This window comes from Nicotiana tomentosiformis, chromosome 6 (genome assembly GCF_000390325.3).
Source record: "Nicotiana tomentosiformis chromosome 6, ASM39032v3, whole genome shotgun sequence".
Taxonomy (NCBI): Eukaryota; Viridiplantae; Streptophyta; class Magnoliopsida; order Solanales; family Solanaceae; genus Nicotiana; species Nicotiana tomentosiformis.
Window position 1 is genome coordinate 113,709,910 of NC_090817.1, and position 144,179 is coordinate 113,854,088.

General features: G+C 40.1%; 1 protein-coding gene, 1 long non-coding RNA gene, 1 other non-coding gene and 1 pseudogene across 3 annotated transcripts in view; 1 reads left to right on the forward strand and 3 right to left on the reverse strand.

Moving 5' to 3' along the window:
* Positions 1-20, reverse strand: part of LOC117276895 (small nucleolar RNA R71) — a 107-nt gene extending 87 nt beyond the window's left edge. Inside the window, exon 1 of the small nucleolar RNA XR_004507161.1 lies at positions 1-20. This exon is cut by the window's left edge and continues 87 nt beyond it. This is a non-coding gene — a small nucleolar RNA (small nucleolar RNA R71).
* Positions 21-54,892: 54,872 nt separating this feature from the next.
* LOC138894606 (uncharacterized) lies at positions 54,893-55,657 on the reverse strand. The gene has a single exon (XM_070179315.1). The coding sequence runs from the start codon at positions 55,655-55,657 to the stop codon at positions 54,893-54,895; it is 765 nt and encodes a 254-aa protein (XP_070035416.1).
* Positions 55,658-68,927: 13,270 nt separating this feature from the next.
* Positions 68,928-71,352, reverse strand: LOC104099197 (cytochrome P450 CYP72A616-like; annotated as a pseudogene).
* A 6,099-nt stretch (positions 71,353-77,451) lies between these two features.
* On the forward strand, positions 77,452-79,742 carry LOC108945669 (uncharacterized). Its single transcript, XR_011408801.1, has 3 exons — positions 77,452-78,430; positions 78,499-79,183; positions 79,259-79,742. It is a non-coding gene; the product is annotated as an uncharacterized lncRNA (long non-coding RNA).
* Positions 79,743-144,179: the final 64,437 nt, after the last annotated feature.

Consider the following 144,179-nt stretch of genomic DNA (forward strand, 5'->3'; position numbering starts at 1 on the left):
AAGTGTCAACATAGTGGAATTGAACTCTGGATGCAACTCCAGAACTTTGGGATGGATTGACACCGGCCTCACATAGAACATTGAGCAATGCAGCTGGAGGCTCGTTAATGAAGAAGACTCCAAAAGAGATTGTTACAATTCTTAATGAGTTATCTGAAGATGCAAATCAGTGGCCCTCTGAGAGTGCTGAAAGAAGAAGATCAACTGGTGTTCACCAAGTTGATGCTAACACATCTGTGCAAGTACATCTTGATGCTATGAATAAAGAAATAAGGAAGATAACCTTGCCTACAATATAAAATGAGCATCATGCAGCATGTGATGTATGTGGAAGAGGACACCCTACTCAAGAGTGTCAAGCCGCAATTGAGGAAGTAAATGCTGTGGGAAATTACAACTTTAATGCAATGGGTTAGAGGCACCCCGATTTTTCATGGAGTTCTGTACTGCAAATGCATGGCAACAAAATAACTCTAGACCCTAGGGACAAGGAGCTCCAGCATACAAAAATCAACAGAGGCAGCTATTTAGCCTCAACAGCCCATTCAGCCTGGTCTAGAGGATCTAATGAAGGCCTTCATTATCAAGACAGATGAGAGGCTGGACGCCCATAGAGCAGCTATCAAAGAGTTGGGCACATCTTTTCGAAACCTGGAGAAACAAGTAGGATATATTGCAACAATATTATCTGAAAGGGCTCCAGTAACTCTCCCTGCTGACACTGAGAGAAATCCCAAAGTAACAGTAAATGTTGTAACTCTGAGAAGTGGGTAAGTGTTGAAAGATCCTACCCCGATCCAAAATGATGTGGTACTTGAAAAAGAAAGTGGGGAGCAGCTGAAAAGTGATGATGACAAGAAGAAGAAAGGCCCGATGGAAGCTGAGAAAAAGAAGAAGGAAGAAAAATCGAGAAGGGAAGAACCTGATCAAAGCAAGCATATGTCGGCTTTACCTTTCCCTCAAAAGCTATGTAGAGAAAAGATGGACAAGCAGTTTGAGAGATTTCTGGATATACTGAAACAAGTTCATGTAAACTTACCATTCACAAAAGTGCTCTCACAAATGCATTCTTAAGCTAAATTCTTGAAAGAGATCCTTACAAAGAAGAGGAAAGTGGAGGAGACCTCAGTGGTCAAGCTCACAGAGCATTGCAGCGCGATATTTCATAATAAACTCCCACAAAAGTGTGGAGATCCAAGGAGTTTTACTATACCTTGATATTTAGGAACTATCAATTTTGACAAATCTTTATATGATTCTGGTGCCTTAGTTAATTTAATGCCTCTATCTATTTACAGAAAACTGGAGAAGGAGATTGGAGAGATAAGGTCTGTACCAATATCTTTACAGCTGGCGGACCAAATGACTCTAATACCTGAGGGGATAGTGGAAGATGTGTTAGTTCAGGTGGATAAGTTCGTATTTCCTCTGGATTTTATAGTGTAGAAAATGGAGGAAAACAAAGAGATCCCCCTTATCCTAGGAAGACCATTCTTAGCAACGGGTAGAGCAATATTGGATATACACGAGAGAAAACCTATGCTTAGAGTGGGTGAGGAGATTGTGAATTTCAATATGGATGTAGAAAAGGGAGCACGGAAGGAATAACCAGCTGTGAGTATTGAGTGGAAAGTTAAGGGCTCAAAAGAGAAGGTTGCGGCGAGTGAGAAAGATAAATATGGGGTGTACCCCAAAAAGGTGAGATGAAGTTATCTGCATGGATGTGCACATTAGTTTGGGTACGAGGAATAGAACTCGACTTCGACTCAGACCCCTACTATATATTCAGGGAAGTTTCCTTTACCTTATGCTTTTTAATTGTGTGTCATGGGGACATGCCACAACTTAAAGTGTGGGGTGGGGATATTTGTATGTATGTATATTAGTTTTCTTTTTTGCTTAGTTGTCGTAGTTGTAGATAAATGGAGATAGAAAATTGAAAAAATCATAAAACATTTAAAAAATTTTATTTTTCCCGACGATGGATATCATCGATAGATTTCTTGAGGGATTAAAGTCGAAAGCAAAAAGATAAAAAGATTTTCTTTTGCTAGGTAGTGTAATAATTCCCCCTAGATTTTTCTTTGTGTCGCGGTTCTTTTCCAAGGGTTTTGGTTGAACCGAGTGTAGTTAGTTTCTATTTTTGTTAGGAGTGGAAAACCTTGTGCTATGGTTTGAATGGTAGGCAATACCTCTTGACTTTATTATACCTTGAGAATAGTGAGTGCTTTAGTTGTGACACTTAGGCTCAGTTTTTGAATCTTATATAAGTGCCCTAAATTATATGATCTTAACCTTGCTTAACTGCTTTGACTAGAGTGCCTTGATGAGTCCGATCCTGAGTGAGTTACGTGCCATGTGTGTGAGGTTTTGGGTATTCTGTGCATTGCAGTTGATGTCTAGAACTTGTCCCGTGTGTTTGCAAAGCGAAATAGTAGTTTTATTCAGTCTTGGAAGTGATATAGGCATTTCATTGTTGAGCCATATATATGTTTTACCCACCTAAATTTTATGTATCTTAGTTAACTCCTTTGAGCCTGTAATCCTGTTTCTTTGGCAACCACATTACAAGCCTTGCCCATTTGTTTGGATTGAACATCTATTTGGACCTTGTACCTCTCCTGAGCAGTTGAATTTGTTATGAACTTTATAAAAGTTAAAGTGTGGGGTGTTGGTTTGGATTTTGAGTGGAACTATTAAAATAGGAGAAAGGTGCATTGTTTTGAACACGTAAGAGCCACTTGAATTGAATAAGAAGAGAAAAAGAAAAATAATTGTATTGTTGTGAAAAATATTCCTTGATAGTGGTAACTCTTGATGTATTTATGCTTAAAGAAGTAGGGAGTTAATGTATATTAATGTGAAGGTGAAGTTATGGTTTGAGATAAGTGTGGGGTTTAGAACAATGAAATGTATGTATTAAAGTACTTAGGGAGGTGTAGTCACTCTTATATCTAAATGTATCCTACCCGTCCCGTAGCCTACATTACAACTAATTAAAGTCTAACTTGATCCTTGACTGAATGAGCTAAATTAGTAGAGTAGTACACTACGGGCAAGCCTATGGTACGTCTTTTGTGGCATATGAATGTTGTTTCTGAGAGTGAGTGACTTCTTTCTATCTTGAGTTCCTGATTATTCTTAAATTTTATTGTATGTGGAACTACTCTCTATTGTTGTGAGAGGGCAGTTGATTCACGAAGGAAAGGTAATGTCATTGGCCTCTATGTTAGAGTAAGTGAGCGAGTTGTGAAAATTGCATGGTGCTTTTGAGTCAAATCTTGAGGCGAGGATGTTACATTAGAGTGCTTAATCTGTTTTAATTATTCTTGGTGTGATGAGTTAGGAGAGTTGTTTAAAAAGGTCGTGTCTATATGAAGTGTAGTTTGATTGCTCGAGGACGAGCAACGGTTTAAGTGTGGGGTGTTGATGGTAGGCTATAATCTTGTGTTTTAGTCACTTATTGCAGTCTAATTCACTGCACCTTACTTGTGTTGAGCTTTAATTGGTAGTATTTTGAAATTATTGTGTATTTTGTGCCTTGTAGTAATGATTCCAAGTTATGTAGATGTTGTGGAACTGAATCAAATAATTGGAGCTTTGAAGTCTGAGTAAAAGCCCAAGAGATTAAGTCGGGATCATGTTCGGGGGTCGAGGATCACTTTTGGACGTCAAAAATCAAGGAAGAAGTAACACTATGAGGAAATGCACTAATGCGACGCACCATGCATAGCACTGTGTGACACATCTGTGCAAATGTGCGTCAGAAATTTGAGAAGTTCAGAGACGTGTAATTTTTGGGTCCGACAGAATAATACACTAAAGCTAGGCATAGTGCGTGGCATCAGTATAAAATTCTGTCAGACAAGCTAAGTATAGAGAGTTTACAACCGAGAAAATTGCACTAATGCTACGCACCCTGCGTAGCATAGTGCGACGCATGAAAAGTAATAAGTTTGAAAGTTTCCCACTTCGGCTAGGAAATGGTGATTTCGTTTGGGCCCGACCTTACTTGGTATAAATACATGAAAAATGTTATTTTACATACTTTTAACCTAAGGAAGCTAATGGGGAGTTGGAAGAACACAAGCACAGCAGTGAGGAAGTTTCGGCAGAGAAGAAGCTAATGGTACAGATGAAGCTTCATGTATATGTGATGTTTAATTTTCAATATATTTTAATTAAGTTTCTATTTTTTTTTTCAACTGTCATGTACGTTTGGTGTTTGGTTTTCAAATATCTATTTTTTCCTTTTTTAATCCCACGGCTTATGTTTGTTTTCCTCGACTTTGTGTCAGAATCGTCGAAGGTACCTAAGAGAGGATCAAGGAACAAGAGATTTTGGTTCTTGCACAAGAAATGAGGATGCAACTCAATATAATATCCTACGGTAGTTAACACAGTACAGTTGGAAAGTTATATATGCTAAAACAACCGTTGGAAATTGATGATTATTTTCATAAGAAAATTGAAAGGAAAAAAAAAAGGCAATGGCTAACAGAGGAAGATAAAAATCTGAAAGTGCTTTTAATTCTAATATTCAGGGAAGAAGGGAAGTGTTGATTCTTAAAAAGCTTCGTGTTTTGATCTCATTTTTCCATAATATTTTGTCTTTAGAGGGCAAGAGAGTAGAGTTCACTTTTGGGATTTTTTTTTCATTGGAGAATAACATTATAATATATATATTTATATATTCTCTTCTTTTTTTTCTTTCTGTGGTTCCATAATTCCTGGATATAATATATATTTTTCTATACTTTAATTATATTTGTGATGAATTTCTCCATGATTATGGAGTAGTTTCGTTTAGGGTTTGATGGATTTGGTGTATTTATGATTGTTTGTGGATTATAACTCTAGTTTTATATATTGAATCATTTTTGGATGATTTAATTGTTGCATCTATATTCACCCGTTCATGTAATCGAGAGAGGCATAACTTGTGATATCTTTGCATTAGATTGTTGGTTGAGTTCATTAATACTTCTTTATAATCGGAAGAGGCTAGTTGAATCATTTATTAAACCTAGTTAGGAGGATAATCGAGAGAGGTTCTCCTAAAGACCAATCCACTACGCATTCTTGCATAGCTTCACATGCTTAAATTGGTTCATCTTGTGAGGTTTAGACTTGATCGAGAGAGGAGTTTTTGCTGAACGTTTGAACTAATAATTGAGTGAATTCGAGAGACTCACTTGAACGTTAGAAGTGAATTATCTAGAGTTAGATCCCGAACAATTATCATGCACCTATCCTATCAAACCCTATCTTTTCCTATTGATAACCTTCTTTGCTTATTCCTTATTTCGGTCGTCATTAGTCAATAGTTTTAGATTCTTAATTAATTTTAGCTAAACATCTTATAAATCTCAACTGTTGATCATCTTGGATAGCAACCAAGCTAGAAACTACGAGAATAATGTTTAAATCCAACCTCTGTGGATATGATATTATACTATACTATATTTGATTAGCTAGCAGAATTAAAGCGTATTTTGCGCTCGTCACACACAACTGCAATTAAACAGATAACTCAACAACAAAGAACGACTAATGTGGATCCCAATAGTACCAGCATATAGCCTAAACATGATATTTAGCATGAATTACAGCTCAAGTACTCTAACACATAGAGTACATAAATAATATTCACATAAAATAGCTACACAGTTCCAGGGAATTGACTAAATCACAATTTCTACGGTGCATGCCCACACGCCCGTCACCTAGCATGCGCGTCACCTCAACATCAATCACATAGCACTTAATTCGGGGTTTCCTACCCTCAGAAGCAAGTTTAGAAGTGTTATTTACCTCAAACTGTGCAAAACTCTACTCCAACAAGCCCTTACCTCGCGAGACGGCCTCCGAATGCCTCGAAGCTAGCCACAATCAGTACGATACAATCAACATGAGCTAAAGGAATTAATTCTATAAGAAAATACTAAGTTCTTAATCAAAAGTCAAAAAGTCAACTCAAAAGTCGGCCCCGGACCCACGTTTCGGAATCCAATAAAAGTCACAAAATCCGAAATCCCATTCAACCACGAGTCCAACTATACCAAATTACCAAAATCCAAGACCAAATCGTTACTCAAATCCCCAAATTAAACTCTCCAAATCCCTAGCCTCAACCCCCAACATTACACCCAAAAAACATACAAACTAGGTGAGAAATTCAATGGAAAAACATAATTATTGAATAAAAATAACCACAAGTATCTTACCTCAAGAATCCCTTCGAAATCCCTCTCAAATATTGCCTAACCCGAGCTTGAAATGTCCAAAAATGATTAAAATCACGAAATCCTTTGGATTTAAATACTGCCTAGAGATCCCGCTTCTGCGGTCCAAAAATCTGCTTCTGCAGTACCGCTTTAGCGGTCAATAATCCACATCTGCAGAGGTCACTTAAGGGCCGACCAACTGCTTCTGCGGTCCTAAATCCATCTCCTACGGATGCACATCAGCGCAAGTCCATCCGTTTCTGCGGACCAACGACTCCAAGCCCTCTCTGCTTCTGCGACCAGCCTCTGCATCTGCAAGATTGCAGGTGCGGAATTTTCCCTCGCACCTGCGCAAACCCTCACTTCTCCCAGAACCACATCTATGACCCTAAGGCCTCTTCTACAGCTCTGCACCTGCGGTCATTCCCTCGCAGGTGCGGTCGCACCAGACCAGAACACACCAGCCTTCAAAAACATCCCCTAAATCCAATACGATTTCGAGCCGAATCACTCCCGAGGCCCCCGGGACCTCAACCAAACATACCAACAAGTTCTAAAAGACAATGCAAACTTAGTCGAGCCTTCAATTCACATAATACAATATCAAAAATACGAATCTCACCCCAATTCAAGCCTAACAAAAATTAAGGAATTCCAACTTCTACAATCGATGTCGAAACCTATCAAATTAAGTCCGATTGACCTCAAATTTTGCACACAAGTCACACATTATACCATGGACCTACTCCAACTCCCGGAATATCAATTCCAGCCCGGTAACTATAAAGTCCACTCTCGGTCAAACTTCTCAATTTCCATATTCGCCGTTTCAAGCGTAATTCAATTACGGACCTCCAAATCATTATCCGGACACGATCCTAAGTCTAAAATCACCCAACAGAGCTAACATAACCATCAAAACTCCAATTCAGAGCCATTGACATACAAGTCAATATTCGGTCAACCTTTTCAACTTAAGCTTCTAATGTTGAGACTAAGAGCCTGTTTGGCTTAGCTGATTTAGAGTAGCTGATAAGCATTATGTGCTGAAAAGCACTTTTAAGTGCTGAAGCTGATTTAAAAAATAAGCGGTTACGTGTTTGGATAAAAGTGCTGAAATTAATAATAAGTAGCTGAAACTGTTTGATTAAAAAGTGTCGATAAGCTCTTTTTATGTTAAAATAACTTAAATGACCTTATAACAATTTACACTACTAAAAACGTTATTTTCTTCAAAATTTTAGATTCTACATAGATTCTACCTATTTATCATGTTATTTTAATTATAAAAATGATTAGATAATATCTTTTTTATAAATATAATTTATGTTATGATAAGTATACAATCATAAATTAGAAGGGGTGGAGTATAAATTAATAAAAGTTAAGAAGAAAACCTTAAATAATGCACACAGTGTTTGTAGAGAAGAAACAAGCACTTAATATATATTGTTTGTAATAAATAATATTAAAACATTCAACTATCATAAATATCTTTAGCAATCAGATCACGAATTTCCATTCAAATATTATTATCTCCTTGATTTTCTTCATTTTCTTCACTTGCAACGTTGACTCTTGTGGATCTTCCAACATCAGGATCAACACGTGGCACATATGTCTCATTCTCAGCTTCTTGAAATGCATTGTTCACCTTATATTTCTTTCTAATGTAATTATGAATCGCCATTGTAGCCAATACGATATGTCTTTGAGTGTCAATATGATAAAAAGACATATCTCGCAAAATAGACCACCTTGCTTTCCATACCCCAAATGTTCGCTCTACAATGTTTCTTCAAGAAGAATGCAAATAATTGAACATTTATTTCTGTCCATTTGGTGCTCACAATTGTCGTGTCGCACCTCAACGACATTCTGCAAGGTGGTATCTCACATTATCCCCTTTATATAGAGCCATATATCCCTTTATGTCTGAATATCTTGCATCAACAAGATAATATTTGTCCCCAGATGGATATGAAAAATTCAATTCGGATCTACGGAGTGCCTCACCAAATATATGATTATTATGAGCTGCTCCTTCCCACCCAGCCTATGCAAATGTAAAACACATATTAAAGTCGACAACAGCAAGAATATTTTGAGTAGGATAACCTTTACGCCCAATATATGGTATCTCTTGACCCTGAGACAATCTTGCTTTCACATGTGTATCATCAAGTGCTCCAATATAATTCTAAATGTATATACATGCATAAACTAAATATAAGTTTACACTAGATAATATTTTGAGTTAAAATGTAAAAATATAATAATGTCACTTGAAAAAAGGGAGATATCGTTGATTACATGGCTTATGATCTCCTGCACCATCATTATAACTTGGATGTGGTTGAATTATGTCTCTTACAAGCTTACCAATGGCCTTTAGAATACTATGAAAATGCCTATGAATTGTTTATCCTGAATGTTAAAAAATCTCTTGTACCAATCGATTTTCGGCACCATGTGCACAAATCATCAAGAACATCCCTAACTCCTCATAGACAGACATCCTACGCGTGGGTTTAAGACCATATTTATCAGTTGGATCTTTGCTTAAATCAAGAAACACTGACTTCCTCAATCTAAAATTTTTATAACACCGAGTCTCATTTCCATGTAATATCTCTTGGATAAGTATATTTTGAGTGCGTTTAGATGTACGACATAGTTCCTTGAAAATGTATTTCTCATAATATATCAATATACTCTTACATGTTATTCGACATAGTGTCATCCGTTCCTTATTTTCTTGAGTTTCCTCTTCTTCATTTTCGTCATTTAACAAGTCATTGTTCCAGCATTCCATTAAACTTAAATGAAACAGACATACAAACTGTTACGAATTAAAAATGACAAATGCTAACTTCAAAGTTGATAGTATAGTCATCTATTAAAATAAAAAACGTAATGTCTAAACAAAAAATGATTAAACCACCATTATGTCTAAACAAGAAATAAAATATTAAAAAAATATAACCTTCTGCACATACTTTAAAGGGCAAGTTAAAATGTCTATTGCTAATGTAATATGGGTAAGGCATCATCAATAACTTCTCAGATTGGATTAGATGGATTATTCGGCACGAAGGATCGTCGGTGATTGTACTCCAACCAAGATTTCCTAGCTTCATTAGTAGACAACCTCAAAAATGCATGTCGCATCTCTTTCTGTGTCAACAAGTTCACAATACAATTAAAAATATCACCCTCTCCAAGAATACCAGGAATATTTTCTAAAATGTCCATGCACTTCTCAATGGTGGGCTCTGAAAATTTAGATGTGCTATTATTTGATATGAACTCAATTAGGGAGTGTATCTCCTCTTTTAGCGATAATGAATTATTTTTTGTCTTGCGCTTTTTTACTTGACTACTACTGCCACTGCCATCTATTGACTTTCTCTTTCTAAGCGATGGCTCAGGAAACGCAATTGAATTCATATTATGCAAGTCATGACTTTGATCACTTCTTTCATCATTCCATTGTTCTATGTCATTATCATAAACATCATTTGTTCCATCATCATCTTGATCTAACCCAACTTCTGACTCTTGTTCTTGATTTGCTGCACGTGCTCTCTCTTTGGTGGCAATCATATCAGTAAATAAAGCATCGTAACGAAACCATATCAGCGAAAGGTCTTTGTTCCTAAATTTTTTATATTTAGAATTCTCCTGTAAAAAATTTTTTAAAATTACTAAGCAAACAAATGAGACTAACAATTAATAGAGTTATGAAATAATTATAGAAAAGGGCAAGCAATGTACCTTTATTTTTTGCTCCCACCAATCATCATCTGCAATAATTATTTTTCTTGTGGGATCCCATCCTAAACCTGTCTCACATCTTATCAACCGCTTAAAAAGATTCCACTCTGCTTTCATCTGATCCCAATGATTTTTCATTTATTTTCTAGATATTCTAGTCCCGTCTTCTTATTGAACTTATTCAACATATTCTTCCATCCATCTTTAGACAAGTAAGTGTTTGTCCTATTTCCTTTTCTAACTTCTTGCTCACACAATTCAAAGAATTTAATATGTGCATATTCGTCCCACTTAGCATTATGTCGTTCTCCCATAATTGAATGTTAACAATCTGAAGAGATTATAAGATTTGGCTATAAACGTACACATATAATAATATTTATGCACAACTCAAAATAAACAAAGTTTAAAAGAACGCCTTCTTATTTTTGTATGTCACGTAATTTTGAAGTAGAAATAATATTCAATATTATAATGAGACCAACTTTTTTAAACTTGTAGTGACTAACAAAATAAGAGAAAGCATGTTTTGTTATATTTGAGCTTCAGAGGGTTGTAGCTTCCAATAAATTTATATTCCTACTCGGCTCCTTCTTTCTCCTCATGAGTTGTGACCGTGAATAGATTTCACAAACAAGAAATTTTATGTACAACTAGGTATCTTTCGTATTACATCCAAAATGTGTTTGCTGGTCTTCATCAATGCATGAAGGAGGGGATACGTGTTGCCTACCTCCTTATAACATTAATCAGAATATACTCAACTATAAACAAGAAGTCATGAGAAAAACAAATATACAAGACAAGAAAACCCGTGAGTAAAAGCGAAAGGCTGGCATGTTCTGTACCGTCACTTTGATTACATGCAGAAAAACACTGCCCGAGAAACATAAATTTGACAAACAACAAATACTTAGTAAAGTTTAAAATAGATAGGATAAAAGGTACCAAAGTAGCTTATGAATTGGACCCCAAAACCAAAAAACTGGATTCATTCAGCTTTAAATTCTTTTCATCTTAGTCACATCTTGTCTTGATAGAAGCACGCAGGAGGATTTTTACATCTGTTTAGGTTTTATGAAGAACTGAGATAAAGTAAAACTATACGAAGAGTTTTGTTTTTAAAAAGAAATATTTTAGGGATAGAATAGTAAATATTTTGGTCAAACCTAAAGTGCTTATAAGCTGAAATTTGATAAGTTGGGAGAGCCCAACTTATGTCTTTTGGCTTATTTTTGGCTTATAAGCACTTAACTTCTGGAGCATAGAAACATGGAACACTGGATACACACTCGATAGACTAGGCGGCAAGGCAAGCTTGTATGGCTATGTCAGACAACTTTGAAGTAGCTGTTTGTATCCAGTTGTCGAGACTCGCCAATGTCTAGGAGACTGGTGCTAATGCTGATGGTCTAAAAGATGAAGGTGGTGGCATGTCAACTGTCTCGATAGAAGGACCGACTGCTGTAGAAGGCATATGAGCTGTAGAAGGCTCATCATTTGACTCTGTAACACCACCAATGGCTCATTAGACTGACCAACGGTGGTAGTTGCCTTACCCTTGAACTCTGGGTTTTTCGGACCTTGCAAGGAGTACAATGAGAAGGGCTTCTTGACCTGCATTTTTGTATCAAAACTCCTCAGCTCCACCTTTGCATCTGTGAAATATTCTGTGAGCGGGTTGGGATTTGGGTAGGAGCTTTCACCTTTTTAGACAACCACTGACTTGTTGGCTGACATGATGGCACCCATATTGATTGGGTACCCGGCCACAATAGATGCCACCAAAACTGCTCGGGGGATTGGAAGATTGTTCTCATTTCGGCTTGGGTAAATACGGCTGCACACAAATATTTGCCACCCTTTTGCTTCAAAATTGAGGTTGTCCCGTGCAATAGGAACCCCTACTGTGATCCACGGTGGTGGTGGTCCAGGAGTAGCCAAAATCTCTGCTAACCAAGGGCGAGCTGCATCACCCATAGCAAGTTTCTCCAAGTACTGGATTGCCTCTACCTCCTCGAATCCCAGGTAAGTGTTCAGAGTGCTTGGGTCGAATTTGACTTTCAAATTTCTTAGTTCGGTCACTTTGGTACCCTTCTTGATATGTTCCACATTGGCATAAAACTCCCGTACCAAGTGCTCTTTGGCATCCATAACACTCTGGGTGAACCACATCCACCCCTTGCGCTCCCTGAACTACTTAAGGACATTTGGATTGTATTTATCCAAATCCTTCACCAAGAATTATCGCTCAAGTGTGAGCGATATCTGGGGCCACCACTCTTTAAACTTTGTGAAGGCAGTCAAACTCACGAACCTATCTACCCATACTTCCTTCTTCTTTGACCTCTCTAGGCCGCCCACTCTATTGGTACCTCCCTACCATCATCAGGAATATCATCATCATCAACTGCAACTGGTGCAGAGGGAGTGTATGTAGAGGAGGGCTCTGAACCCTAGATACCGGCATCGGAACCCTCAGAAGAACTTGCTATGGTACAGGATTCGTTGGGTAGTTGGTATCTCCTAGTGAATTGTGGTGGTTGGGACTGGGCCTCAGGTTGTACCTCCACTAAGTGACCCTCGGAGGCATCCCCAGACAGGACATACGAGCTTGAATCTGAGGGCTCTGTGGCCCTACCTCTCCCAGTGGTTGGCCTTTTTGCTATTGCTTTTGATTGCACTCCTATAGGGTGAGTGGCCTTTCCTTGGCCTCGGGAGGGTTCACCCCTCCATTTAGATGTATCACCTCTGCCTCGTGATCGAACCATTGTCTGCAATACGAAGCACATAAGTCAGTTAAAGTCCAGAAGCATGTTAAAAATTGCAGGAAATCAGTGTACAAAAGAGATAGTGAGGACCGCACAATATTGAGTGCGGCCGCAGACTGCCTTGTGCAGACCACACAATTTCAAGGTGCGGTCACACGTGCTGAAGTGCGGACCGCATAATTTTTAGTGCGGCCGCACAAAACCAGGTTCAGATTACTAGTTCTCTGAAGTTCCAAATTGCGGTTGCACACATTTTTCCGCGGACCGCACAATTATTCTGCGGACCGCACAATTTTAAGTGCGGTCTGCACTTTTCATGTATCACATTTTTCCCTAACTCAAGATCTGTGGACCACATAATTTTGTGTGCGGCTGCACAATTCAAAAATAAATCTGCACTGACTTAGGTTTTGCAATTTTTGCACAATTTAGACATGGTATTTGCAAATTAAACATGATGAATAATCTACTGAGTCCCCAATGAGCACACATGAAATTACCCACACAATTTCAAGCACACATGAAGAACATTTGACATTTTAGGCCTAAAAATAACTATACTAATTAAGAACAAAAAGTAAAAAAATTGAAAAATCTAAACATGAATTGAACATACTAGTGATGAAGGATGCATGTAAGAATCTACACTGCTGAAATGAATATGGAGTGTGAGGTACTTTATGTGCACTATGGTTGCTTAGGTCTCAAAAGTTCAGAGTGTGTAAAGTTGTGAATAGTGCAATGTGGTCCTATTTATAGGTTGACCAAAGTCGGTCAAAATTGAAGTGGAGTGTGGCCGTACAATTTTGAGTGTCGTCCGCACTCTTTACCTCAACCTTGTTAAAATTTTGTGGTCCGCACAAAAGTGAGTGCGGCCGCAGAAATTTGTGCGGTTCGCACAATTTTGTGTGCAGTCTCGGAATGGCCTTTTCTCTGCAATTCAAAATTTTAGAGAGTTGGATTTTTGAGTCTCCAGTTGTGCGACCACAGATTCTTCTCTGCTGTGGCATACAAAATTGTGCGTTCTGCACAATAAATGTACGAGCCGTATTTGTTCAACACTTGGCCAAATTTTCAAACATAGTACCTGCAATGCATACTCATTCCTGCAATTCACTTCAAAACCAGTTATCTCAATACAAAACCTATCTAAAAAAGAAGTAAATAAAAAATGAAATGAAACATGGATTGCCTCCCAAGAAGCGCCCGATTTAGCGCCACGGCACGATGCAGATTACCATCAATCACTTGAAATGAATTAATACCACAACCTGGCCATCATCAAATTTTCCAAGATAATGCTTTACCCGGTAACCATTAACTCTAAATACTTCATCATTTTTGTTCTTCAAGTCTAATGCACCAAAGGGTGTCACATTCACGACCTCAAACAGACCACCCCACTTAGACTTCAACATTCCCGGGAACATTCGTAATCGAGAATTGAACAATAACACAAGATAACCTTCTTTGAACTCCTTGTTCTGGATGTACTTGTCATGGAGGTACTTCATCTTGTCCTTATATAAGAACGAACTTGTATAAGCATGGTACCAGAATTCATCAAGCTCATTCAATTGTGCCACCCTTAAGTTGGCGGAGACATCTCATTCAAGATTAAGCTTCTTCAATGCCCACATAGCCTTGTGCTCAAGTTCCACCAGAAGGTGACAAGCTTTCCCGAACACTAACCGGTATGGAGACATACCAATCGGTGTTTTGTAAGTTGTCCTATAAGCCCAAATAGTATCATCAAGTTTCTTTGACCAATCCGTCCAGTTGGTATTCATTGTCTTTGACAAAATACTCTTGATCTCCCAGTTGGAGACTTCCACTTGCCCGTTTGCTTAAGGATGATAGTGGGTCAAGACTTTGTGAGTAATACTATACTTGGTGAGTAAGGTATCAAAAGCTTTGTTGCAAAAGTGCGATCCCCCATCACTAATAACGGCCCTTGGAGTACCGAATCTTGTGAATATATTCTTTTTCAAAAATGCCACCTCACTTCAAGCTTCATTGTTGGGTAAAGCCACGACTTCAACCCACTTTGACACATAATCCATATCTACCAAAATGTAAGTGTTCCCACAAGAGCTCACGGATGGACCCATGAAATCAATGCCCCACTAATGAAAAATGTCAATCTCCAAGATGGTGGTGAGGGGCATCTCATTTTTCTTAGAAATCCCACCGGCCCTTTGACATTCATCACAATGCTTGACGAGATCGCTAGCGTCCTTGTAAAGAGTAGGCCAATAGAATCCATAACTCAACACTTTTGTTGCTGTTATAGCTCTACCATAGTGACTACCATATGATGAAGAGTGGCAAGCCTCAAGAATTTTAACTTGTTCTTCCTCCGGTACACATCATCAAATCACACCATCGGTACAAATCCAAAAGAGATACGGCTCATCCCAATAATAGTCAAGGCAATCCCATTTGAGCTTCTTCCTTTGGTTTAAAGAGAACTCATTCGGTACAATACCACTCACAAAATAATTTGCTAAGTCGGCAAACCATGGCATCCCGGTCATTGAAATGGCAAGAAGTTGCTCGTCGGGGAAGGAATCATTTATCTCAAGGCCGGTATGTGGCCTCCCCTCCTCCTCCAAACGAGACAAGTGGTCTGCCACTTGGTTTTCACTACCCTTGCGGTCTTGAATCTCTAGATCAAACTCTTACAATAGAAGCACCCACCGCATTAACCTTACCTTTGAATCCTTTTTTCTTATTAAGTACCGAAGCGCCGCATGATCGGTGTGGACAATCACCTTTGTACCCATCAAGTACGGGCGAAACTTCTCCATAGCAAAGACAATAGCAAGTAGCTCTTTTTCGTTCACTGTGTAGTTGACTTGGGCACCATTCATGGTCTTTCTAGCATAGTAGACCGGATGGAAGATTTTATGGATACGTTTCCCCAAAACTGCTCCAACCGCCACATCACTTGCATCACACATGAGCTCGAAAGGCAAGCTTCAATCCGGTGCGGTGATAATAGAAGTAGTAGTCGATTTGAACTTGAGAAATTCGAAAGCCTTCATACAGTCCTCGTTGGAATGGAACTTGGCATCCTTCTCCAATAATTTACACAAAGGGTTCACCACTTTGGAAAAAATCCTTGATAAATTGACGATAGAACCCCTCAGGACCCAAAAAGATCCTCACTCCCTTCACGGATGTAGGGGGTGGGAGTTAAGAGATCACCTCTATTTTGGCCTTGTCGACCTTAATACCATGCATAGAAATTTTGTGGTCGAGGACAATGCATTCGTCGACCATGAAGTGACATTTCTCCCAATTCAAAACCAAGTTTGTCTCCTTACATCTTGTCAAGACCTTATCCAAGTTGTTCAAGCAATCATTAAAAGAATTTTCGACCACTGAAAATTCATCCATGAAGACCTCAAGAAAATCCTCCACCATGTCGGTGAAGATGGCCATCATACACCGTTGAAAAGTCACCGGAGCATTGCATAACCCAAATGGCATTCTCGAGAATGCGAAAGTACCATAGGGACAAGTGAAAATAGTCTTCTCTTGGTCCTCCGGAGAAATAAGAATTTGATTGTAGCCGGAATATCCATCAAGGAAACAATAGAAAGCTCGATCGGCCAACCTATCAAGCATTTGATCAAGAAATGAGAGTGGGAAATGATCTTTCTGAGTGACTTTGTTGATCTTCCGATAGTCAATACAAACTCTCCACCCGGTCACCGTTCTTGTGGGGATCAACTCATTCTTGTCATTTGTGACCACAGTCATGCCCCCTTTCTTTGGGATACATTGCACTGGAGAGGTCCACGAGCTATCATAAATAGGTAAACAACCCCAGCATCCAACCATTTTATGATCTCCTTCTTCACCACCTCTTGCATTGCTTCATTTAATCATCTTTGATGTTCAACGGAGGGTTTGGCATCCTCCTCCAAAATAATCTTGTGCATGCAAAAGGCATGGCTTATACCCTGAATGTCCGCCAATGTCCATCCTATAGCTTTCTTCCTCTTTTGTAGCCCCGCCAAAGTAGAGTCTACCTACACGTTAGTCAAACAAGAGGAAAGAATAATCGGTAAAGTAGAACATGGACCAAGGAATTCATACCTGAGATGTGGAGGCAATGGCTTTAACTCCAAAGTGGGAGGATCCTCGATTGAGGACTTTGTCAAAGGAGTCTTCCGGTTCTCAAGATCTAAAGACAATTTTCGAGGTTCATAAGTGTACGACCCCATTCCTTGCAACGCATTTACACATTCCACACAGCCCTCCTTCTCATCATCATCATGATTAAGCAATACATCCTGCAAAGTATCATCAACATTCATCATGGCACTAGCATCATTAACAATCACCTCGGTCACTAAGTCCACAAACGAATAAACTTCATTGTTATTCGGTTGCCTCATAGATTTGCATACATGGAAAACCACCTTTTCATCACCCACCCGGAAGGTGAGCTCACCGGCTTCCACATCAACAAGAGCCTTCCTCGTAGCAAGAAAAGGTCTACCCAAGATAATAGACACCTCATAGTCCACTTCGCAATCAAGAATCAGACAGTCTGCCGGGAGGATGAACTTATCAACACAAACCAACACATCATAAATAATACCCAATGGCCTCTTCATAGTATGATCTGCTATTTGTAACCTCATAGATATGGGTCTTGGTTGCCCAATTCCCAAATTTTTGAACACCGAGTAGGGCATCAAGTTGATACTCGCCTAGCTTTGTCAGAGTCGGCGCTCCCAATAGTGCAAGGGGTTGTGAAAGCGCCGTGATCTTCCAATTTAGGAGCCATTGAGTGCACAATAGCACTCACTTGATGTGTCATCTTGATAGTCTCACAATTCATTGATCTTTTCTTTGTCACCAAATCCTTCATGAACTTTGCATAGCTGGGAATTTGTTCCAATGCCTCAACTAATGGCAGATTAAAGGAGAAGCTCTTCATCATGTCAATAAACTTCTTGAATTGGTTCTCCCTATTTTTCTTGGTGGGCCTTTGAGGGTATGGAGGAGGAGGCCTTGGCATTGGTGTCTTGGCTTTGGAACTACCGGTTCCGGTATATCAATCACGTGTTCCCTAGACGGGTTCACTTATTCTTGGGTCTCCTCCACATTTTCATCAATATCAATTCTCACTTCTTCATTAGCTTGAACCACATTGCTTGGAATTTCATCTTCTTGAATCATTACATCATCATCCATAATTCTTCTTTGGTTTGAGGTTGTTGCCTCCTCACCTTTTCCACTCCTTGTGGTTACAGCCATGGCATGTCCCATGTTGTTTCCACCCTTCATGTTCACCACCGTGTCACTAAGTAGTGCCCCCTTAGGACGAGTATTTAAAGCTTGCGAGATTTGCCCTAATTGAACCTCCAAATTGCGGATTGAAGTGTTGTGAGAGGCTAGTTGAGCATCAGAGTCGGCATTTTTCTTCATCATTTATTTGAACATATTTTCACTCCGTCCCATCTCATTATTGGAAGAGCTAGAACCATGAGACGGATAAAGAGGAGAGTTGCTTGGTTGTTGATACATCGGGGGCCTTTGAAAGCCCGACCTTTGATTCCCTTGGTTATTGTTCCAACCCCCTTGGTTGTTGCCTCCCCAATATCCTTGATTGTTGCTAGCCCAATTGCCTTGGTTGCCTTGATTATTCCAATTGCTTTGATTATTGTTATTGTTCCAATTACCTTGATTGTTGTTACCACCACTCCAATTGCCTTGGTGGTTTTGATTGTTCCAATTTTCTTGATTTCCTTGAGATCGCCATTGTTGTTGATTCGGGCCTTGAGAGTTATTTCTTTGCCCTTGGTAGTTGTTCACATATTGCACTTCTTCCTCAGGCTCATTGTATGATTCGTCTTGGTCAAACCCACTATCATCTTGCACAAATTGTTCCACACGCTTTTGCACTTGTTGACCCTTTTGCCTTCGCTTGTTCACCATCATGTTGACACCTTCCATTGCATTTACTTGCTTAGGACCTTGAACTTGTTGAAGTTGAGCTTTGGCTAATTGATTCACTATTGTGGTCAACTCGGTAATTTCTTGCCCATGATCATGCAATTATTTATGTAGGTGAATCACATTTGGATCACCTTGAGGAAAATTAGCTCTACTTTGCCATGCCAATGAAGTATCTGCCATTTCATCTAAAATCTCACAAGCTTCAGCATATGGTGTTGTCATGAAATTCCCACCGGCAAGTTGGTTGACCACGCATTGATTGGTAGTATTGATCCCCCTGTAGAAGGTTTGTTGAATCATAGCCTCAGTCATGTCATTATTCGGGCACTCTTTCACCATAGTACGGTACCTCTCTCAAATCTCGCGCAAAGGCTCATTGGGTTCTTGCTTGAATGCTAGAATCTCGTCTCGAAGAGTAGCCATATGCCCGGGAGAAAAGAACTTGGCAATGAGTTTTTCTGCCAATTCATCCCATGTATGGATAGAATAGTTTGGTAATCTTTCTAACCAATCCAAGGCTTTACCCCCATAGAGAGAAGGGAAATAGCCTCAACCTTAGAGCATCCTTGGATACGTTGGTCTATTAACTCCCCCAACAAGTGTCCACAAACCCCTTCAAGTATTTGTATGCATTTTGACTCGGAGCCCCAGTGAAAATCCCCGTTGCTCTAGCAATGTGAGCATAACATTGCTGATTTGGAAGTTGCCCGCCCTAATGTGGGGCAGAACTATGGCACTTGCGTATCCTTCGTTTAACAACACCCGGTGTGGAGCCGCTCTTGGTGGAGGTGGGGGAGGGACGGGAATATTATCATGAGGCGGTCGGCCTCGCCTATTTTCTTGAGGTTCAAAAAGAACCTCCTCACTTTGGTCATCGTCCACTTCCTCCCCCAAAGGCAAGTTTCTGAGAGGATCATTGTTGAGAGCCATTTTTGTACCTACAATCGATTCACAAAAAGTTTAGTAACCGGAAGGAAAAGAAGACAAGTCACACATAAAACCAAATATATAGCTAAATCCGCTTTTAGCTCCCCAGCAACGATGCCAAAAATTGATGTCGCCCAAATTCACACCACTGATTGGGATTGTGAAGCGGTCGATGCAATTATAATTACCTAACTTTGAGTCGGGGTCGATTCTTCAGAGAGATTATATTGGATTAGGTATATACTTAGATTAGGTGTACGACGTGCCTAAAATGCACTTCCACATACTTGGTTGTTTCTTTCTACTTCTAAAATTTATGCTATTGTTTGTAAATGTAAAGTTATAGAACGATATTTTTGGTGTTGTTATTTTTCAGGTTTATAAAAGATCTAGGGCTGTGACTTCCACCTAGGTGGTTACCTATCAAGTTATGGGCTTTAGTGCATGTTTCATTGGTCGGGGTGCAATATAGCAATCAACACGTGATTACCCACTCGATACCTCTCGGTAGTTAGAGTGGTTTTGCCCAATTTGACTTTCTCAAGTCCAAATGGGTAATTCACAAAACCGTTGATATATGCTCAAGTTGGGTCTTACTATCTCTAGATTCAACCCTTTGATTGGGGCTATCAATTTCTTGAGTTCACCCCAATATTTTGTTAGCCAAGTTTTCCTAGACTTAGTCTCTCTTTCTCAAGTAGAGACTAAGTCAATTAGGCATGGATCAATGTTTGCAACCATTAATTCCTAAATTCAAGCAAGAACTAGGCTAAATATCATACACCCAACCTTAAACAAGCCCTAAATCAAACACCCATTAGGTACCCACACTAGGGTTGGATCACAACCCTAGCTAGAGATTTAGCTACTCATAGGCAAAAATGAAGAAACTAAGGAAGAAAAATAAGATCAAACTCATAATAGATGATAAAGGGATGAAAATTCAATGTTAAAATGATAAACTAATTCAAAGTTTCCCAAAGCATTAAAGGAAAAATAGCTATCTACTTTCTCAAGTTCAAACTTGACCTAAATTTGACAAAAAGAACTATTTAAACAAAACTGAAGTTATCAGACAAAATTGCCCCTGCGGAGGTTCTGCGGCCGCACAATTCTGGGTTGCAGCCACACGTCTTCAGATTCTGCGGACCGCACATTTCTGAGTGCTGAATTTGAGCTTGAAAGGAGGGACTTCTGCGGACCGTACATTTCTGAGTACAACCACACTCTTGAATTCTGCGGCCGCACAATAATAGTGCGGTCCGCACTTATTCATGGACTCATAACTCCATCTCTCTTCACCTTATCTTCTACGACCACACAATCATTGTGTGGTCCGTACTTTGCAAAGGAATTCTGTCAAATGTCCTTTATAGTCTGCAGTCGCACTCAATATTGTGCGGTCCACACTTTGATCTTTTTGCTTGGTTTTAGTCCTTGTCCAAAAATACTCCTTCTTGATTTGAATTTCATCGTTTTGGCTCTTTTTCCAATGCTCCTACAAGTAAGCATATTTTATCAGTTTTCGAGAATACCTTTAAGTATTTTGAGCTAAAACTAAAGTAAAAGAGTACAAATAAATAGTCAAAATCCCTACCTATCAAAGGCCTTGAATCACAATAGGCACAACTGGTGCCTGAGCTGGTTGTCACTCCCCGAACATGGGACTTGACGTAATACGGCACCCGGTGCCTGACTACATGCGATCGAGCGAACCAACTGCTGACTGAATCAATATGTAGTATGACAACATATTGAATGCGGAAGATAAGCTATCACATGCTGATATACTAAAATTCTGAATCATATAAATCAAAGTTCGAAAATACTAATACAATTCTGAAACATATTTGTAGCCAACATATCTTGACATGAAAAACCTGCGACTCTGTCTAACTGTTACTCTAGTCTATGAAGCCTCTAATGAAGTACTGAAAACACTGACTCTCTATAAATACTGGAAGATTGTAAAGTAATGGTAATGCCTCAAAAGAATTGGGGATCACCAAATAGCTGGTACGAGAATCCTAGTGATGTGAATCGTCAACCTGTAATTATTACCTGCATCGTGAGATGCAGGCCCCAGGTAAAAGGGACGTTAGTACATTTGAATTGCACTTGTATGTAAAGAAACTGAAGGAAAGAACTATAAAAGTTGGAACTGAAACTTAGTTGTTAATAGAGAACAAATAACTAACTGAAATGATAACTGCATTGATAACTGATAATTGATACTGAAATGATAATTAATAACTCATAACTGAATAAAGGAAGTAAGTATATGCATACTCCCTCTTCTGAATGATGAACAACATGTTTATCTGAATAAATACACTGCGGCCTCAGGCCCAAAATATATGTGCACAAACTCCGGCCTCGGGCCCAAGTATACGTATACATAACTGTAGCCTCAGCCCCAAAGATGTATAAAGCATTAACTGCGGCCTCAGGCCCAAAGATGCAAAAAGCATACACTGCGGCCCCAGGCCCAAACATGCACAAAGTATAAACTGCGGCCGTAGGCCCAACGATGCATAAAGCGTAAACTGTGGCCTCAGGCCCAAATATGCATAAAGCATAAACTGCGGCGTCGGGCCCAAATATAGGTGTTCAACATTCAAGGATTAAAAATCAAGAACTGAGAATCATACTGAAATACATGATACTGAAATATTGAACCATATTGAGTTACATGATACTTGAATACTGAATAGAGCTTGACTGAGACATGTATTCATGAACTGATTATGAAAACTGAAACTTTAACTATTTATGACATGTTGAGTAATCTAGACTAAGACTTATGGGCATCAAACACAAGTCTATATTGATTACGCACTAAGCTCACAACGTTCAGAATAAAAGTCATGAACAAGATATGAAGCTAGATAATAGAAGTTCTGTAACTATTCAAGGAGCTAGACTTAGCTATACTTCTGATGCAATTAGTAATGTTGTAAAAGAAACGTAGTGTAGGGAGAATCATTAACATTCTCAAACATAGAGAGTTAGCCTCACATACCTTAACTTCCTGCTCTTGAGTGTAATACAACATTCGCCAACCCGTCCAACTTTAATCTATATCATTATAAGTCAAAGGGATTCCATATTAGCAATAATACTCATGTTTTGGTCACATAAGCATTTTCTCAAACACTTGGTGGGCATAAAACTTCATATCCCTTATTAATGGTGTTTCTAAACCCAATATCCCACTCCCTTACTCCTAAAAAATTCTAAAATCTCAACTTGCCATAATACGATTTGTAATGCAGATAATTCTATCAAGTATAATAGCAACTAAGTAATGCACTTCTCCCATAATAAACCATTCCATAACTTTGGACATTCACAAAAATCTCAAACCTTAGAAAATAATTAACTTGAAAATCGTAGTTTGCTTTAGGCGCTGTTTTAATCAATTATCGTGATTATGTATACGTTTACGTGACATAATTACAATCCCAAAAATAAATCAAGGTATGCGTTCGCGCGACTTTGACAAAATAATCTTAATATTAATAAAGTGTAATTAACTGTGTACACATATGCGTGACATAATTTTAGCGCCCCAAATAAAATGGATTCACGCACACGTGATCCATTTCAAAGATAAATCCATAGCTCCATAATTAAAAGCGGATAGTTAAAACATGAAAATCCATTAAAACATAGTTTGTTCAAAGTTAATTCAAGCCAAATGTAGTCAATAAAGCGACTGTGCTAGAACCACATGACTCGGGGAATGCCTTACACCTTCTCCCCGATCAATAGAATTCCTTACCCGGACTTTATTTTTACATACCAATAATGATAGAGTCAAACCTTCTTTTGACTAGGGATTCAAATAAAAGGTGACTTGGAACACCGAAAAACTCAATTCCATGTGGCGACTCTGTAAATAAAATAATCCCTACTCAAGTTTGTCACTTTAATTGGAAAACTTTTTTAACCCACAACAATCCATAACACATATCTTTTAGGGGTAGAAAAGAGGTGTGACAGCTTTGGCGACTCCATTGGGGAATTCAAGAATTCGAGCTTGTACATTGACTTTATTTGGCTTTATTAATTTTTGGATATACTATGATTTATTTGAGCCTAATGTGCTACTTGTTTACTTTTTACCGCTTTGATATTGTTGAATTGTACATATAAATTATCTTCTCACGTACCCTCTCCGAGTCTTCTTGAAATTAAAATTGGGCATTTGTTTGACATAGCCCGATTTCTTTGAGATAGCCAAGGTGCTTGTCACCCGGTGAAGGATTTTAGTCACACATATTTTAAGCGGGGAGCACCATCAGCTAAGCCAGAAAGCAATGCTACTGGTACGCTGACCCTCCCCGACTCGAGTTGTCCGCCCGAGTAAGCCAGTCTATATACCTTCTCCACTAGGATTTAAACCAAAAAGAACAAACCTCATGCCAGATATCCCTAGTAGGCTCGCTTTATTTGCATCACGTACATTTGACTTAGCGAAATTCGGCACAGGGGCCGGGTCTGTATAAGACAGGTATCATCTTTGAGACCATCATGTTCACTTATGTGCTACTTGCTACATCATTTGGAAGGCTTGCTTGCATTGTTGACCGACTTTAGAAATTTAGTTGAGCAGAATTATTTAAAAAAAATTATTCTCCTAGTTTAGTACAAATAATATTTTTTTTTACTAAGATTTTATAGTAGTCTGGCGTGAAATGTAAAGATTAATTTTCATAAAAATCAAAAAAAAAAATAGTCGGTTTTGATCTAACTATGCGTGTCTGATTCTCGTCGGATGTGAGACACGTAGGCAAACCTTATCGGTTCCTACCCCAAATTTTAAAAAGCCAAAAATATTTTCCTTTATTTCCTTCTTGAGACGTCAAATCCAAAAATCGAAAAATATTTTCTTCCTTTTTCAAACGTCTTTATCCAAAAAACAATTTTTATAAAAATTTTAAAATTTAAAAAAAATAAAAATCCAAAAATATTTTCTTTCTTGTTTAGAAGTCTTTCTTTAGAAAATTTTGAATTAAACAAAAGAGAGAAAATTCAACATCCAAAATATTTTCCTTGTTAGGAGCTTTTTTGTTATGATTTTCAAAAAAAAAAAAGATTGATAAATAAATTAGAAAAAGAGTTAGCTTATTTACTTTATTTCGGGTATCCTTGAACTACGCAAGATTCGATTCATGTTCCCACATGATACGTAGGCAACCCTTATCAGGTTCGATCGAATAATTTTGAAGAAAAAAAAAGAAAAAAAAAAAGAGAAAAAGAAAAATAAATGAGAAGAAGAGTGTTCATTCTAACATGCTTGTTATTTTGGAATAAAAGCTAGTTAAAGGTGATCCGTTTATTGGTTTGCAGTGGTGAATCCCGAAAATAATCCAGGATCACTCTATCATCTTCTCAACCAAGGGAATAAGCATCGCTATTGTCGATTCGACTAATGTCACGAAAAGGCAAGTACACAGTTTGGTGGTGAAAAGAAGAGGCAAATATTGGTTGACTTTTACCAGGTTTGAGTAAGAGGACATGCTTTGTGTGAGACGATAGGTGATGATAGGGACATGAGAATTCTTCCAAGTCTTTTGGCAAATTGGTTTCTATGAAATTTCTCATGTCGCCAGTCCGGAAATCCGATAGCCAATATTGGGAAACGGTTTGATCAAAAAGTTAAAATTTGAATGTTGATTCCAAAACAATCTCATTGAATTCTGTAGTAATGTTGATGTACAAATACATAGCTAAAATGTCAAGCTTGGTAATTGGAAAGTCACTCCCCTCCTTGCCGGGAAATAGTCTTGGTAACTTATTTTGCCATAATTTCTATCATCTGGATTACTTCGAGGTTATGATCCATATGTTGTTTGTTTCTCCTGTCACCAAACAACTCTATCCTTTAATCAATAAAATGCAACTTTTCGTTTTGTGTCATTTTAATCCATTATGTTTAATTCTTCTTGCATATATAGTTCTTTTCACGCTAATTTCAGTGACATGACATGCATGCGGAGTTTTCGGCTATATTTTAGAAAGCCTGTCCAATCGTGAATTAAATCGAGGAAAAATACTTTGAAGATAAGGAAAAGGCTTAAACACTTTGATGATAAGCTTGTGTCAAGTTCACGAGGAGCCAAAATAGTTATATTCGTAGACGTTAAGATCTTTTCATCTCAATCTATCATGAAAATCCGGCTTAAGGATATTTTAATAGGTTGAAGTTTTGTGGACTAATTAATGAAAAAGGTTTTTAGCCACGACCTGCCATAATCTAATCATATCAGGGAAGATGACCCAAATCTCTAGAGAAGATGCATTCCAGAGACTTTTAAATGGATTAGTTGGTACAGAAGCGCATCATTTCACATAAAGACAAAGACCAAGAAAATGTGGCTCCAAATTGTCAAAGGTCATTTGTTGCAAACAAGATATTGACGATGGAGCTATACAACAGACAAAACCAAGAAGACAGTCATGTCCATCAATACCGAACCTGAGAAGAGATAGAATGTTTGGCATTCTTGAGGCTAGGAGGCTCTTTTTCTGCTACCCAAACACTTTATATCCTTCGTTACCCCTTTTTGAGCATGTTTTATTTTTCTTTGACCCCCCTCTTTTGGAATCAAGTATAGAGTAAAAAAAATTGAATATCCATGCCATAAGAAAAAAGGAGCTAGGACAATTTGGTTATATAAAAAAAAACAAAAGGAAAAAAGAAAAGAAAAATAAAAAGAAAAACAACAAAGAAATCTTTCGTGTTAGTTTGAACTACGTTTGACTTGATTCCTTTAGAGGATACGTAGGCAGCTCTACACTAGGGTTCAGTCCAACCAAATCAAAATTAAAAATTTCCCAGTATCTGAAACTGGGCCAGAAGTTTCTTTTATGTTTTTATGAAGAGTTGATTCCAAGAGTTGTAAGATACAACCCCCTCATCTTGAATCTATTTTGAGCCTTTATGCAACCATTTCTTTCTAACCCTATTCTAAAGCCTTCCAAATAAAGACCTTCTACTCAGTCTTTAAGAATGCCAAGCAAAGTACGCAATAAGCAACAGTTGTCACACGACATAGAACAATGTCAAGTTGCTCACACAAGAAAAAAAAGAAAAAAATAAATAAAATCAGAGTGTCTTACTAGTGAAAACCTTCATGGGCACTATAAGGCGATGGCGAGTAGAGATAAATAAATGAGAGAGGTCGGTCGGTAAAAACCTTTCGGGGCACTACCGGTCGAAGGTGAGTTATGATTTGATGCAAATAGTTGTCGCAAAGAGGCCAACTTCAAAGATGAAAGGGAACAATAAGAATAAAAGGCAGATTGGTTGGATAGATCTAGCCGCTCAGTCCAAAATGCATGTCATGATCATTTAAAGTTAGCTACCACATTCAAAAGACCCCTTTTTATTTTTCTTCTTTATTTCTCCCCTAAAGTGGCATTTTTAGTTAAATACTATTCCTTCTCACTTCTACATTGCGTCATTGTGTGCATTGGAATTATTCTTTCGAATCAGTCTTTATTAAAACAAACAAGAAATAATTTCAAAATCTGTTACCAGCTTTCTCACAATACAAAGCGAGTTTTATCCTAATACATCAAATAGGACATACCTAGGAAGCAACATGAACAATAAGTTATTGAAGTTAAAGAAGATCAAGGGTTCATGCATACGGAAGTTCCAAAGAGAAAAGTTTGATGGTCTATTTGTTTATAAGCCAACAAAGAAATGGCCACAAAATTGATTACTATTTTCCCCCAAAAGTGCAAAACAAAGGATGTGGGGCATACGCAGCATTGACAAAAGCATATGTCCATCTATGATCTCCTCCGATAAGCCGAAAAATATGTTTCAATAAAATCGAAAAGGTCGCTAAGCAAGATTTGCTTCATGGAAATATTGATAGCACTACGGATACAAACTAGTATTGGGTGCAAGACAACTAAGTTTGATTTTAAAGGAAAAATTGCTTTGCCTTGGGGATAAGGGTCAGCGGTACCATGAACATCCGGGTATGAAACCGTCAGTGGCAATGTTAGAAAACCAAGGTCACCAGAAAGTGATACAGAGTATCTGAGCACCTCGATACCGCACTGACATAATCAATTCTTCGACAACGAGTGGTCGTGAATTCAAACTACTTAGGGCATCGAGGCCACAAACCGACCACCACTTTGAAAACTCACAAATATTTCTTTGTTTGAAGCAGGAATAAAGCAGCGCATAATGGCAATTCTCAAAGGACGAACGTCACAAAAGGTAAGTTCCTCAATATCTCCATTTTCTTTTATTTTTAGCATGTGTCACTACTATTTATACCTCCCATTTTCGTAGCTTAACCCAGGTAGAACCTTGTCACCTAGGGGGATCCATCTCATAGTTTCGGGTAGAAGTAATCTTCGCTTAGGATATTTTACGTAGCTTAACCCAGGTAGAACCTTTTTGCCTAGGGGATCTAGCTCATAGTTCCGGATATAAGTACTCTTCGTTCAAGATGTTTTAGGTAGCTTAACCCAGGTAGAACCTTGTCGCCTAGGGGGATCCGTCTCATAGTTCCGGGTAGAAGTACTCTTCGCTTAGGTTATTTTTTCGTAGCTTAACCCAGGTAGAACCTTTTCGCCTAGGGGATACAACTCATATATCCGGGTAAAAGAACGATTCACTTAGGTTATTTTTTCGTAGCTTAACCCAGGTAGAACCTTTTCGCTTAGGGGGATACAACTTATATATTTAGGTAGAAGTACTCTTCGCTCAGGTTGTTTTACGTTGCATAACCTAGGTAGAACCTTTTTCGCCTAGGGTGATTCAGCTTATATATCCGGGTAGAAGTACTCTTCGCTCAGGTTGTTTTACATTGCAAACCTTTTTCGCCTTGGGGGATTCAGCTCATATTAGTAATTCTGGGTACCAATCCCTGGTTACATTTCTTTTGAGTAATACAGGGCGCCAACCCCTGGTTACATTCCTTTTCGGTAATATAGGGCACCAACCCCTAGTTATATTTTTTTCAGTAATACAGGGCGCCAACCTCTGGTTACCTTTCCTTTTCAGGAATACAGGGCGTCAACCCCATATTACATTTTCTTTTCAGTAATATAGGGTGTCAACCCCTGGTTATATTTCCTTTTTCAGTAATACAGGGTGTCAACCCCTGGTTACATTCATTTTCCGTAATACAGGGCGCCATCCCCTGGTTACATTTCTTTTCAGATAATACAGGGCGCCAACCCCTGGTTACATTTCTTTATCAGTAATATAGGGTTTCAATAATACAAGGCACCAACCCCTGGTTACATCCCTTTTCAGTAATACAGGGCGCCAACCCCTAGTTATATTTCTTTCTCCATAATACAGAGGTTCCAACCCTTGGTTATGTTTTCTTTTCAGTAATGCATGGCGCCAACCCCTGGTTACGTTTCCTTTTCAGTAATATTGGGCGCCAACCCCTGGTTACATTTCTTTTTTAGTAATACAGGGCGCCAACCCCTGGTTACATTTCCTTTTCAGTAATACAGGGCGCCAACCCCTCGTTACATTTCATTTTCAATAATACAAGGTGCCAACCCCTGGTTACATTTCATATTAGTAATATAGGGTACCAAACCCTGATTACATTCTTTTTTTGTAATACAGGGTACCAACCTCTGGTTACATTTCCTTACCAGTATCAGGGTACACCAATCCCTAGTTGTGTTTTTCGACAGGGTCACCACTCCCTAGTTGATTTGACCTTAAATGCAAGGTACACCACTCCCTAATTGATTTGACCTTAAATGCAGGGTACACCACTCCCAGATATCATTGTCAATATAGGGTATACCATTCTTTGGCCACATTTTCCCAACATAAGGTACACCAATCCTTAGTTGAGACATCTTTTTGACAACAAAGGAACATCATCAAAAAAAAAAAGATCATCATGACCTTTTCAGAGTACACCATTCCCGATCTTTTCTTGCTTTCAATAATGAAGTAGTATAGAGTTTTGTTACAAATAACTCATGAAATTTTTCTAGTGAAAATTGGGGAAGAAATATTTCGTTCATTTTTTTGTTTTGATGTCTGAGCAGGTTTTACCTCGAGGCACAAGGTTCAAGATGACCAAAAGAAGAATTCTCAATCTATAATAAATAAAAGAAAAGGAAAAGAAGTTAATCCAAATGCAGAAGCAGATGAAAGGATGTGGACTACTCAAGAGAGGACTGAAGTCACGAGCATTGCATTTTCCGTTTTGATCAGAAGAAGCCGTAGAAGAATGAACTAGCACCTGCAGCTAGCAAGCATCAAGGTTCAGATTAGAGTCAACGTAAAGAACCAGTCAAAACTCAAGATCAAGTTTTAGAAGACTTATAGATATGAATCTTGTATCTCATAGCTGATAGGCTTGTTTAGTTTCTTTTGATTTTGATGTAATAACAGGACTACAGACCGGACCCTCGATGGAACCTTACTTGACTCTTCAACTCAGCATTTCATCATTCCATTCTTCCTCCTTGAACTACACGCAACCTGATTTCCCTATAACCCGGGATATGTGGGCTGTCCAAAACTAGGACTCGGTTGCACCCGTTTCTTTTATTTATTTTTTCTTTTTTAATAATTTGGTAAAAGATTAGTCACATGGCTCAACTTATCTTTGCTTGAAAACTCTTCATGTTTCCAAGCAATGTTGTGAGCACTTAATTTTTGACCATGCGTGAATTTATTTTTCACTCACTAATACCTCATTTTTCACTTCCCCCCTCACACTCTCACTTTCCCCATGCACTTCCCTCACATAATCCCTCCAACACACATAGACACTTACAAAAAAGGAGTTTCATCTCCACCCCAAACACATACAACAAAAAGTCAAAAATGGGAGGAGGAAAGTCAAAAAGGGGAGGAGAAAAGAGGAGGACAACACGGGAAAATGAGAGTAAAAAGATGAAGAAAGAGAGAATAAAAAGAGTACTGCTGCTCATTAAAAAAGAAAGAAAGAAATAGCAACCCATTTTTTCTTCTTCTTAAAGCAATGAAAAAATGAGCCAAATTCCAGTAAACAAATCGCAGCAAAAGCAGACCAAAAACATAGCTGAAAACAACCGCAAATCAGCTATCGATAACCACTTCAAAACAGGCCCAAAACTCACCAAACTTGAGCCACTAAAAGCTCCCCAAGACATGCTGAAATCAGCCCTAAAAAACCACCAATTTCCAGCCCCAAAATGACGCCAAAAACAGACCCAAACATTGCACCAAAATACACCTGAAACCAAGCTCAAAAAGTAGCTTCATCTCCACCTCAATAAGCTCCAAAAAATGCTGCCTTCAAGTTTAGTGAGTTTTGGGCCCGAATAAGCTGAAAAACGACAGTGAAACAGCCCCCTCGAACCGGCAAAATCAGCCGCGAAACAGCTCCCTCAAGCTCGCAAAATCGATTATGAAAAGCCATAGTGTTTACCACACTTTAACCCCCAAAAAACAGCAGTATCAAAAGTGGAGTCTCAAGTCGCTGGTTCTAACTGTGGTCACCTGCAAAGGCTACAGTCAAGAGTCGTCCAGTTATTAAGCCCCTTGCAAATTCAACTCAGTCCATTTATACAAAAGGTCCCATTCTCGTCCCTTTCTCCCTTCTTTTCTTTACAAAGTTATCCTTTCTATTTGATGAGATTTTTAGTATTGTTGGTTGTATATTGATTAGTTTGATTCGCTGTTTGGATACTAATGTTATAGTAGGTTTTTAATTCTCTGTTGCAATGCTTCTTTAGATAGTAAGGTTTGGCGTTAGTTATTAGTTTTGAGCTTCTGAAAGATAGAAACAAACATGTTGGTCTTTATTTTATTTTTATTTTTTAAAATAAAAGGACTTTAGATTTTTTGAGAAGTTTATTCACTAGTAGGCCAATGTTTGATTTGGCAATTGAATAGTGGACTGTATAGGTGAATATGGTAAATAGACCCTCTGAAATTGAAAGATTAGGGTTTTTAAAGAAGTGGACCAAGTTGTTGGGGCTTTGAATTTAACGAATTGACTAACTTACCATTTGATCCATAACTGTTAATAACTACAAATGCCTTTTAGCTATTAATGATTTGTAATGTAGATAATTCTATCAAGTATGATAGCAACTAAGTAATGCACTTCTCCCACAATAAACCATTCCATAACTTTGGACATTCACAAAAATCTCAAACCTTATAAAATAATTAACATGAAAATCGTAATTTGCTTTAGGCGTTGTTTTAATCAATTATCGTGATTATGTATACGTTCACGTGACATAATTACAATCCTAAAAATAAATTAAGGTACGCGTTTGCACGACTTTGACAAAACAATCTTAATATTAATAAAGCGTGATTAACCGTGTACACATATGCGTGACATGATTTTAGCGCCTCAAATAAAATGGATTCACGCACACGTGATCCATTTCAAAGATAAATCCATAACTCCATAATTAAAAGCGGATAGGTAAAACATGAAAATCCATTAAAACACAGTTTGTTCAAAGTTAATTCGAGCCAAATGTAGTCAATAAAGTGACTGTGTTAGAACCATAGGATTCGGGGAATGCCTTACACCTTCTCCCCGGTCAATAAAATTTCTTACCCGGACTTTGTTTTTACAGACCAATAATAATAGAGTCAAACCTTCCTTTGACTAGGGATTCAAATAAAATGTGACTTGAACACCCAAAAAGTCAATTTCAAGTGGCGACTCTGTAAATAAAATAATGCCTACTCAAGTTTGTCACTTTAATTGGAAAAACTCTTTAACCCACAACAATCCATAGCACATATCTTTTGGTGGTAGAAAAGGGGTGTGACAGTAATAGCAATATTAATAAGCAAGAAATGAAATATTATTGAGCTTTAGAATAATATATAGCATAAGTTTGTCAGAAAATTTGTGTCCCTCTAATGGTTGTTGAACTCGCTATTTATAGTTGTACCTAGAGAACAATGTTCTAAGATCAAGCCCCTCTTAAATGATAATTATGGGGGCCATTGAAGAATGTGTAACGACAGACTATGAATATCATGTTCTCTATAACGAACTATGTATTTAATACTGCAGAATATTCTCCATAGAATGTGACCGGGTGACAGACATTTATTTGTATTTATGAACAATATTCTCTTTGGGGAAAATCGAGATTGCTGCCCCCGAACTTGATTTTCAACTGTTTCGCTTTTCATATGTCTACGGCTCCACGTGTTCGCTCTATTATATGAGTATTTAGTATGAACATATTTTATCCAAAATTTTATATTCAATTTTCTTCATTTTAGATCAGAATCAGATGATGGAGCTGAAAGCAAGTCTGCTAATCTGTCCCACTGGCCGGTCTAATCATAATGAGAGAAAATGTAGTACCAAGTGGTTCGCGCAATTGGAAAACTCTGCTGAGAGTGCTTTAGTTAAATATTTTCTCCTATTAATTAAGTGAGTATAATAATTAATCAATCTACGATCATGTTGTGACAGAAAAAAATAAGAATAACAGAATAAAAATTTCCCACAAATCCAGGCATTTGCTAACCTATTCTTACATAATGTCCTTCTCACATACCTTTTTTGGGCCACTAGCCAGCAAGAGATTATGCAATAGCTCTCGTAATTAATACTAATCAAAGTATTAACTATTTTAATAAACAGATTGATGGGATTAATAATGCATCAAGTGGAGTGAGCTCATCTAAATAATTTCTAATGGATCTAGGTTTTGTTTATTTGCTACCAGTATTAAAATATTATTCCTCCTTTTTTGCTGTTGAGCAACTAATTTAAGGCATTATTAGAAGAAAAAACTATTTAAAAAAGGAAGAGAATATGCTCCTGGAGAGGCACGTCTAAAGAAAGCGATTTATTGCAGTGGTAATATAAAGGAGAAGTCATGGGAGATGAGCTGCAATGACTATGATGGTGAGCCAACCATGAGCAGAGGCGGGCCTTATAGCATAAGTTCGGCAAAAAATTTATATATTTATATATATGTATTTAGAAAATAGTGATATTAATAGTAGACACCTTATACACCAAGCAGATTTTGGTTTAATGCAAAAAAAAAAAGTGCAATCGCGACCTTCATATCCCGGTCATGATTGTTAGTTGTAACCAACCTTTCTATGTTCAAACTTCTAACCATAGACAAGTTCACGAGGCACACACGACTCGGTACTCTTTGAAGAGCCCTTAATTTGCACACATTTGCCCTGTATCCCTCCTATAAGACATTCCAATTCTAATGATATAAACATATATTTTTAGGTAAGCATTCGGATCTATGATTTTAATCACTAGAGAGAGAGAGAGAGGGAGGTAACCCAGGGCCAACAATGACTTCACACCTCCTGTCTATACATGGCATCAGCTATTGTGTATCAGATACGTGAATTATGTGGGTGTACATATATATACATGTTTTGCTTATAAAAATCTCATAAATTATAACTACAATGTATTATAAGAGAAAAAAAATAGAGTAGTAGATACTAACTGCTAATTTGACCATAACATAGTGAGTATTTTAAATATGCATGTTAGTGGATAGATCCATACCAATGTACTCTTCATGAATCAGCTAAGGCAAGATGGTGAGGAGATTTATCAGATGGACTTGCCAGCCTATTAAGAAAATTGCTAGCTGTTCTCTGAAAATTTTGTGCTCTTTTATTCTTTTTTTCAATCTTCTTATTCATAAATTTTAATTTTTCCTCAACAGATGACCCCAAAAAAAAAAAAGAAATCTTGTCTTCTTATCATCATCAAATATCATCACCGTGCCTCCAGAGGCGGAGCTAAAATTTGAAATTTATGCGTTTAGTATTCTAATTCTTTTAAGTTACTGGATGCATAATTCAAAAAACTATTAAGACAATTATAAGGTTTGGACAAAAGCAATCAGTATTCAAAAGTCTAGCTCCTCCTTGCGTGTGGTCTTCTTACTAAAGAAATGTTTGGTTCCTCGCAAATTTTCTCAGTGATTTGGCAATAGTTTGTTGAGCTGGCCCGTTTATTTATTCATTTGACAGCCCAAGTATAGGCCCAACTTTATCTAAATTTAGTTTGATATCCTGATTTAGCCCATGGCCATTTCTACGAACTTTATAGATAGAGTATTATGTAGGTCAGTGAAGGGTCCTTTACTGGTGTTGAGTTGGTGTTGCAAGACCAAGAGGGATATTTGACTTAACTAATGAAAATGGAGGTGACAAAAATGGTTGAAAGAATAGTTTTAAAAAGGACTTGTTCTTTAATTATCTGTACTATAAGAAGTTGATAATGGAAAAGTATAAGATGCAACAAACGGAAAATTTACTTATAAATCCGGTAAGCATTTGTTATGAGATGATAATGTGACAGCACTACTGGAAAGGAAGCACACGTGGGAGTTGGTAGTTGTTTTCATTCTATTTTGTAAAACAACCAGGTAACAACTGTGTTAAGTTAAGTAGTTCGTTAGGTGTGTCTTAGAGTGTATTAGTTAGAGAAGAAATGTGATTAGGTGGTGATAACCTGATTGTATAAATACAGTGTGGAAGCAATAGAACAGCAAGCGGTTATCATTTCGCTCTTCACATATCTTTCTCTCCTCTTCTCACGGAATTTTCTCGAGCTTCAATGGCTGAATCCGTCTGACTTTTTTTCAAATTTTAACATGTTATCAGAGCAATAGATTCTGATTACACACTCGATTTTCGATTTAATTTTTCAAATTGCTATATGAAACTTCCACTTCTTCGAAGCTTGTCTGTTTGTAGCTATAGCGGCAGAAAAACTCACATACACACACTACTAAAAATCTGCTAAAAATTGACCAAACATTTCCGACCAACGTTGGTCGGTCAAAAAAAGCTACTAAAAACCGTCCAACTTGGACGAAAACTGGAAAAAAAAAATTACATTTTTTTAAAACTAAATACCGACCAACGTTGGTCAGTAAATTGGTCAACGAATTGACCCACCTGGTCAGACAAGAAAATTTTGGATTATCGACCAACGTTGGTCGGTAATCTGGACCCAATTTTTTAAATTTTAATAATTATTTTATTATTTAAAATGTTTTATAATATTTAAGAATTTATATTTAAAATTACCGACCAACGTTGGTCGATTAATGCAGAGGAAGCATTTACCGACCAACTTTGGTCGGTAATTGTTATTTTCTATAACCGACCAAAGCAGGGATAGTGAGGACATCATATGTGCATACCAAGGTTCAATTGGCAAATCTCTTAACCAAAGGCTTGGGACAAGTTCAACATGCTCGTCTTCTTAGCAAGATGGGATTTTTTACACCCTCCAGCTTGAGGGAAGTGTTATGAGATGATAATGTGATAGCACTACTGGAAAGGACGCACACGCGGGAGTTGATAGTTCGTTGTCATTCTATTTTGTATAACAGCCATATAACAACTGTGTTAAGTAGTTAGTTAGGTGTGTCTTAGCATGTATTAATTAGAGAAAAAATGTGATTAGGTGGTGATGAGTTGATTGTATAAATACAGTATGAAACCAATAGAATAGCAGACGATTATCATTTCCCTCTTCACATATCTTTCTGTACTCTTCACACAGAAGTTTCTCGAGCTTCAATGGTTGAATCCATCTGATTCTTCTTCATATTTTAGCAGCAATACTCCTTGTTTAAGGTGCCAACTGCTTTAATTTGTGATATAACTTCATATATGACCTTGGAATTTTCTATTTTTTCTGGTTCGCTAAACGCTACTAGTACTAAAACTCACGAGCTGACAATTTTGGATTAGATGATTTAGCATTTGTTCTATCGACGACATAATTTGCATCTCAAAAATAAGATACAAATTTTTTCTCTCGCAAAAATCGTATACTAGAAACGGGCAAATTGTTTTCCTACTAAGTTTGTTTCTTATGCAGTCTGTAGAAGCGTACTAAATAGCTAGCCTTTCGTCGGACCATCAAATTAGGTAACTCTTTACCCGTAAAATAATACAGTTAAATTTATACGTGATTTCTAGACAAGTGAACTAATTTGATCTTGAAATAATGCAATAATTGAAGAAATATATAATACTTAGCCTTTAAATGTAGATGAAACAGCAGAGATGACAGTTCCGAGAACAAAGTTTTCAAGCACAGCAATGATGAGATCATAGAGCAAGAAAATAAGGTTAGATTAGGCTTTGTCTAGAATACAGTATAAGTTTTGCCAGAAAATTCGTCCCCTTACAATGATAACTAAGCTCACCATTTATAACTATATCTAGGGAAGGAGGTCCTAAGATCGTGTCCTCCTTTAATGTCAATTATGAAGCTTATTGATTAAGAAGTAACGGTGAACATAAATGTCAAATTCTATGTAACAGACCGTCTCTCTTAATACTGCAGAATATTTCCTATTAAATGATACCGGGCGCAGAGCATTTAACTCACCTTTATGAACGTTGTCCTTTCCGGTGACAAGCGGAATGACTGCGTTCAATCTTCGGTCATCCCCGTCTTGGGTTCCACGTGTCCTCCCTTTAGATGACCACATGTCATATCATATTTCACTCTATACAGATAGCCCCCCTGCTTTCCGGTGACATAACTTTGTGCTACCGGTAAATTGGTAGAAACACCTTTTTGCTGGGAATTACTATCACTCCCTCTGAAGGTTCCTGAAAGTTGATTAGACGCACGTCTCTCCGTATTTAATGTCCCGAACACGTATCATTCTATGATTCAGCACAACTTTTGCTGATTATCGAGGTGATCATGGCCACGAATTTAGCCGCCAAAATTTTACTTATACACGACATTCTTTTCCTTTGCGTTTCATAATTTCTCGAGCTTATGATTTGCATCTTTGTTTTCCATCCTTTCTCTAATCTCTCTTCAAACACAAAACCTTTTCCTTCTTCTTTTTCAATGGCTTCTTCCTCCAAGCGTGCTGGTTCTTCAAAGAACAAGAACAAAGCCGAGGACTTTGCTCCTCCAACGGTGGATTCCATCATCCTAGGAAAACTCAGTACCACAAAGAACCTTGAAGAGAAATTCCCTACTGCTAACCCTCGTACATGGATTGTTAGTTGGTACCCTTCTTTCATTCGTCCTTCCAGTATTCCTACTATGAAGGAAGACTGCCGCTGCCATGAGTTGGATATCATTGCTCCTGATCTATCGGAGCGAGTGACCCTTCCCAAGGAAGGTTTTACATACTTTTACACGTATCCATTTAATTTGGGTGCGTTTTCTTTGAGTGGAGAGCTTAATTCCGTGATTGTGGAGTTTTGCCTTAACTACCAAGTGTGTTTGGCACGGGTAAGTCCTTCAGTATGGAGGACGGTCGCCTATCTTCGACGCTTGTGCCAGGAAACTGGAGAGGAGCTAACCTTAGCTCATATGATGAATCTCTATTCTCCCAAAATCTTCCGCGGGGGAATAATAAACCTCTGCAAGCATGGCTAACATGCTTTGCTGTCTAGCATGGATGATGACAACGACCGTGGGTGGATGGAACGGTTTGTTGCAGTCGGTACCAACGACATCATTCCGATAACAACTTCATCCTTTTCGGTCTCTTGGAATCGCACTCGTAAGCTCTTTATTTAGTATTCTTTTTACTAGATATTCTTTTACGGTCGTATCAATTCTTCACCCTTTGCATGTTTCAGCAACTTGTTAGATCCCGCCGGTGGTGGAAGGTTTGGACTGGTGGATTCAGAAGATCTTGGACATCACGACACCCAAAACTCATTTGTGGAAAGAAGTGGCCCTTAAATACGGGTGGAAGGCCAAAAATCATGGTAATTCTAGTTTACCTAGCTTCCATTTTTTTTGGTATATATAGAACTTGGTTGAATCCTTCTGATTTGTTCACGAAACTAGGTCTACCTGCGGGCTCTGTTGCTGTCCCCGAGGAGGACGTTTTGGCTGATCCTGCTGATACAACGAGGCTGCTTTAGGAAGCACTTACTCGAACCTGTATCTCCGAGCCTATTTCGGGCACAAATACCTCTTTACAGAGTCCCCGACCGGAGGATAAGCAGCCAAAGAGATAACGTTCCTCTATGGCCAGGGAGAAGAATAAGAGGGCAAAGACTGATGCCCCCGAGCCATCTCCGGTGGAGCTGATGACTGGTCCTCCTTCCGGGCCGTCATAGACACCGTGATGATTGATGACGATGAAGAAGCTAGTGATGAGGGAGATTTTCTACATAGAAGGCGTCGATTCTCGTTACCACAACAGGATGCTCGACCTGTTGAGATAGTTACACTAACTGAAGACAATGTCTCGGCACTTTGGGGAGAATTTGATTCGGTAGAAAATGCCAAGTCCCGTTTTCGGGCCCCAATTGTTGTAACCGGTGTTGCGGGGCTGAGTACCAGGTCCTTGCCTTCTTTGGTTGGAGAGCTTCCAATAGTCAGCACTGCATTTGATGCAGCTGTTTCTCACTCTTCATCTCCATCAGCTTCATCTCCACCTTCACCAAAACCAGAAACTGCTACATCACTTCCATCTCCATCCACTCTTCGACCAACAGTTGCTACATAACCTCCATCGGCCACATCTGACCATGAAGAAGGTGTTCCTCTTCCACAGTCCCTAGTTCATGGGATTTAAGGGCAAAATTATGTTGCCCCTTTTGAAGATCCACAAAGGAGGAGGAACATTATTCTTTCGGTCTCTACCGGATGCAACTTTCTATCCCGGCCAGTGGATCTTTCTAGTTATATGAAGCCTTTGGCTTCGGAAAAAGACTGGGAAAATATTCAGGAACTCTCGAGAGAGTACTTGTTGAACAATTTCATGCATAACGCCACAACGGTACGCATTTTCTTCCTTCATTACTTCCTTTACTTTTGTATGAATGAATTCTATGTTTTACTTCTTCTTGTTTTATAGTCCAACTTTCTTGCTTCTGAGGGCCTTCAAAGGTTGATTCGTGAGAAGGAAGAACTTACTTCTGAACGGAATCAGCTTTTGGTGGAATAAGAACAAACTGTTCTCTGCCTCTCGAAACTGGAAACCAAAACTACTGAGGTCATTGTTTTGGATGCTCGTTTACAGCAAAGCGAGCAAGAAGTGGTAACCCTTAGCCAAGAAATTGGTCTGTTGAGGGTTAGATTTGATGAAGCTAAGGCTAAATGGGCTAAAGTCCAGGACGTTGTTCTTGCTGCAACCGAGCGCGAGGCTGCTACTGCCGAAAAAGTGACTAACTTATAAGCATCCTTGAATTCCAAACTCGAAGAGCTTGCTGCTGCGGGGAAAAACACGCCCAGCTAGAAGAGAAGTACAAGAAAATTATTGAGCATAATAGGTTCTTTAGTTCAACTGTCCGCAACCTTGACGTCAGCCTGAAATCCGCTAGGTCTGCCCGGGAAAGCCTTTCTGTCGAGTTTATCCAACTCAAAGAAAAACTTAAGCGTCGAGAGGCTTCCCTCGTTGTTGAAAAATCTTATGCCTTGTACAACATGAGGAGAAAAATCTTGGAGGAGTCCAAAGCTGGTATCATTGACTTTGATGCAGAAATTGCTAAGGCCCGAGAGCTTCAGTTAGCTGCTAAAAATAGACTCCAAACCAGTCTGATGCTCCTGGTTCTTCCGGTTCTGGTTCAGAGTTTTCAAAAACTAAAGAGGGATCGGAAGGTGACGATGCTAAAGACCAAACTGGGGAAACTGTTGAGCCATCGGTAGACCCACCTACTTCTCCAGGAATGCAAACACTTCTCTTCCTCCTGGTTTCGGAGGCGTTGTAGTTTAGCTTTTCTTTTCTTTTTTCCATTTTGAAATTTTATCGTTTTGGCATGTTCTTGTAAATAAAGATATATTTTTGTTCAAGTATCGTTTGAGTCTTACTTTCATTTGAATATCCATGCAAGTCTTTAGTCTTTGCATTTGCTCAAGAGTTCAGTGCACGTTTTCCTGTTCGAGCTTTACTATGTGTAGACTTCAATGTGTTTTCCTCGAAGCATTTTGGTTCTGAGCATTATCCCTTTTACGTGAGGGTTTCTAAAAGTATTTGCGCAATTTTACTTTTTGCGTCCTTTTCATATGTGGCTTCGAGTGTATTTTTCCCCAAAGGCATTTTTTATTTCGGGCATAGATTATTCCGGAACCAACCCTTTAATGTGAGGGTTTTTCTAAGTATTTGCGCAAGTTTATTTTTTGTGTCCTTTTTAGATGTGGCTTCGGGTGTATTTTTCCCCGAAGGAATTTTTTATTCCGGGCATAGATTCTTCCGGAACCAACCCTTTAACGTGAGAGTTTTTATAAGAGAGGGCCCTCTTATGTTTACAGTGCTCTTGAAGAGGACGCCTCATGTTCATTACGGCACTAATATTTGAAGTACTTGTTTAACTTTAAATGACAAAGTTTATTCATCGTTCAGACAAGAAACAAAATAAAAACCAAAGGATTTCATTTTATTCCTTCTATTTTCAAAAAATACATAAGCATTTTCTATGCTGAAAAGAAATTGCCATTACTTGTGGCCTATCTTGTACAACTTGTTTCTACGGGACTGGCTGCGTAGTCCCCAGTCCCGATGATGCGTTAAGTTTCCAGATTTTCATTCCTCGGTTGACGTGACAGTCGTTGTTGTCGTATCCTCATATTATTCCCCCAATGTTCGAATACAAAGAGTGCGAATTGGAACACTGGAAGTCTTGTATCTTCGAAGATTCCACTAATGAATTTCTAGATAATCCTCAAATTGGTAGCACAACTTTACTTCCCCTCAGGAATTTATGCTATCGAGCAAAGGAATATCTAACAACCCTCTAGTAGTTTGTGCTCGTGAACGGTTGGGATTACCTTTGTTAGGTAGTAAACTTAACTTCCCAGTGGAAATTTGCTATCGAACCAAATATTATCTAACCGTCCCCGAGTGTAAGCTTGCTTGTTTGCCTTGCTATCAAAGGTCTTATTGTTGTTGTCTTTGTCGTATGCTCTCTATTGCTGCCTCATTAAAAACCTTGCCAGAAAAACTCAATTGGAACAAAAACTGGATGAAGGGAAAAAGAGTGCAACATATACTTTCCGCATGGATCATGTTCATCAACAATAATATCTTTTGAGGTGTGCCACGTTCCAGTTGATGGGAAACTTGTCACCATTCTGGTTCTCCAACTCGTATGATCCTTTCCCAGTGATAGCTGAAATCCGGTAGGGACCTTCTCACGTTGGACCTAGCTTCCCCGCGTTGAGCTCCCGGATATTTTAGGTTACTCTCCTCAGAACCAAGTCTCCTAGTTTGAAATAACGGAAGTTGGCTCTCGATTATAATATCGCTCCATTCTCTGCTTTTGAGCTACCATTCTTACATGTGTCAAGTCCCTACGTTCCACGAGCAATTCCAAGTTGATTAACATCGCTTTGTTATTCGATTCTTTATCTTCCCGAAAATATCTCAAAGTGGGTTCAGCTACTTCCACCGGGATTAGGGCTTCAGCGCCGTATACAAGGGAAAAGGATTCTCTCCTATACTCGATTAGGCCGTTGTTCGGTAGGCCCATAGAACTCCGGGCAATTCTTTGGGCCATTTGACTTTTGCTGCTTTCAAACTTTTCTTGAGATTTTGAATAACAACAACCCAGTAAAATGCCACTAATGGGGTCTGGGGAGGGTAGTGTGTACGCAGACCTTACCCCTACCCCGAAGGAGTAGAGAGGCTGTTTCCAAAAGACCCTCGGCAAAAAAAAAACAAGAAGACAAAAGGAGCAAAAAGGGAGATAATATTAGTATCACAACAACAATCATATGATAAATAAGAACACCATGAAATCCAGAAGAAAGATGCAAAGTAAAGGGAGATAATATTACTAAATATTAGTATCACCACAACAGTCATAAGAAAAATAGGAACATCATGAAATCTAGAAGAAAGATGTAAAGCAAAAGCGATAGCTAGGAAATAGGACCTGCACTGAAAAGCAAAATAGTAAGCCACAACATTCCCACTAGTTATCTTAGACAAAAACCCAATATGGCTAGTCCCACCATGTTAAGAAGTAAGGCACGACTCAACTACCTCCTAACCTACAACCCTAATTCTCGACCTCCACATCTTCCTATCAAGTGTCATGTCCTCAGAAATCTGGAGCCTCACCATATCCTGCCTGATCACCTCTCCCCAATACTTCTTAGGCCGCCCTCTACCTCTTTTCGTGCCCTCCGTAACCAGCTGCTCACACCTCCATACCGGAGCATCTGGGCTTCTCCTCTGAACATGTCCGAACCATCTAAGCATCGCTTCCCGCATCTTGTCATCAATGGGAGCCACATGCACCTTTTCCCGAATATCATCATTCCTAATCTTATCTATCTTAGTGTGACCACACATCCACCGCAACATCCTCATTTCTGCTTCTTTCATCTTCTGGATATGTGAGTTCTTAACGGGCTAACACTCAGCCCCATACATCATGGCCGGTCTAACCACTGCTTTATAAAACTTACCTTTGAGTATCAGTGGCACTCTCTTGTCACACAGGACTCCAGATGCTATCCTCCACTTCATCCATCCTACCCCAATACGGTGTGTGACATCCTCGTCGATCTCCCCTCCCCCTGGATAACCGAACCAAGGTACTTGAAGCTGCCTCTACTCGGGATGACCTGCGAATCAAGCCTCACATCCACGCCCACTTCCCCTGGCTCAGCGCTGAACTTACACTCCAGGTATTCCGTCTTCGTCCTGCTCAGCTTGAAACCCATAGACTCAAGAGCATGTCTCCAAACCTCCAGCCTCTCGCTAACACCGGCTCGTGACTCATCAATCAGAACTATGTCATCGGCGAATAGCATGCACCATGGCACATCCCCTTGAATATGGTGTGTTAACGCATCTATCACCAGGGCGAATAAGAACGGACTGAGCGCAGAACCTTGGTGTAAGCCCATTACAACAGGAAAATGCTCAGAGTCGCCTCTTACTGCCCTAACCCGAGTCTTAACCCCATTATACATGTCCTTAATTGCCATAATGTAGGGAACCGACACACCTTTTGCCTCCAGGCATCTCCAGAGAATTTCTCTAGGAACCTTGTCATACGCTTTCTCTAGGTCAATAAACACCATGTGCAGATCCTTCTTCCTCTCTCTGTATAGTTCCACCAACCTTCTAACAAGGTGTATAACTTCTGTAGTCGAACGACCTGGCATGAACCTGAACTGGTTATCGGATACAGACACTGTCATCCTCACCCTCGCTTCAACCACCCTCTCCCACACTTTCATCGTATGACTCAGTAATTTGATACCCCTATAATTGTTACAACTCTGGATATCACCTTTGTTCTTATACAATGGAACCACGGTACTCCACCTCTACTCATCCGGCATCCTTTTCCCCTTAAAAATAATATTAAACAACCTAGTCAACCACTCCAAACTTGCTCTCCCCACACACTTCCAAAATTCCACCGGAATCTCATCTGGCCCGGTTGCTCTACCCATACTCATCTTATGCATAGCTCTCACGACCTCCTCAACCTCGATACGCCTGCAGTACCTAAAGTCACGGTGACTCTCGAAATGCTCCAATTCGCCTAGCACAATATCCCGATCCCCTTCTTCATTCAGAAGTTTATGAAAGTAAATCTGCCATCTCCTCTTAATCTAGGCATCTTCCATCAATACTCTACCATATTCGTCCTTGATGCATCTCACTTGGTCCAAATCCGAGCCTTCCTCTCTTTAAACTTGGCCAGTCGGAATAACTTCTTCTCCCCACCTTTTCCCCCAATTCCTCGTACATACGACCATAAGCCGCAGTCTTAGCCTCTGTGACCGCCAGCTTAGCCTCCTTCCTAGCTGCCTTATACCTATCCATGCACACTCGCCTCTCCTCCTCACCTATGCTCCCCACTAACTTGAGGTTTTGAATAATCACTTTATTTGCTGACTCCGCTTGACCGTTTGCACTAGAATGATAAGGGGAAGATGTGATCCTCTTTATCTTCAAATCTTCGGGGAACTTTGTAACTTTTGCACCGATAAACCGTGGCACATTGTCACATGCTATTTCTTTTGGTATTATTAATGCCCAATTTTTTCAAATAGTATATATACTTTCAGATATCATTTTGCATCATTACTTAATTTAGAAGAGTTATCTAAATATTTTCTATAATATTCAAAATATTTAAAGCTTTAAAATTAATTTTCTTACATTTAAATTACTTGAATATGTATTAATTACCCCTTAAATTATTTTATGATGATTTAATCATCCAAATTCATTATTTATATCTACATATATTTTTTATAATATTTTCCTTCATTTCATATAATTATCTTTGCATTTTTTGAGTCATTTATATAATTTTGCAATAATAGCCTATATTCTATGCATAATTATATTTATTATACTATTCATGCTAAAATAGCATTTTTATAATGTTAAGTTATTAATTTCAATCATTTTATTGCACAAGTAATATTTCATTATCTGTTAATTATTTTTATAAATTATGTTTTTAAACAATTTTCGTGTATTTAATTATTAGCCAATATAGGGCTAATTGTCAGACCAAAAACCTTGGCCCAATACCTTTTAAGCCAACACCAGCAGCCCACTATCCTATACCCATCTCTTGACCCGCCCCACTTCCCTTTAATCATGGTCGTTGATCTCAGATGATCAACGACCCACAATAACCTTCCCCCTTTTCCTTATATCCCCTTAACCTAAACCGTAGGGACATTCCCACCTAAACAGCCGCCTTTGAAGCCTTTCCATCCCACTCGTCTCTGAGAAACCCCTAGCCACCATACCCTTAAATCCTCTCTGAATCTGGCCCCGATATGGAATCCTTTAGTGATTCTCTTGCCTTATTCTTCTACTACTCACGCGTTCATGGTGTTACTTGATATTTACCTAACTTTGGTAAACACTACCTGCAAGACGGGCCTGATTTGGCTATATTTTGGTAAATATTTAGCCGATGTTTCATCTATATATACTCTACAATTAACGATTCTCGCATTTCCGACCAGATTCATGGCCATTGGACTTAACTAGGGTTTGAAATTTCGATTTTCCCTTTACCGGTTCTATTACTGATTGCATGTGATATTCTTTCCTTATTTTGTGATTGTTTAATTATTTCTCATGTTTACTTGCTTGATTCTACCACTATATAACCCCTCCCCAATTTCCCCTTTAGGGAGACTTTATTCACCTTAAAAACTATCCCCTCACTCTCACTTATTCGATACTATCCTGAAATTGAGCTCTTGACCGGCTGAAAGTCAAGGCCACGGTATTCTGTTAACCTTCTTCTAGTGCAAGCACTGCTCGGGTCCGTTTCAAGGCTCTTGTGAACTCTGAAGCACTGAAGGTATGGGGGTTTTCATTACTCTCCTACAATTGCTGCTATTCTTGAGATTTTGAGTTTCCCATTCTTTATTCGTTTGTTTGCAAACTGGTAAGTGCTCAAGCTCCCTCAGTTATGTTTCCTCCCTACTTGTATTCATACTTTTGAATATCCCTGTTATGTGTGCTTTTAAAGCCAATATGATGCTATGCCAACTTTGTTTGATCTTCCTCTTGTAATTCTTCATTCGTATTCGAGTAAGTTAGTTTGATTAGAAAGTTATCTCGATTATGACACTTGTTTGAAGTTTTTATGTTAATAAATGCATGATGCCTCATATTGACTATTTAATAATGTCTCAATTTGAACGTTTACCTTGAAACTATAGGGGATTACTGTCTGCCCAGAATTTGTCTTAATTGGTTTCTGACTCATTTGTATAGGTTCTACTATTCTCCTTATTTAAATGAATCTTTGCTTTAATCAAACATATGACTTTAAGAATTTTAATGTGGTGTTTAGCAAACTCTGTGCTCTTTAGTATTGCCTAGGTTCCTAGTTGAATTCTTATACACATGATTTTTCTGTATTATGATTGGTCGACTGATTTAAGTTTTGAAATCTGTCTGCTCTGCTTGACCCTAAGTGGGCAATCTCTTCTACCATGATAACTTTGAACTTGGGAATCTCTGTGTTGTACCTAACACAATTAAGATTCTTATTAGCTGCTATAGATTATGCATGTCTACTTGCTTACTGTGTGTAATTGTCCTCCTCTGACTATGGCTCTATCAGACCTTCCTAACTTAGATTCATAGTCTTAAAATCCCTTTGGACTAATTCTGAACTAAGCTCTACCCTAGACTCACTCTGGACAGTTTAATATGTGCATCTTGTGTATGCTTACCTTGTTAACTTTAAGTGGTGAGTTTTGTCAACTCTCATGATGTTATGCCTATGTTTAGCATGTCCTCACCTACTTAATGATTTAACACGTGTTATTAGTTTGCCATGTCAAATTTACCATATTGAAATTGAATCTATTTCATGTTCCTTACTTAATTGTTACGACCCAAAATCCGACTAGTCGTGATTGCACCTAACCCAACCCGCTAGGTAAGCCAATTAACCACTAACCAATTCCAATAATAATTAATAAAGCAATTAAGTAAAGAAATATCTGAATCTAATACATTCCCCAAGAACTAGTAGTACAAATCATGAGTTTCAAAGAATAGAGTTTACAAAGCGAAAATGAAATAAATACATAGTCTATTTGAATAGTACATAAACAGAGTTTTACAGATCTAAAGCTACCACGAACAAGAGGCAGCTACAGCCGGGACGCATGTACATCTTCAATCCAACTCCCATCGAACACAGTAACATCAGCAGCCAAGATGTGCATGCAAGGTGCAAAAGTGTAGTATGAGTACAACCGACTCCATGTACTCAATAAGTAACAAACCTAACCTTAGGTTGAAAGTAGTGACGAGCTAACAGAAAGGTCGGGTCCCACACCAATATTCTCCAACAGTTCATAACAGCATAGTACAATAACAAAAGAAGAATCTCAGAAATAAAAGGCTCAGTTCATTCACAGTTCCAGAAAAATAGGCATTTTTTTTCAAGTATCTTAGTGAAAATCCAAATCTTTTACCGAAAAGCCAATATACGAGTAAGTTTGAAAACTGTGATTTTTCCCAAAACTCATTTCAACAAATAGTAAGATGTTTCATTTTTAGATAGCATGAGGAAGGTACTTCTCTATGTCTACATGTCAAAATACAGGTAAAATCATAAATGTCCCCAAAACTAGGTAGCAGAAGGAAATGCACCTCTATGCATGTATCTCAAGTACGCATGTCAAATGCAATGCATCTCGATGATGAGCTCATGTACTCACACTCTCAGAGTACTCAATCTCACTGTCTCGCATTCTCTCTCACTATGCTCAGCACACTCAAACACTCAGCGTTGTACCATACCCGCTGCGGCGTGCAATCCGATCCCTATTTATAGATGACTGCGCTCACTGGGGGTGTGCAGACTCTGGAAGGGCTCCTTTCAGTCCAAGCGCTATAATCCGCACGGACAACTCACGTGCCATAATATCAATATCTGAAATTGCACGGACAACTCACGTGTCACACGGATAACTCACGTGCTATAATATCAACATCTGGAATCGCACGGACAACTCACGTGCTATAATATCAACATCTGGAATTGCACGGACAACTCACGTGCTGCACGGACAACTCATGTGCTATAGTGACAATATCCTCACAAATAGGCCCCCAGCCTCACTCAGTCATTATTCTCTCCAGTCTCACTCACGGGCTCACAATGCCATGAAACCAGCCCGACAACAATGATATGATGTGTCGATAAATAACTGAAACTGAGATATGATATGAATTCATGAATATGACTGAGTATGAAATCAGTGAGATGATAGTAAGAAATGACCACTATAGGTCCAAACAATATCGGCAAAATTTCTAAACATAATATTTAGCATGATTGATAGCTTAACTACTTTATCACATTATGAAAACACGGATATCAATAAAGTAGGACCAATATATAGTGCCACGAAAATAGTAGAGTCCCAATTCACATGGTGCATGCCCACACGCCTGCCACCTAGCATGTATGTCACCTCAATACCAATCACATAACAAGTATTTTGTGGTTTCATACCCTCAACACTAAGATTAGAAGAGTTACTTACCTCGAACAAGCCAATTCCAATACCGAGCAAGCCAACCGATGCTCCAAAATGCCATCCCGTGCGTTTCGACCTCCGAATGGCTCAAAACCTAACCAAAAATAACTCAAATACATCAAACAATGCTAAAGGAACCAATCCCAATCGAAAAGATCAAATCTTGAATCAAAAGCCCAAAATCGGCTAAAAGCCCATCTCAGGCCCGCACCTCGGAACTTGACAAAATTTATAAAATCCAACAACTCATTCAATTACGAGTCCAACCATACTAGTTTCACTCAAATCCGACTCCAATTCGATGTTCAAAACTCGAAAATTCATATTATGAAACTTTAGGCCAAAACCTTCAATTTCCTCTTTAAAATTCATCAACCAAAAGCTAAAATCGAAGATAGATTCATGGAATATGACCAAAACCGAGTAGAGAACACTTACCCCAATTAAAATCTCTCCAAACATTGCATCAATCCGAGCTTGAAAATGTAAAAATAAAGCCAAAATCGCGAACCCTTGTATATAACATTCTGCCCAACACATCCGCATTTGCGGAAACTTCGTCGCACTTGTGATCACCGCTTTTGCGGAAACACCTCGCACCTGCGCTGCCCGACTTCCTCCCCTTTTCTGCTTCTGTGACTCCCTGTCTGCATCTGCGACATCGCATGTGCATAAATCCCATCGCACCTGCGACCTCTCCCGACACCCTCCAACTCCGCACCTGCGCTCAAGCTGTCGTACTTGCGGCATCGCATATGCGCCCAAATCTCCACTTCTGCGGTCTTCCTCACCCAGCACTATTCTCGCATTTGCGATGCCTTTTTCATTTCTGCAGCCATCGCACCTGCGCAAACCAATCGCAGGCGCGATCATACCAGAACCAGCAGCCTCCAGCTTTGCACATGAAGTGAAAATGATCTGAACCTCATCCAAAACTCATCCGGGCCCGCTCGGGACCCCGTCCGAATATACTAAAAAGTCCAATAACATAACACAGATCTACTCGAGGCCTCAAATCACGCATAACAACATCGAAATGATGAATCGCACCTCAAATCGAAATCTATGAACTTTGAAACTTCAACTTCCACAACAGAGGCCGAAACCTATCGAATTACGTATGATTGACCTCAAATTTTGTACACAAGTCACATTTCACATTACAGACCTATTCTAATTTCCAGAATCAGATTCCGACCCCGATATCAAAAAGTCCACTCCCGGTCAAACTTTCCAAAATTGCAACTTTCGCCATTTCAAGCCACATTCAACTACAGACCTCCGAATCACAATACGGACGTGCTCCTAAGTCTGAAATCACCCAACGGAGCTAATGGAACAATCAGAACTCCGTTCCAGGTTCAAATCAATTCTGAATAACCTGAAAACCAAAACCGACAATTTACATAAGTCATATTACATCATACGAAGCTACTCATACCCTCAAACAACCGAGTGAAGTGTAAATGCTCAAAATGACCGGTCCGGTCATTACATTAATCAAATATGTCACTCTTGCTTCTAAATGACCATGTGTTCATGATTTTTGCTAAATGTCACACAATCATGTCGCTATGAGGTGTTGCTTTAAAATTGTTTAGTTGATTTCCATGTGTGGTCCATTAATTTGTTTAGTATAGTGGCAATAATCTCATTATTAGGCTGGAAATGAGTCCATGGGCGGTTTTGGGTTATGCAAATAGATATATTCTCCTATTTTGGGAAGTGTTTGGATCTGGGCCTGCTAGTCGAGTAAAAGAAAGTCTGTTGAAGTCCCAGGTAGTGCTGGGTTAGCTCCTCTGATCTATTTATTGGGCCTGTAATCCTCTCGATTCTGTAATATTATGTCTGTTTCTTCTCTTGTCATTGAGAATGTAATAATTTGTAATAGTGAATAATTGGGAGATTAATGAAAAGGGGCTGAGGTATTCTAATATTTGCATGAAAGGGTAGAAAACATGCTTATAGGGTTTCTGTGTAATATTTGCTATTTCATTCAGCATGCCTTGTTTGTTATTCTGTTTGGTATGTTGCACACTAATAGAAATCATACCTATAGGAATCATGTTCACCTCACTTGTACATTGTTCAAACATGTTAGTCTAGGTATCTACCATACTCATTTCTATGTTACTACTGTATATTTAGGCAACATGCCTATAGGATATATATGCTTTTGTTAATCTAGATATCATGTCCATAGGACTTCAAATAATCAATTGGTCAATTGCTTCTACTACTTGTAGTATACTGCCCATCTAGATATCATGACTATAGGATTCTAATCTTTTAATCAATAATTTTCGTTGTGTTCATTACACTGCCCCGCCTAGATGACACGTCTATAGGTATAAAGTGTTATAAAATCAAGCCTAATTGTCAATTATTAGAAATCATGCCTATAGATGTTGTCGCACGCATAAGAACTGTTTAAGAGATCAACGTGTTAGTACTAGACTCTCACAGCTGTCTCACTGCCTAATTATGCAACTGTTAGAAACCATGCCTATAGGACATTAACGTCTGCCTAAGGTGCACTCTTATAAAATCAGCATTAGTAATCTGGTAACTCGTATCGCTTTATTTCCTCACCAACAATTAGAAATCATGCCTATAGGACTTGTGATATTTTAACCTGCCTATACGCTGCTTATATAATACTGGAATCCAGAATCATCTAGAAACCATGCCTTGGACTTTACATTTTGATTCTGAAATTATATATTTCCTGAACTGGCCCCGTACATTTGTTGCTTATGTGTGGAGGCTAACTTGGGCCTTTAATTGTCTTTACGTGAAGTTCGCCTAGTTTTATCATTTTGAGCAACCTAAGCTGAGTCTAGAACCGCCTAATAGTAGGTCCAAAGCCTCCTAGACCATAGGAATGGGAAGGGTAGTGCACGCATAAGGTACGATTTAGAATTGAATTAGAGCTCCCTTAAGTAACAAACTCAACATAGTAATTGGGTAGCAGGAGATGATAGTCTGTGCCTGCTGAATAATATGAGCAACCCCTACCTTAAGGGAGTTTCGAAATATTATTTATGTTGCACGGGGTGATCCTTTAGGCTAACAAACTTAGGAAAACCCTTTCTTTATGTACTTGTTTTTTACACTAAAGTCATTTAACATAGATCAATGTAGTTGTATCCTTGTAGTAATTAAGGTTTGTACTGATTCTCATGTGTTATAATAAGACTCTTCGACTTCTAAATTTCCCTTTATTTGTTTGATCGCCTAGCCTAATTACATAATCCACGTAGTTTAAAGTTCGGTCGGGACCCACAGTTGTGGACCTCGAAGAGTGCCTAACACCTTCTCTTCGAGGTAGTTTGAGCCCTGACCCGATCTTTGGTGGCATTGACTAGTCAAATAGAGTTATTCGCAAATAGGTGACCTAACGCATCATAAAATCGTTAGGTGGCGACTCTTCTCTTTTAATACCTCCTTTAAAAGAGTTGTCACATGTCAAAACCCGCTTTTGCGAGAAAACGAGGCATGATAATTATTTCGAATCGGCAAATTATATTTTTCCACAGGAAATCAAACACTTCCCATTCTCCAATCTTCTGATAAGGGCCTGCCTCCACCCATTTAGAAAAATAGTCAGTCAAAATTAAAAGAAACCTTACCTTTCCGGGAGATGGGAGTCGGTGGTAGTGGTCCAACGTTGTCCATCCCCCATTTCATGAACGGCCATGGGGACAGAACCGAATATAAGGGTTCTGCTAGTTGGTGTACTAGTGGTGCGTAATGTTGGCACTTATTACATTTTCGTACGAAGTCTTTGGCATCTTGTTTCATGCGAGGCCAGTAATATACTGCACATACCAACTTCAGCACCAAAGAATCTGTGCCCGGGTGATTTCCGCATATCCCTTCATGAACTTCTCTCATGACATAATTAGCTTCTGACGTTCCTAAGCATCGGGCCAGCAAGCCTTGGAAGGATTATCTATACAATTGGCCTCTCTTGAAGCTATAACGTGCAGTTCTGGCGCGTAACGCCCATGATGCTTTGGGGTCTTAGGGAAACTTCCTGTGCTCGAGATAGTTGATTATTTCATTTCTCCAGTCCCAAACCAGACTAGTCGAATTTACCTTATAAAAGCCATCTGTATCCAGGACTGAGCTCATCAGTTGTACTACCGTCCCGGATTCCGATTCTTTTATTTTCATCGATGATCCTAAGTTTGCTAATGCATCTGCTTCTGTGTTATCCTCCCTCAGGATGTGAGTAATTGACCACTCTCGGAATCATGCCAAAAAGAGTTTTGACCTTTACCACGTATTATTGCATACGTTCTTCTTTGGTATCAAAGATCCCGTAGGCCTAATTTACCACTAGTTGCGAGTCACATTTAACTTTGATAACCTCAGAATCAAGTCCCTGGGCCAATTTGAGACCTGTAATCAAAGCTTCATACTCTGCTTCATTATTAGTTAAAGGGATCATTCTGATAGCTTACCTTAGGGTTTCCTCCTAGGGTGTGATTAAGACTATTCCGAGTCTAAACCCTTTTTATGTTGGAAGCTCCATCCGTAAATAAGGGTCCAGACCCCCGATGTCGATTCCGACACCATTATTGCCTCCATAGTTGCTAGAGGCAGCAGTCCCGTACTGAAATTGGCCACGAAGTCAGCTAAGACTTGCGACTTAATTGCAGTCCTTGGTTTATATTCTATGCTGAACTCACTCATTTCGACGGCCAATTTGGCCAATCTGCTCGAGAGCTCGGGTTTATGGAGGATGTTCCGCAGAGGGAAAGTAGTCACCACAGCTATCAGGTGACATTGGAAGTAGGGCCTCAGCTTTCGAGCGGCGACTACGAGAGCTAAGGCCAGTTTTTCCAAATGTGGGTAGCGAGTTTATTCTCTCGTTAAAATTTTTCTGACGTAATAAATGAGAAATTGCGTACGTTCATCCTCCCGGACTAAAACTACACTTACCATACCACAACTTCTGAAGCTATGAGGTAAACTAATAATGTTTCACCTTCTTTTGGTTTTGAGAGCAATGGAAGGCTCGATAAGTACTTCTTCAGTTCCTTTAGAGCCTTCTGGCACTCCGGTATCCATTCAAATTTATTCTTCTTTTTGAGCAATGTGAAGAAACGATGACATTTTTTCGATGACCGGGAAATAAACCTGCTCAAAGCTGCTAAACTTCCTGTGAGCCTCTGGACTTATTTTACGTTCAACAATTGATTTGGGATATCCTCTATTGCCTTGATTTTATTAGGGTTTACCTCAATTCCCCTTTGTGAGACCAGAAATCCTAGAAACTTACCAGAACTAAGCCCGAGCGTGCACTTCTCGAGATTAAGTTTCATGTTATGCTCCCTCAGGATGTCGAATGTTTCTTGTAAATGCTTAAGATGATCACCTGCATTCAAAGACTTAACGAGCATATCGTCTATATAAACTTCTATAGTCTTTCCTATTTTCTTTCGAACATCTTATTTACGAGCCGTTGATAAGTGGCTTCGGTGTTTTTCAACCCGAAGGGCATTACATTATAAAATATGTATCAAAATTCGTGATAAATGAAGTTTTTTCCTAATCTTCAGGGTTCATCTTGATTTGGTTGTACCCCGAATAAGCATCGAGAAAATTCATTAACTCGTACCCGGTCGTGGCATCAATCATTTGATCGATATTTGGCAGTGGGAACGAGTCTTTCGGGCACGCCTTATTAAGGTCTTTATAGTCTACACGCATGCAAAATTTATTGTTCTTCTTAGGAACTACTACTACTACATTGGCTAGCCATTCCGGATATCTTACCTCCCGGACCAAACCAATTTTAAGCAAGCAGATTACCTTTTCTTTGACGAATTTATTTTCTGGTCTCGGCAATAGGGCGTTTCTTCTGCCTTACCGGAGGTACATAGGGATTCAAACTCAGCTTGTGCACGGCTATTTTCGTCGGGATACCTATCATATCCTTGTGCGACCATACAAAACAATCAGCATTAATTTTAAGGAATTTAATAAAACCAGACCTGAGCTTCGGATGCAGTCCTGTCCCCAGATGGAATTTTCTTTCTATGAATTCCTCGAACAATATAACTTGCTCCAGTTCCTCCGTCGTGGACTTCGTTGCGTTCGTCTCTTCTGGAATTTGGAAATATCTTGGCACTTGATATTGATCTGACGGCTCTGCCTCCAGGCTAACTCCTTCTATCTCGGGAATAGGTGCAGTTTCTTGTAATTGCTATGTCGTGCATTCCTTCCTTTTGCTACTGAAAACTGAGATTGCATTTATCTTCTTTGCTGCCGATTGATCACCTCTTATCTGCTTGATTCTTTCAGGCGTTGGAAACTTCAGCAATTGGTGATATGTTGAGGGTACAGCTTTCATCTCATAGAACCATGGCCTTCCCATGATGATGGTGTATCCCATGTCACCATCTACTACTTCGAAGAGAGTTGTTTTCATTACTCCTTCAGCGTTCGTGAGAAGCAAAATCTCTCCTCGAGTCTTCACGCTCACAAGGTTGAATCCGGCGAGGATCTTTGTTGTCGGAATAATGCTTCCGATGAGTTTAACTTGCTCCAATACTCTCCATTGTATGATATTAGCCAAACTTCCTGGATCCACTAGAACACGTTTAATCTTAAAATCTAACACATATAAAGAAATTACTAGCGCGTCATTGTGTGGTAACAACAATCCGTCTGCGTCCTCCTCCTTGAAAGCGATATCGTCTTTTCGGAATCTTTTACTATGAGTTATTGATACTTTCGTCTTCTTTTCTGCTGAAAAGGTGACCCCGTTAATCTCATTCCCCCCGAAGATCATATTGATCTTTTGGCGCGGGGGTTCTTCTCCTGCTTTCGAAGGTTCCACGTTGTCTCTGTCATTACCATAATTGTTCTTAGCTCGGTCACTCAAGAATTCTCGGAGGTGTCCATTCTTCAATAGTGTAGCCACTTCTTCCCGGAGGTTCCGGTAGTCCCCTATCCGGTGACCGTTCATCCTATGGTACTCGCACCATAAGTCGGGATTTCTCTGTCTAGAATCGGATCTCATAGGTCTCGGTAATCATGCATCTTTAATGTTTCTCATGGCGGACACCAACTCCACTATACTGACATTAAAGTTATATTCCGATAACTTGGGGTAAGAAAGATCCCGACACTCCGACGTCTCCTTATCCTGGAGTAATATATTATTTCGACCACGATCAGTCCCTCTGTCAACGATGAACTTGTTTTCTGCCTGGAAGTTTCTGCCACGGCCTTTGGTCCCCTTGTATGGCAAAAACTGGCCACTCGAAGTCCATTTGTCCGCATCATAGTCATCCTTTGATTTCTCTGCTCTTCTCCCGTCCTTTGGCCGATGATGTGGAACCGACATGGTCATCTTCGATCCTTATCTTTGACTCATGCCGGTTGTGGACATCTTCCCAAGTTGTTGCTTGGAACTTAAGCAAGCTCTCCTTCAACTTCTGGGAAGCGTCTGAGCTTCTTGGATTCAATCCTTTGATGAATGCTTCAGCTGCCCATTCATCCGGGACAGCCGGGAACAACATTCTCTCTTTCTGGAATCGGGTAACGAACTCTCGTATTAATTCGGATTCTCCCTGTACGATCCTAAATATGTCGGCCTACCGGGATTGTACTTTTCGATCACCGGCATGAGCCTTGATGAAAGAATCCGCGAGTATCTTAAAGGAATCTATAGAATGCTCGGGTAACAATGAATACCACATTAGGGCTCCCCTCATGAGAGTTTCTCCAAATTTCTTTAGCAACACAGATTCAATTTCGTGAGGAGCTAAATCATTTCCTTATACCGCCGTTGTGTAGGAGGTAATATGCTTCTGTGGGTCTGAAATTCCGTCATACTTCGGCACTTCAGGCATTTTGAACCACTTCAGAATTAGTTCTAGTGCCGTGCTCGGCTTGTACTACAATTGAGTATACTTCTTCGAGTCTGGGCCTTTCAATATTGGTGGCACGCCCGGAATTTGGTCCATGCGGGTGTTTACTTCCCTCAAAAATCGTAAAAGCTCATTTTGGAACGGGTCGTTCTCGTTGTTGAGACCGGATTTACTCCCCCCGGCCCCTGGGAGTATTGTTGTCGACTCTCTGCGTTGTTTGGTTTGCGGGAATACTGGGAGGAATTGGATCTCGTCTTTTTGCATTATTTGAAGCCCCCGATAGTGCCTGCTTCAGTTCTGTCATAATCTGATACTGCCACGTGAGATGGCCTAAAATGATTGCCTGTTGTTCTCGCATGACCCTCATCGCATCCACGACATGCTCCTCGTCAGCATCATCGGGAGTTGTCTCTCAAACCTGTCGAGGGTTCTTCCTGTCATGCACCGGGGTGATGTCATTTCCCTCATTGCGGGTGTCACTGATTGAATCCTCGAAATAAGGCTGATACCCTCGAATTTCAGGGTTGTGCATGTTGTTAACAGTGTTATCTGCCTTTTTTTAATGATCTTTTTCTAAGACAAAATAATCAAATCGCGTTAGTAAAAAGGGCAAGGATCAATTTAATTGCACGATTGTCTAGGCCCCACGGTGGGCGCCAAATGATTTACCTATAAAATGGTACAGTTGAATTTATACGTGGTTTCTATACAAGTGAGCTAATTTGATCCTGAAATAATGCAATAATTGAAGAAATGTATAATACTTAACCTTGAAATGTAGATGAAACAGCAGAGATGATAGTTCCGGGAACAAGGTTTCTGGGCACAGCAATGATGAGATCAAAGAGCAAGAAAATAAGGTTATATTAGGCATTGTATAGAATACAATATAGGTTTTGCCAGAAAATTCATCCCCTTACAATGATAACTGAGCTCACTATTTATAGTTATTTCTAGGGAATGAGGTCTTAGGATCATGTCCTCCTTTAATGTCAATTATAAGGGTCATTGATGAAGACGTAACGGTGAACATAAATGCTAAATTCTCTGTAACGGACCGTCGCTCTTAATGCTGCAGAATATTCCCTATTAAATGCTACGAGACTCAGAGCATTTAACACACCTTTATGAACGTTGTCCTTTCCGGTGACAAGCGGAATGGCTGCGTTCTGTCTTCGGTCATCCCCGTATTGAATTACACGTGTCTTCCCTTTAGACAACCATGTGTCATATCATATTTCACCCTATACAATAACATCCTCGTCTCTTATACCACGTTAACTACTAGTAGCAAAGTACATCTTAACCTTTATTTAAAAACTAGTACTAGTACGACTTACAAAGTTTTCCGCGTGAGACTTATTCGCATCATCAATGGGACTTATTCATTCAGGAATTGCGAGTTATAAATCGCAAGGTGATTGCGACTTATAAATAACATTAAGCGACATATAAATCGTGTTCAAAATCTGCGCCTTATAAATCGCATATATCAATTGCGACTTATGTATCGCATTCGACAATTGCGACTTATAAATCACATGAAACAATTACTGACTTATAATCGCATTCATAAATTGCGACGTATTAGCCGCATTCATAAATTCCGACTTATAAATCGTAGTTAGGACTTATAAATCTCATTCTGTGCTTATAAAACGCATTCGGATCAACATATAAATCCATTTGTTTTTCCCCTTCAAGCTTTGCTTTCAAAATCAAATACCTCCCCAAGCTTTTTCCTCCATTTATCTCTCAATTGAACATTTTAAATGTGTATTTTACGCTCTAAATTATAAACTTGTATCTTTTTACTTCTTTTAAATATTATGATACTTTCTCTTTTTCAATCTATATTATAATCTTACCTATAGACTAGACAAAATCTTATTTATGGTTTTTCAAAAAAGCTTTAAAGCATATATAATATTGGAATAATAAGAAAATTAATTAGAACATAGTTTGTTTGTATCATTAATTTTGATAATAACAATCAAACTCTAAAATTTATTTACATAATTGAGAATGAAAGAATTTTTTTGGATCGCTGGAAATTTAGATGTTATTAACCTGCGTAGTAAACTCTTTGGATCATGATCAATTTCCAGAAATAGTTGAATTTAACGCGGTGTACATATATTAAAAACGGGCAAGTTTTTTCCTACTAAGTTTATTCCTTATGCAGTCAGCCTTTCGTCAGACCATTAAATGATGTAACACCCTCGTCTCTTATATATACCAAGGCACTAGAAGATTTATGTTTACCCTTAAAAATTGATAACAATTAAATTTATATGAGATTTTAAAAATATGTGAATTAATTCAATACAAGTGATCAATAACGTTAAATAAATGAATTGAAGACGGAATAAATAACCAAACCAGTAGTGATGTTAGATCCGAGCTCGGGTCTGAGCTTAGTAACTGTTCTGCCCTCGATTCGAAGCCAAATACTTATAAAGAACTATGAGCAAAAATAAGAATAACTTTTAGAAGCAGAGAAAACAAGTGTATATTGTCTTGATATGCGTGTTTACAGTATGTATTAAATAATAAACTTTTTCTTTATATAGTAGGGGAATTTTACCCTAAATATAATTTTAAGAAAGGTAAAAATCTTCTTTTTCGTTAATCACTGATCCGCTGTCGATACAGGCCGAGATCCACGTCGTGATATACGGTTGGGCGCGGATATCACGGCCCTTTGTTAGTCGTGTACAACCGTTTGGTTATTCCTTACGAAGTCTTGGAGCCTGAACCGGATTCGGGGGACGTAGTCTCGATGGCCCCGGTGTAAGCGCTTCGTTTGGGCCTTAGTACGAGTGGTTCTAAGCTTTGATCCTATTTCATGTAGTTATGTCCTTGCTTAGTTTGCCCCCATCGAGAAATCGGGGTGCTCACTAGTCCTGGTTTTACCCGTATATAGATAGTCGAAATCGGGGTTTGCCGAAACGATAAGAAACGACAGATGTTCTCCGGTTCTTTCTTTTGTACGTTACAACCGAAACGACAAAGAAGTTAAAATATCCCATCAGTCATGTCGTTCTGACTTCGGACACCTGTCAACCATCGGTTGGTTGCCTCCGAATACGAAGCGTCGCGTACGTCCCCTATAAAAGCTTCCACCCTTTGTTCTTTTTCTACTTTCCGAACAAGCTTCCACCTTCGAATTTTCTAGCTATTATCAACTTCTTTCAAACCATCATACCTTCATCTTTGATCTTCAAATCTTCATAATTGTTCGTAAGTTCTTACCCAGATTTCCTTCAAATCTTCATACCCTATTGTTCAGCCTTCAAACTTGTTCTTCCAAACCTTCATACCTTTTCTTCAAATTTTCAAATTTTATCAGATAACAATGGCTAAAACTTCCAAATCAGTTCCTTAACAGACTGCTCTTCATCTTCCCACCCGTCCACGAATGCCAAGGTGGCTGCTTTCAAGGTAGCTATTCCCGAGGTGGCCGCTTTCGAGGTGTCTGTCTCCGAGACATCTCCCTCGAGGCTGCCGCTGAGCCTCCCCTGAAGTGCTTTGTACTCGGGGGTTGCTTAATCGCAAATGACTTCAAAGTCGAGAGGCCCTCATCCAAACAGGACAGGGGCGAAGGAGCATGTAGATATATATGTTCCATTACCAAATATGTCCTTCCCGTGGTCTGAGAGGACTGCAAATGGGAAGGCAAGGACGTAATAGTCCCCGGGCCCGAATATGATATTACTACCCACGTGGATGGATACCTAAGTGTTTACACTTACCCGTTAATACTGGGCCCGGTGGACCCGATGATTTTGGCCTTATGTAAGAGGTACGAAATGTGCCTCGGGAAAATCTACCCATCTCTTTGGAGGATCGTTATCATCCTCCGCTATTTCTCATAATTCGTATTTGTGGTTGTACAGTTGTGTCTCGGGTTCCAAATACGGTCCCCCTGCTCAAGGAGTAGATCAAAGGCATCTGCAACCACATGTCGTACTTCGAGCGCTCATGGCGCAATCTTTTGAAGGGCCGATTGGAGGCATGTTCTCATGGTAAGGTTCTCCTTCAAATAGCTATTACCGTGTTCTTAACTCACATCATACTAACCTTTCTTCTTTATTTTATATGTTTTCCTAAGACCACTGAGCTTAGGCATTTGGCAGGAGATGAGGATGTATCCTTGTCCGTTGATCCCTCCGTTACGGGACAACTCAGGGCTGCCATGGGGGAAACGAAGAGGAGGAAAAGAAAATCTCCGGGCTCCCCAGGTCCCGAGGTGACGCCAAAGAATAGGGTGTCTCATAATCCCAAGAAGAGTATCAGCTCCCAGGTGCCAGATTCCGACTTGCTTCTACGGCTCAGTGATGAGTCGGAAGAAGACGACATTCATGAGGCCGACCTCCCTCAGACTAGAGAGGCCGATATGGAGACGGGGGTGGGATCCCCTATATGCCAGCTCTGCTCTGAAGGAATTGCCCAGTGTAATAGACATTATGGAGACGCCCTCCTACACCGAGTCCATGCTTGAGGAGACCCAAGTAGGAAAAGAAAATTCCAGTGAAGGGGTTCATGGCACGGACGACCCCCTTCATTCTTTCTTCGATGGTGTGGACTCATCCACTTTGGAAGATTTTTCCGGGCTGGGTGAACTGGAAGTCCCGTAGAAGGATATATCTTCGAAAGCTGGCGGGCTGAGTTCGAGCCAAAAATTGATTAATCAGTTTCCCGCTCCGAGTGTGGACCCTGGTCGCAAGAGAGCGGTTACTTACAGTCCCAGAGGATTCCGGGGTTCTATATGCTCCCGTGGCTGTAGCCAGCTACCTCCGATGCCTGGTGACCGAGGAGGACCAGGCAAAAATGAACGAAGTGGACATGCCATGTCTTTTTAATGAGGTGCAGCAGGCGCTGAACCGGGTAAGGCATCATTACGTCTTCTTGTATTTTACTTAGGTTTTGATATTTCTCATGAATTTTGTTGTCTTACAGGCCTTGGTATTTCACCGCGAGATCTTCGTACGGTATCGTGTCGAGGTCAATCATCTCGAGCTCGAGCTCAAGGAGCAGGTTTGAAAGAAGGACATGTACAAGCTCCTCAGCGAGCAACAAGACAGGGCCGTCAAAAACCTTCAGGCCGAGCTGGATAGGGCTTAGAAGGAAGCTTCAACCGACCTGGTCGAAAAGGTAAAGGTCTTTGAAGTTAAAAACGAGGAACTAGTCATAGTGACTAACGAAAAAACCTCGCAGGTCCAACAGAAGATTGACAAGATCGACCAACTCCGAATTGAGATGAACGAGATCCAAGTCATGGCCGACGAGTGGAAGAGCAAAATGGACATGTTGGCTTTGGAGAAGTAAACTCTCCAGACAAATATGGCATCGGTAGAGGTTCAACTTCGGGTGACGAAGGAGAAAGCTCACAAACGGTCCCAGCTGAATGATGAGCTCCGAGCACAGCTGAGTTCGGTTGTCGCATAGCGGGACACCCTCGGTAGGGAGTACGAGGTAATGAAGTCCAAGTTGGAGACAACCTCTACCGATGCCGAGGAGATGGTGGCCCAATACAAGGCCGATTTTGAAAGGCTGAGCCCCGTTTGAAGACCAATGCCGAATATATAAGTTGACTGTCTCGAAGGGAGACCCTCGAAAAGATTGACGCCCGAAGCTTTGACCTGTCGGCTGAGATCGAGGAAGCAATAAAGCTAGAGGCCGAGGCGAAGAAACTTTCCGAGCCTGAAGGCATCGAAGGCTCCGAGGGTTCTGATGGGTCCGAAGGCTCTAACGGTTCTGGCGATGAGTCGGGCCCCAGTGACGATCAGGCATGAATGCCTTAGATTTTTTTATTTTAGTTATTATCTTGTATATGTTTTTTGTTTAATTTGAGGCTGTTTTTGTTGGGCCTTGGTCAATACATTTCGGAATATATAAAATTTCCCTTTCTGGCAATTTCGAGTCTCTACTATTTTAGCATCTTTTCATAATTTCTATTTTTGTAAATATTTCTAATGACTTAGAATAGAATCAAATATAGTAATAAGTTCATTTTTCGGAGGTCCGAACAGAGCCTGACTTAGATGCAACTTTATTTGCTCGAGGCTATGAAAACTCGGTGTGATCAGAAGTTTTTTCGAGATGCTTAATGATTTCAGACGATGCTTTTGCTGAGGGTAAATATTTCAGCAGGTTTTGAATTTTTATGAAGGCCTTATGTTCTGATTACAAACTTCGGACATCTCCGGGCTATTTTTTAGAGTGGTCGTAGCCTTATGTGTTTAGGCACTACCTAATAGGTTTTGTGCCTCCGGGATTTGATAGCCTGAGTTGCCCGAACTTTTTTCGGACGACAGTCCTCGAGTAGGGGTAGCCCTTGGGCTCGATAGTCCCTGAATAGGGGTAGCCCTTAGGCTATTAAGATCTATGTTTTAAGAATCAAGAATGCATAATAGCAAGGTGGAAACTTTATTTCATTTATATGTGCAAAGTACATGATCGAAAGTGTGTAAAATCTTGAATCACGACTAAGGTTGCCTATGTGGGCATGGTTTACTTGACCGTTTGTCCCTTACAATAAATCCTAACCACCAAGCCTAGGCTATTCAAGTACAAAGTTTCCTTCTTTCCTTACTAAGATCCTTAACCCGAGGGTGATGGCCCCCAGTATTCGAGGTTGATCTTGAGAGGGCTCGGATACTGTTGATGCGCCCATTGACTCTGATTTAATACCGGCCTTCAAATCTAAGTTAGCACGATTTACTATTGCCTCGTTAAAAACCTTGCCAATAAATTCATTTGGGACAAAATCGGTTCAAGGGAAAAAGAGTGAAACGCGTTCTTTCAGACCTAATAGTCACATTCTCCCTTGGTCGTTGCCTGCAAGTGTTAGTTCGATCCATAATATTATAAAAAAGTAAATGATATCGTACCTTAGAAGTAGTATCGCTTTAAGTGTGTCACGTTCCAGTTGTTTGGTAGTTGTGCACCATTTCCTGCTTCGTGTTTGTACGATCCTTTGCTGGTAATTCCGACGTCTCGATATGGTCCTTCCTAATTCGGTACCAACTTCCCCCCATTCGGGTTTCGGGTATGCAGTGTTACTTTTCTTAACACCAAGTCCCCGTTCTTGAAGTGTTGGAGGTTGGCTCTTCGGCAGCCAACCGGACTAGGGCGGCCACACGCCTCTCATCCAATAGTTTCAGGCTTGTGCTCATAGGCTCACCGTTTGATTCTTCGGTCGCATATCGGAACCTGAGGCTCGGTTCTCCCACTTCGACCGATATTAATGCTTTGACACCGTAGACCAATAAAAATAGGGGTGGCCTCAGTACTAGACTTCGAAGTTGTACGGTATGACCACAAGACTTTGGGCAGAATTTCCTTCCATTTCCCTTTGGCATCGGTCAACCTCTTTTTCAGGTTCTGGAGTATGATAGGGTGATAGGGTGTCGATAATATCTTTTTAATCTTGTGGTCTTCAAAAACTTTCTTACCTTGCTGCTGATGAATTGTTTCCCATTATCACACACGATCTCGGCTGGTATCCCGAACTGTCATATTATGTAGTCCCAAATAAAGTCAGTGATTTCTTTTTCCCGTACTTTCTCGAACGCTTGAGCTTCGACCCATTATCCCGAACGTTATTATCCCGAATGCTTGAGCCTTACCAGGTGTCCATGGCAGGGGACCGACGATGTCCATTCCCCATTTCATGAACGGCCATAGGGACAAGACCGAATGGAGTAGCTCTCTAGGTTGATGGATCATCGGTGCGTGTCTCTGACAACCATCGTATCTTCGTACAAAGTCCTTTGCATCTTTCTCCATGTCAATCCAATAATAACCGGCTCTGATTAATTTCCGAACCAAAGATTCCGTCCCCGAATGATTTCCACAAGTGCCTTCATGAACTTCTCTTAAGTCATATTCGGTATCTCCCGGTCCTAAGCATATGGCGAGCGGGCCATCGAACATTCTTCTGAATAGAGTCCCTTCAGACAGGCTAAACCTGGCCGCCTTCGTGCGCAGAGCTCTTGATTATTTAGGATCTAAGGACAACTTCCCGGTCTTCAAATAATCTATGTATTTGTTCTTCCAATCCCAAGTTAAACTTGTCGAGTTTACTTCAGCGTGGCCTTCTTCCACCACCGACTTCATGAGCTGTACGATTGTTCCTGAACTGAATTCGTCGTCGTCAATCGATGATCCCAAGTTAGCCGGGGCATCAGCCTCGCTATGGGGCATGTGTTGCAAGGTCCATTCCTTGAATTGATGCAGCATTACATGCAACTTGTCTAAGTACCTTCGCATCCGTTCATCTTTTAATTCGAACGTCCCATTGAATTGATTTACCACAAGGAGGGAATCACACTTAGCTTCGATCACATCGGCCCCAAGGCTTTTAGCCAATTCGAGACCTATAATTATGGCCTCATACTCGGCCTCATTGTTAGTCAATTTACCAGTTCTAATAGATTACGTAACTATGTTGCTCGTAGGTAGTTTCAGCACGATGCCGAGCCCGGACACTTTGCGTTGAAAGCACCATCCATAAAGTGGTCCAAACTCCCGAGGAAACCCCCGAGGTCAACAATAATTCCCTTTCTACTTCAGGTATTAAGGCCGGCATAAAGTCGGCTACGAAGTCTGCCAAAATTTATGATTTGATGGCGGTTCGAGGCCGATACTCGATATCGTACCCGCTAATTTTCACTGCCCATTTGGCCAATCAGTCCGAGAGCTTGGCCTTGTTCATGATGTTCCTCATTTGGTAAGATGTCACAACACATATTGGGTAGCATTGAAAGTATGGTTTTTTTTCTGGTGCCGCTTAGCAAAGCGAGCGCCAATATTTCCAGGTGAGGATACCTTTTTTCGGTCTCGCCTAGAGTTCTACTAACATAGTAAACATGAAATTGCGTACCTTCCTCTTCACGAACTAGGACTCCACTTACCGTCACCTCGGATACCGCCAAGTAAAGGTACAATTGCTCATCCACCTTCGGAGTATGGAGCAAGGGTGGACTCGAAAGGTACCGTTTGAGTTCTTCCAAAGCCTGTTGGCACTCCGGGGTCCAAGAAAAGTTATTCTTCTTCTTAAATAGTGAGAAGAATCGATAGCTTTTTTCTGAGGACCTCGATATGAACCGGTCCAGGGCGGCTATATGCTCGGTTAGCCTCTGAACAGCCTTAACACTGTCCATCACGGTGATGTCATCTATAGCTTTAATTTTATCGGGATTGATTTTGATCCCCCGGTTGGACACCATGAACCCGAGAAAAAACTCATTAAATTCCATATAGCTAACATAGATTATTTTTCTTGGTCCCTTCTTGACAACATAGTTTTGTATGCCATGTTAAATTCGTTCAACACCCGGATCGCCGACACTATTTGATCTTATAGCCCCAACTGTTCTACGACCCTCAATCTGTTGATGTTGGACGAGCTACCTGGATCAATCAACACACGTTTGACTCGAGATTTGTTGATAAGTACGGAAATTACCAGTGCATCGTTATGAGGTTGTATGATGCCCTCTGCATCCTCATCGCTGAATGAAATGGTCCCTTCCGGTATATAACCTCGGGCACACTTCTCCCTAGTGATCGACACTTTGGTGCACTTTATCACTGGCCCTTGGGGGACATCGACCCCTCCAATGATTATGTTGAAGACGTGTTAGGGTTCCTCTGGTTCAGTCTGTTTGTTGGCGTCCCTGTTTCTGAAGTGGTTTTTAGCTCGATCACTCAAACATTCTCGCAGATGTCCGTTATTAAATAACCGGGTAACTTCTTCTCTCAATTGTCGGCAATCCTCGGTCCTGTGGCCATGAGTGCCATGATACATACACATCAGCTAGGATCTCTCTGGGTAGGATCAGACTGCAATGGTCGAGGCCACTTGGTCTCTTTGATGCGCTCGGTGGCAGATACGATGTTGCATGCATCAACGTTGAAGTTATACTCTAATAATCTCGAAGTTTCCCTTCCCCCGAGCGGCCTGTCCAAACCATTTTTGCTCATCAGGCCTCGGCTATTGAGCCCGATCGTTTCTCCTTTCGTTCCTTGTAGAGTTACGCCCGGACCCGTTTCCCCTTCGATCTGTGCTGTATGGTTGATACCGATCTCGGGCCGGCCTTGATTCATGACCGACGACCCTCTTAGGTCTGTCTTCAGTTCCGATGGGGTAAACAGACCTGGAAGGAGCTTCGAGTTGGTCATCCTCGACTCTGATTTTTGACTGGTACTTGTTGTGGACGTCGGCCCAAGTTACTACCGGATATTCTACCAAATTTTGTTTCATCTGCTACGAAGCTAAGGAGCTTCGGCGGTCGAGTCCCTGAGTAAATACCTGAACGACCCAATCGTCCGCAACCGGAGGCAGGTCCATCCGTTCTATTTGAAACCTTGACACGAACTCTTTGAGCATATCGTTAGCCCTTTGCTTAACTTTGAAAAGGTCCGATTTTCTGGTCTCGACCTTGATGGACCCGGCATGAGCTTTTACAAAAGAATCCGCTAGCATAGCAAACAAATCAATGAAATTTGGGGGCAAGTTGTGGTACCATATCATCGCTCCCTCTGACAGAGTCTCCCCAAACTTCTTTAATAACACCGACTCGATTTCGTCATCTTCCAAGTCGTTACCTTTGATGGCTCATGTGTAAGATGTCACATACTCATTTGGATCCATGGTTCCGTTATATTTTGAAATATCGGGCATACAAAACCTCTTCAAGATTGGTTTTGGTGCCGCGCTAGGAGGGAAAGGCTTTTGAACAAATTTCTTGGAGTCCGGGCCTTTCAATATCGGAGGCGCTCCTGGGATTTAATCAACTCGGGAATTGTATGTCTCTACCTTCTTATCATTTGCCTCGATTTTATTTTCACCAAATTCCACTCGTTTCCTTAGCGCCTCTAGCATTTTCATTTCTTCGGGGCTGACACTGGACTCAGCTTCGCCCGGCCTTTCGGTGACCTATTCATTTCTTTGGGCGTTTTCCCGGGGCGATTTGGGCTCAACTCTGCTAGGGGCGCGACTTTAATTTTGCAGCTGCATTATTGCCACTTGCTGAGCCTGTAGCATTTCGAAGATCGATCGTAGACTGACCCCGTTGTCTTCACCTTCAGGTGCTCCTTGAGTCGTTGGTCGGGCTCCTCCGCGAATGCTGTTTACGGGGTCGGTAGGAAGGTTGGCATCGATGGCCACATGTGAGTTAGCATCGACTGGGTCTACGATCAGGACCCCGTTGGGGTTAGCAGGGGTACCTTATTGCTAGGCATCAAATTGTTATTTTCGCCATGATGGTCAGACCCATCCTCAACGTTCATGTGAGCGGATTAAGAATTTGACATTTTTAAGATAATCTGAAATTGAGACCTTAAAGAACAAGTGTAAAATAGAGTGTGTTATCGAGATTTGTATCAAACTACCACTATTATCCTTAACCCCCACGTTGGGCGCCAAACTGTTTACCCTTAAAAATGGATAACAATTGAATTTATATGCGATTTTAAGGATATGTGGACTAATTCAATACATGTGATCAATAATGTTAAATAAATGAATTGAAGACAGAATAAATAATCAAACCAGTAGTGATGTTAGATCCGAGCTCGGGTCTGAGCTTAGTAACTGTTCTGCCCTCGATTCGAAGCCAAATACTTATGAAGAACTATGAGCAAAAATAAGAATAACTTTTAGAAGCAGAGAAAACAAGTGTATATTGCCTTGATATACGTGTTACAATGTGTCTATTGAACAATAAACTTTCATTTTATATAGTAGGGGAGTTTTACCCTAAGTACAATTCTAAGAAAGGTAAAAATCTTCTCTTTCGTTAATCGTTGATCCGTTGTCGATACGGGTCGAGATCCACGCCGTGATATCCGGTTGGATGCGGATATCAAGGCCCTTCGTTAGTCGTGTATAACCGTTTGGTTATGCCTTCCGAGGTCTTGGAGCCCGAACCGGATTTGGGGGGGCGTTGTCTCGATGGCCCCGATGGTAAGCACTTCGTTCGGGCCTTAATACGAGAGGTTCTTAGCTTCGATCCTGATTTTATGTAGTTATGTCCTTGCTTCGTTTGCCCCCACCGGGAAATCAGGGTACTCACTAGCCCCGGTTTTACCCCGTATACAATCTAATTGTCCAATTATCCGTGGAGTACAAGAAAAGGGCATTTGAAGAAATTAGTTCCTCCATACAAGATATCAACGGAAAGACATGGAGAAATTGCCAAATGTTTAAAAAGGTGAATGATCAATTTAATGTGGACAATATTTACACAAATTATCACAGGATGGTAGAGCAACAACAAGTCAAAGAGAGTCACAATCAGTTTTGATTCTTCGATGGCCTTATGACACGACTAATTCGATATTAAAAAGATTTAAATTCATAATGCTAATGACAACAAAGTTTTCACATCCAAAATAAAGGGTACTGAAATGCATAAAATAGTAGCAGAGTACATCTCAACCTTTATTACAAAACTAGTACTAGTACGACTTACAACTCTAGCACGAACTCGAAGAGTCAAAGTTTGTGGACGATTATCTGAGCACCATACTGAGGTCTCATAATCAGAGTCAATAGAGGGGCATGAGTGTAGGAAGCAGAGAGCTCAAACCAAAAGCGCTGCAGAATTTGAGATAAAATTAGCTTGGCTTCTAACATGCCAAAGTTCATTCCAATGCACATCCGAGGACCCCAACCAAACGGAAAATACATCTGCTCTTTTGCAGCTTTCGATACCCCTTCTGAGAACCTCTCTGGATTGAACATTAACGCATCGTCTCCCCATACATCTGGATCGCGGTGAACTAGATGAGTAGGCACGCACACTTGTACTCCTGCTGGAATTGTCATGTCTCCCAATTTGGTGCTCTTTGACGTGCTTCGAATAAGAAATATCGCTGGATATAATCTCAATACCTCTTGGAATATCATGTTTATCTAGTGATCGATCATTAGCAGAACGAGGAAGATATCATTAGAATTTTGAAACTTTTAGAAATATAGGACATGAAAAAAGTATACTAATTATTGCTATTACTTACTAATTTTAGCTGATTTAAGTCATCAAACTTTGGTTTATTTTTCCCAATGACTTGAAACACTTCTTTCCTAGCTTTGTCTTGCCACTCAGGATGCATGCTCAAGACCACCATTGTCCAAGAGAGCAAAGCTGTGGTTGTATCTTGACCTGCAAAGTAGAATTCTTTACATTCTTCAATCACATCCTCGGTCGTTAGTCCTCCAGCTTTAGACTTGTTATCTGCATTTCTTGCTTTTAGGAGTAAGCCTAAAATATCATCATTGTCTGAAATTCCTCCTCGTACGGCATCTTCTCGCTTCTCTATTATTCCTCTTATCAAAGATATAACTTTCTTGTGGATGTACTTTGCTTTTCTGTTTGAAGCCGTAGGAAGAAATCTGCATAAAATCGAAACAAGTTATGACACGAGGATCCAAATGTTGAATGGAAAAGTATTTCTGCTTAGTTATTCTATAGGATTTCACTACAAATGCACCTTAGCGAGGGAAAGAAAGGGTGAACGGAGATGCCAAAATTAGCTCGCACTGCTCCTTTTGAAGTAGGAAAACTGACCTTCCTTCTTCAATGTTGCTACCAAAGGCAGCTCTTGATATTACATCTCCACCTAAGTTTAGAAACTCGTTTAACACATCCAAATCACAACTTCCTGTTTTGCCAACCAATTCCTCCCATCTATTTAACATTTCATCACAACACATAGCAAATGCTGGGAACATCCTCTGTAAGACAAGCATATACATATTAAGAATTTTAAGTTATATGCCCAGTAAAATTAGTAACTAACCTCTATTATTACTAATTAAACTACAGTGTAAACTTAAATCCAAAATGTGAAATACCATTGTCTCATTTAGAGTTCAACCAAGAAACTAAGACTAAACAATTAGTAACAATACCTTTAACTTCTCTACATGAAAGGCAGGGTTGAGTAACTTTCTGTGGGTGTCCCACTTTTCTCCGTCATAACTCGCAAGTCCAGTAACAAACAATTCATTATATCTGTTCAGCAATTCTCGAATTATCTTTGGATCTGTAACTGTCACGCGAGGTGTCGGTCCATACCACAGCACAAAAATTTTCTCTGCTTCACATTCTCATTAGTTAGTATGCATTGTACTCGTGTTAGAAAACGTTTATCTTCTATAAACTGATAGTATATAAAAATTGTCACACTATTAAGTTGTCTATTCACAATATGTTAAACCAGTAATCTGGAAAATAAAGACGTGCAACATGCTACAACAGTTAAAGAACACTAAACAATGTAAATATTCTTTTTAATTACTGCCGGTGTATATAAGTTAAATCTACTAAAAAAATGTAGGCAATGGGGAACAGGGAAAGGTGGAGTTAAGAATTTGGACTTACTGTAAGTGTTAGCAACATGCAGAAGAAAAGGATTAACCCAGGGTATGATATCATGAGTTAAGAGGGGTTGTTTCTTGGCTTCTTTAGACATTTTCATTATCTCTTTAAGGTTCCCAAACAGCAATTTGTAGGGATAGCCATAGATGCCTTCCTTCTTCAGCTTCTTCTCTATCATCTTTGGCCACCACCATATTGTATACAGCAATTTTGCACAAAAAATGGCCACCAAAATGGCAACTGTTTCAGCAATTAGTGTTGCAGCAGCCATAGATTTTTATGAACTGAATAGCGAGACTATTCTCTTGAGTGCAGAACAAGGATAAGAAGGTCTTTCTAAATTACACGGGGGAGAAGAGTTTATACCTTGGAACACATTGAAAAAAGAAAAAAATTAATGGAACTTGAACTCAGTGTATACATTTACTAAGTGGGACACGTGGAAGTTGGAAAATAGATGTTTGGTAAGCTTTTTAATATGCTTCTTAAATGTTCAAGTGAAACACATTTGAAGAACAAAACAAACTTCGTTACCTGAGACATTTCTTTAATCCTAATTCAGTCATTATAAGTCCAAATTAGGGTGTACGAATGAATCCATAATTTTTGTTAAATTATATATTTTATGTATTTATTTTTAAATCGATCTAATATTATTTACTGGCCCCATTTTTCAAAGAGGTTGAATGATTTACTTGGTTTGCGAGGATTCTCAGCTACTTCGTCTCAATCAGCTGTCTTCGGTCTTTTGTAATGAACAAGATTTAGAAGTTGTACCCTGCGCTTGTGTAGTGGTTCGGAGCTGTTGAGCATTAGTTGGAAGCTGAGAGATTGAAGTTCTGAAGTTTTACATTTTAGCCTAAGCAGAAGTTTCAATTTGTTCAGATTAGCCTAGTTGTAGTTATTTTGGAATTTTCAGAAACCACTATTGTTTAGTGGCTATTAACTTCCTATAACTATCATATACATAATTACTTCCTATATCTATTATTCAATTATTACGATAGTATATTCATAGGTATTCGAGCTGCTTTCATGAATACAACGGCAAAAAGTATCTAAAATCAGGGTAATTCAGTTGTACCCGCATGTATTCACATGTATTTGCGCCATGTATTCATGAATACAACAGTAAAAAAAGCCTAAAATTAGGACAGTCTAGCTGTACGCGCATGTATTCACATGTATTCGCGCTACTGTATTCATTGAATACAACAGTAAAAAGCGCCTAAAATCATGGCAGTCCAGCTGTATGCGCATGTATTCGCGCCATGTATTCATGAATACAGCAGTAAAAAACTCCTAAAATCAGGGCAATCCAGCTGTACGCGCATGTATTCACATGTATTCGCGTTGCTGTATTTATGAATACAGTTGTATGTGCATGTATTTACATGTATTTGCGTCAAATATTCATAAATACAGTAACTGCAATCCCTTAAAAGTAGGTATGTCCAACTGTCTAAAAGAGAGGAAAAATATAAATAACTTATTTCATGTCTTATTTTATTCCTCAATAGTAGTATATACTATAAAATACTTATTTTATAATAAAATATAAAAAATAGTTATAGAAAATAATATTTTAAAATGATTGAAGCTAAAATCTACTTTATTAGAGTTCCATTTTATACAAGGTGAGTTGTTCTGATGGTAAGCACCCTCCATTTCCAACCAAGAGGTTGTGAGTTCGAGTCACCACAAGAGCAAGGTGGGGAGTTCTTGGAGGGAAGGATGCCGAGGGTCATTTGGAAACAGCCTCTCTACCCCAGGGTAGGGGTAATGTCTGCGTACATACTATCCTTCTCAGACTTCACTAGTGAAATTATATCAAAAAGAAGTTAATGATAAGAAAAGTAGAGGTGCAAAATTATTTATACGGATAATCTAAACGAGATTTGATAAAATATCAAATCGTACAATCGGAATTCTTTGGTCGCTGACACAAGATTATCGTATTGATGTTAATTTCAATTTTCAAATAATTGCACTATTGACGTACCACGTGTTATGCATGCAGATGAAGAAGGGGACCAAGTCATATAATACACTAGTAAACCTACCCGCGTTTTGCGCGGAGTTTCAGAAACATTAATAAAATTAAAACAAATTATCAAGTTAATAACAAATGTAAATATTATCCCTATTTTTATTAAAAATAAAATTGCCAATAAATAAATTACATTTGGTTTAATTCATCAATTTAGTTCATTTGTAGCAAATAATCTATGTGATGTATAGTAAATTGTATATTACCAATGAAGATTATTTAAGTTTTATCTAATTAAGAAAGTCCAAGACTAATAAAAATAAAAAATAAAATTAAAATAAAAGTTGCATAGATTCTTAAAACTACTAACTACACAAATAAAATAAATTAAATCATTGTTAGTTGCATATTGAGAAACTGAAATTTTTTATGAGAAAAAATATATACTTTCGGAAAAAAGAATATTAGGAGGATCTCCTCCTCTTACCTTGCAACATAAATGTTAAAACTTTTATTCCGTTAATTTATTGCATTATTCTGGTAGTTAAAGCATGCTTTTATGATATACATTTAATTGAGTAACTACAATATTAAATTAGAGATAATGACACAGTTTAAAGAATAAAAATTCACCAAGTATTCACAGGACCATTCAATCTTTTTAATAAAAATATTTGTCAATAACACTTAAGAAAATAAGAACCAAAATTAATTGTGTGTAAATCCTAACATTAGAATAATGAGTATTGCTTGACAGTTGATTATAAACTTCAATAAGTTTTCAATCATATATAGTATAAACCCGAAAATCAAAAATACTTTATTCATAAAGTTACTAACTCGTTGTCTAGTGATTTTTAAACTATTAAATGTATAACATGTGATTTTCTAAATTAATTAGATTACATAATGTTAACTTAAAGTTACCTACAAATTGTCAATGTCGTAGATTAATGCCTAGTGAATTGAACTTTTGAAGTTCTTGGCACAACCTTCATAATACAAGTAAAACTTTACGATGATCGTGGTAGAATTATCTTTGTTCCTCAAGAAAGGTCACAACGTCACACTTTTTCTTTGTAGGGCTATTCTTCTTTTGATCCCATCCTTATTTGCTTTTGTTTCTTCCTTTTTCTTTTGAACACCAAAAGTAATTAAATCTTTGAGTATTATGAAAACACGAAAAGAAACTGAGAATATTGAAAAAGAACGTTAGAGTAAACATGTTATAAATTTATGAAACTCATTTGAAGGAAATTTAAGGAGTTAAGAGTGTTAGAAGAGAAACAACTTTAGACAAGGAAAAACAGTTCAAAAAAGTTCATTGAAGAAAAGAAATAAAGGCAAAAAGAATTAAGAACATATAGAAAAATAATAAATCTATATATAACAGGAAAAGAAAAGCACATTAAAATCTCACTTCGGCATAGGAGAAAATCACGAATCAAAGTTATTGTAATTGTATAGTATAAATATATACAACAAAAAATAGATATCAAACTCTATGTATTATTTGAAAAAAATCACTACTTCAACTTATATAACAAAAATCTAAAGATGACAAAATCAAAGACCATTAATGAGAATTGTGAAATAGGCTTTACTTCAATCTTCGCCTCATTATTTGGCACTTTCTCTGAAACATTCTTCTTAAGATTCACACCTCCATGGAATATTTTCGTGCATTTACCTTAAACAAACAACAACGAATATAATTTAAACCATATCTTATTATATTTTTTCTTTTCCACTCTACAACCTTTGATATAGAGATAACTCAAACCATTATAAGCAGGATGTAAAGTTAGTATCAATCATATTTGTTCAAAACATAAAATTCCTTATAAAGGTACATATGGAGGAACATATAATAAATTGTCATAAACTTACACATTAAATATTTAGACGTTATGAATATGAAAGGCACGAGAGTTATTGAGATTATTGAAATATAAGTTATGAAGATAAAGAGGTGTGAGTTATGAAATAGATTTTTTAATATAAAATAAATGGGAAAAATGATGAAAACCCCCAAAAAAGAAGAAAAAAGATAAATATGTTTCTTGGATTAAGAGATGTGCCACCTCACTTTCCTATTGCCCACTTATTTATATATATATATATATATATATATATATATATATATATATATATATATATATATTGGCCAGAGCCCAAGATCTAAATAGGGGACACAGCCTAGCTAGAAAACATCTTAGCTCAGTTGGCAAATGGCTTTAATTTGTCATTGTATTTAGCAATCACTACTAGAAAATATCTTTTTTCCGACAACAAATTCGGACTACAAAATGTCAGTCGCAATGTTTCGACTACTGCAGTCGGAAACCTCATATTTATTTTTTTATTTATTTTTAAGAATTATTCCGACTACGTTTTCGACTAATATAATCGTAAAATTTTGCGGAAAATTGCGCGCATAGAATTTTTCGACTACCGTAGTCAGAACATTAGATAGTAAAGTCAAATAACTTTTGACCAAGTGGTCATGATAGTTGTAGTCGAAATTATTTTAATTAAAAAAATTAAATAATATATAGTTTCCGACTACAGTAGTCGGAAGATTGGCATACCGTACTTAGCGACTACAGTAGTCGAAAAAGTTAAGTTATTTTTTCCCTAACTCCTTATTTTTCTAATTCTTTTTTCCCACACTCTCTCTCTTACTCTGTGTCTCTCTCTATACTATCTCCTCGCCTCTCTCTCTCAACGGCACCGGCAAAATCCGCGACGGGGTCTTCATCAAGTACGCTCTCTCTCTCTCTCTCTCTTTATTTTTCTCTCTCCCCCCGTCTAATCTTCGGCCAAGATTAGGGTTTTATTTTTAGTGTGCAGAATCAACGGCACCACTATGGTTAATGTTAAGATTTTATTTACACCTTAGAGGCATAAATGTTATTGTAAGTGATTATGCCCCGGATATTACTTGTAATACAAATTACATTTACATATTTCTTCAATTTTACAGATCTCTCTGTTGGTTTTCTCCCTTCAAATAGTGGAATGTAGGAGTATTGTCCTCAATGTTTCCAGATTTGTGGTAGTGCAACTATGTTTTGATGCTTTATTTAGTCGTGCTTATTGAAAATACCGGTTGTGACCGAGCTTTTGCTTTCTTATATCTACTGTCTAATTAGTTGGTTGGATAATGCAAATAGAGAATCTACAGTAAGAGCACTGTAATGCAAATAGAAAATATCAGTTGTGACCGAGCTTTTTCTAGACTGTTCTTGTTCCATTTTTAAACAAATGTACATATGAATTTATGCTGTACTTTCATAGTGTTTTGGTACTACTTTCTTGGAGTTCGAGTTTTTTTTTTTTTTTTTTTTTGCTGTGTGTCCTATTTTTTTTATAGTCTTTCTGTGTTCATTTGGATCGACGGTATTAACGAGAGGCTGGAAGTTTGGAGACAGGCTCTTGAGTCTAAGGGTTTCAAGCTGAGCAGGACGAAGACGGAATACCTGGAGTGTAAGTTTAGCACTGAGCCGGGGGAAGTGGGCATGGATGTGAGGCTTGATTCGTAGGTCATCCCGAGAAGAGGCAGCTTCAAGTACCTTGGTTCGGTTATCCAGAGGGAAGGGGAGATCGACAAGGATGTCACACACCGTATTGGGATAGGATGGATGAAGTGGAGGTTAGCATCTGGAGTCCTGTGTGACAAGAGAGTGCCACCGATACTCAAAGGTAAGTTTTATAAAGCGGTGGTTAGACCGGCCATGATGTATGGGGCTGAGTGTTGGCCCGTTAAGAACTCACATATCCAGAAGATGAAAGTAGCAGAAATGAGGATGTTGTGGTGGATGTGCGGGCACACTGGGATAGATAAGATTAGGAATGATGATATTCGGGAGAAGGTGCATGTGGCTCCCATTGATGACAAGATACGGAAAGCGAAGCTTAGATGGTTCGGACATGTTCAGAGGAGAAGCCTAGATGCTACGGTACGGAGGTATGAGCAGCTGGTTGTAGAGGGAACGAGAAGAGGTAGAGGGCGGCCTAAGAAGTATTGGGGAGAGGTAATCAGGCAGGATATGGCGAGACTCCAGATTTTCGAGGACATGGCACTAGATATGAAGATGTGGAAGTCGAGTATTAGAGTTGTAGGTTAGGAGCTACTTGAGTCGTGCCTTACTTCGTACCATTGTGGGACTAGCCATGTAAGATTTTTGTCTAAGATAGCTAGTGGCAATGTTGTGGCTTACTATTTCGCTTTTCAGTGCATGCCCTATTCACTAGCTATCGCTTTTTCTTTGCATCTTTCTTCTAGATTTCATGGTGTTCCTGTTGTTCTTATGATTGTTGTGGTGATACTAATATTTACTAATATTGTCTCCCTTTGCTTTGCATCCTTCTTCTGGATTTCATAGTATTTTTATTTATCATATGATTGTTGTTGTGATACTAATATTGTCTCCTTTTTGTCCTTTTATTTTTTTTTTTAGCCGAGGGTCTTTCGAAAACAACCTCTCTACTCTTTTGGGGTAGGAGTAAGGCCTGCGTATACACTACCCTCCCCAGACCCCATTAGTGGGATTTTACTGGGTTGTTGTTATTGTTGTTGTGTTCATTTGGATGTTTGAAAAAAGGAAACAACTTCTTGCTTCTTCTTTTTTGTCCTATAAAAACGGTTTTGTCCTCTCTCCCCTCTACACAGACACACACACACTCTATCTATATATGTATGGATTTATGTGTATATATATGTATTTGTGTGTGTGTGTGCGCGCGTGTGGTGTGTGCGTTCAATTTGAGTGCTGAAAGCACATGTTAATTAGTCTGCAGCTACTTAGTGTCAAAAGCTTAGGAGATGTTAAGTTTGAGAGACATGGAACTTACAATAGTAGTTAGACTAAACTAATTTTAGAACACAAATAAGAGTAAACTTATATTGAGATGGAATCTCAATCTTGTTGAACTATATGGGAGTTCACTCAATTGGCTAAAAGCTTTAAATATTTAAGAAGTAAGGTTCTATATTGCATATGGGGGTAGCGATCATCGACGATGTAAGGGTAAGGGGTCTCAATTAAAATCTTCAACTGCATGTCACTCTCCTCCTCCACATATGGGGCCTCCTCCTACTTTTCCTCCTCAGTCGACTTCGTTGCCACCTATATTTTTTATGCTCCCACCTGGGCCTGTCTACATTTCTGTGTCTTCAGTTGGCACGAACTCTGGCTCTAACCTTAATTTTATTCCAACACCAAATGTAAATTCTTCTCCCGATTTTCATATTAGTCAACAAGGTAGCTTCTCAGCACTGCATACTTCATCGACTCCAGCTGCATCTCCGTCATCAAGCACACCGTATCTAGGTTAAATATTGGAGTCTCTGGCACACTAACATTACCATCCATTGGCAGTGCTACACCAGCAACTTCTCGGGGTCGAAGTGATAGAGAGACTCCACAATATGATGCATATAGTAGGCTGATTATCGTTCCGAATGAGCATGATGGGTAAGTAATCCTTATGTTTATTTTTATTCTGTTGAATATACATTTTACATATGTTAATTTTAATGCAGGTTTTTCCCTCTATTTACTGCCGCGCATATGGTTACAGAGTCTATTAAGCCACTTTACGATGATGCTTGGAGTATATGGAAAAAAATTTCATATCATATCAGAGATGCAATTTGGAATCAGTTTAGGGTACATATAAACTTTATTTTTAAATTATATATCAAATACCCAATTTTACTCTACTTTATGTAATTATTTTTCAGACTAAGTGTGTGTGGGAGCAACTATATGACAATGAAATAAAAGATGTATTCGTGAAGAAAGCAAAAAAAATAAATAATTTCAAGTTCATTGTATGAAGCTCGAAAAAAGAGGGAGAAGCCTGGTTGGATAAGAGAAGATGTGTGGATAAAATTTTTAGCAATATGGGATAGTGTTGAATTTAAGAAGAAGAGTGAACGAGCAAAAGGCAGCCCGAGCCTCTCAAAAGGGTGGCTCGTTGCACACCAGGGGATCTATGAGTTTTGCTGCGCATCGACGGAGATTGATAATTTTCACCTTTATTTTCCTTGGTTTTGTTTAAACAAAATTAAACTTTTTTCCAAATTATATATCCTATTAATTTTGCAGGAAAAGTTAAAAGGGGGACCAGTGTCTCATGCTGAGGTCTTTGCGGAGACACATAAGAAAAAGAAGAAAGATGGTTCAAGAGAAGGATGGGTTGAGACACGTGCATCAGAACAATATGTAAGATCATAACTTTAAGACTATTTTCACTTTGATATTAATTTATTTATATAATCTTTATTACTTTTATTTCAGGATAGATATCAAAGAAGCTTGGATGAATGGTGTCAAACGCAACCTACTTCTGATGATGGTGCCCCAATCCAACCGTCACCCGATGATATGACTTCAATATGGACAGATGTAGCAGATGGTGTATCCAAAGGAAGAGTTTACAGGCTTGGAGTACAATGACCTTCCTCTTTTCTTCCATCGTCATTAGTTTCGGATGCTCCTACTGCGCAAAATCAGGAAGAAATGGAAGCAATGCAAAAGAAAATTGAGTTGTTGTCAAAACGATGTGAAACAGCAGAAGCTCACATTGCTAGAATGGATAAATACATGAAAAAAATACAGGCCTCACTCTTATGATGATGAAGAGACTGAATCTGATGCGTAGTAGTGATTTATGGTTGATTACTATTCTTGGATATTTAGATTTTATATTTAGACTTTATGGTAGATTTGGATGATGTGGTATATATATGTTTAGACTTTATTATATTAATGTCGATGTGTATTAGTTACTTAGACTTGATATTGAATATTTAGACTTTAACTAATATTTTCGTTTGATATTATGGGATTTTAATATTTGTTTGTTGAAGTTGGAATTGGTTGGTTTGATTATTAGGTTGTTTAGTTGGAATTGGTTGTGTAGTTGAAATTTGTTGCGTAGTTGAAATTGGTTAGTTGAGTTGGTTATTAAGTTGGAATTGGTTGTTTATAGTATTGGTCATTTGACAGGTGGCGTGCTAATAAAATAGCAGTATCCTGTCAAATATCAACCCAGCTTTCTGACTACTGTAGTCGAAAAATGTGCCCAGCATAATAATTTTTAAAATAACTAATTATTATTTATATGATATTCCGACTATAGTAGCCGAAAATATTTTTTAAAATAAATATTTTTTTTTTGTTTTCCGACTACTTCAGTCGGAAAATAGCTCCCTTTTCTAATTTTTGACGGAAAAACTTTTCCGACTACAGTAGTCAAAAATTTCCGACTACTATAGTCGGAAAATATTTTCTGACCTACCTTTTTCCGACTACTCTAAATCAGTCAGAAAGTAGTCGAAATAGGTACTTTTCCGACTACTTTCTGACTATTTTGGTATTCAAAAAATAGTGAATTTCTAGTAGTGAATTGTATGGGGTAAGATTGATTGATGATAGGTGATCGAATCGTAAAGAGCAATTATATTGATTGATGTTCAACTAAGAATTTATTGATAAGCGAATCATTCACTTATAAAGGTGAAACTGAAATATTAGTGAATAGATTATGTAAACTAAATAAATATGCAATCTCACCAAGTGGGGGTTTGTTGGTCATGTCAAGCTGGCTTTGAATGTCGTGTGTTAGGGATATCGTAGATATACCCTAGATTCAATCTCATATTTAATTATTTAAATATATTTTTGTAAATGTTATTTTATATAAAAACAAAATATGGTATCTAATATTATTTTATCATAATAATTATTAATTGCTTGATTGATTTGATAAAGTTCTTGATTAAATTTTAGACTTATAATCATGGTGGAGATCATGATAATTAAAGTAAAGTTTATTATAATTTAATCTAAATTTGTTCTTGATCATATGATTATTAATCTGGATATTAGTAATCCGGTAAGATCAATATCTATGTGATCGTCTTTATGGGATAAAGATTTTTTGATCTCATTAACTAAATCACATATATAGATGATGGATATAGAGATATGACTATTGAACCGACTCATTGAATAATTTCTAATGGTTGGAGTTATCATAAATCTCATTTTTATCCTTCTTAATTTACGTGCGCAGTCCGGGCATATTTTTGGAAAGCTTTTATGTTAAAAATTGATGAAAATAAAAATTTATGCCTTAAAAATTAATTTTAGTTGACTTCGGTCAATCTTTTTGGTAAACAGGCCAGGATCCATATTTTGACGGTTTCGGTGGGTCCGTATCGAATTATGGGACCTGAACGTATGCCCGAAATTTAATTCGGAGGTCCCTAGCTCGAGTTCTAAATTTTTGATGAAAAATAAAAGTCTAAAAATTATTTATTTTTAAGAATTGATTGACGTTTGGCTTTGTTAGTACCGGGTCCGTATTTTGGTTCCAGAGCTCATACATGTTCATTATGATATTTAAGACTTATCTGTGAAATTTGGTGAGAAACAGAGTTGGTTTGACATGATTCGGACGTCCAGTTGTGAAGATAGAAATTTTAAAGTGTTCTTGAGAATTTTATTTGATTTGGTACTAAATTCATAGTTCTAAGTGTTATTTTGGCGATTTGATCGCGCGAGCAAGTTCGTATGATATTTTTAGACTTTGTGTGCATGTTTGGTTTGGAGCCCCGAGGGCTCGCGTGAGTTTCGGATAGGCCACGTGATGTTTTAGACTTTGAAAAATCTGGTTTTCTGCAGATTCTGGTGTTCTGGCAGGTCTTTCTTCGCGTTCTCGAAGGTCATCTCATGAACGCGAAGAGTAAACTGATGAGGCCAGAATTTTCTTCTTCGCAAACGCGAAGGCTTGGACGCGAACGCGAAGCGATGGTGGTATTACCCTTCGCGAACGTGACGAGCTCATCGCGAACGCATAGTGTTAGGCACTGGGGGGGGGGGGGGGGGAGGGGGAGTCAGCCTTTCCTTCATCGCGAACGCGAAGGCCAGGGGGAGAGCCTACGCGAACGCGAACACTGTCTCGCGAACGCGAAGGCTTGGCAGCCAATGTTCTTCGCGAACGCGACAGTGGCCTCGCGAACGCGATGAACACTGTCGCCCAGCACTTAAAATAGAATCAAACACGGGTTTAAGCCATTTCTCTAACATTTTTCAAGAACCAAACGGGTAGGGGCGATTTTCAAGAGTCATTTTCTTCCCCAAAGTGTTGGTAAGTGATTCTAAGCCATTTTCTTTTAATTGCCCATTACATTTTATGAATTATCAACCTAAAATCTAGAATTTTCATGGTAGAATTAGGGGTTAGGGTAGAAACTAGGGATTTCGCAAATTTGGGGATTTAGACCTCAAATTGAGGTCGCATTCCAAAACCAAATTATATATTCGGGCTCGGGGGTGAATGGGTAAATAGATTTTGGTCCGAACCTCGGGTTTTGACCAAGCGGGCCCGGGGTCGGTTTTTGACTTTTTGGAGGAAACATTTGAGAAATTTAATTTATGCAATATAATTGATTCCTTTAGAAATATTTGATATTATTGAGTCATTTTTGAATAGATACGAGTGAATTGGAGGTGAATTCTAGAGGAAAAGTTGTAATTGAGAATTAAGTGGCCTTTGGAACAAGGTAAGTGTTGTGTCTAACCCTGACTTGAGGGAATTAGGAATCTTAGACTATTTGCAATGTGAAATTCATGTGAGTGGCGTATATGTGAGGTGACGAGTACTTATGCGCCGCCAAATTTCCTATTTTTCCATGTTTCTTCCATTTTTCTTACATTGTCTCTTCCTATGCCAAATTGCTATGTGTTTATACTAGTGTTGTTAAATTGATCGTTCTTATTATGTTTACGAATTTTCTGGTGATAATTGAGTATTTATTTCAAAATTGAGATTTGATATTTGTGGAACCAATTATTGAAGTAAGGTTTGTACTTGTTATTCTATCTCCCTGTTGTTATTTTTGCATTACGTTATGGTAAGGGAGAGTGTTAATGCACGAAGGGTGATGTCGTGCCATATTATGTGTGTTAATGCACGAAGGGTGATGCCGTGCTATATTGTAAGTGTAAAATCATGAAGGGTGATGCGATGCCATATTGTGAGTGTTAATGCACGAAGGGTGATGTCGTGCCATGATATGAGAGTTAATGCACAAAGGGTGATGTCGTGCCGTTTCTATTGATTTTATGGTGAGATTGAGAGTAAAAGCACGAAGGGTGATGCCGTGCATTTTTTCCTTTACTATATTCGTTGTTTCTGTTGATTCATAGTATATTAGTTGTACCAGTTATTATTCTGTTGTAATTCGTTATCTCGTATTTCCCTCAGCATGTTTCCCCTCATGATAATTGTTGTCTAGCTCTTCATTACTGTTATTTTTATATACACTGTTATATTGTACATGTTGATTTATAGGTGCCTTGCATTAGCCTCGTCACTACTTCATCAAGGTTAGGCTCGACACTTACCAGTACATGGGGTCTGTTGTACTGATACTGCACTCTGCACTTTCTGTGCAGATTTTGTTACCGGCTCGGGTTGATCGAGATTTTTAGCTGTGGGACCCGCTATCCGGAGACTCAAGGTAGATCTGCCGGCGTTCACAGACCTTGAAGTCCCTGTCTATCCTTCTGTTTTTACTGTTTCCTTCATTCAAACAGTTGTATTTCTTTCAGACTATTACTTGTAGTAACTCATAGAATGCTCGTGAATTGTGACTCCAGATCCGGGTGGTAGTAATTAATACAGTTTTTATATTATTCCGCACTTATCATATTTCATCTTAGTTAATTATTGTTATTTACTGAATGGAAATAAGGAATTAATTTTATAATTTTCTAACGTTGGCTTGCCTAGCAAGTGAAATGTTAGGCGCCATCACGGTCCCATCGGTGGAAATTCTGGGTCATGACAAGTTAGTATCAGAGCACTAGGTTGCCTAGGTCTCAAGATTCACGAGCAATCTTAGAAGAGTCTGGTGGATCGGTACGGAGACGTCTATGCTTATCTTCCAGAGGCTATGAGGTTAGGAACAAGTTTCACTTCTATTCTTTACTGTCGTGCGATTTTGCTTTCTCAATACCGATTGAACTCTTCTACTCTTATTCTCTCGCATATGGTGAGAACACGTACTGCTTCCTTAGCTGAGCAGTAACCAGATCCTCCAGTGGCACACATGGCAGGGGTCGAGGCCGAGGCCGTGCCAAAGACCGAGGTAGGGGCAGGGCTCAGCTTAGAGCCCGAGCAGCAGCCCCAGTAGTGGACCCTGAGATAGATCTTGATGAGCAGGTTCCAGCCCAGACTGTTCCTGCCGGGCCAGCTCAGGTTCCGGAGGGGTTCATTACCACCCCAGTACTTGAAGACGCTTTGGTCTGTTTGGTGGGCCTTATGAAGAGTGTGGACCAGACTGGCGCATTTCCCATGGCGCCAGCAGTCTCTCAGGCTGGAGGAGGAGCCCAGACTCCCACTATGCTTAGCCAGCCAGCGTAGTTCAGCCGGATGTTGCGGCACAGACCGGTGATGGATCAGCTATGTCTTCTGAGGCTTTGTGGAGATTGGACAGGTTTACCAAGCTCTTGCCACTTCACTTCAGTGGTGCTCTGTCACGACCACAAATTCCCTCCGTAGGATGTCGTGATGGCACCTTGTCTCTAAGACTAGGTAAGCCTATCAATGCGGAATAATAATAATAAATATCTGAAATAAATAAACTACAATTCAAATAATTTCATTTCCCAAAACCCGGTAGAAATAAGTCACAAGCTTCTAAGAATTTATTCTCTATGTCTCTATACATTAGAGTTTAAATCAAATAAGGAAGACAACATAGTAAGATAGAAGGGGACTCCGGAGTCCGCGGATGTTGCAGCTAGTTTACTGATGCGTGATATGATAAGATGTACCCGGATCTGCACAAAAAGATATGCAGAAGCATAGTATGTGTACACCACAGCGGTACCCAGTAAGTACCAAGCCTAACCTCGGTAGAGTAGTGACGAGGTCAGGTCAGGCCCTACTGGAGAATAAATAATGGCATGGTAAAATGTTTAAATAATATTATAATATAAAATGACAATGGAAATGAATCAAGTAGTATGTTACATTTAATTACATCAAATAATGGCAAATAAATACCTCGTGGAAACAAAACAGAATTCTTTTCAACTTTAAGAAAATCACAACAATAATCAAAGGCAACTGCGGCCATAAATTAATATCAACAAGGGCACTCCCGAGGTACCGCCTCGTAGTCCCAAATCATAAACAAATTCACAATATCTCATTTTCTTATCTCACCGCGGGAGACTTCACAATTTATTTAAAGAAAATATTTTTTTTCCGAAATAGCATCCCGCGTTTTAGCTACCCTTATCACACCGTATAACTTCTAGTAGTCACCCCTACTAGCCACGCGTATCAAGCCACCCTTATCTCATCGCATGCGTTTCAACACCCAGACCTTATACCACTGCATGCGTATCAATATCACAATATATCACAATTTGCACCTCAAGTGCCCAATATTTCAATTTTTCACGAAAAAGAATCTCACGAAAATATTCAAGAATAAATAATTTAGGAAAATAATATTCCAAATTTTGGATACGTTGCTTCAATATCAAAATTTAAAAATGACAAATACTTTATATTAATAATATTTAATTTAAAGAAAATCAACCTTCAAATAATGCACAGTATGAAAGAAACCAAGTTAACAGGTAAAACAATTAGTAGAAAAAAGGCAAACAAATTTAAAATATATATCACAGATCAATGATGAAGAATATAACAAGATAAAATAATTTAATAAATGCGCAACAATGATCTACACAATTTAAAAATATAATCTTTCACATTTAGCCCGTGTACACACTTGTCACCTCGTGTACACGACTTTCAACATATTTCAATAATCACATTAATATCAATTCTAGAGAAAATTTCCCCCACACAAGGTTAGACAAGTTACTTACCTCGACTTGCTCCAATTTAACCAAGTATTATACTTTTTCCTCGATTTTTTGACTCCGATCGACTCGTATCTAGTCATAATTAATTTGATACACTCAACAAAAATTATAGCAATCAATTTCATAAGAAAATATTACATTTTCATTAAAATCCGAAATTAGCTCAAAATTTGCCCGTAGGGCCCACATCTCGGAATCCGGCGAAACTTATAAAATCCGATAACCTATTCAATTATGAGTCCACCCATACCAATTTTACCAAAATCCGATAACAACTCGACCTCCAAATCTTAAATTTTTATTTTATGGAAGATTTTGCAAAAATCTTGATTTTTCTTCCTTAAATTTACGGATTCATGATGTAAATGAGTATGGAATCATGAAATATAATCAATATAGGATAAGGAATACTTACCCCAATGTTTTTCCGTGAAAATCGCCCAAAAATCGCCCAAGAACCGTGCTCCAAAAATCTCAAACGAAATGAATGAAATGACCATTTTTGGTCCTTAAGTTTCTGCCAATCCGTCACTAAAAGTCCATTTTTCGTCACTAAAAGTCCACCAGAAATAGCTCTACCAGTCTTTTTTCAATTGATCATAACTTTATGTACAAATGTCCAAATGAAAAATAGTTTAACTTTCTGGAAACTAGAATCAACCGACTACAACTTTCATGTTTTACAACTTTTCTGATTCATTATGAATTTCGAGATATAAGCTTCCAAAGTCGGGTCCATGCATAAGAATTTCTGGCAAAACTGCTCTACCAGTCTTCATTCAATCCATCATAACTTTCTGTACAAATATTTAAATAATAAATGGTTTAACTTTATGGAATGTAGAAACAAACGACTACAACTTTCATGTTCTGAAAAGTTTCCGATTCCCTGTGAATTACGAGATATAAGCTTCCAAACTTGGTTCCACACACCAGAAATTTCTGGTGAAATTTCTGCAAATTTCCAGCAACCTTCTTTGTCCGAAATTCATTCTGTTTACCTTCCGAATTCCACCCGAGACCTTCGGGACCTTAACCAATTATTCCAACATGTCCCAAAATATAATACGAACTTAATCGAGGCTTCAAATCACATCAAACAACATCAAAACGACTAATCGCACCTCAAATCAAAATCTATGAACTTTGAATTTTAATTTCTACAAACAACACCGGAACCTATCAAATCCAGTCCAATTGACCTCAAATTTTGCACGCAAGTCATATATGACATAACGGATCTAAGAAAATTTTCAGAATCGGATTTCGACCCCGATATCAAAAAGTCAACCCCTCGGTCAAACTTCCCAAAAATTTAACTTTCGACATTTCAAGCCTAATTCCACTACGGACTTCCAAATAAAATTTCGATCACGCTACTAAGTCCAAAATCACCATACGGAGCTTTTGGAATCATCAAAATTCTATTCCGGGGTCATTTGCACATAATTCGACATCCGATCACTATTTGAACTTAAACTTTAAATTGTTTATCAAAATTCCATATCTCGGGCTAGGGACCTCGGAATTTGATTCCGGGCATACACCTAAGTCCCAAATCACGATATGGACCTACCGGAACTATCAAAATACTAATCCAACTCCATTTCCTCAAAATGTTGACCAAAGTCAACTCAGTTGAGTTTTAAAGCTCTAATTCACATTTTAATCCATTTTCACCTGAAAACTTTTCGAAAAATTTTACGGACTGCACACGCAAGTCGAGGAATGATAAATAGTGATTTTTGAGGACTTAGAACACAAAATTATTATTAAATTTAAAGATGACATTTTGGGTCATCACATTCTCCACCTCTAAAACAAACGTTCGTCCTCGAACGGAGTTAGAAAAAGTACCTAAGCTGGTGAATAAGTGTGGATAACAACTACATAAATCATGCTCGACCTCCCAAGTCGCCTCCTCGATCGGATGACCCCTCCACTGAACCTTTACGGAAGCAATGTTCTTTGACCTCAGCTTTCGAACCTGCCTATCTAAAATAGCCACTGGTTCCTCAACATAAGATAGATCCTTGTCCAACTGAATCGAACTGAAGTCTAACACATGAGACGGATCGTCGTGATATTTCCGAATCTTAGAAACATGGAATACCGGATGAACCGCAAAAAGACTAGGTGGTAGTGCAAGTCTATAAGCCACCTCTCTAACTCTCTCAAGAATCTCAAAAGACCCAATATACCTAGGGCTCAACTTGCCCTTCTTCCCGAACCTCATCACACACTTCATAGGCGAAACCCGGAGCAATACTCGCTCACCAATCATGAATGCAACATCACGAACCTTCCGATTCGCATAACTCTTCTGTCTAGATTGGGTTGTACGACGTCAATCCTGAATCAACTTAACCTTTTCCAGGGCATCCTGAACCAAGTCTGTACCCAATAGCCTAGCCTCACCCAGTTCGAACCAACCCACTGGGGACCGACATCGCCTACCATACAAGGCCTCATATGGAGCCATTTGAATGCTTGACTGGTAACTGTTGTTGTAAGCAAACTATGCAAGTGGTAAGAACTGATTCCAAGCACCCCCAAAATCTATCACACACGCACGAAGCATATCCTCCAGTATCTGAATAGTGCGTTCGGACTGCCCGTCCGTCTGAGGGTGAAATGTTGTACTCAACTCTGCCCGAGTACTCAACTCACGTTGTACTGCCCTCCAGAACCATGATGTAAACTGCGTACCCCGGTCAGAGATGATAGATACCGATACGCCGTGAAATCTAAAAATCTTGCGAATATAGATTCGAGCCAACTGCTCGAAAGAGTAGGTAGTCATCATAGGATTGCAATGAGCTGACTTGATCAATCTATCCACAATCACCCAAGCTGCATTGAACTTCCTCTGAGTCCGTGGGAGCCCAACAATGAAATCCATAGTGATCCTCTCCCATTTCCATTCTGGAATCTCTTACTTCTGAAGCAATCCACTCGGCTGTTGATGCTCATATTTCACTTGTTGACAATTTAGACACCGAGCTACATACTCCACTATGCCTTTCTTCATCTTCATCCACCAAAAATGTTGCCTCAAGTCCTGCTACATCTTCGTAGCACCCGGATGTATGGAGTACCACTAAACTGTGAGCCTCCTGGAGAATCAATTCAAGAAAACCATCTACATTAGGCACACACAACCTGCCCTGCATCCGTAATACACTATCATCTCCAATTACGACTTCTTTGGCATCACCATGATGAACTGTATCCTTAAGACAAGCAAATGGTGGTCATCATACTGACGCTCCCTGATACGATCATAGAGAGAAGACTAAGAAACCACACAAGCCAAAACTCGACTCGGCTTGGAAACATCCAATCTGACAAACTGGTTGGCCAAGGACAAAGGCCTCTCTGCTACCGGTAAATATGCTAAGCTTCCCAAACTCTTCGACTTACGACTCAAGGCATAGGCCACTACATTGGCCTTCCCAGGATGATAGAAAATGGAGATATCATAATCCTTAAGCAACTCCAACCATCTCCGCTGCCACAAATTAAGATCCTTCTATTTAAACAGATGTTGTAGACTTCGGTGATCGGTGTAGACCTCATAATGGACACCGTACAAATAATGCCGCCAAATTCTTCAAGGCACGAACAATAGCTGCTAACTCAAGGCCGTGGACCAATTTCTTTTTCTCCTGTACCTTTAACTGTCTAGACGCGTAGGCAATCACCCTACCGTCTTGCATCAACATCGCGCCGAGACCAATACACGACGTGTCACAATACACAGTATAAGACCTTGAACCTGTAAGTAATACCAACGCTTGTGTCGGAGTCAAAGTGATCTTGAGCTTCTGAAAGCTCAACTCACACTCGTCTGACCCTGTAAATGGGGCACCCTCTTGGATCAATTTGGTCTTAATAGTTGTTCATAATCAATTACAGAATCGTCATTTAACCTCATGTTAACAAAAATCTCGTTGTAAACCTTCACAATACTGATAACTAGATGCGAGGCATGAATAACTCATAATTATTTATCCGAATTAACGAGTCACATTTAACGCCACCTAGGCGGGCACCTACCTCGTAGGTTAAAAATTAATAATTACAACACGAATTTGACAATTATGCACAGAGAATTTCATATAAAAATTTTCAAATAAGCCTAACAGGCATGACTCCCTATTAGTACTATAGTACAAATTTAATTTCACAAGGGAGAACTTAAACACAAGAATTTTTCTCACAAGGATCTCGTCCTTATATAACTTCTACCGCAGCTCGTAGCCCGGTTTAAACATATCAATTTATATAAAAATGTGAGGATCTCATCCTCAGTTCTGAATCACAAGTAATATGCACATCGTGCCAATTGAAAATTTCCATTTTCTCCTTTTAAATAATTTCGGTTACACCAAATCACAACACATAATGAACCCCACACCGATAGGGCATATAATGCACAATTTGCAATTAATTATTCGTAATTTACATCAAAAATTACCGAAATGAGTAACAGAAAGCCACATTTAGCCTCGCAGCTCTTATTAGTGACCAACACGAAATGATAGGCATTTTTATCTCCATAAAATCTCCCAACAAGGGTAAACACAAAAGTAGATTATAGAATTATGAAGCTCACTCATAAGTGGAGCACAATAGGAGGACTCGTTTCGATATTGAGAACCGAATCAAGTTAAGGAAATTATTCCTTTATATTAAATCGAGGTCGTACCTGCAGCGACACCATCTGATGTAGCGACCTCTATCATACCGTAAAACAATTATATCAACGGCTGGGTCTCCACTTCTAGGACGCCTTCTACCCGTTTGTCCTCTACCCCTAACTGGTCATGTGGGTGGTGTAGTAACTGCAATGGGGCACGTAGCCTGAGTGATTTGATGAAATAAGTCTCTCCCAAGTTTGGGACAATTTTCTCATAATGTACCTAGTATCACCGTATTCATAACAACCCCTTTGCGGGTTAGGCTACTCATATTGAGTCTGTGCCAGATAACTGGAATAACCATTGTAGGAAATCATGTCGGTGGTGCATTAAAAGAACTTACTGGAGCACCCCGAGTAATCCGATTTGTGGACTGGGCTGGCCGACTGCCCGAGCCCCCGCCATAATGATTTATACTTGCAGAGTAGAATCCACTGAATCCCCAGAACCTCGAGACGTCTTGGTCTCCTTAGTTTCCTTTTTCCTCACCCCGAACACATTCTAATATCTTGGTAATTTGTATAACTAGCATAAATGAAGTATCAGCTTATAGCTCCCGAGTCGTACAAAATTTTACGATCATAATTGAGTCCTTTAATGAGTCTATGGACTCGCCCTCTGGCTGTAGAAAGCAAAGTAGGAGTATGACGGGCTAACTTATTGAACTTGATGGAATATTCTGACACCGTCAATAGTGACCTGACGCAACTGTTCAAACCCTATGGCCACGCATTACGGAGAGTCCGGGAAACAAACTCCTTCAAAAGCATTTCTGAGAACTGATCCAAGTGGGCGGTGTTGCATTGGCTGGTCTGCCCTCTTCATAGGCTTGCCATGAACATTGGTGGAGAATTATCTCTCCCAAGGCAAATTTCTTCTTTTGTTATGCTGACTCAACACTGTTGAGCTGACCAATTTCTTAACATACTCTTCGATTCTTCTTTGGGGTAACCCTTACCCCTATTTATACACAACGATCACAAAAGTAAAGCTCTATACAGATAAATCTTATCACGAACCACATAGTCCAGACTCTTGTCAACAAGTGTACTTCCTCCGAAGCACCCCAAAATCCGCAACAGTGACGTCCACGCTGAGTAGACCTTCTACAAATTTAGAGTTGTTTCTATAACTCCTTTGGTATTGAAGTAAAGGATTATTAAGGAGGCGGACATACCGCAAGTCCCAACCTTATCCTCTACAAAATCTCAGGTCTTAAACATGTGTAAATTTTAGGGAACCTTTCACTACCATATATATACATTTCAGGCCAAAACTAATATAACACATGACCCCGCAATCCACCCATTGGTAGTGGACTCCCCCCACTCGGCGCGAAGTCATAGGTCACAACGTCCGATGATCCACAATAATAACCTTCACAGCTTGTATAAATCAACCAGATGCCAACGTCTGTTGCACCCCCGCATGATTCACTAGGTGATCTCTCAATACGCCCGCATCTTCAGTCGGAACCACACGTTGAGGCAATGTTTGAGCATCTCTGGCTCCCTCATAGTCCATCTACGGCATCACGAACCGTCGACGCACAACTGATACCGAGTGCGCAATGTCATACACGAGTGGATACAAAAGAATATAAGATATATGTTTCAAGCTAAATCAAAGTCGCACGATAAAGAGTCAAATAAGTGAATATTTCCTAACAGTTCCATAGCCTCTCGAAGATAAGTACAGATGTCTCTGTACTAATCCGCAAGACTCTACTAAACCTGCTTGTGACTCATAACACCTATGAACCTAGTGCTTTGATACCAACTTGTCACGACACCAAATTCCCTTCGTAGGATGTCGTGATGGCACCTAGTCTCTAAGACTAGGTAAGCCTAGCAATGCGGAATAATAATAATAAATATCTGAAATAAATAAACTACAATTCAAATAATTTCAACTCCCAAAACCCGGTAGAAATAAGTCACAAGCTTCTAAGAATTTATTCTCTATGTCTCTATACATTAGAGTCTAAAGCAAATAAGGAAGACAACATAGTAAGATAGAAGAGGACTCGGAGTCTGCGGACGCTAGCAGATATACCTCGAAGTCTCCTCGTACAACTAGTTTACTGATGTGTGGTCTGATAAGATGTACCTGGATCTACACAAAAAGATGTGCAGAAGCGTAGTATGAGTACACCACATCGGTACCCAGTAAGTACTAAGCCTAACCTCGGTAGAGTAGTGACGAGGTCAGGTCAGGCCCTACTGGAGAATAAATAATGGCATGGGAAAATGTTTAAATAATATTATAAGATAAAATGACAATGGAAATGAATCAAGTAGTATGTCACATTTAATTACATCAAATAATGGAAAATAAATACCTCGTGGAAACAAAACAGAATTCTTTTTAACTTTAAGAAAATCACAACAATAATCAAAGGCAACTGCGGCCATAAATCAATATCAACAAGGACACTCCCGAGGTACCGCCTCGTAGTCCCAAATCATAAACAAATTCACAATATCTCATTTTCTTATCTCACCGCGGGAGACTTCACAATTTATTTAAAGAAAACATTTTTTTTCGAAATAGCATCCCGCGTTTTAGCCACCCTTATCACACCGCATGACTTCTAGTAGTCACCCCTACTAGCCACGCGTATCAAGCTACCCTTATCTCACCGCATGCGTTTCAACACCCAAACCTTATACCACCGCATGCATATCAATATCACAATATATCACAATTTGCACCTCAAGTGCCCAATATTTCAATTTTCCACGAAAAATAATCTCACGAAAATATTCAAGAATAAATAATTCAGGAAAATAATATTCAAAATTTTTAATACGTTGCTTCAATATCAAAATTTAAAAATGTCAAATACTTTATATTAATAATATATAATTTAAAGAAAATCAACCTTCAAATAATGCACAGTATGAAAGAAACCAAGTTTCAATTAAACAGGTAAAACAATTAGCAGGAAAAAGGCAAACAAATTTAAAATATATATCACAGATCAATGATGAAGAATATATAACAAGATAAAATAATTTAATAAATGCGCAACAATGATCTATACAATTTAAAAATATAATCTTTCACAGTTAGCCGTTGTACACACTCGTTACCTCGTGTAACCGACTTTCAACATATTTCAATAATCACATTAATATCAATTCTAGGGAAAATTCCCCCCACACAAGGTTAGACAAGTCACTTACCTCGACTTGCTCCAATTAAACCAAGTATTATGTATTTTCCTCCATTTTTCGACTCCGATCGACTAGTATCTAGTCATAATTAATTCGATACAGTCAACAAAAATTATAGTAATCAATTTCATAAGAAAATATTACATTTTCATTAAAATCCGAGATTAGCTCAAAATTTGTCCGTGGGGCCCACATCTCAGAATCCGGCGAAACTTAGAAAATCCGACAACCCATTCAATTACGAGTCCACCCATATCAATTTTACCAAAATCCGATAACAACTCGATCTCCAAATCTTAAATTTTTGTTTTTGGAAGATTTTGCAAAAATCTTGGTTTTTCTTCCATAAATTCACGGATTCATGATGTAAATGAGTATGGAATCATAAAATATAATCAATATAGGATAAGGAACACTTATCCCAATGTTTTCCCGTGAAAATCGCCCAAGAACCGTGCTCCAAAAATCCCAAACGAAATGAATGAAATGACCATTTTTGGTCCTCAAGTATCTGCCAATCCGTCACTAAAAGTCCATTTTCCGTCACTAAAAGTCCATTTTTTGTCACTAAAAGTCAACCAGAAACTGCTCTACCAGCCTTCCTTCAATTGATCATAACTTTATGTACAAATGTCCAAATGAATATAAGCTTCCAAAGTCAGCTCCATGCATCAGAATTTCTGGCAAAACTGCTCTACTAGCCTTCATTCAGTCCATCATAACTTTCTGTACAAGTATCCAAGTAATGAATGGTTTAACTTTATGGAAACTAGAAACAAATTACTACAACTTTCAAGATTTGAAAATTTTCCGATTCCTTATGAATTACGAGATATAAGCTTCCAAAGTTGGCTCCACACACCCGAAATTTCTGCAAATTTCCAGCAACTTTCTTTGTCCGAAATCCATTCCGTTTACCTTCCGAATTCCACACGAGACCTTCGGAAACTTAACCAATTATTCCAACATGTCCCAAAATACAATACAAACTTAGTCGAGGCTTCAAACTACATCAAACAATATCAAAACGACTAATCGCACCTCAAATCAAAATCTATGAACTTTGAACTTTTAATTTCTACAAACAACACCGGAACCTATCAAATCCAGTCCAAGTGACCTCAAATTTTGCACGCAAGTCATAAATGACATAACGGATCTATTTTTAGAATCGGATTTTGACCCCGATATCAAAAAGTCAACCCCTCGGTCAAACTTCCCAAAAAATTCAACTTTCGGCATTTCAAGCCTAATTCTACTACGGACTTCCAAATAAAATTCTGATCACGCTCCTAAGTCCAAAATCACCATACGGAGCTGTTGGAATCATTAAAATTCTATTCCGGGGTCATTTACACATAATTCGATATCCGGTCACTATTTGCACTTAAACTTTAAATTTTTCATCAAAATTCCATATCTCGGGCTAGGGACCTCGGAATTTGATTCCGGGCATACACCTAAGTCCCAAATCACTATATGGACCTACCAGAACTGTCAAAATACTAATCCGAGTCCGTTTGCTCAAAATGTTGACCAAAGTCAACTCAGTTGAGTTTTAAAGCTCTAATTCACATTTTAATCCATTTTCACCTAAAAAAATTTCGGAAAATTTTACGGACTGGACAGGTAAGTCAAGGAATGATAAATAGTGCTTTTCGAGGTCTTAGAACACAAAATTATTATTAAATTTAAAGATGACATTTTGGATCATCACATGCTCCTTCAGAGGATCCCCAGGAGTATCTTGACTGCTGTCACGAGGTTCTATGGAATATGGGTATAGTGGAGACCAATGGGGTCGACTTTGCTGCATTTCAGATGACTGGTTCCGCCAAGAAATGGTGGATAGATTATTTATTGACCAGATCAGCAAGGTCGCCTGCTCTTACTTGGGACTAATTCTATCAGCTCTTCAGAGAGAAGTTTCTGTCTTTCACATTGAGAGAGGAGCGTCATCGTTAGTTTGAGCGTCTCCAGCAGGGCAGTATGACTGTTACTCAGTATGAGACCTATTTTGTGGATTTGGCCCGTCATGCTATTCTTCTGCTTCCCACCAAGAGAGAGAGGGTGAGGAGGTTTATTGATGGACTTGATCTGCCTATCAGATTGCAGATGGCTAAGGAGACTAGGAGTGAGATTTCTTTCCAGGCGGCTGCTAATGTCACCAGACGAGTCGAGATGGTTCTTACTCAGGGAGGCCAGGGGTCTGACAAGAGACCTCGTTATTTCGGTGAGTTCAGCGGTGCCTCATCTAGAGGCAGGGATACTTTTGGTAGAGGCCATCCTCCTATGCCGTTTCATTCAGCACTCCAGGCATCCCACAGTACCTTAGGTGGTCGTGGCCCTCAGATGCATTATTCCGACCAGCTAGCCTACAGTACACCACCAGTTCCTATTAGTGCACCTCCACTCCAGAGCTATCAGGGTGGTTATTCAGGTCGACAGGGTCAGTTTCAGGGTCAGCAGTCACAGCAGCCGAGGTTATGTTATACTTGTGGTGATCTGAGGCACATTGCTAGATTTTGCCCTTGGGCAACGGGCAGCTCACAACATCAGAGTTCTCGTGCCATAGTTCTGGCACCAGTTGCTGCACCACCAGCCCAGCCAGCCAGAGGCAGGGGTTAGCCAGCCAGAGGTAGAGGTCAGACTATTAGAGGTGGAGGTCTGGCAGTTAGAGGTGGAGACAACCCAGCTATAGTCCATCCCAGGTACGTAGTTCAAGGTGGTAGGGCCCAGCCCCAGTGTTATGCTTTCCCAGCCAGGCCTGAGGCCGAGTCATCTAACATTGTTATCACAGGTACTGTTTTAGTTTGCAGTAGAGATGCTTCAGTTCTATTTGATCTGGGGTCTACTTACTTATATGTATCATCCTATTTTGCTTCATATTTAGTTGTGCCCCGTGACTCTTTGAGTGCTCCTGTGTATGTGTCCAAGCCAATAGGGAATGCTATTGTTGTGGATCATGTTTATCGTTCGTGTGTGGTCACCATTGGGAGTCTTGAGACTCGTGTAGATCTTCTACTTCTCGATATGGTTGATTTTGATGTCATACTGGGTATGGATTGGCTGTCACCTTATCATGCTATATTTGATTGTCACACCAAGATGGTGACCTTAGCCTTGCAGGGGTTGCCTCGATTAGAATGGAGAGGGACTCTTTGCCATTCTGCCAGCAGGGTTATCTCTTATGTGAAGGCTCGGCATATTGTTGAGAAGGGGTTATCTAGCTTATTTGGCTTATGTCCGCAATTCTAGTGCGGAGGTTCCTTACATGGATTCAGTGCCAGTTGTTCGTGAGTTTCCAGAGGTGTTTCCTACAGACCTGCCGGGGATGCCACACGATAGGGATATTGATTTCTGTATTGATTTGGCCCCAGACACTCAGCCCATTTCCATTCCTCCATACCGCGTGACCCCTCCAGAGTTGAAAGAATTGAAAGAACAGTTACAAGATTTGCTTGATAAAGGCTTCATTAGACCTAGTGTCTCGCCCTGGGTGCACCGGTGTTGTTTGTGAAAAAGAAAGATGGATCGATGAGGATGTGTATAGATTATCGACAGTTGAACAAAGTCACTATAAAGAACAAGTATCCATTGCCGAGGATTGATGATTTATTTGATCAGCTTCATAGTGCCCAAGTGTTTTCGAAGATTGATTTGAGATCTGGCTACCACCAGTTGAGGATTAGGACATTCGATGTTCCTAAGACAGCTTTTTGAACTCGATATGGGCATTATGAGTTTCTAGGGATGTCATTTGGGATGGACAATGCCCCAACAGTATTCATGGATTTGATGAACCGAGTGTTCAAGCCCTACTTGGATTCCTTTGTGGTTGTGTTTATTGATGATATCTTGATCTACTCCAATAGTCGAGAGGAGCATGAGTAGCACATTTAGACCGTTCTTCAGACTCTGAGAGACAGCCAGTTATATGCTAAGTTCTCAAAATGCGAGTTTTGGTTGAGTTCAATTGATTTCTTGGGTCACGTTGTATCGATAGAGGGTATTCAGGTGGATCCTAAGAAGATTGAGGCAGTTCAGAGCTGGACTAGACCTACATCAGCTATAGAGATCCGTAGTTTCTTGGGTTTGGCTGGCTATTACCATCGATTTGTAGAGGGGTTTTCATCCATAGCAGCCCCGTTGACCAGGTTGACCCAGAAGGGTGCCCCGTTCAGGTGGTCAGACGAGTGTGAAACAAGTTTTCAAAAGCTCAAGACAGCTTTGACTACGACACCGGTATTGGTGTTACCCACAGGTTCATGATCTTATATAGTATATTGTGACACATCTCGTATTGGTTTGGGTGCGGTATTGATGCAGAGTGGCAAGGTTATGGCATATGCTTCGCGGCAACTGAAGGTTCACGAGAAAAATTACCATGTTTATGATATAGAGCTGGTAGCCATTGTTCACGCGCTGAAGATTTGGAGGCACTGCCTTTACGACGTGCCATATGAGGTATTCATGGATCATCGGAGCTTGCAGTATTTGTTCAAGCAGAAGGAACTCAATTTGAGGCAGATGAGGTGGTTGGAGCTGTTGAAAGACTATGATATCACCATATTGTATCATCCCGGGAAGGCCAATGTGGTAGCCGATACTTTGAGTAGAAAGTCAGCTAGTATGGGTATTCTTACTTATATTCCAGTTGGTGAGAGACCGCTTGCATTGCATTGGATGTTCAGGCCCTGGCCAACCAGTTCATGAGGTTGGATGTTTCTAAGCCCAGTGGTGTTCTAGCTTGTACAGTTGCTCGGTCTTCTTTGTTTGAGCACATCAGAGATCGGCAGGATGACGATCCTCATTTGCTTGTCCTTACATACACAGTGCGGCATAGTGGTTCCAAGCAAGTTACTGTTGGAGATGATGGAGTTTTGAGGATGCAAGGTCGTGTTTGTGTGCCTAATGTGGATGGACTTCGTGAGTTGATTCTTGAGGAGGCCCACAGTTCCCGGTATTCTATTCATCCGTGTTCCACCAAGATTGCGGCAGCATTATTGGTGGAGGAGAATGAAGAAGGACATAGTTGCATATGTAGCTCGGTACCTAAATTTCCAGCAGGTAAAGTACGAGCATCAGAGACCTGGTGGTTTGCTTCAGAAGATAGAGATTCCTAAGTGGAAGTGGGAGCATATCACTATGGATTTTGTTGTTGGACTCCCACAGACTCATAGAAAGTTCGATGCAGTTTGGGTCATTGTGGACAGGTTGACCAAGTCAACGCACTTCATACCTGTGGCGGTTACCTATTATTCGGAGCGGTTGGTAGAGATTTACATTCGTGAGATCGTCCGTCTTCATGGTGTGCCCATGTCCATCATTTCTGATTGAGGTACGAAGTTCACCTCGCACTTCTGGAGGGCAGTACAACGTGAGTTGGGTACGCGGGTTGAGTTGAGTACAACATTTCATCCACAAACAGACGGACAGTCAGAGCGCACTATTCAGATATTGGAAGATATGCTTTGCGCTTGTGTTATAGACTTTGGAGGTTATTGGGATCGGTTCTTCCCACTTGCAGAGTTCGCCTACAATAACAGTTACCAGTCGAGCATTCAGATGGCTCCCTATGAGGCATTATATAGTAGACGATGCCGGTCGCTAGTTGGGTGGTTAGAGTCGGGGGAGGCTTGGTTGTTGGGCACAGACTTAGTACAGGATGCCTTGGATAAGGTCAAGATTATTCAGGATCGACTTCGCACAACTCAGTCCGGGCAGAAGAGTTATGCCGACCGTAGAGTGCGTGATGTTGTATTCATGGTCGGAGAGAGAGTGTTGCTTTGGGTATCACCCATGAAGGGTGTAATGAGGTTCGGAAAGAAGAAGTTGAGCCCTAGGTATATCAGACCTTTTGAGATTCTAGAGAGGGTAGGAGAGGTGGATTACAGGCTTGCATTGCCACCTAGTTTAGCAGTTGTTCATCCGGTATTCCATGTGTCCATGCTTCGAAAGTATCACGGCGATCCGTCCCATGTGTTAGATTTCAGCTCTGTTTAGTTGAACAAGCATTTGACTTACGAGGAAGAGCCGGTGGCTATTCTAGCCCGCCAAGTTCGCCAGTTGAGATCAAGAGTTACCTTAAGTTCGAGTGACGTAGAGAGGTCAGCCTGTTGAGGCAGACTTGGAAGTCTGAGTCCGATATGCGGAGTAGATATCCCCATCTTTTCCCCAGCCCAAGTACTTTTCTATGTCCGTTCGAGGACGAACGGTTGTTTTAGAGGTGGAGAATGAGATGACCCAAAAGGTCATCTTATGTTTTAGTACTCGATTCTGCACTCTTAAGCCTTAAAAATCTCATTTTTACCCTCCTCGATTTGCATGCGCAGTCCGGGCACGTTTTCGAAAAGCTTTCATGTTAGAAATTGATGAAAATAAGAAATTATGCCTTAAAATTGATTTTAGTTGACTTCGATCAATATTTTTGGTAAACGGGCCCAGATTTGAATTTTGACGGTCCTGGTGGGTCCGTATCAAATTATGGGACCTGGGTGTATGCCCGGAATCAAATTCGTAGGTCCCTAGCTCGAGTTATGAATTTTTGATGAAAATTAAAAGTTTAAAATTTATTTGTTTTTAAGAATTGATTGACGTTTGACATTGTTAGTACCGGGTCCGTATTTTCGTTCCAGAGTCCGGTATAGGTTCATTATGATATTTAAGACATATCTGTGAAATTTGGTGAGAAATAGAGTTGGTTTGACATGATTCGGACGTCCGGTTATGAAGATAGAAATTTTAAAGTGTTCTTGAGAATTTCATTTAATTTGGTGCTAAATTTGTAGTTCTAGGTGTTATTTTGGTGATTTGATCGCGCGAGCAAGTTCATATGATATTTTTAGACTTGTGTGCATGTTTGGTTTGCAGCCCCGAGGGCTCGGGTGAGTTTCAGATAGGCCACGGGATATTTTGGACTTTGGAAAATCTGGTTTTCTGCAGATTCTGGTGTTCTGGTATGTCCTTCTTCACGTTCGCGAAGGTCCTCTCACGAACGCGAAGAGTAAACTGATGACGCCAGAATTTTCTTCTTCGCGAACGCGAAGGCTTGGTCGCGAATGCGAAGCGATGGGGGCATTACCCTTCTCGAACGCGTAGTATTAGGCACTGGGGGGAGGGGGGGGAGTTAGCCTTTCCTTCATCGCGAACGCGAAGTCCAGGGGGGATAGCTTACGCGAACGCGAACACTGTCTCGCGAACGCGAAGGCTTGGCAGCTAATGGTCTTTGTGAATGTGACAGTGGCCTCGCGAACGGGATGCACACTGTCGCCCAACACTTAAAACAGAATCAAACACGGGTTTAAGCCATTTCTTCAACATTTTTCAAGAACCAAATGGGTAGGGGAGATTTTCAAGAGTCATTTTCTTCCCCAAAGTGTTGGTAAGTGATTCTAAATCATTTTCTTTCAATTACCCATTACATTTTATGAATTATCAACCTAAAATCTAGAGTTTTCATGATAGAATTAGGGGTTAGAGTAGAAACTAGGAATTTCGAAAATTTGGGGATTTAGACCTCAAATTGAGGTCGGATTCTAAAACCAATTACATATTCGGGCTCGTGGGTGAATGGGTAAATAAATTTTAGTCCGAACCTCGAATTTTGACCAAGCAGGTCCGAGGTCGATTTTTTGACTTTTTGGAGGAAAATTTTGAGAAATTTAATTTATGCAATATAATTGATTCCTTTAGTAATATTTGATATTATTGAGTCATTTTTAAATAGATACGAGTCAATTGGAGGTGAATTCTAGAGGAAAAGTTGTGATTGAGAATTAAGTGACCTTCGGAACAAGGTAAGTGTTGTGTCTAACCCTGACTTGAGGGAATTAGGAACCTTAGACTATTTGCTATGTGAAATTCATGTGAGCGGCGTATATGTGAGGTGACGAGTACTTATGCGCCGCCAAATTTCCTGTTTTTCCATGTTTCTTCCGTTTTTCTTACATTGTCTCTTCCTATACCAAATTGCTATGTGTGTATACTACTGTTGTTAAATTGATCGTTTTTATTATGTTTACGAATTTTCTGGTGATAATTGAGTATTTATTTCAAAATTGAGATTTAATATTTGTGGAACCAAATGTTGAAGTAAGGTTTGTACTTGTTATTCTATCTCCCTGTTATTATTTATGCATTGCGTTATGGTAAGGGAGAGTGTTAATGCACGAAGGGTGATGTCATGTCATATTGTGAGTGTTAATGCACGAAGGGTGATGCCGTGCCATATTGTGAGTGTAAAAGTACGAAGGGTGATGCTGTGCCATGATATGAGAGTTAATGACGAAGGGTGATGTCGTGCTATTTTTATTGATTTTATGGTGAGATTGAGAGTAAAAGCATGAAGGGTGATGCCGTGCATTTTTCCTTTACTGTATTCGTTGTTTCTATTGATTCATAGTATATTGGTTGTACCAGTTATTATTCTGCTATAATTCTTTATCTCGTATTTCTCTCAACGTATTTTCCCTCCCGATAATTGTTGTCTAGCTCTTCATTACTGTTATTTGTATATACACTGTTAAATTGTACAGGTTGATTTGTAGGTGTCTTGCCTTAGCCTCGTCACTACTTCGTCGAGGTTAGGCTCGACACTTACCATTATATGGGGTCGGTTGTACTGATACTACACTCTGCACTTTTTGTGCAGATTTTGGTACCGGCTCGGGTTGATCGAGATTTTTAGCTGTGAGACCCGCTATCCGGAGACTCAAGGTAGATCTGTCGGCGTTCACAGACCTTGAAGTCCCCGTCTATCCTTCTGTTTTTACTGTTTTCTTCATTCAAATAGTTGTATTTCTTTTAGACTATTACTTGTAGCAAATCATAGAATGCTCGTGAATTGTGACTCCAGATCCGGGTGGTAGTAATTAATACAGTTTTTATATTATTTCGCACTTATCATATTTCATCTTAGTTAATTATTGTTATTTGCTGAATAGAAATAAGGAATTAGTTTAATAATTTTCTAATGTTGGTTTGCCTAGCAAGTGAAATGTTAGGCGCCATCATGGTCCCGTTGGTGGGAATTCCAGGTCGTGACAATTCTCTTGAAGAATGTGATGTAAGAATTTTCTTTGACATGAGATCATCATAGTAATTGACAAGTTATTTATTGTGCTTTGATACTAGACACCTATGGCCCTAGGGCGATAGTTAAAAGGATATTGGGTATGATTAAATACTTGTAGAATTAGTGATTGATCAAGATGAAATCAGTCAACTTTTGTTAATAAGTTTAAGCTCATGTTGTCATGTATAAACGACCAAGTTAAGACCTTGGACAAGGCAATTGAATGAAACAAGAAAGAGTTTCTTAGGTCATTCAATGGTTGATTATATTTGACATGAACACATAGTTAGTCACCAATTGGTATTTGACACTTGAACCATATCCTAGGGTGACTCAGAGCTACAAGGACGGAAGAAATTACTACATTATTCTTCGACAAGTTCTTGAGAGTAATTTGTATACTTCAGTCTATCCGGTCGTTAAGAAGTGTTGCTAAACGTCATCCTTGATTATTATATTAATCTGATTAATTTACTATCAGTCTAGTATTGAACCTATGGGGTCGCATAACAACAAGTGTTCTAATCTTTGCTAAAGAATTAATTAACTTATTGTTTGATAATTGAATTAGTCAAATAAATAAAGCTATTAGTCCATATTAAATATTATAATACTCTTTGCTAACACAGAGAATATAATTAATATTGTGAACAAATTAAAGTTTTCTATTTAAAATAAAAAATTAAATTATATCTTTTGGTTGAAATATATATATATATATATATATATATATATATATATATATATATATATATATGTAATAATGTATATAACATAATTAATATAAATTTATATAAAGGTTATATATTTAATATTAATTTATTCTTACAATCCAATTTGAATGGGATAAACAAACGTGAAAGTCCAATTGGACTAAGTAAACATGAATTGGACTTCGGCACTTCAATCCTTTTGAGGATGAGATTCGAATTTTTATAAAAAAATCTATAAAGTTTAATTTTGAAATAAACTTTTACTCCAAGTAAATCATTATCTCAATTAAATAGATTTTTTATTTATAAACAATGTTATTATTAAGTGTTAAGAAGAAAATTACTTTGTGAAAGTGAGAGTGCAATACAAAGCCAAGAGAGAAAATACTATTACAAGAAAATTGTTTGTTGTCCTTCTACCTTTGAGTTGAGATTTTTGAGAAAAATTTCAACATAATATTTTCATTCAATTTGTTCGCGAGTTTTATTGATCAAAGACTATCGAAAATTTTTGAAACGAGACTCTCACCAAATTCGTCTTAAATTTGATCTTTGACATGTAAATAAATTTTAAACGCAAAAAGATCTACATAAGATTGTTATTATCTTTTGTTACACATATATGCAATTCTTTATTTTTGATGTTTTTTTCTTTATAGGATAGAATAGCACTTTATTTGCAGCAAATATTCATAGAGACAAATAAATTCAAGATGTACTAAGAGAAAAGAGGAATGAATTTTTAATCTTTTGAGTTATTAAGAAATATCTAAAGTTATAATTATTCATTTATCATGTAACTAACGCGGGCCCAACATGAACAGAGTCATAAACAACAAAACTTCTAACAGCTCTTGTACTCTATTACCTTCTGAAATAACTTCGACATTATAAAATCGAGCAAATTCATTATATCATCAAAACAGTATACTTTGGAAAAGAAAAAAACCGTTTAATTTGTGATGAGATGTAGTAGAAAATAATCAAAACATAGAAGTGTAAATATCATGAACATGCTCTACAGAACAATAGCTTAGCCATCAATGTATTGAGGAGCCTTAACCAAGGTGATAACCCATCACTCTAAAAGGTGTGCTCAATTCCTATCTAAATCTAGAATGCAAGTCGCTTTACCGAAAGAGAAAAAGAGAAGAAAATTGATATTCAATGTCCAGAGAGAGGCACAGTCCAATATAGCGATTCTCAAGATTTCTGCATGTTCACCACCGTTTAAACATGAGAGGCACAATTCTCGCTCCTGCCTTCGCTATAGGGAATATTCTCAAAACTTGGGCAATTGCAACTTTCACTCCCTACCTGCTACCATAGAGTTTACTTCATTAAAATATGCTACAGCGCAGGAACATAAAGAAATCAATAAGGATTTCCAACAGCAGTGCAACTCACTAGAAAATGGGACCCTAGGCAGCCTAAATCTTGGGAACCTCCACTTCCATATTCTCTTCAGCCAAGATCATAGTTGTCTTGTGCAATAGACTTGTATCGCTGAAAGTACAATGTATTCAAGGAATACATAAAATAAGTTTTGAAATACCTAGCACTTTTATGTTAAAGATTTTGATTTGTACAAAAGATACTTCTTTTTATAAGGTGAAATATATAAAAGGAACTCCTTCTCAATGTAAAATATCTTAAAAGAAAGGCATAATAGAAATATTAGAAAGCCAATAATGGAATGTATCACTGCAGCATCAACAAATCCAAAATGTTTTTCCAATGGAAATGAGAATAGTTTTTTGGCCAATTCCCCCTTTAAAAGCTTGTTTACCATGTAAATGTTGGCCGAAGTACCCAACCATAATGTCACCATTGGCATGACAACTACCATATGAGTTTAAGCCCCTGCCAATGAATAAGGTACTAAGCAGAAAACTATTTTTATGAGTGCTTCCAGATGGTGTAATGTGATGTGTAATAATACTATCACAAAAGTTCTAGTAGTAGGCATCCTTCACCTTATGGGACCCTGGACGCCTCTATCTGAATCTAAAAGGACTTGTCGAGAGTTTGCAGATTCTCCACTGGCTTACCAGATATAAACATCTCAAATAGATATTTGAGAGAAGAAGTTCCATTGGAACGACTATTAAGTTTTCCTTCTAAATCAATTACTAAAATATAATATCAATTTCATATATCTCTGTATACGGTCAAATACGAGTTTGCCCTTCGTATAATTAGTCAAGATTGGAGCGTGATGAAACGAGGATCGTCATTGTAACGTCGAGATAAGAAGTGAAGCCAGGTTATCGAGCTCCAGATTCAGGATTCGATCAATATCGAGCTTGAGTCAATATAGAGCTCGAGTCAATATAGAGCTATGATATGAAGTAGTGTTATCCAGCTCAAGAGCCAGAGACCGATCAATATCGAGCTCGAGATCCAGAGATCGACCAATACCAAGACCGACCAAGATCGAGCTAAGAGACAAAGAGCCGTTATAGCCACACTAAGGAAGGGAATCTAGGCAGGAATTAAGGAAAAGCTAATTAACTAATCTATCATTAGATCCCCACTATGTATTTTTTATTATATCCAAAGTAGAATTCTTCCACTATATTAAGAGTGTGTATCATTTATGTAGAGGACACATTGAGATCCAGAGAAGCAAACATTGATACACTCACATTTCAAAGATTATTACATTAATATAATTGAGATTATCCTTTTTTGAGTTTTGACATTGATTCATCTTGCTTATTTATAAATCATTCTCAACTCAATTTAGTTTGTATTTTATTCCTTTATACAGTTAATATTCGATATATTTCTATTTACTTTCCTGATTTGTACCAAGCTATACCACGTATCCTTAGAAATATGTATAAATTCTACTCTATCCGTTTTTCGGGTAAACAGTTTGGCGCCCATCGTGGGGCTAAGGATAATAATGGTTATTTGGTACGAATCTCTGTGAAACACACTATTTTATACTTTCTCTTGGAAGTGTCATTGATTTCAGGTCGAAAATAACGAATTCTCAATTAATGGCCCAACCTATCGACAACGAAGCTGGCCTTCAAGATGAGAACAACAACTTAACGCCCGGGGGTAGAAGGCCACTCGTCGATCCCGTTGGAGCTCAGGTCGAAGAGCCAGTAGACATTAATTCACATGTGTCCATCGAGGAAAACCAACGTTCCGACCCTGAAAATAGCATTCATGGTGGAACTCGATCTGCAGCTCGAAATACCCCAAAACACTGAGAAAAATGGAATCAGCTTGCGTATGATTTTTGAAATGTTGCAAGCTCAACAAGTAGCAATAGCCCAGTTGCAGAGCCAAACCTAGGCATCGACTAGGCTCGAGCCCAGTCCACCCCAAGAAGTCACCCACAAAATGGGCCAGCTGTTGTAAAGTCAAATGAACAAGAATCGGGGACTAATCCCAAAATTGTTAAGATGCTCGAGGAACTGACAAAACGAATAGAGTCAGGAGAAAGGAGGATTGAAGCAAATGACAAAAAGATGGAAACGTATAACTCTAGGGTTGATCAGATTCCGGGGGCACCACCGATATTGAAAGGCTTGGATTCCAGAAAAATTTGTACAAAAGCCTTTCCCCCCGAGCGCAGCTCCAAAACCGATCCCCAAGAAGTTCCACATGCCCGAAATTTCTAAATATAATAGAATGACTGACCCCAACGAACACGTCACCTCTTACACATGTGCCATTAAAGGGAACGATCTAGAAGACGACAAGATCGAATCTGTATTATTGAAAATTTTTGGTGAATCCCTGTCAAAGGGAGCAATGATATGGTATCATAATTTACTGTCTAACTCTATTGATTCTTTTACTATGCTTAAAGATTCTTTCGTAAAAGTACATGCTGGAGCCATAAAGGTCGAGACCAGGAAGTCGGACCTTTTCAAGGTAAGACAAAACGATAACGAGATGCTAAGGGAATTCATGTCTTGTTTCCAGATGGAATGAATGGATCTACCGCTAGTCACAGACGATTGGGCTGTTCAAGCTTTCACTCAAGGTCTAAACGAATGAAGCTCGATGGCTTCACGATGGTTGAAGCAGAACCTGATCGAGTACCCAGCTGTTACCTGGACTGATGTACACAATCGGTATCAATCGAAGATAAGAGTTGAAGACGACCAGTTGGGTTCTAGGTTCGTTATTAAAAGGGACATCAACCGAGAACAAAGGCTGATTAGGGACCGATACTGGCCGTATAGTGGAGATCATAGGGGTAACGAACCAAGACGTAATCCCGTACACGACGATAAAAGAAGTGATCGAGGCCAAAGGGCTCGGGGGATGATGAACAAGAATGGGTCCGACAGGCATATCGGACCTAAGGAAGCACTACGGTTATCAGAGTATAACTTCAACGTCGATGCATCTGCCATCGTGTCGGCTATCGGACACATCAAAGATACTAAGTGGCCTCGACCTCTGCAGTTCGAACTAGCCCAGAGGAATCCCAATCAAATATGCAAATATCATGGCACACATGGCCACAGAACGGAAGACTGCAGGCAGTCAAGAATTTTTAAGTGACCGGGCCAAAAGCCATTTCAAAAATAGAGATTTCAATAGACAAAACAAACAAGAAGAGCCACAACACATCATCCACATGATCATCGTAGGGATCGACGTCCCCTAGGGACCGGACCTTAAACGCACTAAGATGTCTATTGTAAGGGAAAAGCGATCTCGGACTCAGGATTACACACCTAAAGGAACCTTATCTTTTAGTGATGAAAACGCGGAAGGAATCATGCAACCCCATAACAAAGAACTGGTAATATATTTACTTATGAATAAAACTCAGATTACACAAGTTAAACGTGTGTTAATTGATCTAGGTAGTTCGGCCAATATCATTCGATCAAGAGTCGTAGAGCAACTCGGCTTACAGTACCAGGTCGTACCCGCTACCCTGGTACTGAACGGATTTAATATGGCATGTGAAACTACTAAGAGCGAGATAGTTTTGCCAGTAAACATGGACGGGACCATCCAGGAAATGAAGTTCCACGTAATCGAGGGTGATATGAGATATAACGCCCTGTTCGGGAGGCCATAGATACACAACATAAGAGCAGTACCCTCGACCCTTCACCAGGTTCTGAAATACCCAACTTTGGAGGGAATCAAAACGGTCGATGGGGAACAACCAGCTGCAAAAGAACCAATTGCCATCGATGAAGTGATTTCGATATCTTCACTATCATCGACAAAGGGATCAGATTCGAAGGAGGAATAGGATATCAAATAGCAATCAAAAACGTCAGCCTCGACCCAACTAGAGAATCAGAAGACTGACAAAAATGATGATTACGGGGTCCCTTGATCCTTTGTGGCCCCCGATGATAGCGACGCTATCCAATCAACAGTCGAAGAGTTGGAGCAGATCACACTAATCGAACATCTACCTGAGCGAAAGGTATACCTGGGCACGGGGTTAGATCCTGAGCTCTGGAAAAAGCTTATTCAATTTCTTATAGCTAACATGAACTATTTTGCTTGGTCCGAAATAACAGGGATCCCACCGGAGATAGCCACTCAGAGACTGAGCTTGGATCCAAAATTCCATCCGATAAAGGAAACAATAAGGCCCTAGTCCGAAGTCAAACATGCCTTCATCAAGGACGAGGTAACCAAACTTCTTAAAACAGGATCCATTCGAGAAGTTAAATACCCCGAATGGCCGGCCACGAGACTCTCAGTTTTCTCGATGCCTACTCTGGGTACAAACAGATACAAATGAACCCAGAGGACCAGGAAAAGACCTTGTTTGTCACTAAGTACGGTACCTATTGTTGTAACGTAATGCCATTCGGTCTAAAAAATGCTGGTGCAACTTATCAACGCCTAGTAAATCGAATGTTTGAAAAACAAATAGGAAAACTAATGAAAGTTTATATTGATGACATGTTAGTTAAGTCCTTGCAAGCAGAGGACCATTTAAAGCATTTGCAGGAAACTTTCAATGTACTAAAGAAGTACAATATGAAGCTCAACCCCGAAAAATGTGCATTCCGGGTTGGCTCGGGAAAGTTTCTTGGTTATATGGTGTCCAACCGAGGAAAAAAATCAACCCCGATAAAATTAAAGCTATCGAGGACATCATGGTAGTAGATAATGTGAAGGTCGTACAGAGGTTAACGGGAAGAATAGCAGCCCTGGGACAATTCATTTCGAGATCCTCAGATAGGAGCCACCGATTTTTCTCACTGCTTAAGAAGAAAAGCAACTTTTCATGGACTCCGGAATTCCAGCAGGATTTTGGAAGAACTAAAGCGGTATTTATCGAGCCCGCCTCTGCTTCATACCCCGAACGTGGACGAACAACTTTACTTGTACTTGGTTGTCTCGGAGATAGCGGTAAGTGGAGTCCTGGGTTGAGAAGAATGAGGTACGCAATTCCCTATTTATTATATCAGTCGGAACTTAGGCGAGGCCGAAACTAGATATCCACACTTAGAAAAATTAGCTCTTGCTTTAATAAGCGCCTCTAGGAAATTAAAACCTTATTTCCAATCTCATTTGATACATGTTGTAACAACTTATCATCTTTGAAACATTTTGTGTAAACCCGAGCTTTCGAGTCGATTCGCCAAATGGGCCATAGAAATTAGTGGATACGATATCGAGTATCGACCCCGAACCGCCATCAAATCTCAAATCTTGGCGGACTTCGTGGCTGAGTTTTCACCGGCCCTCGTACCCGAGATCGAAAAAGAGCTACTGATAAAATCGGGTACCTCTTCGGGAGTCTTGACCCTTTTCACGGACAGTGCCTCGAACGCGAAGGGGTCCGGATTAGGCATTGTGCTAAGATCACCCACTGGTAATGTGATTAGACAGTCTATCAAAACTATAAAATTGACTAATAATGAGGCCACGTATTAGGCTGCGATTGCAGGTCTTGAGCTAGCTAAAAACGAAGTGGAGATCGTAGAGGCTAAGTATGATTCCCTCCTCGTGGTAAACCAAGTTAACGGGATTTTTGAAGTCTGAGAAAATCGAATGCAAAGATACTTGGATAAATTACAGGTGACTCTACATCAATTTAAAGAGTGGACTTTGCACCATGTACCACGAGTACAGAACATCGAGGCCGACGCTCTTGCGAACTTAGGTTCATCGGTCGAAGATGACGAACTCAACTCGGGGACTGTCGTACAACTCATGAGATCGGTGGTCGAAGAAGGTCACACCGAGAGAAACTACACAAGTCTAACCTGGGATTGGAGAAACAAATATATATAATACTTCAAGAATGGGAAGCTTCCATCAGATCCGAAGGAATCAAGAGCTTTGCTCGTTAAGGCAGCACGGTTCACCCTGTCCGAGGACGAAATGTTGTATAGAAGGACGTTTGATGGACCATTGGCAATATGTTTAGGACCAGGAGATACTGATTACATCCTACGGGAAATTCATGAAGGAACTTGTAGAAACCATTACGATGCAGATTTGCTGGTCCACAAAGCAATCAGAGCAGGGTATTATTGAACCGATATGGGCGAAGATGCAAGGGAGTTCGTTCGAAAATGCGACAAATGCCAAAGACATGCGCCCATGATTCATCAACCTGGGGAGCTACTCCACTCGGTCCAATCTCCGTGGCCTTTCATGAAATGGGGAATGGACATCGTCGGCCCCCTCCCGTCGGCCCCAGGTAAAGCTCAGTTTATTTTGTTTATGCCTGATTATTTTTCTAAATAGGTTGAAGCACATGCTTTCGAGAAAGTCAAAGAAAAAGAAGTGATAGACTTCATTTGGGACCACATCATATCTCGATTCGGGGTGCCAGCCGAGATTGTATGGAAAACAATTCATCGGCAGCAAAGTAACTAAGTTTTTCGAGGATCACAAGATCAAAAGGATCTTATCAACACCGTACCATCCCAGCAGAAACGGACAAGCCGAATCGACCAACAAAACCATCATCCAAAATCTTAAGAAGAGATTAACCGATGCCAAAGGAAACTAGAGAGAAATACTGCTCGAAGTCCTATGGGCATATCGCATAACATTGAAATCCAGTACCGGAGCAACGCCATTCTCGTTGGTCTATGGCGCCGAAGCTCTGATCCCGGTTGAGGTCGGAGAACCTAGCATCAGATTTTGATATGCAACAAAGAAATCGAATAACAAGACCATGAGCAAGAGCCTGGAATTATTGGATGCCGACCAAAAATAGCTGATCGAAAGATACTACAATCGAAGAACCAATCTTCGACATTTCAAAATTGAGGACTTGGTACTAAGGAAAGTCACCCTCAACACCAGAAATCCGAATGAAGGCAAACTGGGTTCGAACTGGGAAGGACCATATCAGGTTCTCGAAATCATCGGAAAAGGGTCCTACAATCTCGGCGTGATAAACGACAAACAACTATCGAGCAATTGGAATGTTTCGTACATAAACGATACTACTGCTAAGATACGACCCTCCTATGTTCATTTATATTTTGATATTAACCCTTGCAGGTGTTCGGCCAGAAACAGGTATGGATTATTAAACTCGAAGCCTTTAGGCCTGAAAGCACGCGTTGCACTCTTTTTCCTTTGAACCGGTTTTGTCCCAAATGGGTTTTTCGGCAAGGTTTTTAATGAGGCAACCATTGACCGTGCTAACTAGGAACAATTCAACAGTATCCGAGACCTCCTTACAATCAACCTCGAATACTGGGGGGCATTACCCTCGAACAATCAAATTTGATTATCAAGTTTGGTGCAAGAAAGTTACTTCATGGCAACAGGGTCTCGATAGAAAAAATTGTAAAGGCCAAATGGTCAAACGAACCATGCCCGTGTAGTTTTCCTGAGCCCTGGCACAAAACATAAACACATGTATAATGACTTATAAAGAGAAATTTCTTCTTTACCAATATCTTATATCCTAGAAAAATTCCTCTATTTCGTGATCTATTATGCAAACAGGCTTAAGGGCCGACCATTACCCCATAAATCGGGGATTGCCAACCGAAACATCAACGAGATCGAGCACCATAAAGCTTAAGGGTTACTCTTAATTCGGGTTCGAGCAAATACTCACTCGACCGTAAAGCCTAAGGGTTATTTTCATTTCGAGTTCGGGCAAATGCTCACTCAACTATTAAGCCTAAGGGATACATCAGTTCGAGTTCGAACAAACACTCACTCGACCGTAAAGCCTAAGGGCTGTTTTCTTTCGATTTCGAGCAAACTCTCACTCAACTATAAAGCTTAAGGGCTACTCTTAATTTGAGTTCGAGAAAACACTCACTTGACCATAAAGCCTAAGGGCTACTCTTAATTTGAGTTCGAGAAAACACTCACTCGACCGTAAAGCCTAAGGGCTATTTTTATTTCGAGTTCAAGCAAACACTCACTCGACTATTAAGCCTAAGGGCTACATCAGTTCGAGTTCGAACAAACACTCACTCGAATGTAAAGCCTAAGGGCTGTTTTCATTTCGAGTTCAAGCAAACGCTCACTAAACTATAAAGCCTAAGGGCTACTCTTAATTCGAGTTCGAGCAAACACTCACTCGACTATAAAGCCTAAGGGCTACTCTTAATTCGAGTTCGAGGAAACACTCACTCGACCGTAAAGCCTAAGGGCTATTTTCATTTCAAGTTCGAGCAAACACTCACTCGACTATTAAGCCTAAGGGCTATATCAGTTCGAGTTCGAACAAACACTCACTCGACCGTAAAGCCTAAGGGCTATTTTTATTTCGAGTTTGAGGAAACACTCACTCGACTATTGAGCCTAAGGGCTGTTTTCATTTCGAGTTCGAGCAAACGCTCACTCGATCATTAAGCCTAAAGGCTACTCTTAATTCAAGTTCCAGAAAAAGGGTGGATAATATCGACCCTCGAAAACCCTAATGGGTACGAAATCGTTCGAACTCTCGTGCAAACCCCTTATTCATTGCTAAGGCACAACAGATTTTATATTATCAAACAATGGCCATATCGACCTAATTTAAGAGCCTAAAGGGCCATCTTATTTTTTAGTTCGAGAAATCATCATCATTCAATTTAAACCTAAGGGTCACCCTACTCTGAGTTCGAGCAAGTACTCACTCGACTATAAAAAATACGCTAGCCCGACTTTGATCAAATTGCCTAAAGCCTTGAACTTATGAACAAAATTTTCATAAGGCATGAATGAAACAAAATTTCCACAAGGCACAAAATAAAATAAAGGCAAGTCGGAAAAGAAAGAGATCTTTATATATATGAGAATATTTACATGGTCCGATCAGGACCCTACACAAAAGATCAAAAATAAAAAATCCTAAGGTTCCTGATTTTCTCCGGGGGCGGCTTCTTCTCCATCGAGGTCCTCCCCACTCTCGGACCCACTCTTGCTTTCGTCATCATCATCATCATCAGAGGCCAGCTCTCCAGCATGGGCTTCATGCTCTCTAGACTTTTTTATCTCGTCGGCAAGGTCGAAACCCCGAGCATAGATCTCCTCGAGGGTTTCCCTCTGAGATTGGCATTTGGCAAGCTCAGTAATCCAATATGCTCGAGTTTGAGCGGTCTCAGATGCCTCTCTCACTTGGACTTGAGCGACTTCAACATCGGCCCGGTAGACGGCCACGATCGCCTCTGCCTTGGCCTTTGCCTTTTCGGCTTCAGACTTGGAATTTGAAAGTTCGAAAGCTAACCGGGCCTCGAGCTCCTCTATTTTCTTCACCTGAATTAAGCTTTTCTCCTTCATGCCTCGAAGCTGACTTTCGGCCGATGACAATTGGGATAAAGCAGTCTCTTTTTCTCTAGCAAAGTGGTCCATACCTTCTTTCCAATCCACGGTCTCTGCCTTCATCGTATCGACCTCCTCACGGAGTTGCCCGATCATCTAGATCTTCTACTGCAACTGTGAGATTGAAATATTAGCCACCGTTCCTGAATCGAGCCCATGAACTTTTAAGATTTTCATTACCTGCTCGATCAGGTCGGACTGATCTTAGTGAGCCTTGGCCAACTCGGCTCGGAGATCCTTGATCTCCTCTTCTTTTTGCCCACAGAGAAATTTAAGGGCATTTCTCTCTTCCGTGATCCCTCGAAGGTCGGCTTCATACCAACACAATTCAGCTCGAGACCTAGAAAATTCTTCCCGATGAAGCGTTGAGGCCTATGCAGAACGAAGAAAAGAAGTTAGACGAAAAGAGAAAAATGAACACAAGGGTAATACCAACATGGGGAGTTGAGGCTTACCTGATTCAGAGCTTTCTGCGCTTCGTTGAAAAGTCTCGATGCCTCGCCCAAGTCCTTCCTCAAAATCTCCAAATCGCTCAAGATGGTAACATCTTCGACCCCAGTAAAGTAATCACGGAAGGGATCCTCCCTTCCGTGGACTCCTTCAATAGAGAGGGTCTTCAAGGCTCGAGCCTTTTGAATCATCTCCTCGAAAAATGAGGGGAGCATCGAGGAGCCTCCAATTTCTATTGCCCCAAGTGGATCACTCGGGGAGTTTTTTGCATCTCGAGGGGCCGCGAGACCAGCCCCTACAGTCATACCCACCGTTGGCTCATTATGGTGGGAGGCATCTTCAATCCTCGATGACTCGGGGACTTCGCCCGAGTCTCTTCCTGAGACCCCATCATCTCGAGACGGAATCTCTGCAGAATTCACTGATTCAATGTCTTTTGGGGCCTCGGTGCTCATTCCCACTCGGGCTACTAGCCCAGAGTCATCCTCTTCCTCTCCTTTGTCTTCATCCCTTGGATGTAGAATAGAATCATCGGTCAGAAGGATGATGTTCTTCCTTGGCTTACGAGCTACCCTCTTCTTAGGTTCAGGATCCTCGGAGGTTGAGATTTTCTTTCTCTTTCTATCCTTCGTAGGTTTTGGTGCTGGGATCGAAGTCTCCTCCTCACCAGATAAGGACCTCATGACAGCATCTTTGCCAAGTCTTGTATGAAAGGAAATTAAGTAAGAAATGCTTTAAACAAAATCATCAAAGACGTAGAAAAGGGCCTTACTATGAGTTTTGGTCTCCCATCGGCTCTTTGATAGATCGCGCCATGAGCGCTCGGCATACGTAGAGGTCGATGCTAGGTCCCGAACCTAGCTCTTAAGGTTAAGAATTGCACTGGGCATCCAAGTGACCGCTGCATCACAGAAAAGGATATCGATGAGAAGAAGCAAAAGAGCAAAACAATTAATAGGAACTAACAATGGGATTGTACTTACGCTTCATATTCCATTTCTCGGGAAATGGCATCTTCTCGGTCGGGATTAGGTCGAAAGTCCTCACTCGAACGAACCGGCCCATCCAGCATCGATCATTGTCCTCGTATATGCTCGAGAACAGCACTTTGGTAGCCCGGCGCTGGAGTTTTATTAACCCACCTCGATAGAGACGGAGGCTGTACAACCTGATGAGGTGGTTGAGGGTGAAAGGCATCCCCTCGACTTTGCTCACGAAGAAGAGGATCAAAATTACAATTCGCCAAAAGGAAGGATGGATTTGGCCTAAGACTATTTGGCGGCAAAAATCAACGACGACGGGGTCGAGGGGGTCCAGCGTGAAAGGGTAAGTGTAAACACTTAGAAACCCTTCCACATGGGTAGTGATATCCTCTTCAGGAGTCGGGATCACCACCTCTTTGCCCTCCAAGTTGTAGTCTTTCTTTACCTTCTTAAGGTGTCCCTCAGTTATCAAGCATATATACATCGACACCGGCTAGCAACGACCGAGAGTCAACGAGGCTTTATCGGTCTTAAAATTGGAGGTCAGGACGCCCCCCCTCCCCCGGGAACACACTCCTCAGGGCGCGGCTCCACCGGTGTTTTATCGCCGGCCGGCAGAGATGAAGAAGCTTCTTCCTTTTGAGGAACAGTTTTTGGTGTTTTCGCCATTTGGATTTGAGGTTTAAAATATATGGAGATGATAAGATTTGGTTTTCTAAGAAGAGGTTAGCAGTGGGAATCGTAGAATCACAGATGGAGAACTCTGAAGATGCAAAAAAGAATTTAGTAGATTTGGAGATTTGAAATTTGAAAGTAACAAATGGTGAAGAGAGGAGCTATTTATAGATTTGGCAATGACGGTTCAAAATCAGCAGTGGTCGACCATCGTCTGACGCACATTTAATACCTTGGTAAGTGAACCGACGGGACATTTATCACGTACGTCATGGTCAGGATCGATGCAGATGTCAGTGTATATCTAGTCATATCGTTGAAAAATCGTATCGTTTCTCGCCACATTCTTTCCGAGAAACGAGGGGACTATCTGTATTCGGTCAAATCCGAGTTTGTCCTTCATATAATTAGTCGAGATTGGAACTTGATGAAACGAGGGTCGTCATTGTAACATCGAGATAAGAAGTGAATCCAGGTTATCGAGCTCCAGATTCAGGGTCCGATCAATATCGAGCTCGAGTCAATATAGAGCTCGAGTCAATATCGAGCTATGATATGAAGTAGTATTATCGAGTTCAAGAGCCAGAGATCGATCAATACCGAGCTCGAGTCAATACTGAGCTCGAGATCCGGAGATCGACCAATACCAAGACCGACCAAGATCGAGCTAAGAGACAAAGAGTCGTTATAACCGAACTAAGGGAGAGAATCTCGGCGAGAATTAAGGAAAAGCTAATTAACTAATCTATCATGAGATCCCCTCTATGTATATTTTATTATATCCAAAGTAGGATTCTTCTACTATATTAAGAGCGGGTATCATTTCTGTAGAGGACACATTGAGATCCAGAGAACCAAACATTGATACACTCACATTTCCAAAATAATTACATTGATATGTAGTTGAGATTATCCTTTTTTGAGTTTTAACATTGATTCATCTTGCTTGTTTATAAATCATTCTCTACTCAATTTGGTTTGTATTTCATTCCTTTATACAGTCAATATTCGATATATTTCTACTTACTTTTCCTATTTGTACCAAGATATACCACGTATCCTAAGAAATACGTATAAATTCAACTCTATCCGTTTTTCGGGTAAACAATCTCATACCTTTTTTTGCTCAATTGATTAGATTTCTATGGCAAAGGTCTAATTAGTAATTAATACCACAATAAAGAAAAAGGATGTCACATCTTCATGGAATTATTGTTGAACCAGATAGAGTAAACCACTACTAGAAATTCGGCAAAAATCGACCAAGGTCGACCGACCAACTTTGGTCGGTAAAAAAACCGACCAAAAAACCGACCAAAGTTGGTCGGTTTTTCAAAATATTTTTTTTTAATTTTTTTTTTATGAAACCGACCAACTTTGGTAAGTTTTCTTTAGCGCAAAAATGCGGGAAACTATTTTTGAGTCCCGCGAATTTTATGTTTCAAGAAACCGACCAACTTTGGTCGGTTTTTCAATTAATATAAATAAAAATTAATATTAAAAAAATCGACCAAAATTGGTCGGTTAATTCGGCGGGTCATTTAAAAAAACCGACCAACTTTGGTCGGTAATTTTACTTTTTAATAAAACCGACCAACTTTGGTCGGTTATTTTCGTGCGAAAATACAATTAAAGAGTATAAATCAAATAAAAAACAGTCTTAAAATAAAATGTACCAATGATCTAGTGGTAGAATAGTATCCTGCCACAGTACAGACCCCGGTTCGATTCCCAGATGGTGAATTTTTTTTTACATAATTAAAATACCGACCAACTTTGGTCGGAAAAAACCGACCAACTTTGGTCGGTTTTTTTTGCAATATTTTTTTTTTGAATTTAATTGACCGACCAAAGTTGGTCGGTAATTTCCGACCAACTTTGATCGGTATTCCTTTCCGACCACAAAAATACCGTTCATACGTAAATGGTCGCGTTTTGGTCGGTTTTTGGCCATACCGACCAACGTTGGTCGGTTTTTTTGGTCGGTTTTTACCGGATTTCTAGTAGTCAACAATTTTAGCCTTTAGTCCATATCCCAAAGAATTACTGCATGGATTAACATGCAACACTCCTGCCTTGATCATATAATAAGAGCAGTACGTAAAGCAATATCGCTTCAGTCCATCAATTTTTCCCTTGCGTAACAAACATATGAAGATAGATCAAGCTATACTACCATTATAGCTTGATACTGGTATATAAAGATAGAAATACTATACCAGTATCAGAGGGTTCAAAGTATAAACTAAAGCAATTATCTGCAGGAGCCCAGTTGCATCACTCTCGCCCGAGTTTCGCGCCCTTTTCATTTAGTTGGTAACTCCAAGTTCCAAAAATATTATTTCAATAAGATTATTCATTTTCATGGTTAATCAAACAAAGTAAATAATAAAAAGACATATATAAATTAAGATTGCATTTCATGTGAACAAAAAAAAAAAGAAGAAAAACTATATAGAAATCAAGATAAAATCATATAACAGAAAAACAACATATTATCCCCAAAAAAGGTAGAAATAATAAGTTCAAAAAATAAATTGTTGTACAAATCCTATGAAAGCTGAAGAAACTATTGATATCTCATCTTCATATTCAAATTAGCTTGCACTTACCCAAAAAAGAAAAACAAAAATTTATTCACTATAAAGTTGTTCGAGCATTTAATGCTTATCAGTAAAGCATAGAGCATCACGAGACCATTCTGTGTTGAGTCCCAATGTGTGACCAACCTAAAAAAAAAACACCACTATCATAAAATGAAAGTAGTGATGACTTCAAATCATCTCTTTAGGGGAATGGAACATATTCGAGTGATCTCATCAATTATTTTGAGGTGACAGAGCACGGATATGATAGACAAATACCTTTAAATGCTTTTACTAACTTAGATGTTAATTTTCCTTCCATTTCTTTTTCTCCCTTTTTGTGTGAGGGTGCTTCTTCTTGTGCATTCTTAGCAATAAGAGATAGTTAGCTGCAATCATTTAACTATTATCAGAAACTGAAATTTAAAACCATGCTCATTGTCTAATCGAAAGTCGTACATACTCAGGATATGGTGCCTAAAGAATAAATCAATAATTATCGTTTAACTCATAGATTTAAAGGTAAGGTATATCAATAGACTACAACTTGCTAATTTTAGTGGTTACCACCTTCTTCAACATTTTTTCAGTTACGTTGGATCATGAGAGTTCTCATTGGTGTTGGTAAAAACTTGCCATTTTTCACCATGCTTCGACCCTACAACAGCACTTCTCCCCGTACATCATTCCCTTGCTCTTCAGTGCCATACTACTCTTTAAAATTGTATTACAAAATACCTCGAAACTGCCAATGTTTGGTGCAAGAGTCATCCTGTTGACTCAATTGTTGTCATTTTCTTCATTTCTCCGTAGCCAAATTAGCTTCATAACTGCTATAATAACATGCGGATCATGATCACATTTCTTTGTATCAAATTTTTTTGTTAACACAAAGTTAGATAGCAATATTGTAATAGAAATATAAATAGAAGCAAATGGAATTTATTATTTCAAAAAGCTATTCTTTAACACGACGACATATGAGATAAATATTGTTTACTTCTAGCAGTAATAATGTCACGACCCGAAATTTTTATCGCCAGGACCGTGATGAAGCCTAACATTTCACTTGCTAGGCAAACCGACGTTAGAGAATTATTAAGCCAATCCTTATTCAATTCAGTAAATAACAACAAATAAGTTAAAATGGAATACAACGAGTGCAGAATAATATAAAAACTTCATTAATTGCTACCACCCGGATCTAGAGTCACAACTCACGAGCTACTATGATTTACTACAAACATAGTCTGAAAAGGAAAAAAATACATTGTTTTGAAGTAAGGAAACAGTAAATGATAAAACTAGGAAGAGACTCCAAGGCCTGTGGACGCCAACAGATCTACCTTGGGTCTCCTGACAACAAATCCAAGATGCTTAGCCTCACGATCAGCTAGGGCCGGTACCAAAATCTGCACAAGAAGTGCAGAGTACAATATCAATACAACCGACCCCATGTACTGGTAAGTGTCGAGCCTAACCTCGACAAAGTAGTGACGAGGCTATGACAAAACACCCACATGATAAACTTGTGCAGATAACAGTGTATGTACAAGAAAAACAACAATAATAGCTAAACATGAACTATTGGGAAGGGACATGCTAAAGGGACACAGGATATATGAGATACAACTGAAATGATAACCAGAACAATCAACATGCTTTTAAACAATGGAAACAAGTAAACACATTGAAAAAAATTGCACGACATCACCCTTCGTGCATTAACTCTCATAATATGGCATGACATCACCCTTCGTGCATTGACACTCACAATATGGTACAACATCACCCTTCGTGCATTAATACTCATAATATGGCACGTCATCACCCTTCGTGCCTTAACACTCACAATATGGCACGGCATTACCCTTCGTGCATTAAGACTCACAATATGGTACGACATCACCCTTCGTGCATTAACACTCTCCCTTACCATATTAATGAACAAGTAATAGTAGGGAGATAAAATCAACAAGAACAAGCCTTACTTCAACAATGGTTCCACAATACAAACCTCAACTTTGGAATCAATACTTAATTATCACAAAACCCGTAAACACGATAAGTACGATCAATTTAGTAAGTAACTAGTCTAAGCATGGATAACAAGATTAAGTACGCAAGAAACTACAAGGAACAAGTTCCACCCGCATGCTTTAACCCGACAACAACGCATAAGTACTCGTCACCTCACATATACATTGTACCCAACATCTAAACATGTAGCAAATAGACAAACAATTCCTAATCCCTCAAGTCAGGGTTAACTACGACACTTACCTCGCTCTAAAGATCCACTCAAAGCTCAATCACAGCTTTGCCTCTCACACGAGCCTCCGAACCAATAAAATCTAGCAATTTACCAACCAAACGATTCAAATTAAGCCTTAGAACTACCCACGATTGCAAAGGATTCAATTTAGGTCATTATTTAAAAAGTCAACAAAAGTCAACTCCCGGGCATGCTTTGTCCAATCCCGAAGTTTGTACCAAAATCTGATTACCCATTCACCCCCGAGCCCGGTTATGTAATTTGTTTTGGAATCCAACCTCAATTTGAGGTCAAAATCCTCAAATTACCAAATCCCTAATTTTTACACAAAAACTCCCAATTCCACCATGGAAACCTTAGATTTGAGGTTGAAATCTTAGGAAAAGTAGTGAAAGATTGAAAGGAAATAGGTTTGAATCACCTACCAACAATTTGGGGGAGAAGAAGTCTTGGAAAAATCGCCTCTAAGGTTTTAGGTTTTGAAAATTCGAGAAATGAACCAAAAATCCAGTCCAAAGTCATTTTGATCAGTTGCAGGTGTCGCATTTGCGACCTGGAGTTCACAAATGTGAGCCCCGCAAATGCGACGAACCTATCGCAAATGTGAAGATTTTCACATTCCTGCTATCATCGCAAATGCGAAGAAAATCTCGCAAATGCGAGCCTGGCCACTTCCGCAATTGCGACCAAACGATCGCATTTGCGATCCCTGCCTTCCCTAGTTCCACTTCGCAATTGCAAAGGATTGTTCGCAAATGCGAAAGTCATGAGGCCCAGCTATTCTTCACAAATGCAAGAAATAGCTCGCAAATGCGGAACCTGCAGGGGTCGCAAATGCGATGCGTGATCTCGCATTTGCGAGATTAGAGGCCTACACCAGAAACTGAAACACCATCAATGCTCTAAGTCCAATTTTTCACTCCGTAGCCTATCTGAAACTCAACCGACCCCTCGGGGCTCTAGAACAAAAGTGCACACAAGTCTAAAAATATCATACGAACTTACTCGCCTTATCAAATTGCCAAAATAACACCTAGAACTACGAATCGGACACCAAATCTAATGGAAATTTCAAGAAAATTTTAAAACTTCTATTTTCACCACCGAACATCCGAATCACGTCAAACGAACTCTGTTTCTCACCAAATTTCACAGACAAGTCATGAATATGGTATTGGACCTATACCGAATTCCGGAACTAAAATACGGACCCCATATCCAAAAAGTCAACTATGGGTTAAACATTTCAAATTCATTAAGCCTTTAGCTTTCAACCTTCAACAAAGTCTGATATCTCGGGCTAGGGACTTCCGAATTTGATTTCGGGCATACGCCCAAGTCCCAAATCATGATATGGACCCACCGAGACCGTCAAAATACTAATTCAGGTCCGTCTTCTCAAAAAGTTGACCAAAGTAAACTCAAATGGTTTTCAAAGCAAGATTTAATATTTTTCACAGTTTTTAACATAAAAACTTTCTGGAAACACGCATGGACTACGCACGCAAATCGAGGAGGATAAAAATGAGATTTTTAAGGCTTCGATTCACAGAATTAGATTTTAAAACATAAGATAACCTATCGGGTCATCACATTCTCCAAATATAAAACAACCATTTTTTTAAATCCCCAAATATAAAACCACCGTCTCCTCCTCGTAAGTTAAATCCTTATCCAACTGGACAGAACCGAAATTTAACACGTGGGACGGATTGTCGTGATACTTTCGGAGTATGGACACATGGAAGACTGAATGAACTGATGATAAATTGGGTGGCAATGCAAGCTTGTAAGCCACCTCACCCACTCTCTAAAGAATCTCAAAAGGTCTGATGTACCTAGGGATCAACTTACCCTTCTTTCCAAACCTCATCACACTTTTCATGGGTGATACCCGGAGCAACACCCGCTCTCCGACTATGAATGCAACATCACGAACTCTACGGTCGGCATAACTCTTCTGCTTGGACTGAGCTGTATGAAGTCTATCCTGAATCATCTTGACCTTATCCAAGGCATCATGTACTAAATCTGTACCCAACAACTGAGCCTCCCCCGGCTCGAACCATCCAACTAGCGATCGGTACTGCCTACCATATAATGCCTTATAGTGAGCCATCTGAATGCTCGACTGGTAGCTGTTGTTGTAGGCGAACTCTGCAAGGGGAAAGAACTGATCCCAAGAACCTCCAAAGTCTATAACACAAGCGTAGAGCATATCCCCCAACATATGAATAATGCGCTCGGACTGTCCGTCCGTCTGAGGATGAAATGTTGTGCTCAACTCAACCTACGTGCCAAACTCACATTGTACTGCCCTCCAGAAGTGCGAGGTGAACTGTGTACCTCGATCAGAAATGATAGACACGGGCACACCGTGAAGACGGACGATCTCACGGATATAAATCTCTGCCAACCGCTCCGAAGGATAGGTAACTGCCACAAGAATGAAATGCGCTGACTTAGTCAGCATGTCCACAATGACCCAAACTGCGTCGAATTTTCTCTAAGTCCCTGGGAGTCCAAGAACGAAATCCATAGTGATACGCTCCCTCTTCCACTCAGGAATTTCTATCTTCTGAAGCAAACCGCCAGGTCTCTGATGCTCATACTTCACTTGCTGACAATTCAGGCACCGAACTACATAAGCAACTATATCCTTCTTCATCCTCCTCCACTAATAATGCTGCCGCAAGTCCTGATACATCTTGGCGGCACCGGGGTGAATAGAATATCGAGAACTGTGGGCCTCCTCAAGAATCATCTTACGAAGTCCATTCACATTAGGCATACAAACACGACCATGCATCCTCAAAAATCCATCATCTCCAACCGTAACCTGCTTGGCATCACCGTACCACACTATGTCCCTAAGGACAAGCAAATGAGGGTCATCATAATGTCGCTCCCTGATGCGCTAAAACAATGAAGATCAAACAACTGTACAAGCTAGAATACGACTAGGCTCAGAAACATCCAACCTCACGAATTGATTGGCCAAAGCCTGAACATCTAATGCAAGCGGTCTCTCACCAATTGGAATATCTGCAAGGCTGACCATACTCACTGACTTCCTACTTAAGGCATCGGCTACCACGTTGGCCTTCCCGGGATGATACAAAATAGTGATATCATAATCTTTTAATAACTCTAACCACCTCGTATGCCTCAAAATGAGATCCTTTTGCTTGAAAAAATACTGAAGGCTCCGATGATCCGTGAAAACCTCACACGACACACCGTAAAGATAGTGCCTCCAAATCTTCAGAGCATGAACAATGGTTGCTAACTCTAAGTCATGGACAGGGTAATTCTTCTCGTGAACCTTCAACTGCCGCGACACATATGCAATCACCCTGCCCTATTGCATCAATACCGCACCAAGCCCTACACGGTATGTATCACAATATACTGTATAAGATCTTGAACCTGTGGGCAACACCAACACCGGCGCTTTAGTCAAAGCAGTCTTGAACTTATGAAAGCTCGTCTCACACTCGTCTGACCATTTGAATGGGGCACCCTTCTGGGTCAACGGGGCTACTATAGATGAAAACACCTCCAAAAATCGACGGTAGTAGCCTACCAAACCCAAGAAACTTCTAATCTCTGTAGCTGAAGTGGGTCTAGGATAGTTCAGAAGTGCCCCAATCTTCTTAGGATCTACTTGAATGCCCTCTACTGATACAACGTGGCCCAAGAAAGCGATTGAATCCAACCAAAACTCGCACTTTGAAAATTTAGCATACAACTGGCTGTCTCTCAGAGTCTGAAGTACAATCCTAAGATGTTGCTCATGCTCCTCTCGAATGTGGGAGTAGATCAAGATATCATCAATAAACATGATCACAAAGGAGTCCAAATAAGGCTCGAACACCCGGTTCATCAAATCCATGAATGCTGCTGGGGCATTTGTCAACCCAAAGGACATCACCAGAAACTCAAAATGCCCGTACCGAGTTCAAAAAGTTATCTTAGGGACATCTGATGACCTAATCCTCAACTGATGGTAGCCAGATCTCAAATCAATCTTCGAAAACACATTGGCACCCTGAAGCTAATCAAATAAATCATTAGTCATCGGCCATGGATACTTGTTCTTGATGGTGACTATGTTCAACTACCGATAATCTATACACATCCTCATAGATCCATCTTTCTTCTTCTCAAATAACACATGTACACCCCAGGGCGAGACACTAGGTCTAATCAAGCCCTTATCAAGCAAATCTTGCAACTGTTCCTTCAATTCTTTCAACTTTGGCTGGGCCATATGGTATGGAGGAATAGAGATGGGCTGAGTGCCCGAAGCCAAATCAATACAGAAATCAATATCCCTGTCGGGTGGCATCCCCGGCAGGTCTGCAGGAAATGCCTCTGGAAACTCACGAATAACTGGTACGGAATCCATAGAAGGAACCTCTGCACTAGAATCACGAACATAAGCCATATAAGCTAGACACCCTTTCTTGACCATACGTCGAGCCTTCATATAAGAGATAACCTTGCTGGTAGAATGGCCAGGAGTCCCTCTCCACTCTAATCGAGACAACCCCGGTAAGGCTAAGGTCACCGTATTGGCATGACAATCCAATATAGCATGATAAGGTAACAGCCAATCCATACCCAAAATGACATCGAAATCAACCATATCGAGAAGTAGAAGGTCTACACTAGTCTCAAGGCTCCCAATGGTGACTACACATGAACAATAAATGTGGTTTACAACAATAGCATCTCCCACAGGCATGGATACATATATAGGAGCACTCAAAGAATCACGAGGAACAACTAAATACGAAGCAAAATAGGATGAAACGTAGGAATAAGTAGGACCTGGATCAAATAGAACTGAAGCATCTCTATTGCAAACTGAAACAGTACCTGTGATAACAGCGTCAGATGATTCAGCCTCAGGCCTGGCTAGAAAAGCATAACATCGGGGCTGGGGCCTATCATACTGAACTACGTCCCTAGGACGGCCTCTAGATGGCTGGCCTCCACTTCTAACGACTTGACCTCTACCTCTAATAGTCTGGCCTCTACCTATGGCTGCGTAACCCCTGCCTCTGGCTGGCTGAGCAAGAGGTGCAGTAGCTGGTGCCGGAACCATGGCACGAGAACCCTGATGTTGTGAGCCGCCCGATGCTCGAGGGCAAAATCTAGCAATGTGCCTCAGATCACCGCAAGTATAACAGGACCTCGGCTATTGTGACTGTTGACCCCGAAACGGACTCTGTCGACCTGAGTAACCACCCTGAAAACTCTGGAGCGGAGGTGCATTAATAGGAGCTGGTGGTGCACTGTAGGCTAGCTGGTCGGAATAAGGCATATGAGGGCCACGACCACCTGAGGCACCGTGGGATGCCTGGAGTGCTGAATGAAATGGCCTGGGAGGATGGCCTCTACCAAAGGTACCCTTGCCTCCAGATGAGGCACCATTGAACCCCCCTGAATGACGTGGTCTCTTGTTAGACCCCTGACCTCCCTGAGCAAGAACTATCTCGACTCGCCTGGCGACATTAGCAGCCGCCTGAAAAGAATCTCACTCCCAGTCTCCTTAGCCATCTGCAATCTGATAGGGTGAGCGAGTCCATCAATAAACTTCCTCATCCTCTCTCTCTCGGTAGGAAGTAGAAGAAGAGCATGACGGGCCAAATCAACAAAACAGGTCTCATACTGAGTAACAGTCATACTGCCCTGCTGGAGACACTCGAACTGACGATGATGCTCCTCTCTCACTGTGATAAGAAGAAACTTCTCTAGGAAGAGCTGAGAGAACTGGTCCCAAGTATGAGTAGGCAACCCAGCTGGTCTGGTAAACAAATAATCCATCCACCATTTCTTGGCGGAACCAGTCATCTGAAATGCAGCAAAATCAACCCCATTGGTCTCCACTACACCCATGTTCTCTAGCACCTCATGACAACTGTCAAGATACTCCTGGGGATCCTCTGAAGGAGCACCACTGAAGTGAACTGGGAAGAGCTTGGTAAACCCGTCCAATATCCATAAAGCCTCAGAAGACATAACTGACCCATCACCGGTCTGTGCTGCAACAACCAGCTGAACTACTCCGACTGGATGAGCAGCTGGAGTCTGATACTAGGGAGCCATCTGCTCTGGAGTGTGAGTAGCCGGAGTCTGGGCTCCTCCTCCATCCTGAGAAATGGCTGGTACCATGGGAAATGCGCAAGTCTGGGCCACACTCTCCATAAGGCCTACCAAACAGACCAAAGCATCCTGAAGCACTGGGGTGGCAATGAACACCTCCGGAACCTGAGCTGGTCCGACATGCACAGCCTCGGCTGGAACCTCCTCATCAAACTCTACCTAAGGCTCCACCGCTGGTGCTACTGCTCGAGCTCTGGGCTAAGCTCTGCCCCTGCCTCGGCCTCTAGCACGGCCTCGACCTCGACCTATGCCCCTCGTAGGAGCTGCCACTTAAGGCTCTGACTGCTACTCGGCTAAAGATGTGGTACGTGTTCTCGCCATCTGTGAGAGAATAAGAGTAGAAGAGTTCAATTAGCATTGTGAGAACAAAATCGCACGATAGAGAAGAATATAAGTGAAATTTGTTCCTAAACTTCATAGCATCTGGGAGATAAGTACAAATGTCTACGTACTGATCCTCCAGATTCTACTAAGCCTGCTCGTGAATTGTGAGACCTAGGCAACCTAGTGCTCTAATACCAACTTGTCACGACCCGGAATTTCAACCGCCGGGATCGTAATGGCGCCAAACATTCCAGTTGCTAGGCAAGCTGACATTAGAGAATTATTAAGTCAATCCTTATTCAATTAAGTAAATAACAGCAAATAAGTTAAAACGGAATACAACGAGTGCGGAATAATATAAAAACTTCATTAATTTGTACCACCCAGATCTGGAGTCACAACTCACGAGCTACTATGATTTACTACAAATAGAGTCTAAAAAGGGAAAAATACACTGTTTTGAAGTAAGAAAACAGTAAATGATAAAACTAGGAAGAGACTCCAAGGTCTGCGAATGCCAAGAGATCTACCTTGGGTCTCCTAACAGCAAATCCAAGATGCTAAGCCTCACGATCAGCTAGGGCCGGTACCAAATCTACACAAGAAGTACAGAGTGTAGTATTAGTGCAACCGACCCCATGTACTGATAAGTGTCGAGCCTAACCTGGACGAAGTAGTGACGAGGCTATGACAAGACATCCACATAATAAACCTGTGCAGATAACAGTATATGTATAAGAAAATAACAATAACAGCTAAACATGTACTATTGGGAGGGGAACATGCTAAAGGGGAACATGATATAGGAGATACATCGGAACTGATAACCAGAATAGTCAACATGCTTTTAACCAGTGGAAACAACTAAACATAATGAAGAAAATTACACGGAATCACCCTTCGTGCATTAACTCTCATAACGTGGCACGACATCACCCTTCGTGCATTAACACTCACATTTTGGCACGACATCACCCTTCGTGCATTAACACTCAAAATATGGCACGACATCACCCTTCGTGCCTTAACACTCACAATATGGCACGGCATTACCCTTCGTGCATTAAGACTCACAATATGGTACGACATCACCCTTCGTGCATTAACACTCTCCCTTACCATATTAATGAACAAGTAATAGTAGGGAGATAGAATCAACAAGAACAAGCCTTACTTCAACAATGGTTCCACAATACAAACCTCAACTTTGGAATCAATACTTAATTATCACAAAACCCGTAAACACGATAAGTACGATCAATTTAGTAAGTAACTAGTCTAAGCATGGATAACAAGATTAAGTACGCAAGAAACTACAATGAACAAGTTTCACCCGTATGCTTTAACCCGACAACAACGCATAAGTACTCGTCACCTTACATATACGTTGTACCCAACATCTAAACATGTAGCAAATAGACAAACAATTCCTAATCCCTCAAGTAAGGGTTAACCACGACACTTACCTCGCTCCAAAGGTCCACTCAAAGCTCAATCACAACTTTGCCTCTCAAACAAGCCTCTCAACTAATAGAATCTAGCAATTACCAACCAAACGATTCAAATTAAGCCTTAGGAACTACCCACGATTGCAAAGGATTTAATTTAGGTCATTATTATAAAAGTCAACAAAAGTCAACTCCCGGGCCCGCTTGGTCCAATCCCGAGGTTCGAACCAAAACCCGATTACCCATTCACCTCCGAGCCCGGTTATGTAATTTATTTTGGAATCCGACCTCAATTTGAGGTCTAAATTCCCAAATTACCAAATCCCCAATTTCTACCCAAAACCCCCCAATTCCACCATGAAAACCTTAGATTTTAGGTTTAAATTTTAGGAAAAATAGTGAAATATTGAAAGGAAATAGGTTTGAATCACCTACCAACAATTTGGGGGAGAAAAAGTCTTGGAAAAATCGCCTTTAAGGTTTTAGGATTTGAAAATTCGAGAAATGAACCAAAAATCCCGTCCAAAGTCATTTTGATAAGTTGCAGGTGTCGCATTTGCGACCTGGGGTTCGCAAATGCGAGCCCCGCAAATGCGAAGGTTTCTACATTCCTGCTATCATCGCAAATGCGAAGAAAATCTCGCAAATGCGAGCCTGAGCACTTCGGCAATTGCAACCAAACAATCGCATTTGCGATCCCTGCCTTCCCCAGTTCCACTTCGCAATTGTGAAGGATTGTTCGCAAATGCGAAGTCATGAGGCCCAACTATTCTTCGCAAATGCGAGAAATAGCTCGCAAATGCAGAACCATCAGAGGTTGCAAATGCGATGTCTGATCTCGCGCTTGCGAGATCAGAGGCCTACACAAGAAACTGAAACACCACCAATGCTCTAAGTCCCATTTTCACTCAGTAGCCAATCCGAAACTCACCCGAGTCCTTGAGGCTCTAGACCAAAAGTGCACACAAGTCTAAAAATATCATACGAACTTGCTCGCACGATCAAATCGCCAAAATAACACCTAGAACTATGAATTGGACACCAAATCTAATGGAATTTTCAAGAAAACTTTAAAACTTCTATTTTTACCACCGAACATCCAAATCACGTCAAACCAACTCTGTTTCTTATCAAATTTCACAGACAAGTCATAAATATGGTATTGGACCTATACCGGGTTTCGGAACCAAAATACGGATCCGATATCCAAAAAGTCAACTATGGGTCAAACATTTCAAATTCATTAAGCCTTTAGCTTTCAAACTTCAACAAAGTCTGATATTTCGGGCTAGGAACTTCCGAATTCGATTTAGGGCATGTGCCCAAGTCCTAAATCACGATACGGACCCGCCGGGACCTTCAAAATACGAATCTGGGTCTGTTTACTCAAAACGTTGACCAAAGTCAACTCGAATGGTTTTCAAAGCAAGATTTCATATTTTTTTAGAGTTTTTAACATAAAAGCTTTCCGAAAACACGCCCTGATGGCGCACGCAAATCGAGAAGGATAAAAATTAAATTTTTAAGGATTCGGATCACAGAATTAAGTTTTAAAATATAAGATGACTTATCGGGTCATCACAAATAAACAATGTACCTTTTGTTGTCGAATGATGTGTGTGTAAAAAGGAAGAGATATAAAAAATTGATTATAGTTGCTTTAGGCATATTATCAAATACCTTAGGTACATCATTATGGGTAGCGTAGTAGAGTATGCTCCTATATTGAGAATTTTCATAAGAGACATTTGAACAAATAAACAAATGCATGTACAGAATTTTCAAAGAAACGTGAAGAAAGACAAAAAAGAAGAATATTTTTTTTTCATGCATTAAAAATTACAAAATGGTACACTTATAATTGAAAAGAATACGAACAAAAAGGCACAAATCGAATCAGTAATCTCTAAGAAAAAGAAATCAAAGTTTAACATGTTCACTGGGTTTTGTTGCATCACCAGGACCGAAACACGGGCCAAAGACTATGAAGAATACGATTTACAATTAATGAAATCGATGCACAACACCTTGAAAAATTCAGCCAACAATCACCGCCGTCGGCCTGAATCTTGAAAAATCGAAGAGAGCAAAAAGGCAGATATTGGGTTGACCAAAAACCGAGCAAATAGGAGAGTGAGAGTAGGATTTCAGTATTATTTACCCTCAAAATCGGATAACAATTAAATTTGTAAGTGATTTTAAGGATACGCAAATTCGATACAAAACGATGAATCGAATTAGATTGAACAAATAAAGATATAGTAAATTCAAACCACGTGAGGAGGAGGATTCCAGCCTTAGTAAAATATTCACCCTCGATCCAGGCTCAGAATGGCCATTACTGATGAACAAGAAAAAAGAGCTATAAATAACAGTGAAAATAAAAGTGTATTACTTTGTGATCTCTGTTACAATGTCCTTGATGAATAGTCAGACTCCCGTTTATATAGTAGGGGAGTTTTACCCTAAATACAATTTTATAAAAGGTAAAAAATCTCCCGTTCAACTGATTACTGGATTCCCGTAGGTACGTACCGAGATCTGCGCCGTTATATCCTGTTGGTTGCGGATATTACGCCCTTCAGTTAATCGTGTTCTAATGCTCAATAATGCTCTCCGAAGTCTCTTGAGATTTGGATCGATCCCGGGGTCATGCCCACGGTATACTCGAGGGCGGGCGTCGTGTCCCCGATCCCTGACTCGATGAGTCCCTTATCTCGATTCTGATTCCTTGTCGTCGCGTCCCTTACTCATTTTTATGGGGAACTGAGCTGGCTTATGGGCCCGGTTTCACCTGTATATAGATAGTCCCCTCGTTTCTCGGAGAATAAGTTTGATGAGAAACAATATGAGTTGTCCGATTCCTTCCTCAACACGCCGTGGCAAAATCGACAAGAAACCCGAAACGTTTCGTCAGTCATGTCATTATGACTTCAAATGTGTGTTAGTCGTTGGTTGGTTGTTCTTGGATGCGAAGCGTCGCGCCTATAAATATCCCCTCCTTTGTTCGGTTTTTACTTTACGTCCAAACCTCTACCCTCGTGCCATTAGAAATCCAGTACCCTCTTTTGCACTCTAGCATTTTTACCCCCGTTACTCAAGATTCCTCAGTACGTTGCAAGATTTTTACTCATTTTCTACTCAAGCCAACATACCTGAGCTTTCAACCTTCAACCTTTCCCTTACCCTTTTCAACCATTTCCAGGTAACAATGGCCAAAACCTCCAAAATTATTCCCCAAAAGGATGCTCCTTCTTCTTCGCGACCGACCACTAAGGCCGAGGAGACCTCCCCTGATATGGTCGTCCTCGAGAAGTCCGCTCCGGGTGCGACTGCTGATGAAACGGCACCCGATCCCCCCTTGAGAATGTTCGTCCCCGAGGGATGTTCGGTCAATGATGACTTCAAGGTTCAAAAACCTTCTTCTGTTCAAGGCCGGGGCGTGGCGGTGTCTTGGTATGTTTACTCCATCACTGAGGTCATTCTCCCTATGGTTCGGAAGGACTGCGGCTGAACGGATAAGGATGTAGTGATTCCCGGGCCCGATGACGATATCACTACACATGTCGAGGGATGTCTAAGTGTTTACACTTATCCCTTTACATTGAGCCTAGTATACCCGGTCATCTTTGATGTTTGCAGGAGGTACGACGTGTGCCTCGGTCAAATTCACCCATCACTGTGGAGAATCGTGATCCCCTTCCGATTCTTTGTGAATAAAATTGATTCGTGCACGTTCACCATCGATCATCTGCTCCGCTTATACAGTTCCTGAATCTTCCGAGGGGGCTGATAAAGCTTGTACGTCAGGCCAGCAAAGCCCCATTCTCAAGCATCGACGAGTTCTAGGATCGGGGTTAGCAAGGACGCTTTGTCCAGGTGAAGACCGCCGATTTGATACCCTCCGAGTAATGGCCGTTTCCCGAGAAGTAGAATGTATCACGTAAGTACACCTCCTTTCGAACGTCTATTTTATGCTTTATCTTTCCTTTTCTCACCAGTGTTTGTTGTGGTGCAGCCCTTGCTCGAGTTCCAAACGCCATTTCTCGGCTCAAGGAGTGGATCAATGGCATTTGTTCGCAGATGCCTTATGCCGAACACTCATGGCGCGAGCTCTCGAAGGGCCGCTGGGAAACCCGTTCTCATGGTACAATTTTCCACTCTGAATAAGCAGTTCTAAATGTTCCTTTTCAGCACTTATGTCCTTATTGACTCTACTCTTTTTGCAGGCTTACCCAAGACCATCGAGCTCAGGCCCTTGGTAAGGGGCGAGGGTCAGCCCACTGATCATTCTGCTTCGGGCATTCCGTAGCCACAGTAGGGGAGAAGAAAAGGAAGAGGGCCCCGAGTTCCCCGATCGGAGAAAAAGAAAACGATAAGGAGGTTGGTTCGTAAGCCAAAGGAAACCTCTAGCTTCCTAGTGCTTGACTCAGACTCACTCCTCAGGCTCAGAGACGAGACCGAGGAGGATGAAATCTTTGTGGCCCATGAGCCATCTATCCCCGAGGAATGGGTGGAATCCGAGGGGGAAACGACAAAAGCTAACCCCCCAGGTTTGTGAGGATTAAGCCGAAGTGATGGCCGAAAACTCTCGAGACGCTGACTCTGCCCCGCCCGACGTTATAGATATTTCAGGATCGCCTTTGTTCACAAAATCAATGTTCGATGAAGCACGAACGACGAAGGAGCGATCTAATGAGGGGGGTCCATCGAGCGGATGATCCCCTCCGAGGATTTCACCGGATTGGGTGACTTAGAGGTGCCGAGGAAAAGTCCATCCTCAGAGGTCAGCGGGCCAAACTTGACCCCGAGGTTGCTCAACCAGTTTCCTCCTCCGAGCATAGATCCAGGCCGGAAGTGATCAGTCGTTATCACCATCCCGGAGGATGTCCGTATTCTTTTTGCCCCCATCGAGGTAGCTAGCTAAATCCGGTGCTTGGTAACCGATGAAGACCAGGCAAAAATGAACGAGGTAAATGCGCCATGCCTGTTCAACGAAGCACAACATGCGCTAACCGGGTAAGGTGTTACTAAACATTTTTATTTTTCAACTTTAGTCCTCGACGATTCTAATATCTATTCTCATATTTGTAGACCTCGGTGCTCCACCATGAAACCTTCCTCCAGTACCGGGATGAGGTGAGCCAACTCGAGGCCGAAGTCAAAGAGCTTGCTGAGAAGAGAGGCATGTTTAAGCTTCTCAACGAGCAATGTGAAGGAGAAGTCAAGAGCCTTTGAACCGACTTGGATGTGGGTCATAAAGAACACGCTGACCTGGTAGAACAGGTAAAAATCTTTGTAGTTAGTGATAACGAGCTAATCACGGTGTCTAACGGTCAGAATCTGTAGGTGTAGCAGAAGGTTGATCAGGTCGACCAGCTCCAGGCTGAGATGGAAGAGGTCAGGGCCATGGACGAAGAGTGGAAGGGCAAGAAGGACCGATTGGCTTCTAAAAAGGAGACTGCCCGGGAGAAGCTGGCCTCGATAGGGGCCCAACTTTGATCGGTGAAGGAGAAAGCTGAAACTCGATCCCAAAAAATTGAAATCCTCCTCTCTCAACTGGGCTTGACCGTTGCCGCACGGATACCCTTTCCAAGGAGCTTGAAGCAGCCAAGTCAGCTGCGGAATTAACTAGGGCCGACGCTGAAGAGATGGTGGTGCAGTACAAAGCTGAAGCTGAGGCAACCTAGGACCGCCTAAAGGCCATTGTCAAATATGTGAAGTGGCAGTCCAGAAGGAGGCTCTCGAAGAAGTTCATGCCCAGGAATTCGATTTATCAGCCGAGATCAAAAATTCTTGGAGGCTCGAGGCCGAGGCCAAGAATTTGGCGCACCCCGAGGATGAGGAAGACTCCGAGGGTTCGGACGGATCCGAGGACGGGGAAGATCCCGATGGCTCCGGTGATGAGGCGGTCTCGGCGAAGATCAGGCTTTTTAGGTTCCTTATGGATTTTTCCTTGCTTTTGTACTTTTGTATTTATTGTTGAGGCCGTTTGGCCTTTGTAAAGATTTATGTATATATACAAGGCTTTTTTTCCCTTCGACAATTTTCAAGTTTGTTCCTTTTTGCTTTTTCTTTACGATTGCAAAGATCTCGAATGCCCTAGTACGCAATAATAAGGTTTTGCTCGGAGGTTCGAACAAGGCTCATTTTAAAGTAATTTTGGCTACGACTCGCGGGGGCTTGGCCTGATCGGAAGCTTTCCCCGCAGAGCTTACTTAGAATTTTTTAGGTTATAATTTTTCCGAGGATAGCCTTTGAACCGATTTAGAAATTTTGAAGGCCTTATGTTTTAGTTACAGATCTCGGACGTCTCCGATCCATTCTAGGACGGTCGTAGCTTTCTATGTTCGGGTGTTGCCCAATGGAATTATTATCTCAGACTTCGACGCCCAAACCATATGGTCTTGACCAGGACAACAGTCCTTGAATGGGGATAACCGTATCCTTTAAAGTTTGGACACTTCCTAATAGGGTTATGCCCCCGGGCTTCGATAGCCTGAGCCATTCGAGCTTGCCTTGGACGACAGTCCTCCAATGGGGTTGATCTCTTGGATCCGAAAATGGGTGTCCCTTGGGCTCGATGTCTTTAAGGAACAAAAAATGTAGTAGTTTTTAAGATACAAAATACTTATATGCAAGGTAGATATTATTTTTCAGTTTTGTGCGCAACATACAAGGTTATAAATGTGTACAAGCTTTATGATATGGGTTGAGTGGTCTATGTGGGCACAGTTCATTCGACCGTTTGGTCCTTACAATAAATCTTATCCACCGAGCCTAGATTGTTCGAGCACAAAGTTTCTTTCCTTGCTAAAATCATTATCCAAGGGGTATGGCCCCCAGTATTCGAGGCTGATTATAGAGAAGGCTCGGATACTGCCGATATAATCCTTGACTCCAGTCCATAGTCGGTCTTCAATTATAAGTTAGCACGATCCACTGTTGCCTCGTTAAAAACCTTGCCGGAAAATCCATTTGGAACAAAAACCGGTTGAAGGGAAAAAGAATGCAACGCGTGCTTTCAGGCCTAAAAGTTGCATCATTCTTTGACCGTTACCTGCAAGTGTTAGTACAATCCGTAATGTATGTAAAGAAAAGAAATGAATGGGGTCATACCTTAGAAGTAGTATCATTTTAAATAGGTTATGTTCCAGTTGTTCTGTAGTCGCTCACCGTTCATTACTTCGAGTTTATATGATCTTTTGCTGGTGATCTCGATAATTCGATAAGGGCCCTCCCAATTCGGTCCCAGCTTCCCTCCGTTCGGGTTCCGGGTATTTAATTTCACCTTTCTCAACTCCAAGTCCCCGACATTGAAATGTCGGAGGCTAGCTCTTCGATTGTAATACCTCTCGATCCATTGTTTTTGGGCGGCCAATCGGACGAGGGGGGCCTCGTTCCTTTAGTCTAACAGTTCCAGGCTCTTACTCATGGCTACATTGTTTGACCCTTTGGTCGCATATCGGAACCTGGGACTCGGTTCTCCTACTTTGATTGGTATTAGGGCTTCGGCACTAGAGACCAACGATAACGGGGTGGCCCCGGTGCTGGATTTTGAGGTCGTTCGATATGCTCATAGGACTTTAGGCAAAATTTCCTTCCATTTTCCTTTGGCATCAGTCAACCTCTTTTTGAGGTTTTGGAATATGGTTTTGTTCGTGGACTCCGCCTTCCCGTTCCCACTAGGGTGATATGGTGTTGATAGGATCCTTTTGATATTATGGTCCTTAAAAATTTTGCTCATTTTCCTGCCGATGAGCTGCTTTCCATTATCGCACACGATCTCAGCCAGCATTCCGAACCGGCATATTATGTGGTCCCAAATAAAATCAATAACTTCCTTCTCCCTGAAATTTTCAAATGCCTGGGCTTCTACCCGTTTAGAAAAATAGTCAGTCATAAATAATATCAGTTGTCACTTACTGGGTGCCCGTGTCAGGGGGCCGATGACGTTCATTCCCCATTTCATGAATGGACAAGGCGATAAAACCGAATGAAGCAGTTCCCCAAGCTAATGAATCATCGTATCATGCCTCTGACATTCATCGCATTTTTGCATGAACTTTTTTCACGTCTTTTTCCATGTCGATCGAGTAGTAGCCGACTCTGATTACCTTCTGAACCAACGATTCAGCGCCTGGATGATTTTCGCAGGTGCCTTTGTGGTCTTCCCTCAAAATGTACTAGGTATCTCCCGATCCTAAACATATGGCGAGCAGGCCGAATGTTCTTCTGAATAGGGTACCATCTTCGGACAAGCTGAACCAAGCCGCCTTTGTACGCAGAGCTCTCGATTCTTTAGGATCCGAGGGCAGTTTTTCGGTCTTCAGGTGATTTGTATATTTATTTCTGCAATCCCAGGTTAATCCTTCCACTACCGATTTCATGAGTTGTATGACCGTTCTCGAGTTGAATTTATCGTCGTCGACCGACGATCCTAAGTTAGCAAGAGCACCGACCTCGCTGGTTTGATCCCAAGGTACATGTCGCAAAGTCCATTCCTTGAACCGATGTAGCATCACCTATAGCTTATCTAGGTACCTTAGCATCCGTTCTTATTTGAATTCGAACGTTCCATTGACCTGGTTTACCACGAGGAGGGAATCACACTTAGCCTCGATTACCTCAGCCCACAGGCTTTTGGCCAGTTCAAGACCTGCAATCATGGCCTCATACTCGACCTCGTTGTTAGTCAATTTTATAGTTCTAATAGATTATCTAGCCACGTCACCCGTCGGTGGCTTCAACATGATGCCAAGCCCGGACCCATTTGCATTCGAGGCACCATCCATAAAGAGGGTCCATATTCCGGAGGAGGTCCCCGAGTTCAACAACAACTCCTTCTCGACCTCAGGAATTAGGGCCGACGTGAAGTCGGCCACAAAGTCCGCCAAAATTTGGATTTGATGGCTGTTCGGGGTCGATATTCGATATCGTACCCGCTGATTTCCATGGCCCATCTGGCCAATTGTCCCGAGATTTTGGGCTTATGTATTATGTTCCTTAACGGGTAAGTAGTCACGACACATATGGGATGGCATTGAAAATACGGTTTTAACTTCCTAGAGGTGCTTAGCAAAGCGAGCGCCAACTTTTCTGGGTGAAGATATCGAGTTTCGGCCTCGCCTAGAGTCCTTCTAACATAGTAGATAGGAAATTGCGTACCTTCTTATTCTCGGACTAGGACTCTACTTATCGCTATCTCGGATACCGCTAAGTATAGGTATAGTTGTTCTTTTGCCTTCGGAGTATGAAGCAAAGACGAGTTCGAAAGGTAGCGCTTGAGTTCTTCCAAGGCTTGCTAACACTCCGGTGTCCATGAGAAATTATTCTTCTTTTTCAGTAACGAGAAGAGCCGATGGCTCTTGTCGGAGGACCTCAAAATGAATCGGCCCAACGCGGCTATGCGCCCGGTCAGCCTTTGAACGACCTTAACATTGTTCACCATGGCAATGTCCTCTATGGCCTTGATTTTATCAGTATTGATCTTGATCCCTCGATTAGACACCATGAATCCGAGAAATTTTCCGGACCCAACTCCGAATTCATATTTCTCCGAATTCAGCTTCATATTGTATTTCTTCAGTATGTTGAAGGTTTCATGCAAATATTTCAAATGGTCCTTTGCTCGCAGGGACTTAACTAACATATCGTCAATGTAAACCTCAACTGATTTTCCTTTTGTTCTTCGAACATCCGATTTACTAAGCGTTGCTAAGTGGCATTGGCATTGTTTAGTCCTAACGACATTACATTATAGCAGTAGGTGTCGTACTTAGTGATGAAGGATGTTGTTTCCTGGTCACCCGAGTCCATCCGAATTTGGTTGTACGTGGAGTAGGCATCTAGAAAGCTGGGGATCTCATGGTCGGCCGTCGTATCGATCATACGATCGATATTTGGCAAACAGAAAGAGTCCTTGAGGCATTCCATATTCAAGTCTTTATAATCTACACACATTTTTAATTTATACCCCTTTTTAGGGACTACCACTATGTTTGCTAACCAATCCAGGTACTTAACCTCCCGGATGGACCCTATTTTGAGGAGTTTAGATACCTCGTCTTTGATGAATGCATGCTTGACTTCAGACTGGGGACTTCTTTTCTGTTTGACCGGGTGGAACTTTGGGTCCAAGCTCAGCTTATGAATAGTTATCTTCGGCAAAATCCTTGTCATGCCGAGGGGGGACCAAGAAAAACAATCTATGTTAGCTATAAGAAAGTTAATGAGTTTTTTTCTAAGCTCGGGACTTAACCCCATGCCCAGGTATACCTTATGATCGGGCAGATGCTCGATCAATATGACCTGTTCCAGTTCTTCAACCATTGATTTGGTGGCGTAGTAATCATCGGGGGCTATGAAAGACCTGGGAACCCTGTAATCGTCGTCCTCACCCGTCCCCTGCTTCTCCGGTTGGGGCGGGGATGGTGTCAGTAATTGCTATTTGGTTTCTCCCTTGGTTACCAAACCCAGATACTTTGGTGTCGAAAGTGCATATATCGGGACCACCTCGTTGACCGTGAACATCTTCTTTGCAGCCGGTTGTTCTCCGTAAATTATTTTAATCCCTCCCGGTGTTGGGAATTTCAACACCTGGTGTAGCGTCGATGGCACTACTCTCATGTTGTGAATCCATGGCCTCCCAAACAGAGCATTGTACCTCATGTTTCCTTCAATAATGTAGAACTTTGTTTCTTAAATTAATACGGCGGTGTTCACCGGTAATGTTATCTCTCCCTTAGTGGTCTCACATGCCATATTGAATCCGTTTAGAACTTGGACTGCGTGCACGATTTGGTCTTGTAGACCTAGTTGCTCCATGACCCTCGATCTAATGATATTGGCCAAGCTACCTGGATCAATTAACACACGCTTAACTCGAGATTTTTTTATGAGTACAGATATTACCAGTGCATCATTGTAGGGCTGCACGATGCCTTCAGCGTCCTCATCGTTGAAAGATAAGGTTCCTTCTGGCACGTAATCACGAGTCTATTTTTCCCTCATGATGGATACTTTGGTGCATTTTAACATTGGTCCCTGGGGGACGTCAACCCCATCGATGATCATGTTGATGACATGCTGAGGTTCATCCTACTCGATCTGGTTACTAGAGTCCCTGTTCCTGAAATGGTTTGTGGCTTGATCACTCAGAAATTCTAGGAGATGCCCGTTGTTAAATAACCGGTCTACTTCCTCTCTCAATTGTTGGCAGTCCTCTGTCTTGTGAACGTGAGTGCCATGATATTTACACATTAGGTTGGGGTCCCTTTGGGCTGGATCAGATTGTAGAGGTCGAGGCCACTTGGTGTCTTTTATGCGTATGATGGCAGATATGATGGCAGTAACATCGACGTTGAAGTTGTACTCTGATAACCTTGGCACTTCCTTGGGCCCGACGGACTCGTCGAAAATGCTTTTGCTCATCAGTCCCCGGTTATTCTGACCCCGATCGCTCCTTCTTTCATTTCTCACGGGGTTCCTCCCGGACCCATTACCTCTTTGGTCTCTATTGTATAGTAGATACCGATCTCTATTCGATCTTGGTTCATGATCAATTTCTCTCTTGGATATGTCGATAGCTCTTACGGGATAAACGGACCCCGAAGGGACCCCAAGCTGATCATCATCGACCCTAATTTTCGATTGATACCGGTTATGTATGTCGGCCCAAGTTACTATCGGATATTCTATCAGATTTTGCTTCAACTGCTGCGAAGCCAACGAGCTTCGAGTATTGAGTCCCTAGGTGAATGCCTGAACGACCCAATAGTCTATGATCGGAGGCAGGTCCATTCGTTTCATTTGAAACCGGGACACGAATTCTTTGAGCATATCATTCTCTCTCTGTTTTACTTTGAAAAGGTCTGACTTTTTGGTCTCGACTTTGATGGCCCCGGCGTGTGCTTTCACGAAGGATTCAGCAAGCATAGCAAATGAGTCGATAGAATTAAGGGGCAAGTTGTGATACCATATCATAGCTCCATTTGACAAAGTTTTCCCGAACTTTTTCAGCAGGACGGACTCGATCTCATCGTCCTCCAAGTCATTCCCTTTGATAGTGCATGTGTAGGAGGTCACATGCTCATTTGGGTCGGTTGTTCTGTTGTATTTAGGAATCTATGGCATGCGGAACTTCTTTGGAATTGGATTTGGTACTGTGATTGGAGGAAAAGGCTTTTGATCAAACTTCTTGGAATCCAAGTCCTTCAATATTGGTGGTGCTCCTGGGATTTGATCGACCCTGGAATTGTAGGACTCCACTTTTTTGTCATTAGCTTCAATTTTCTTCTCCCCCGATTCTACCCGTTTTGTCAACTCCTTGAGCATCTTTATAATCTTGGGGTTAGACCTAGGCTCGACATCACTCGGCCTTTCCACGACTGGTTCATTTCTGTGAGTGATTTCTTGGGGCGACTCTAGCATGACCCTGCTGGGGGTGCGGCTCTGGTTCTGCAGTTGAGCTATTGCTATCTGTTGAGCCTGTAGCATTTCAAAGATCATTCGCAAGTTGATCCAATCCCCTAAAATGTCATGTGTATTTTGGGTTGTCGATCGGGCTCCATCGCGGACGTTGTTCTTAGGATCGGTAGGCAGATTCGCATTGATGGCCACATGTGAGTTAGCATCTATCGGGTCCGCGACCGGAATTCCTATGGGATCGACAGGTGGCATCTCGCCACTGGGTACATATTGTTATTCATTCCATGGTGACCGGACTCAGCGTCCACATTTAGAGATGCAGATTAGGAGTTCTGACATTTTGAACTTTGACCTGAAATTAAAGACACTTCAAAGAACAAGTGTAAACTAGGGTGCGTTATGGAAATTTATATCAAATTACCACTATTATCCTTAGCCCCACGGTGGGCGCCAAACTGTTTACCCTAGAAATCGAATAACAATTAAATTTGTAAGTGGTTTTAAAGATGTCACGACCCAGAATTCCCACCTTCAGGACCGTGATGGCGCCTAATATTTCACTTGCTAGGCAAGCCAATGTTAGAGGATTCTTTAAACCAATTTTAGTCAATTTCAATAACAAAATCAATTAAACTAAATAGAAGCTAAATTGAAATGCGGAATAACATAAAGCCCATAATATCTGATACAATTCGGATCTGGAGTCACAACTCACAAACTTCTAAGATTTTCTACAAACAGAGTCTGAAAGAAATACAACTATTCTGAATGAAAAGAAACAGTAAAATAGGGGAGATTGAACGGGGACTCCAAGGTCTGCGGACGCCAGCAGATCTACCTTGAGTCTCCACTAAGCAAGTCTAAGCTGCTAAGCCTCACGATCAGCTATGACCGGTACCAAAATCTGCACAAGAAGTGTAGAGTGTAGTATGAGTACAACCGACCCTATGTACTCGTAAGTGTCAATCCTAACCTCGACGAAGTGGTGAGGAGGCTATGACAAAACACCCACATAATAAAGTTGTGCAGATAACAGTATATGTACAGAATAACAACAAATAACAGTTAAACATTTACTATTGGGAGGGGGACATGCTGAAGGGGATGCAAGATACGAGAAATACAGCGGAAATGATACAGAACAGTTAATATGCCTTTAACCAGTGAAAACAATTAAACTCAATAAATAACATTGCACGGCATCACCCTTCGTGCATTTACACTCAACCTCACAATGAAATAATTATACTGCACGATATCACCTTTCGTGCTTTTACTCTCAATCTCACAATGAAATAATTATACTGTACGATATCACCCTTCGTGCTTTTACTCTCACTCTCAATATAAATCAATAGATACGGCACAACATCATCCTTCGTGCATTAACTCTCATAACATGTCATGGCATCACCCTTCGTTCTTTAACACTCACAATATGGCACGACATCACCCTTCGTGCATTAACACTCACAATATGACATGACATCACCCTTCGTGCTTTAACACTCTCCCTTACCACATAACAATGAACAAGTAATAACAGGAAGATAGGATCAACAAGAACAAGCCTTACTTCTACAATGGGTTGACAATACCAATCTCAACTTTGGAATCAATACTCAATTATCACAAAAACCCATAAACACGGTAAGAACGATCAATTTAACAAATAACTAGTCTAAGCATGGATAACATGATCAAAGTAAGCAATAATTACAAGGAACAAGTCCCACCCGCATGCTTTAACCCGTCAACAATGCATAAGTACTCGTCACCTCACACATACGTTGTACCCAACACCTAAACATGTAGCAAATAGACAAACGAGTCCTAATCCCTCAAGTCAAGGTTAACCATGACACTTACCTCACTCCCAAGGTCCATTCAAAGATCAATCACAACTTTGCCTTTCAATCAAGCCTCTGAACCAATAGAATATAGCAAATTACCAACCAAACGATTCAAATTAAGCCTTAGAAACTACCCACGATTGTAAAGGATTCAATTTAGGTCATTATTGAAAAAGTCAACAAAAGTCAAACCAGGGCCCGCTTGGTCAAATCCTAAAATTCGAACCAAAACCCTATTACCCATTCACCCCCGAGCCCGGTTATGTAACTTATTTTGGTATCCGACCTCAATTTGAGGTCTAAATTCCCATTTTACAAAAATCCCTAATTCTACCCAAAACCCCCAATTTCCACCATCAAAACACAAGATTTTTGGTTGAAATCTTAGGAAATGTAGTGAAAGATTGAAAGAGACTAGTTTAGAATCACTTACCAATGATTTGGGGAAGAAAGGCTCTTTGAAAAATTGCCTCTAGGGTTTTTTGTTTTGAAAGTTTGAGAGAATGAACCAAAATCTCGTCTAAGTCCCATTTTGATTAGTTGCAGATGTCGCATTTGCGACTTGGGGTTCGCAAATGTGAAGACTCAATCGCAAATGCGAAGACCTTCACATCTCTGCTTTCATCGCATTTGCGATGACTTGTTCGCAAATGTAAACATTGATCTTTCGTATTTGAGACCAAATTG

Excerpts from the sequence above, each read along its gene's own strand:
- LOC138894606 (XM_070179315.1), bottom strand. The coding sequence starts at position 55,657 with ATGAACGGTCACCGGATAGGGGACTACCGGAACCTCCGGGAAGAAGTG.